Source organism: Motacilla alba, chromosome 3 (genome assembly GCF_015832195.1).
Source record: "Motacilla alba alba isolate MOTALB_02 chromosome 3, Motacilla_alba_V1.0_pri, whole genome shotgun sequence".
Taxonomy (NCBI): Eukaryota; Metazoa; Chordata; class Aves; order Passeriformes; family Motacillidae; genus Motacilla; species Motacilla alba.
This window is the reverse complement of record NC_052018.1, coordinates 50,508,148-50,652,326: the sequence shown is the minus strand read 5'-3', so window position 1 is coordinate 50,652,326 and position 144,179 is coordinate 50,508,148. Positions and strand designations below refer to the sequence as shown.

The 144,179-nt window shown below is 36.5% G+C and overlaps 2 protein-coding genes across 7 annotated transcripts; one reads left to right on the top strand and one right to left on the bottom strand.

Moving 5' to 3' along the window:
• Positions 1–9,562: 9,562 nt before the first annotated feature.
• GJA1 (gap junction protein alpha 1) lies at positions 9,563–18,864 on the bottom strand. 2 transcript variants are annotated; one of them, XM_038133224.1, is made up of 2 exons: positions 18,623–18,864; positions 9,563–12,640 (listed from the first exon to the last, which is right to left on the bottom strand). In XM_038133224.1, the coding sequence occupies exon 2, from the start codon at positions 12,626–12,628 to the stop codon at positions 11,483–11,485; it is 1,146 nt and encodes a 381-aa protein (XP_037989152.1). In that variant the 5' UTR covers positions 12,629–12,640; positions 18,623–18,864; the 3' UTR covers positions 9,563–11,482. The 2 variants fall into 2 exon arrangements, with proteins under 2 accessions (XP_037989152.1, XP_037989151.1); XM_038133223.1 differs by having other exon boundaries at positions 9,563–12,644; positions 18,623–18,863.
• Positions 18,865–61,033: 42,169 nt separating this feature from the next.
• TBC1D32 (TBC1 domain family member 32) lies at positions 61,034–135,381 on the top strand. Of its 5 annotated transcripts, none has more exons than XM_038132503.1 (34): positions 61,035–61,208; positions 63,275–63,429; positions 66,682–66,843; positions 68,005–68,182; positions 68,803–68,874; positions 70,039–70,164; positions 71,035–71,113; positions 71,269–71,369; positions 71,455–71,516; positions 72,009–72,153; positions 72,866–72,925; positions 74,714–74,813; positions 75,076–75,213; positions 76,591–76,683; positions 76,934–77,076; positions 77,810–77,934; positions 78,883–79,084; positions 82,774–82,856; positions 84,472–84,610; positions 85,119–85,206; positions 86,664–86,782; positions 87,377–87,493; positions 90,920–91,008; positions 101,181–101,303; positions 102,586–102,694; positions 103,543–103,636; positions 111,397–111,522; positions 118,332–118,415; positions 126,879–126,948; positions 127,751–127,866; positions 128,562–128,716; positions 130,122–130,262; positions 132,206–132,394; positions 134,694–135,381. In XM_038132503.1, exons 1-34 carry the CDS (start codon positions 61,140–61,142, stop codon positions 134,811–134,813), a joined length of 3,972 nt encoding a protein of 1,323 aa, XP_037988431.1. In that variant the 5' UTR covers positions 61,035–61,139; the 3' UTR covers positions 134,814–135,381. The 5 variants fall into 5 exon arrangements, with proteins under 5 accessions (XP_037988435.1, XP_037988431.1, XP_037988434.1 ...); XM_038132506.1 differs by lacking the exon at positions 61,035–61,208 and adding an exon at positions 61,216–61,525; XM_038132505.1 differs by lacking the exon at positions 61,035–61,208 and adding an exon at positions 61,216–61,531.
• The last annotated feature ends 8,798 nt before the right edge of the window (positions 135,382–144,179 follow it).

Sequence of the window (144,179 nt, the reverse complement as noted above, 5' to 3'; positions counted from 1 at the left end):
TGGAAAAGAATATTCCAGCTGGTGCAACTTATTTTGGATTTTCCAAGATGCACCATGAGAACAGACAAGAGACCTGGCCATGGTGTGTCATGAGGCCTTTAAAGCAGCCTGGAAGCCAACCAGGAGAGCTTATTCCAGACATCAACTTCTGCAAAGACCCAGTGATACTTTTCTTAGTGATCATGATGTTTTTTCACTACAACTTTCATGGCAGCATTACAGTGAATTCCACTTTCATTTTTGCTGCTGTAAAACTAAATGCCTATGGAAAACACAAAACTTTCTGACCAGCTGTACTCAAGCATAACAGAGCTTTTTGGTAGTTGAATTTCTGTCTCTGCTTTGGACAGACAAATGATGATGTTGCCACTAAGGATGGCAGGCAAGGTGCTCAGCTGCTTCTTCACCTGCACTGCACAGAGAACAGAACATCTCGTGCATCTGCTTCTAATCACTGCGTTACAGTGAGATTTTGTTTAAATTATTACTGGTTAGAACTGGCTTTATAATGCTGATATGCACATGAAATCTCTGCAGGAACTGACTAATCGGTGGACCACATCTTCCAGCCCTGAGGATCTGGTGGACAGACCAGGGCAATGACTGTGTCTGTTCTCCAATGGTGAGCCCTTCCTATGTCTCAGATGAGCCTCAGATGTTCTGTATAACACTAGTAATCTCCTTTTCCCCAATTTATCTATATAGAGCAGACAAAGGAAGGGAGTACAATTGACATTTTTCAGAAAGGAAATCTAACAGTAAAGGTCATTCAGTCACAGACTGGAGATTTCCTGAGTCTTCTTCCAGTGAATTGTGGTCACTGCTATTGGCTCAGATAAGACCCAATTCATATGTTAAATATCATATGTGACATCAGGTCACTACAACAAATTTTATAAATTTAATTAAAAACTTTAGAAAATGTGTATCAATTTAAAGTTTTTTTAGAAGTGAATAAAGGAAGTAAAAAAAAATGTATGAGAAACATGTACGTTCATGATGAATGTTGCCTGCAAAATGCTACATGATACTTCTAGTTCATTCACTTGTAAATTTATTAAAGAGCCCAGGAACACACAGGTGCCAAAACAATCATTTCTGACACTCTGGTTCTAAAAAGCTGCAAAATGAATCCTCCTACTTTGCCCAAAACATCTAACCATCAACAGATCAACTACTCAGTTTGCAGGCTTCTGCAAATGCTCTATTTACATTTGATAGGGAATGCCTGAACAGCACACAGTTTGAAAAGCTTGCCAGAATATGGCCCAGAGCAATGGAAAATAAGGCAAGATGTGGCGGAGGTCCGGTGGGATCAAGAAGTGCAATTAAAACTTAAGAGAAGAAACAGTGCTGACGAAAATGCTAGGCAGGTCTGCTGTGCACAGCAGCCTGGTGTTCTTCCCTGAGAGTCCCAGTCCTTGAGCCAGCACCAGCCTGGTTCAGTGCCTGCTGGTGACTCAGCACAGCAGGGCGTGACAGCTCCAGAAGCGTGGCAGCCGCACTGCTGTGGCGCTCAGACCTGCTTTGTAGCATCACCTTCTCTGCTGGACACACTGAATCAGCCACAGTGTCACTAGGATGTGGAAATACTGCCCTGAGCCCCAGGGCTGGCTGTGCCTCTGAACAGGTGTACCGTGCTCAGACACACAGAGTTTACCTGACCACTGAGCAGAGGTGAAAAAAAAGGAAGCAATGTCAGATAAATAAAAAAAAAGTAGGGCCAAATGAAGGTTCTACAGGGAATGTCAGTGTGAAAGCACAGCTGTACATATGGCTTTCAAAATGAGAAGTCTGGATTTGAAAAAAAAAAAAAAAAAAAAAAAAAAAAAAAAAAAAAAAAAAAAAAAGATGAGTTTCCTCCTCATACCATTGAAGTGGACATTTTCCCTCAGTGTGGCTGTATACTGCCTGGCAGAATTGTGAACCAAGCCACATTTCTCTGCTGAGTAATGTATTCATCATATGTTTCAAAAGTGCAGTCAGGCCTAGAGAAACTCATGAATTCCTGGAGACTCTTAAGCTCCGAGTTTCTCACTTCCAACACTTTTCACACTGTAATCTCGAATTCAAAATTCCATTATTGTTGTACATGGGAAGATCACAGAACATCTACTTTAGTGCAACTCTTTCTTTTGAAACATCCGTTTTCCGGCTGTCACCTTTTTTCCTACACCACGTCTCATGTAGCTGTGCCTTGTCACTCCCTTTCCTTCCTCCTGCTCAGAGACCTGCAGCTCCACTGCTGTAAAAATAGTTGGTGTGGGAGGCTAATTTCTCTTGCTGCAGAAATGAAACAGCTGTGATTGCTTGAAATCTGGAAGGACTACCCAAAATCATTCATCTCACTGCTCTTCCCCATCCCTTTTCCTTGTTTTGCTGCTTTTCCAAAACATTAATTCCTGTTTGAGGATAGGTGAGGTTATAGTTGTTATGTAGCGGCAGTGTGGATGAAGCTGTACTGATGCACCAAGGCAGAGAGAAAAGGCAGCTTTAGTAGGTACCTCTCATACTCTTGAGGTCATGTGCTGACTTTTCCTTAAGTCCAAGAGTAGCTAAAAATAAGCTGAATGTAACATACACAGAGAATACATGTCAATTAAAAATAATAGAATAAGCAATAAAAATAAAAGCAAAGAGTCTGAGTCCAAACCATCATTCACCAGTAAAACCCTCATTCTGACATATGGTTATGTTTATGGTTTTGTGTGATATTTAAATATAACAGGGAAGAACATCAATTTTAAAAAAAAAAAGAAACAGTGATCTTAAAATGGAGCAAAAATCAAGACATGGGAGTGCACGTATTCATTAACTGCATGGGAAGCAGAGCTGCTTCTGCTTGTCCAGTAATTCTGCCTGACCACAACTTTTGAAAACTAGTCTCAAGATTATTCTTCATTTGACCATTAATATATACAACAATGTAAAATTGTGTCTTTTTGTCCTATGGAATCTTCCATGAGAAAAAAATTATTTGTAAAGGGCAAATAAAGCACGGTAGGTTTTGTGCTGTGAAAATAAATGCTAGGCAGCGTACAAGTGTGAGGCAAATGAAAATTAGTAATGTTCTGAGATATTCCAAGTGTCCTTTATACAAAAATACTCTGTTCCTCTGCATTCTTTTTCTCACCAGTTTGAACAGACTGTTACTGCTTTTATTTTCTTCTCTTTTATTAATGGTGGAGTTTTGAAAAGGCTGCTTATAAATTTGTATTTGGATGATAATCTCCAGAAAATGCCAAGTTGAGCATTTAAAGAGCAAACCCCTGGACATTGGCAAGGACCTGTTGTAAGCTCACTGGAAATACTTGAAAAAATACTATGATATTAACATTATATTTGTCAATGGCAAACTCTAGATAAATTGTTCCCATGGAGTCTCATTGAAGTTTGTAAAAACCTATTTAACATTATATTTATTGTGTCTGCATCCCTTCTGGATTCATCAAATCAAAACTTTTTAATTAAAAAAATTGATATATTCTAGTTGCACGAATATGAAAATTCCATGCAATGAGATAATCTACCTGTGATCTTCTGCCAGCTTGACTGAGACATAGTTCAAGGTAAAATGTGTTTAGAATGTGTTTAGAGATCTGAAGTGGTAGATTACCAGCAAAGAAAACATTCCTGTTTCCTTATCATAGAGAGACTGGCTTCCTGCTGGTTGTGGATCCTCCTCCTGTGTGAAGTGTTAAAATATACTTATTCAGCATTTTCAATTTCTTTTAGTAGTGATATGGAGCTTATGTATGGTCTCTGTGACTGTTCAGATTCCCTCTTTGACTGTCACAGTGGGTAGTACTGGGGTTCATGCAGTATTGTCAGTGATGACTCCATAGCAAACTAATTATACAGGGTTCTCAAAGTGCTTTGAAGATGAAAGGCATGGTATCAGTGCAACTCCAGGTATGATTACTATTATTGTTTATATAGCATACATAACCATTAGTGGGAGCCTAGATTTGAGTCCCTTTAGGACTAAGGTGGGAGGAAGATTTGGACAAATTCCATGTCCTGACACTTTCACTGCACCTGGTTAAGGTAGATAACTAGAATTCTGAGTTCCCCTGCTATCTTCCTTAATTGTAAAATAGTATGAAAAAGAAAGTGATTGAAGCAAATGTGGGCTCCTATGAGGTCAGATACAAAATTACTTCCTAAGCTATAAGGCAAAACCTGTAGTAGTTAGCATTCATTCTAAATAAACAAAATAGGAGATACAACAGATTGTTAATTAATAGATATTTAATGGAGCAGGTTCTGCTAAGGTATTTGAGTGGTCCCCAGAACATGACACGAGGAAAAAAAAATAATCATATGGAAAGCTTTTTTAGTACAAAACACTAAATACCTGTGGCATAAGTGATGCAGAAAAGAAGTGGGTGGTGGGAGAAGACGGCTGCATGGGAGGAGTGAAGATGACAGAGATTAAGAGGATACTACAGCACACAGTAGAAGCCTCTGTCAGAATGCAGGAATCCTTTCACACCTTTGCAGCTTGACTTTTCAGGACAAGGAAGGATGATTGACCAGCTTGCCTTGATTCTATAGGAAATCCTATGGGAAACAATCCAGACCCACTTTCACCACTCGCATACCCTTTGCCATCACCAATTACACTAGCATTGAGGGATTGAGCACTACAGTCCATTCAAAGTCCACAGAGCTGGAACAACCAAAATGGAACCAGAAGAAATTCCTCAGAGATTATCCTAGACCTCAGCAAGTTACACAGGCTCATGGACTTACAGTTGGATCTTCTGTGTACTCCAAAAAAAAAACCAAAAAAACCCTACAGGGACTTGAATAAAAGAAGGAACTACGTAAAGCTCAAAGAAGGGTTTTCATCTCGCATCACTCAACAGAAACTCCTCGTCCTCAACAGAAGTATGCTAGGTCAGGCCAGGTAGGATTCTTGCCTGAGTAATGCTTCTTTGCCTCCACACACAAAACCCAGGTGGCAATCTTACAGTTGGCTATATATTCAGCTTTGAAACAACCATGATGAGTCTCCCAAATATATGGCAGAGTACTCCCAGTGAAACACTTTGAAGTAGTGATGCATAGATAATTTTGAATATTCCCCTTTGAATAGGGAAATTCAAAGTGTAAGCAGAGACTGTGTTTTGAAGAAGCCTTCCTGTGGAGGGTGTCCTATTATATGTAAATACTACCGAGAATAGCATGCAAATATGGTCGTTAGGGAAGGTCTGAATTTTTCCAGAGCAACTTCAATCTTCAGCCAAGGTACTTCAGCCTTCAAAGGCAACAAACTCTGTGACTCAGCAGAAGCTGACACTGAAAAGGCCTGTTTCAGCAAGGACCAGTGGTTTTCAGATGCTGAAGTATCCGGAGGATTTTCTAATGCCTTAAACTATTTCCCATGTTGCTCTCCTATTGAATTAGTTGCAGACATGCAAAAAAGAACTACTACCTATTCCCTGATTGCAATGTTTTGTTATCAACTGTGATTGTATTTATTTATATATTTGGGGCTGCTTCTGTTTTTCAGTATGGAATTTACACTGTGGATGGAAAAAGGAGAGGGAGGAGGATGAGAAGACCCCTACCCACGCTAAGCTCCCAGAGAAATTGCTCAGTTGCTTGGGATATGAATAACTTTCTAAGAAGGATGAGGAGAGACAAAGTCAAGATTTCACTCCCCAGCTGCCTAGCCCAGAAGAGTTAGATGCATGTTATACATTACCCCACACTCCCATATGTAAACCTGCAAAAATTTGACATGGACATCATGTAAATGTATTTCATTACATTAACAAAATTCATGTCTCCTTATTAAAAAATGCAAACCTTTGGACTACTTTTCATGAATTTGCCTCTAGACCAAGTTACAGTAAAAAGACAGTGTGAGGAAATAGTATGATTACATATATTTAAGTAGCCACATCCAAGATTTCACAGCTTATACTCATCAGCTTTCCCCCTGCAGTTATATAAATGAAAATTAAATGTCATTGTATCGCTTTCTTGGTCCAATCTGTTTATGTTTGATGTTGAAAAGAATTTTAGCATTGATTTAAATTACTGAAGTCCTGGAACTCATGTGAGCATTTTCTGTCAGATCTAATGGGAAGCATGTCACTGTGGTCTAGGCTTGTTTCGAGGAGCAATTTAAATGTCTGAACATTTTCCCTTTTATACTGGTCTATGCTCACATGTCTCATTTTGTTGCACAAATTTCCTCAACACAGCAGCAGAGACCTTTTTAAGTGATGGGAGAGGCCACAATCCCCAAAAAGCCATTACTTCTCACCAGTGACTCTCCTGGCTGACTCCCTTGACAGTGTATCACTAACCCAGTACAAGCTGTCCCAGATTCTCTGCCTCCAGCACTCAGCTTCTCCGGCACTCACAAGGAGTTAAGGCAGAACAATCCGTGTAAAAAAATGTCTGCCTTTGTCCAAGGTGCTTTTGCATGGTGAATGCCAGAAAGCTAGGAAGCTGGATGCAGCATTTTGGCTACCAGGCAGAAAGAGTGAGGACAGCCATTTTATAGGAGGCTGGTTTTACCACATTACTGACCAACTGGATCTATTTAAGCTATTTATATTCATGGTATCCATTGATAATGCTCAACATATCTACATCCATATCATCTGTATTGCTTCATAGGGTCTTTGGTAATGCTCTAGGTTAGGAAGCATTTAAGATAAGTTTAAGACAAGCCTTCTTTTTTTTTTTTTTTTTCTTTATGTCTATCAAAATACCTTTTAAATAGGAACAGGAACAAATAAGCTCTTCCTGTTTCAATCTAGTGATGTGTTAGCATCATGTAATTTACATCTGACACACTTTTCCAGGACTGGCAGAGTCTGGGTGTGAATATATCCTTGGGCACAGTCAAAAAGCACATGATTTAAGCTAGGGAAAGGCAGTCATCATCTTTGCAGAGCTGATTTTGCAGGCCCGTGTTTCTGGAGCAATTATGTTAGAATAAGTTAAAATAAAATGGAGGACACTCGAATAGTTTCATGCAAGTGAGGCAGATAATACATCTAGGTAGTGATTTCTCAGACATGATTTATGTTTCTGACCTTATTATCTATGTTCACAGTAGAAATAAAAGTAATGTAAGGAGTAGCTCTGTATCATCAAAGGACTGGATATTTGCCAGAGAAATCCTCTAAGGGCCATCCACCCCACCTCTGTCATCTGAGCTCTTGGGCAGATCTAATGCAAATGGCTGGAGAATGGCTGGAGAAGCATGACTTCTCACGAGAAGCATGAGAAGTCAAGACGTCTTCAAGGAGATTATGGTAAATCTGATTATTTGGATAGTAGAGCACATTAAAAAAATGTATGTCAGGCTCAGTAGAACGCTCAGTCCTGCTAGGTTTGAATTAGGAGTAAATAGAAAGGAAAAATTCTACAGGAGGAAGGTAAATCCTATTTTCTGTCCTACTTTGTTAAAATTCTTGAAAAGGGAGCAGTGGTAATCATGGAGGAATTACCAGAAGGATTAAAAGTAGTATTCTGTCTCAGCAGAATAGAAACAGACACCACCAAAACTGGAGGAGCTTTTGATCTGACATACTCAGAACTCTGGATTAACCAGCCAAGGTAACTTCAGAACTCCTACATCTGACTTGAAAAACTCTACTCCTTACGTCACTACTTTTTTTTCCCTCTGTTTTAATCAATAACCAGCTGTAGAGAAAGTCTGAGGGAAAGGCAGCATGGTGGTAGCACACAGCTGAGCCAATGTGTTACTGCTGAGTAGCACCAGAGTGCTGCAGACAGATGTGGGAGATGTGGTTCTGGACAAGTGACACAAGTGCATTCCTTAAAAATGATGGATTTCAGTGGGTGAGGAAGGTATGCTCACGTAATTTGTTCCGGTTCTCAAACTATTACTGTAGTTTCCACTTTAAATGTGGAAATAGAATTTCTAAATTAGGAAATAACCTTCAGTGTGCACTCACAGTATTTAAAATGTCTTGAAATTACATGATATGCATATAGATTTTAGGCTGTCTGTAACTTTTCCTTCTAACTTTACTCTTTAAAAACATTTCAAATTGCTGGGAGAGGGTGGAAGCCTTAAGATGATTTGCCTTTTTTGCAAAACACTGCTACACAAAACATAAAGACAATTTAAAAATAATTAACAGAATGTGATTTTGGGTTTTATGTTTCTAATTACCTTCAGAGATTGTATTTTTGCATCTTTTCCAGTTTGAAATCAATATCTGACATATTCTTCTACAAAGGCTGAGAAGTTTGTGCTAGCATTGTATCACAGCTTATTTTATGTCATTTGCAGACAAAGCAAATGCTGCTGCAGGGATGCTCTGGGAGAAAGAGCCTAAAGAACCAGAGGAATGGCAGACAAAATTATGGTGACTTTGAAGTGCATAATAAATGCTGTCCACAGAAATAAATCTAGGTGGGAAAAATAGCCTCTGGGATGTCTTTACCCTACTCATGTACACACATGCATTACCACCAAAAAAAAAAAAAAATCACTCAGAGAGCCTTGGCATTGAAGCACTAAATTATTTCAGTTGTCCAAGATGCCCCATGGGACATACCTGACATTCAGCCTGTCTAGGAGACACTACATTTTATCTCAAGGGGAGCCCTTCTCTGAATGCTTCGGTGTCCACCTTTCCAAGGGCATGATCCTTACAAAATGCTTGGAATGCCCTTCCATTTGTCTGTGCCCTTCCAGACAAACTAGGACAAGCCAGCTTAAATATGACTCATTGTTATTATTTAAGGAAAACTTCAAGGAGTCATTCCTTGTGCTGGTACTTTTGTAGTCTCTATCAGAGCTATAAATCCACTACCACTGCCTTGCACTTTTACCCATCTTCACTAATAAGAAGGGGAAGAATTTGGACTTAAAATAACAAGCAAATTTGAAAGTAAAACCTTTTATGATAATCACATGAACATTATATTTTCATTTTTCAAATAAAAGAAAGATTTGAACCACCTTACATCTAGAGTCCAATCCTGAAAAGCCAAGCTCTGTATGACTTTAATAGTAATGGGGACATAAAGGGTGAAGCAGGAGAAGCAACGTGCAAAATCCCAGCCCTATCAAAATCAGCACCTTTTTCCTAATGAGTTTGAAGAAAAGAGGTTTTAATTTCAGAAATTGAAACTGACTGTCACGTGAGCAATCTGATGACATGCAAACTGGACGCGATGACTTCATAATGTTAAATCTAAGCCATACATAAAAATTGCTTGAGAAATGATGTGACAATCTTTAAGGACTGTCATTTTTATAATAATTTGCAAATAAATATACATTTTCTGAGACTCCTAGCAAGATTTGTTCACGCTGAACACTACTTTGTTTCAGGAGTGGCAGAGACAATGCTTGTTTTTCCAGTTGTTGTGAGGGTGACTGAACACGGCCCCGTGGAATTTCAGTTCAAAGCAAATCCAGATGGATTAAATAAAGGAAGCTTCTGAAATGCAGAGCGAGTGGGGAAAAATGAGCATGGGAGGAATGAGTTTGGATTATCAGACTGAAACTAAAGATATCTGTGGACATATGAAACAGTAAAAGACAATTAGAAAATGTATTTATACTAAATTAAAACTTTATTGACTAATGTTCTCCAGACAACATGATCTGACAAACTATGGTTGCATACATGCAATGAAGTTGAAGACAACAGTAGTTTAACATGGAATGTCAAACAAATTAATATAATGTATTAAATGAAACAATTTATCTGTGTTGCTGCAAAATGAAGCCAAGTTATGTATTTCCTTGGTCAATCTGTGTTCAGCTAAGAGGCTATGCATTTGAAGAAACTGGTAGATTTCTTTAGCATACATTTCAAATAAATTAGCTAGAATTGTACTCTTTAAAAATCCTTTCAACTTCACTTGCATTTCAAACATAATCTAACTGTAAACACTAAAGTTGCTAGAGCCATCTAGAAAGACCTAACCGTCAAACTCCGTGGACATTGCAGTTCAGTAAATGTGAATATTTAGAACAAGAAAAATACCAGTTACTGCAAAAGCCATTTAGGCATATTTTATTATTAATCCAGCACAAAGCACTTCTTCTAAGTTTCTCACATAAAAGACTAAAGCTTGCTTACAGTACTACATCTTCTATCATTCAAGCATCATTATTACCTATCAGGGAGATTGGCTAGGTGACCTAATGGGTCTTTTCCACCCCTAATTTCTACAAAAGAAAATCATTCATGCCAGCAAGAACATGGTTCGCTACATCTTGGGCTTGATCCTGCAGATTTGTTGAGGCAAAACTCCCAACAACTTGAAAGAGAGATTTTCCAGAGCAAGACATCCAGGATTAGGCCCTTTAGATTTTTTTTTTATTTTTAAAAGAGCATCCATTTAGGATACATGGAAAATATTTTATAGAATTAAAAAAAATATAACAACGTGTGCTTCACTTACATTGAAGGAACCAGAGAATGTAAACACCATAGTGGCCCAGATCTTGACAACATCCATGAGAAAGTGTCAACTGCAAGTAACCTGTGTGCGTTTATTTCTCAGCCTATGCTTCTGAGGGTGTTTTGTGTATACCTTTACCTCCACATCCACACACATACCTACACCCTTAGTACACATAAAGGTGTGATAAAATTCACTAAAGGCAGTTGCTTGCTTGTCTTGATGCTTAAATCTGCAAGTGGCAGCAAACTGTGTTTTATATAATACTAAAGTAAGTAGCAGGACACAGGTATTGCTGTTGGCAAGACTGTGTCGCTGCTGGTTCCACGTGTGTGGAGCCATCCCGTTTACGCACATCACAAAATACACCTGCATGAAGGGCTGGAAGAGCAGGTGACCAAAGTATTTCTTGGTGGGCCATTCCTGAAATTTGAATTGAACGACTCAAAGACTGTAAATTGTCCTCACAGGAGCCTTCCAACAACCCAGGGGACCATGTAGGAAAGTTTACCTTCAAAGTGCACTTTCTAAGAATGGAATGTTCTTGACAGGGAAATGATCAGAGGCAATCCTGGACTTTTTTGCATGTTGAATAAGAAAAATGTTTTCATCTTCAGGTAGCACTTCACCCTGACAAATGTGAGTTCAGTTATTATTGGGTTTTAGTATTACGGAAGAATCTTTAGAAACAAACATGATAGTACACACATACACAGACACTCAGATATTTACAGCCTTTCTAGAAAAACAGCCCTTTACCTTAGTACTACCTATCTTTTTTCTTTTTTTTTCTTTTTTTTAGTATTTAAATTCTTTTAACCAGCTACATTAAATATCAATGTGTACTGTACCACCCCACACCAACCCCACACCCCCCAAAGAACCAGCAAGTATTTTAAAAGTTTGTTTGCTTGTTTGTTTTGCTTTTTTTTTCTTTTATGATTGTTAAAATCTCCTGCTTGAGACTGTTAAGTACCACCTCCACTGGAACAAGATCAGCACTGACGGCATCTTCCAATGCACGTCGTTTCGTAGTTGAGCAAGTACTGCATCAAGAAGCTTAGATCTCCAGGTCGTCAGGTCGAGGCCTGCTGCTGGCTCGGCTGCTGGCTCTGCTGGGAGGCCTCTGGTCCACAATGGTGAGGGGCTGCAGCTCATGTCCTGACGCCAGTTTTTTCGTGTTCTGGTGCTCATCGGAGAAGTCGAAGGGCTGGGCGTGCGAGTTGGAGATGGTGCTGCCAGCCTGCCCCATTCTGTTCTGCTCCGCGCTGTAGTTGGCCCAGTTTTGCTCGCTGGCTTGCTTATTGTAGTTACGACAGGAGGAGTTGTTCCTGTCTCCAGTAACAAGCTTGTACCCTGGGGGAGACATGGGAGACAAGGGGGCAGTTGGTGACGAGCAGCCATTGTAATAAGCGTATTTGGGGGAGCCACAGTCCTTGGAAGGGCTCATGGCACCGCTGTGGGAGTAGGGGTCGGTTTTCCCTTTCACACGATCCTTGACACCCTTGAAGAACACGTAAAAAAGCTCAATGATGTTCAAGGCAAGAGACACCAAGGACACCACCAGCATGAAGAGGATGAAGATGGTTTTCTCAGTTGGACGGGAGAGGAAACAGTCCACTCTGTGTGGGCAGGGGTCTCGCTCACAGGTGTAGATGGCATTCAGGCTAAACCCGTAAATGTACCACTGTATCAGCAAGAAAGCCACCTCGAAGACAGATTTAAACAGGATGCTGATGATATAAGTACGGAGCAGTCCCCCACGCATCTTCACTTTGCCATGCTCTTCGATCCCATACTTGAATTTCTTAATTTCTATTTGCTTGAGATGCATATCCACATTCACACCATCATTTGCCACTACTTTTAGCTCTTCTTCTCTTTTGTTCAGCTTCTCTTCTTTCCTCATTACGTAGAACACATGTGCCAGGTACAAAAGGGTAGGTACAGACACAAATATGATCTGCAGAACCCAAAAGCGTACATGGGAGATGGGAAAGGACTTGTCATAGCAGACGTTCTCGCAACCAGGCTGTTGAGTGTTACACCGGAATGCGGACTGTTCATCTCCCCAAGCAGATTCAACTGCTGTTCCCAAAAGCAAGATTCGGAAAATGAAGAGGACAGACAGCCACACTTTCCCTCCTGCAGTAGAATAGGCTTGAACTTTGTCAAGAAGTTTTCCCAAGGCACTCCAATCACCCATCTTCACAGGATGCTGGCTAAACAAGGACACAAAGGAAAAAAATAGCAAGGGTTAAGTCAGAGTTTTAGTACCTTTGACACACTCAATCAGCAATCAATGCTAATAGAGCAGTGGTGTCAACTTTGTTGTAATTAATGTATTTTACACAATCTGAAGAGAAACTGGAGTTTCAGTAAGTCTGCAGGTGAAGAGGGAAGTCAGGGAAACTGAAAAGAGAAAGTAACATATAATGTCTCAGAGCACAATCAAAAAAGTTCCTAATTTCACTCCAGTTTTCAGGAAGCCCATGATAGCCCTCAGTGACCACTGTGGTTGGCTCAGCTTCCTCGATGGCAGCCTCAGTTCAATGACCTCAGGTGAAAAACAGATGTGACACACAGCTGAAGCAGGGTGTGGAATAAGTAGTAGCACTGCCTAAATATGCTAGGAATATATGAAAGATTTCTCAGTTTCAGTGAGGATTCATCATTCAATGTAATTTTTATGTTCCCCATTTCAGACACTAAAAAAGCAAACCAGAGTATAACCTAAATACAATAGGTTACCTTGGGTTAATATTGGGGTCACATACCTAAAATTCTACCTTTGCAAAATACACGCCGTTTTTCCTACAGCAATATTAAACTGAACTTCTGCCTGTAACTTCATAGCATGTAATACATTTAAGGGTCTAGTTCCTAATGATGCCAAGTTTATACTCTACTAAACTTCAGAAAAAGCATTTGCTGTCTAAATTAAGCTTATACATTAGTATTTGCATCACGAAGATCAAAGAAAGCATTCTTTACCTACAGTTTTATGAAAGAACAAAAAATTGTAAATACATGAAACACAGCTAAGATCGTGTTACCATATTGGAGGAACTGGTTTCCTGTTTATCTGTGATTTGCTTAATTCATTGGAGTTTCAGGTTTGTATTTGCATCTTTTTGCATTTAAATTCCTTCTTTGTTTTGAAAGGAAAAGATTTAGCAGGGAAAAAAAAGGTAAATATGCTCTGTTTGTAAGGCGACTCCTGGCTTGTAATTTGCATTCCAAGTGTTGAACACTGCAAGTTAAAAGTGTCTTTCCTGACTTGAGTTTTAAAGTGCGCGTTTCTGGGACACAGGCAGCTTCTCAGGATATCTGGAAACACACAGGATGACATAAAATAAATGAAATAGTTTGCTTGATGTTCTAGATTCCTAGGAAAAACAAATTTCACTATAGATTTTTATCAACTGGAGAACGGAAATCTTATTAAAACTTATATTTTAACTTGCCTGACATGAAAAAGCATGAAATCATATGAAATCAGGAACTTAAAAGGAAAAACAATCATGAAGTTTCCCTTTTAATGTGAATGCTGCTGGGCACAGATATTTGTTCCATGGATGCTGAGTAATCCCTTCCTGGTATTAACAGTTTTGATAATGTCCAAATGATTTCCTCCCCACTGCATCATGGATATATTCCCTAGTGAAGGTCATTTATAGAATATGCACTTTTTTGGATAATTCATAAAATGGGAAATTTTAGCACCAAGGAGACTTGCTTTCAAGAAGAGGTGAGTCACTGGGAACACAAGAGTATAAATCTGGCAAACTCAAACATAACAATAGCTGCCAAATAAAAACACACCATTCCTGCCACCAAGTCTGAGAGAGTAATGGGAGATGAGTGTTTAAAGTACTCGCTCTGATAGCTCTGAGATGCCAATTATCTTTGAACCCCTGAAAAATATCCCAGGGCCATTTCCTCCATATGCCTTAACAGCTGGCTCTGAAGTCCAGCCACTGCAGCCTGTTGACCCTTCCTCATGTAATTAGCTCTTCTCATGAATGAAGCCCCATCAAAGGATCAGGCCTGCTTCAAACTTTTAAAACTGGGAGCCTCTGCTGGGCGGAGCAAACACAGCATGTTTGTCTCTGACACATCCCCCTCAGCCATCCTCAGCTTTCATCCTTCCCAGAAAAAGTGAGTTTGTCTTTTTTGGGCTGGAGCGGCAGGGAAGGAGTCAGGCAGAGAAGTGTGGAGGTCCCTGGGAAGTCTGGAATGAAATGTGACCACGTTCCTCCGCAGGCAGGGATTGTTAAAACAGAGAACAGCCTGTAACTATACAACACGTGAAGTTTGTTTTAAAGGCAAGCTATTTGCTCCATGTCCTAGTGCAAGGGGACAGAAGGAGCCTTTTTCAAGTAACAGCTTTTGATTTAATTGGTCAGCTTTCCAGTGACTAGAAACTATTGGGTTAACAGACTTTCCTCAGACTGAACGTATTTTTTTTACTGTCTAAATGTTATTTCAGATTGAAAGTCTGATTAAGAAAACAGAGGATATGTTATTTCTAGGCAGTTATGTGTTGTTTGTTTTCTAATTACACTCCTCTCTGGTTCATTAATGCAATATGATTTACTTCAGTTTTGACCTACTTAATCCCACACCTGCAGTATTTGGAGAATTTACTCCCTATTTTTTAATTTGCTTCAGCATGCAAAATTGCTAAGTTTCATTTGTGTCCGCTGGCAATATAAACTCCAGGAGGAAACATTCCATGCTTGAATTACTCATAGATAGTTCTGAAAAGCAACTTTTTAAAAAAGACATCAGTTACATGCTAGCCTTTGCCAGTGATAAAAAACCCCACATCAATCCAAAACATTGTACTGTTAATCAGATAACCTTGTGGTGGCACAAATATATTATTCCTTTTCTTAAGTGGATTCCATTGCTTTATGAAACACAGTACTTTGCTTTGTTGTAGAGAAAATTCATTCATCGGATCTAACTTGTTTACTTTCAGGGCACTGAAAGACCAGTTTTATTACCCGATTACAAATCTGTTTACAGGTACAAAAGGTACAAAAAGAGGTTTTGTATCAAACAGGTACTTAAGTATTCTAGCTTTGTAATTAGCTTGAAATGGTTGGCAGACAACCTTTAAAAATAGCTCTTTAGCTTTCTGGACTTCAGCTTGTTTTAACACTTCCATATAACTTAAAGGAGTCCACTGAATGACACAGGCTGGCCTATTCAATTCATACAAATTCATTACTTCAGTAGTTTAAGGATATGGCTGATGATGACTACGTGCATTTCATGAGTTCCTACTGATTAATACTTTACAGGATCATAACCTTCTCTGAGGCAGACTAATGCTGGCCTAGCATTAAAATCCAGCAGTCTTTAAAAGATGGATTTCTTCCAGGTCCTACTGTGTGTGGGTAAAAGCAGGGGAAAAAAAAATCCATAGAGCAGCAGGAGATCTGACAGCATTCATCTGCACAGGTTTAGGATGACCACATATATAAGACATTTGATTTGTAAGCCACAATTAAGAAATTCTAGAACTGTTTTTTTAAGGACGGCATTCATCATGTCATCTGTTCATATTTTCCAAGAAGAATAATGCAAACTCAGTGCTGTGGTAATGTCCTAGGTCTGACTACAGTGTTAGAAGGTCACATGCCAGTGGATGGAAGAGCAGTAAGGGTTAGAGTGGGTTCTAAGGTGGGATTGTGCAGCTGAAGTAATTGGGAACCAGGCCAAAGTTTCTTATTTCCAAATTTTTCTGTCTTTGTATTTGTGCTCACACACACCTAAACAACAAAAGAGAAGGTTCTGGACCCTGAACATAAATCAGCTTGAGGGTTTCCCAACAGTAACATGAATCGCAGACAAAGAAGCCGAGATATACAACTCATTGGGTTTGGACCTGCTGGAACAGGGAAGGCTAACTTTCCAAAATCTTATAAAAATAAGCAAATGCATTGCAGACATTCCCTTGCGAAGGTGTAGTTCATGTATAGGTCTGCAGATGAGCTTCAGTTCATTTCATCCACAGGACAAAGGTTACACACAAAATGCAGTAACTAGAATTTAAAGTGTCACAACTGTAGTTTTTCCTTTGTCCGCAAGTACTGCTGATGGTCAGTCACTACCAGATCTACCTCACATCCTCTGCCTTTTCCATCTTGTACCCTCCCCACCTAACTTAATTTTAAAGCACATTTGCAAAGGCAATTGTAAGCACTTAGATGTTCCCTGGTTGTACAAGTCAGGTCTATCCTCAGTGCTAATGCTCAGATTCATCCTTCTCCTGACTCACTTTGGAATTAAGGGAAGGAACGCTGAATTCCCTGAGGGGACCTCAGGCCCTCTGATGCTCCTGATTGAGAATCTTGAAATCTGGATGTCTAAGTACATAAATGGCACAAACAACAGCCCAGGTGCCTCTACATGAGACAAATTCAGTGAGTAACATGGGAAGGAGATACCAGAGATTGGGGGGAAAGAGAGCAATATATCTAATGAAACAGATGCATTGCTCAATGTCCTCTAACCTTCCCCATACCCACAGGAATCCTTGGCCCTGGTTCATTGCAGAGACAAATAAAATTAATCTCTTGGGCTTGCATAATATGAGAGCTGAGATAACTTTAGAGTGTTGAATCTGTCTGCGCTCCTGTGTGTATAAGCAAGCATTCAGCTTTATGTTGCAAATCAAATCCCTCGTGTCCATCCCTCTCTTCCCTCTCCTGATCCCAGCCTGCCCCTTGCCTTTCTGCCATTTGAGCGCTTGTGGGTCAGCGCCAGTGTTTGGCTTTGAAGTTTCTGAAGGAAACACTTCAGTAAACATCCCAAAGACTAGAGGCTTAAATTCTGCCGCGTCGTGTGCTGTCCAGATGTTAAAAATGGCAGGATGAAAGCTTCACGCAAGTCCTCTAACTCGCTCCCTCTGCGCGCACACACGCGTGCACACACACTGGGATGGACGTCAGGCAAAAGGTGTCCACATCCCATTTTTGTGCTCATTACCAGGGTTTTCGTCATAAGTATTACATACAAAAATGAAATCCTCAGAGGAAATATGCTGCTCCATGAGGCTTGTTGGTTATCTCAAGGCAAAATATGAGGATACAAAACAGTATCCTTGTTTGTGTGTTACTCGATAAGATAGACCCTCTGCTTCGTCTGTCTTTTAGCCGAAGACTATTTTTTCTCCTTCCTCGTGCTGCTTTTTAACTACTGGAGAGCAGCAGGCAACAACTCCTATGAGGAATCACTCCAAGTCTCGCAACATGAAAAGGTTTTTAGCTCTCCAAGAGATGCTGCTCAAGTATTTTTTCCTCTGCATTTTGACAATTAAGTCTTTGAGGTATTATACGGGGAATGTGTCATATGTGGGTTATGTACAGTCCTTCTTAGACAACTTTCATTTATATCTACCCAAGACTTTCACAGACATTGCCAACGTGGTAAGGCATATCATGATATCCCACATTCCTTCTCTAAAATCCCTCACTGAGGTTGCTAAAACAGAGTAACTATATACAAACCAGGTTAAAAATCCATAACCCGTGTCTGGATTTTATCACATCTATTTTAAAAGAAAAGGGGGGAAAAACTTATCAGGAAGACCACGTGAAAGTCACCACTTCAGTAGCTGCAGCATTTAACAAGGCATCTAATTAAGAAGCTTGCTCTGCTCAAACTATCAGGCATCAATCAGGATTTCCATATGAAAGCAAAACGTCTGGAATGGGACGCAGCCAAGGCAAGGTCTCCCTGTTACTAACTTCTGATGCAATTTCGGTACAGAAGAGTGAAGCACACTTCGGCTTTTTCTTTAAAAGAGCTGAGATAGCCCGAGAGGCGGTGGAGGGGAGAGATCGCTTGTGGCAGCAACAAATCTGCTCAGCCCGGCGCTCACAACTTCGCCGCAGCTCCTTCTTCGCCTGGACAAGCTTACAAGTTATAAAAGTGTAGCACTTCTAGAAATGTATAGAAATGTGACAAAAGAAAGCAAAGAATTCCTCCAAGCTGGAACTTGGCGCTTTAAGAGAACCTACGCTGTTTAGAGATGTGTGTTTTTAAACAAGTTCAACCCTCAACACAGTAACACAGAATCCTTAGGGTGCGAGGGAAAAAAAAAGAAAAAAAAGAAAAGAAGTGTTTTCAGAAAAAAAAAAAAAAAGATAAACAAAATGTTGAAAAAGGAAAACTTTCAACTTACCCTTGCTGATCAGCAGTGAAAATGGATCAGAGCACTTCTTTGGAGGGTTAAACTAAAATGGAAGAGCACGTTCAGGCACTCAGACCTGTCTATTTAAACTTTAAAGGCTACTGCTGTTTTGTATTTTTCATCCTTCCTTCCCCACTAATGAAAGAAAAGTGCTGATACCTCGTAAAAGTTTTTTCTAACTTGGAACACTGGGAGAGCTTTTAACAAGTTTTCAAGCCTCTGACTGTGCGAGAGGAGGGGAGAGGGAGGGGAGGCAGCCCAGGAGGAGGGGCGCTCTGCGGGCGGAGAGCTTGGAGCTGGGGGAGGAGGAGGCACAGGATTCAAGGCACAGCAGAAAAAGAGCCCGTGGAAAGCCGGGCAGCATGGTAGGCTGCTCTTGCTGATGTGACAAAATAAATACACGGGCAGTCTGCAGCCGCCCCACAGCCCCCGGTCACTGGGGCACCTGGGTGGCACAGTGACCGGATCTGGGCTCGCCTGCGACAGATGCAACAAGTTGGCTCTCTGGTGCGTGCCAGGAGTTTCACTGCAGGGAAAGGCAGAAATGGCATGAATGGCAGTGAAAGGCATCAATGAGTAACCAGCGTGGACATTCTGGATGCGGGGGCTGCATCTCCCAGCCACCACGCAGGAGAGGAAGCCCTCCCAAGCCCTCTCTCCTTTTTTGTTGTGAACACAGCCTTGTTTACCGAGGTCAGTTTCCTTTACGTGCACACATGAAAGTACACACCAAGAGCAGCGTGTTTGTTTCCACGGAAGATACACATCACATATTTTTTAATAATCATTTGTGTGTGCATGTGTACGTGTGTCTGTCCCACGGGAGAAATGAAGAAATTATCTCACATTCCAGGAAACTCTTTCCAGGAAACTTCAAAAAATAAAGCATAGTGCAGAGAATCAGGCTTCAGTAGTGAGAAACGGTCTTGATAATTTTTGAACATATTCTACAGAATAAAAGCATTCTTCAAAACTCATCTATGCAATTGGAACAAAACTCATTTGGCTTTGCTCCTGCCTAGACCCTGGTTTCTTGAAAAATGCCTTGTCTGTAGAACAGAGATTAATTTATTTCTTTATTTTAAGCTCCTCACACATGGAGTTCAAAAGCCATTAGGAATTGGTCTTGTCCTTGCGCATGTTATGGAGTATTAGCTGCTGTGTGGGATTTGAGAGCTTCTCGAGAAGTGTCCTGGTCAGATAGTTCTCCATGAAGTTTCACACTTTGTGTTGTACCAGGCTCACTTGGGTTTCAACTCATGCTATTTTCAAGAGCTATTTCTGGGCTCAGTAGTATGGATAAGCATTTTTTGCTCTTTGAAGGGGAGAAGCTCAGTAATGGGTATGGAGCTATTCCTAGATAAATGTCCCCTTTACAGTTTATTTTTGAAATAATGAGTTACATTGCGCAACACAACCTAGATATTACTGCTTATTTTTCACAGCTCTTCCCTACTGTTTTTCACCCAGATCTCTCCAGAGAAGAGAAGACAAGATCTTTGTAGAAATATACTCAGCAGGCAGCTTTGAAGTGAGGAGCTAAACACGCCCATCCTGATTCTTGCTCTGGAGCAGTTAATAGCAGCCCACAGTGCCTCCTGTTTGACAAAAAGAGCTAGTACACTACAGTGCACACCTTCCATTCCCCTTCTTCCAGCTGCAGACAAAGACAACCGGTTTGCTCAGTTTCCTCTCTTTCCTTTGATAGTGGCTGCTAGTTTGTTAGTTTTGACTTCTTTTCCCCTCCCCTCTTGTTTTTACAGTTGTCCAAGCCATAGGGCAGAAAAGAAACTTCATGTTTTCTGAAGGTAGCTTTCAGGTTGCCTTTTCTCATCACATTAAGGGAGAATTGGAGCTTTGTGTCTCACAGACTGTGGGCCCTTCTGGAGAATAGATAAATTGTAATATACAAACCAAAGCGTTTCACTGTGTTCATGACTCTGGTATAGACAGTGAGCAGAGTACACGTAGGGCTCCTGCCACTGTCTGTAAAACACTCGTTATTCTGGAGCAAAGTATAAAACTCTGTCAATGTGACTGTGTGTGTCAATGTTGAGACATGAGGACATTTTGGATGTCGTGTATGTTGGTCCTGAAAAAAATTGCCGCTTAGGAAAGCAGAATTATGCCAGGAATAAACCCTTGAATTATAACATGCAAGAATACAAAGCTATCATTCCCTGTTGAAGCTGGCAAGATCACAAGATCACAGGGTCCAGCTTGCATGATCTTGCATTTTTCCATTATCTTCCAGTATAGGCTTTGCAATTTTTCAAACATTATGGTTTTGAAGGAAGGAAGAAGAAGTATTCCTCCACTTAAATTAAAACTCCCAGCATTTGTGAGAAGCCTAGCAATCTTAAAACCCAGTTTGGAAAGCTAAAATGCGTACATTAGTAAAAGAGAAGAATGGTTTTGTAGCCATATTAAACATAGGACTTGGTTTTGCTATGGCATTATCTACATGCAAAAGGGAAAGTCTCCACTGCCATACTGAGTAGAATTAGGAAGGACTATTTTCTGTCCCGATAAGAATTACTTGGAAATATGTTTTCATGATCACATTTTAAAGCCTATTACCAGAACATATCCAGCTTCAGGTGATGCAATGATCTACTGTTTCACAAGGTTACAAGAAAATCTCACATTCATTTTTTTGCAAGAGGAAAAATTGTTTCTGATGGAACAAATGTCTTCACAAACAACCCTTCTTCACCTGAAACTGTGTTCAACAGGAAAGCACAGGGGTGTCAGATCTGAGATATTTTCAAATCTGTTTATAATTATGGATTAAGAAAGGGGTAAGAAGATCACATTTAGGTGTGAAGCCTTGCATTGTAGAAGACAGATTTTTTTCACATTAAAAAAAGAAACATTTTGGGGCATTGAACTGTCTGGGAACTCTCTTGCCATCCATTGATGTTTTGCCTTTTGGAGCAAACAGCGCTGTCTTGGCAGTGCAAAGACTCCAGAATCTGTTTGCCTTTGTTTTGGCAGGCTGCAGCACAATCTGTAAGGGCACAGTTGCACCTTAACCCAGGTGCAGTGCTGGAGCACAGGCTCTGCCAAGTGCACCTCTGAGGCGGAACCTCAGGATGACTTTCACAGTGCTTCTGTTCACTCTCTGCTGAATCCTCAGCTAAATCAGTGAAATAATTCAGAGCCCGCACTGCCCACGGCTGCTGCCTTTCTATGCAGACTTACCAAAGGGAACTGAAATTTGGATTATTTAGTATTTCCAGCTTTTGGTACATATTCATGGTTAATACAGAACTTTTCTTTGTAATTATTACCTTAACACAAGTGAGACATTTCATTAAAAAACCCTTTTTTTCTTCATATTTCTTCCAAATAATCCCTCAATAATTTTTGCCGAACCTGATTCACAAGAAAAGCCTGGGTGAATGTTTCATTTGGAAGTCTCTATCCAGTCCTTTGACCATCACCAAACCCCCCATGGATACCAGTGGGGTTCATGGTCTACTTCCAAGTAAGCATGTCTGTAGTTTGTGGAGCTCTTAAAATGAATCACGTGGCTGCACTTGTTTTCAATCTGCTTGCAAATTCAATTCCCAGTACTTCCATGCACGGCACTGTCCTTGTCCTGTGCATTTTGGGAGAAGAATCCACAGACCAAGTAACATGAGCAGAATATACAGTAAATGGAGATTAATATACACAGGCAGTGCAGATTTTCTTCATTTCAAGGTAGCTGTGCAGTCACCCACATCCCTGGATGGCGCATAAGCTTTGGCAGGTTTTCACTGATATCCCTCTCACACATTTGGCTTTGAAGACAAACTTGTGAATAATTCGTGGCCCTGTTTCATGCCCTATGGAGGTAGAGCTTTTCAGAACATCCAAGGAACAATAATGTGGTATTTCATGATTACCTAAGCACATAAATGTGCAGACTAATGCTTTTTTTTTTTTTTCTTCTTACCCAGTGGGTTATTTTTTTGCTTGTTTAAGGAATTTACGTCATGTAGAAATATAATTCAGCTTTGAAGTAGCTGGCCACAGTGCTTGCACATTCTTTCAGCTGGGGTGACTGGATTGGAGCCCACTGATGCACTCAGCACGCCCTTGAGTCTGCGAAGCACAGCCATATCCACCCCCTGCCCCAAGTTTCAAAGGGTCATTGCTTGTTCAAAACAGACAGTTAAAGGCAATTGTCATCCTTCAGGGGGGGTATCTGGTCCCACTTGGGTGGCACAGCACATAGCCAATAAGAATATTTTCTTATAATAATTTTAAGGATAGTAATAATAAAAGTAGGATAATCACAAGACTGTCTGTTAGTGAGTTCACCTTCCATTCCTTGTTGAAACTGGTCTCTCAGATTAATTTAATTCAAAGCTGTATATTCCCCAGGGGAAAAGGAGTCTTAGTCAGCATAAGATAGGTTCTGCTCTTACTGCCTGCAAAAGAAAATAATTGCTATTGGAAAAGAGACCCTGCTGGAAAAAAAACCCAGACTGAAGCACCTAAAATGAGAGTGGGAAGTTCTCTATGACAGATGCCATTACATCAGAGCCCACCCTAGAGAATGGTCACCATTCTCCGGAAATACATTGCACTGTTGTACAGTCATCTGTCTACAATCTCAGAGTGTTTTATAAATATTATCATAGAATATGTTACGTTATAGTAGCTTCTTTTATGGACTTGGAAAGTTTGTCATGGAGAATATCACCAGCTCTTCTGAGTCACAGACAGCTCATGGATCAACCAGAATGAGAAGTAAAATTTCTTAAGGTCAGGGTCCATCCTTTAAGACCTAAATTATTTTGATTTGTTCTCTAGTTGCATTTTGGAATATCAGCTAGCAGGACAAACAACTAAGTGCGAGTTTCTTTTTAAAATTTATGAGGATTACAGAGAAGGAAAATAAAGTGCTCAAAACTTGGGCTGATTGTTTCCTTTGTGTTCTTTGTGCTCGCAACTTCATACCACTAAGGTCTCACCACAACTTCATGGAGATACTCAGCCTGCTCACTTTCACATGCTACATTTAGAAATATGAATTCACTCCTGTGTCACTGATGAAGAAGGGGAGAAGGACAATACACAAAGGTTCAAATGCTCTTCAGCTGTGCCAAGAAACTTCTAAACCTCATTAAAGACAGCTTGAACACCAGAAAAGTGGGTCTGAAAAGGATTTATCCCAAGATTGTAACTGATTTCAATCAATACGTCCTCTGAACTAGCTGCCCCTCCAGAAAGATACTAGAAAAGTATTCAAAGAAAGATTGAACTATGAGTTCACAGATCCTTATGAATTTGGCTCCACCTTCTGTACACAGTGAAAATAAACATGAATTATATTGGATCTTGAATGCCAGGTAATATCTTTCTGTTTATTTTATTTTTCATTTCACATTAAAAAATCCAGCAGTGGGATGACCTTACAGTATTTTGCGAGCTTTTGTTTCTCTCTGTTGATGGTGGTGAGGATTCCAAGTCCTTGGGTCCCAAATAATGGGATATTTTAAAAACAAATATGGCAATTTCATGTTTTCAAACCATGGAGTAACAGTATGAAAGTAACATTGTCTTTCACAAAACTGTCTTTAAATTCTTCAGGAGGTCTGGAAATGATGGAATTTATTAACAATTAAATAAAAGAAAATTTCAGGGTATGTATTGACATTGTCTGCTACTTAGTCTTATGGGTAATCTCACAGAAGACAATAAGTTTGTGCACATAAATTATTATCCAGCAATATAAATAAAGGTTGTACAACCAAACTACAAAATAACAATCTTCACAAATGAAAGAAAACCAGAGTAAGTAAGCCCCCAAAATTACTACCCAGCTGAAAACACTTCTGTAACCTTATTGATGAAAAAATTCTTTGTTATAAAAAAAAAAAAAATTGATGTGCAATAATCATTGGGCTTTGGATGTTTAGAATAAGTGAGCTATTTTGACACAATTCTAATACTTTTTTATCCAGGATTTACAAACAGCAACTGCCTTTCTATGGAAGTCTTAGAAATCTTGTAGAGATTGATGAGTTTTCCACATGTGGCTGAACTGAGGGATAGAAAGTTTGGCTACTTTCAGAGGAGCAAAGAGGAAATGGGTAAGCACCCTTCCCCTCAAGAAACCATGCCTTTTCAATCCAGTTCTCAGAATATCCTCGAGTTTTATTTAATTTTGATTTTTGGTCCTATTTAAATAGTTCCAGATTCACTCACCATTTGAGTGAATTTATTAGCATAATGAGGCACTGTGTTTTTTTAAGAGAACAATATTTTTACATTTAGCTAGGCAATATCATTGGTTACAGCAAATTAAACTGAGCTGCTTCAATATTTAAATGAGCATTGAAATTTAACTAAATGGACTTTTTATCTAGAACATCAAGCACATTTTATTGCTAGTCTAAACATTGATATTTAGAAAAAAAACCCCTTTTTTATCAATTCCTACATAGAAAGAAACTAGAATCAAAATTTTATAGGCTCTCCTATGATGTCATGCATTACAAAAAGTGTGTTAATTATAATTGTAACTGTGCATTATAATTGTAACTGTTTGGGTTTTTTTTAGGGAATGCTTTTGGGAAGCCTTTTCTGTAGATACAATTATTTTTAGATTGACATGTGGCTTCATTCACATTTCACTGAGAAACTCTGCTCACTCACGTGCAGACAGACTACACTGGTAATTTATTTTTTAATTCTTCTTCCCGCATGACTGCCAAGGAAAAAAAGAGGTTTATATTTCCTCTCACTTTAAGAGGGTTTTTGCCTACAGAAAAGAGAAATTTAATGTCATCTAAGAGAATGGGCCTGAAGTACACTATTTCAAAAAATTTCTGAAAATCAGAGGCAGAGGGAATGAGATGTTCCTGGCTGAAAGGGAAAGGTACACACTCACTGGGCTTCTTGATAGCACCACAGGGGTGTTTAAGGACATGAACATTTCAAGGTTTCCCACTCATTTCCCCTACACCACTCTGTTGTCATTTGCTGTACAGCTGCTTATATGTTGGACTTATATGTTGAATCACTTGAGGAGCGTGATTGCTTCTTTCTTTTGGCAGCCTGCAGGATTAATGGTGTTGAGGACATGAAAGGGTCTGCAAAGAACTAAATGTCAAGAAATTCTACATTAAAGCAAAGTAAAAATTATTAATAGGGTTTACTGTTGGTAAAAACACAAAATGATTTAAAATATACTACTAAATAAGAGGTTCCCATAAGAACAGCTTTGGGAAAACAACTGGAAAATTAATCTACTGGAATTAGCAATTTCTGTTATAGATTTTCCCAGAAGGAGATGTTCCAGTATAATCCATGAGTCATTTTTTTAGGCAGTAAAGAACATTAGGTCCAGAAATCTGCTTTGAATTTAAATGTGTGTACATTCATTAATTTAATTTCTCAGAGATTTTTAGATTAACTGAACTGAAAAAAAAATGTAATCAAGTTACACAGTATATCAGTAATTTAATGACATATGCAAATGATGCATAAAGAACATAAAAAAATCCTGACTTCACAGTTTAGGCTGGGAACTGCTCATTAGTTATTGCCAACACTGTTCAGCAGACATGAACATAGGTGCAAAAGGGAAAACATCTCATAAAAGATAACCGTAGCTTTCAGATATTAAAGTTTAAGACAAAGTACATTGTATCAAAAGAATGCTAAAAGCATGTTCAATAATGTGAGAAAAATTAGTCCTAATGTACTGAGCATTAAACTAAGGGTTTCCTTTTATGTATCAAATTTGAATAGTAAAACACAGCAGTTTTACAACTTTCTGAGGTTGTATTTGAAATAAACAACTCTTAATTACCTGCCCTAAAAACTGACACCGGTGTATTATCCAAAAACATAGTTCTTGCACATTTGATCACAATAAAACTCGAAATGGGTACTAATAATCTCATAATTTTTCATATGTACAGAATATTTTTAGAAGATGGAAGGTATGAATTAAATCAGTATTGTCACAACCAAGGTTATAGCTGGCAAATTCTGTCTAAAATCTAAGTAAAAAATGGTAGAAAATGCCTGTAAGATGTTTTGGAAAAAAATTATTTATATAATAGCACATTAATGGTGACCTAGCGTTGTCAGCAGTGAGGATGAGAATGAATACAGAATTTATGTCCTAGTACAGACCGGGAGAGCTGAGCCACACAAGTCCTAATTTCTGCCTCTGCTGCCTTTCTTCAGGGATTATGAGGCTCTGGAAAAGCACAGATTCCTGCAAAGCTCAGGAAGCATCAGTGGTGCTCAACAGGCCCAGAACCACCCCACATTGTGCTGCCCAGAGCCCCCTCCTATCCTTGCTCTGGCCAGAAACCCCAAAAAACCTCAGGATGATGGAAGGAAAACCAATGCATCCTTTATTCCTGTTGAGAAAGCTGCACTATTTTGCAAAAATATGGCGCTAGGGCTGCAGCATAGCAGTGGGCTTGCCTGTGCCTGATTTATGGTTGAACTCCATAAAGACCTCTTCCAAACTTAATTCTATGAGGTTGGAACTAGATGATTTTTATGGTGCCCTCCAACCCAAACCACTCTATGATTTAGTGAAAAAGAATTGACAAGTTCAGTAAGATGAATTGAGAAAAAACCCTTTTTTTTCCTTAACGTCTTTTTCAAAAATAATCCTAAAAATGGGATAAGATCTCATACACAGTGTTAAAGAAAGTAAATTTATTTCTGTCAATTTCAGATGATAACAGCACAAGTGGATACAATCTACATGTGCCTGAGAGCCCCTTGGGCCACCCACTGCACACTATTCTGTGGAAATTGTGAGTGACTACTACATTTTGGATGAACTTCTTTATTTGGATAAACTTCTTTACTCACTGTTTATATTCCTCTGAGTAAATTCTTTCTCTTAAACCTGGAAAACAGTCATGCGTATGAAGCCAGTTAAGCTGATATCTATGGAAGATACTGCTGAAAATGTTTACTGATAAAGGTAGATCCTGCTGATCATCCAAGTGACCCAGAAAATAAGAGCTAATCTTGGGCACAGGACAGGGAAACACATTATAAACTGCAAGTTAAATGCTAAACCAGAAGTAAAATCTCTTTGGATTACTTCATGAATGACTATATAAAACACAGATCTTTTTATGAATTCTTGTAGAGTCAAGTGATACTGAGGCACTTGCACAATTTTTTTTTTTTTGCTTTTCCATGGCAGATAAATAGCTCTTTGTTACTTACTCAGCCTTTGTTCCCTGCCCTCAATACCATTCGATTTCAAGAAGGAATTCTACATCAAGAACAAACAGGGTCTCTCCCAGTCTTTGAAATGGAAATGTAGAAGTCTCAGTGTGAAATTGTAAAAGTCCTTGATATGCAATCTGCTTGACCCACAGACTGCATCTGAGAAGTGCCTGTGTTGGGAAGCCTGGTGCCATATATACTGCCATAAAACAGCTCCCTTCTACCACTGGTCTCTGATGTAACAACTCACCATGAGTTTTATAATAAGTGTTTTGCTCTGATGGTGTAGATGTATTGTAAGACAGCTTAATTAATGGGAATTAAGTATTTATTGCATGTAATTATTCTGAATATTCATGAAATCTAGGTAAACATATTAAGGCAATAATATGTACCTAAAAATGTGTGAAACATCTTTTGCCTCCTCTATGATAGGGAAAAGCATATTATTTCTTTTGTCCTATAAATTGTCCCAAAGAAGGCTTATCCCCATAAAACTATGGGTGCTTGCCAGTGTTTTCAACTTAGGGATGACAAAAAAAAAGCAACAAAAGTATGAACAAAAAATGATAATATCATTGCCTTTTTTTTTTCCCCTTGAAGATACTAAGGATATTCAGGAAAGAAGCACAGTGAGGATCTTTGCAGATCAAATCCATAAAAGGGATCCTTACACTGCAGGACTGGTCAGTATGGCCACATTGATGACCACCACAAACACAACCTATTCAAAGTCCTGTTGTAGCTTAGAAAGGTGCTTTCCTTACACAGACTGAGGCACCAAGCAGCTTCATGCTCTCAAGACCAGCATGCCCCTCAGCAGTAACAGCAGGAAGCAATTAATGACTTCTCAGAAAATGAAGGGCCTCCAGAGATGGCAGTTGCTGCCTTGGAGCTTCCAGGCTATTCCAGCAGGAGAGAAAGGCCTAAAACATAACTCAGCACCAGAGACAGTGTGCATCTTTAAACCAAAAATCTTTGACTTAATTCCAAACGTTACACTGAGACGTAATCTTTCTTTCTGTCCCTCTTAATTACCGGTTTTACCATAAGCTCACATTTCTAAGCAGCTCTGCAGACCAAGGTTGCAGAGAGATATTAGGCACAATTTTCACATTGTGCCAAGAAGATTAACTACTGCTGGGCAAAAAGCCTGAAGGACTCTTGACATCCCAATTCTAACCAGGGTTTGAAGTTTCGGTGGCTAGAAAGAAGTATAATCTGCCAATATTGAAAATTAGTCTCGAAGACATTGAAGGACATAAGACATGAATTTTTACATTGCTGTACATCTAAATATAAAAGAAGCTATTCATATTTGCCATACACCTAAATATAAAAGAAGGTCTATACTTAGGAAAAAAAATATAAAATCACAACAATAAAAATAAAGATTTTTTTTTCTTCTAAAAGGTTTTTGTCAAAGATTCTGTATTATGATCCGAAACAGTTATAGAAATTTTGGTGTTGAACGAGAAGGAGGCGGGAGCTTGGCCGGGGGGACCCGGGGCGCGGCAGGGCGTGCTGCGTTTCCAGCAGGTGCCGGCAGGGGGCGGTGCGAGCCAGGGCAGCCCTCGGGCCCGCGGCGGGAGCGCGCCTGGCTCGGGACGGGTGGAACGGGGCTGGCACAGGGATGCGTGCGAGCGAGCCGGGTGAGGGGCCAAAGGAAGGCTGTACACCGCTGGGTTGGGGTGGTTTTTTCTTTGGATTTTTTTGGGGGGTTTTTTTTGGTTTGTTTTTTTTTTTGTTTTGTTTGTTTGTTTGTTTGGGGTTTTTTGGTTTTTTTGGTGGTTTTTTTGTTTTGTTTTTTTCTTTTTTGGTTTTGTTTGTTTTGTTGTTTTTGTTGTTTTGTTCGTTTTTGTTGTTGTTGTTGTTGTTGTTTTGTTCAGTTCAGGACCGCCAGAATTGACTAAATATTAAAAAAAAGCTTCACCCAGACATCAGGAGCCTTGGTTCGTTGTAACCATTCTCTTCTTAGCTCAGGAACGAATGTCGGAGAATGAGAAACTAATGAGTTCTGATGGGTTCCCACCTGAATGTAATGATTGAAATACATTTTAAAGTCTTTTATATCATGGTCTATAATATAAACTTGTCATAATATTTTCAGACTTTGATAAACTGATCAACAATATTTTGTTCGGTTTTGTTTTTCCCATAAAAGGCAAGAGAAGTTGACAGAATTCTTGACTGGCTATCTATCAGCTTGGATTATCTGCAAAATCAATCCTCTTTCAACATCTCAGAAAGTTAGTCCTTGTTTTTAACTCATGTGTCAGGATTTCTGCATGTCTCAGAATCACAGAATAAGCTGGAAGGGACTCTCAAGGATAATCAAATCCAACCCCTGGCCCTGCACAGGACACCCCAAGAGTCACACCATGTGCTTGAGACCATTGCCCAAGCACTTGTTGAACTATGTCAGGCTTGGTGCTGTGACCACTTCCCTGGGGACCCTGTACCAGTGCTCAACCACCCTGGGTAAAGAACCATTTTCTAATATTCAACCTAAACCTTCCCTGACACAACTTGAATCCATTCTCTTCAGTCCTGTCACCATAGAGAAGAGATCAACGCCTGCCCTTCCTCTTTCCCTCATGAGGAAGTTTAACTGCAGTGAGATCTCCCCTCAGTCTCCTCTCCTCCAGGCTGAACAGACCAAGTGACCTCAGCTCCTCATACAGCTACCCCTCAAGGATGCTATCTAATGGTTTCATCTCTTTTTTATATTGTGGCACTCAAAACTGCCCCCAGCATTTGAGGTGAGACCACCCCAGTGCAGAGCAGAGCAGAGCAGAGCAGAGCAGAGCAGAGCAGGACAATCCCCTCCCTTGCCTGGCTGGTGATGCTGTGCCTGATGCACCCCAGGACATATTTACCATTTACATAGTGTAGTGATTTGGCTAGTACCCCAGGGTTTTCAAGGTCTATTAGTACAACTAATTAATTGTCATTAACTGTTTTCTTGGTTCTTTCCTGTCATTCATATTACTCTATTAAAATGTTCTGGTTCTTCTGGGAACAATATGTTGCATACTTTTGTCAATAAACCTACAACACAGACATTTTTCATTAGAAGTGTCAGTCAGTTGCATAGAAAGTGAGTGATTACTTGTAATTGATTTGGTCAACTCCTTCTGGGAAATATGACAGAGCAATTGTTTTAACAACAATTTCAATTTCAGAGACTGTATGTCAAGTCTTAGTGTTTTCCTCTGGAGATTGTGTTTACCTGCAGAAAAAAAGGAGTACTTAGATCACTTGAGATCTAATTATCTCTAGAAGCATTGAAATTCCTTTACAGTTAGTTAATAGAAAAAAAAGTCAACTGGTAATGATACTTGAGGACATGTTCCCATCTGATGTCACTTCTAGAAAGGCCACTGAATGCATTTGGGAGAAAAAAAACCGAAACAAGTTCTAAGGTAAATAGCCATAGGTAATATGTGGAGTCAGTGGTGGATGTAAGCAGCAGGAGTTTAAAGGCTTTCTTTTTGCTCTTTATAGCATAATCAAAGCACAGGAGGCACTCTACTTGTACTGTAGATACAAGTTAATAAATTAACAAAAAGTCAAGAATTCCATAAAAAAGTTAAGACTTCCATTAGCCTTAAGTTATTGTAGCAGCCATACAATAGTAAATTACAATCATGGGAAATAGAATATCTAAATAATTTAGACAATTCATTTAGATATTTACATGTTTCCAGGCACAGTTTGCTAATTACAAAAGCATCCATTGCTCAACACTATCCATTTAAATATTTACATTAATGTATTTTAGGAATGTCTTGGGAATGCTCCTGTAACACAAAATTCCAACTCTTGATTTCCAGCATGGGTTATTTGTAAACTACAGTTTGTGGCTGCTATATCAATTGACTTCTTAAACCCACAGAAGACCTTCCTGAAGGTGTACTCCCACTGTTCACCCCTACAAAAAAGGTATGTACACACACATATTATTTTGTTTCTAATATTTGATTTTCAGAAAATAATCACTGATAATAAGACTTATCCTGAATGACTGTCCTGAAGGAAATGTAGAATACAGCACAAGATAGTAGACAAAACAGTGCAATCTAAACTCGAAGCCAGTAATACAAACAGAAATGAAGTAAAGTGATAAAGTCTGGGCTTTTCTTGTTTACCTGATTATTTGGTTTTGTGCAGCAAAGGTGAGAAAATACAGTAATTGAAAATGAAAGGTAGAAATATCCTCTTGAATGAAGGAAAGTATTTTTCAACTGCCAGGCAATGGAAACTTCCTTTTGTTCTCAGTCTTTGTAGGGCCTGAGTTGTTTATAACTAACTTGGACACGAACACTCAAAAGACAACAATTTTGGAACAGCAAAACCATAGGTGAGAGGACATAATGAAAGCTATTTCCAGCTCTAAATCTTCTGATTTTGCATTTCAACAATTGGGGTCTTCTCCTTCATTGTGCTGGAGACACCTGACATATAGTCATAGGAAAATGAATGATGTCCTCTTCTTGTGTCCTCTTTGAAGGCTTTGAAGATCAGTCTCAATGAAGTGAACAGTATAAAGAGATATCACCAAAGGCATGCATGATTTTTAAACATCAAATCACAAGATGAAACTATCTGAAAAAGAAACATAGCTCACAGAGATGAAAACTCCTTATTGAAAGCCATGCACTGCATAATGGATATGCACAAACTTATCCAATATTGCTACAGATATTTCTAATAAACTGCTATCTCTTTAGAAAATACATGTTAGAATTTCCAGTAGCTGGAAGGAACCCTCAACATGGAGTTGCTCTTAACAGTGGTGCATCCTTCAGAAGTGTGAGGGTTTTTTATGCAAGAAAAACGCATGTTGGTCTGTACAAATTATTAATGGTACAAAAGAGATAATGATGTCATTATTGCTTCAATATGGGTTATACTTCTGTAAATGTAATCTGATTTGTTCTTGAAACAACCACATTGAGGCACTTGTTTTAATGTGATCATTCCACTGACATAGATTTTCAGTTTGCCTTTTCAGTTTGGGTTTTTGTTTGTTTGTTTTTTTACCTTTTTTACCTTGTTTTCTATTTGCTTTCATATTAAGGAGTGTGCCCTGCTCAGTATTAAAAAAATTTCTGGATCAACAACATTAATTAAGTCAAAAGCAGATTTAGTACTGAAATAACCTGGAATTTAAATCATGGCTCGAGGTAGAGCAAATAATTGATAAATGTAGGAAATGGGAATTATCTCAGTTGTAAGGGCTTCATTTGGAAGATAATCTCTAAAAGTATCTAATATATGTGAGATTTAATGTTTGGATAGGCTCAGTAAGAAATGTACCTCCATTATGAATTTTGTACAAAGTTAAGGCATGCACAAATGCTGCGCTGCACCATTAGTGGTTTTGCTAGATCTTACTCTAACTCATTTGTTTGCCTTTTTCACCAGTTTTTCAAAACTATTCTCTTTTTATCAAGCAATGTGTACATTTGACACATACCACCTCTGGAAATCTATTGAAGGAAGACATGGCTATGAAAGAGGCTGTAGTAAAAGACAGATTCAACTTTTCTCAATGTAAAACTTTGGTGGTACCCATTGTCTCTACTGTATCTGGGATATATACCCAGCCTTAAAACTCACAATTAGAAAAATCAAAATAATTGACATCTTGTAAGCAGGTATAAACATTTATTTGGAGATGAAAGGTGAATAAGATAACCATTTGGGGACTGTGAGTACTAAATAGGGAACGATATTCCAGTCTGCAAGTGCCTCAGTGCCTCCTCCCAAAACTGAAGGTCCACAAGTCCTCCAGTTACCCTGATCTAACTTCTTCTGTAGGTTAGCATTTCCTGTGCTCCAGATTGTGAACCAGTAATTGCTTCCAAGGTTGAGCTTTTGCACAGGTGAGTGCACTAGTGTGATGTGCCAAATGATCAACAGGTTCATATCTTATTCCCTTATCTTAGTACCAACAGCTCAAAATTTTTTTTTCCACATTCTGAGATCAAAACTCCTAATTTTGTGGAGACAGGGTTTTTCCTAGCAGTGATTCTCTATGTGGTTCTAGGATCTGGTTGCCTTACTGTAGTTATGATATTTTATGAAAATCCTTTTGCTAGGATTTTCTTCTCCTGAGAAGCTGAGGGGCTTTGTCAGGGCTCACCCCTAGATTGGGGTGACCCCGAAAGATGGAAAAGTCTCTCCTCCAACCCGTGCCTTCAAAGAAAGGCTCAGTAGTCTTCAGTTGTCCGGTCTCAAGGTAGTTTATTGTGTGTTATCTAAAAGATTTTCTTTCTGAGCTGCTGCAGTCCGTTCAGCAGGTCAGCCAGAGGCACACTGACCTCTCAGGGGGCCAGTGCCATCTTTTATATCACACATTACGTATCAAATGTTTATGGATTTTCCCCAATGCCTATTACCTATATTGAATGGTGACTTTCTACTCTAAACCAATCTGTGAGTGCCAACATCACCATGAACATGGAGGTTGGGAAGGAGAAAGAAAGAGGACAGGGCACGCCCAAATCCCTCCATCTTAGAACTCCTGACCCCCATGTACAAAACTTAGACCCCTCTGTACAAGGCCCAAAACTCCCCTGTACAGCACTCAAAAACTCTTCCCTTCACTTTGTGACTACTTCTACTATAATACCTAAACTTTTGTGGCTTGTAATTCTTCGTACAGAATTGGCAATTTGCTCCACGGACTAAGATCAAGACCCCACATGTGTCTTTGGCTGCATGCCAGGGTCTCAGAGCCCCCTGCCAGCAGCTCTGGCCATCCAGGACACCCAGAGGGGTGTCCTGGGTTCCGACAGGGCCTCAGGAAGAAATGTAAACAATTGATTATCTGCTGCTGTGGAATGCAACAGGTGCATTCTTGATTGGTCCATGTTAGGTTTTTCTACTTAATAACCAATCAAGAATGCAGCTGGCTCAGACTCTTTGAGAGTCACAAGACTTTGTTATTCATTCCATTCTATTCCTGTCTCACCTTCTGATGATTCTTTTCTCTCTGTTCTTATAGTATAGTTTTAATATAGCATTTTTATTATAATATATATCATAATATTATAAACCAACCTTCTGAAACATAGAGTCAAGATTTCTGCAACTCTCATCCTTGTCCTAACTGCCCTGAAAACCACACCTTACCCTCAACTTTTCCTCCAGGCATATGAATTCCTGTCAGGTGGTTTTCAAAATAGCTTGGCTATTGAAGGATTAGTATTCAATATATATTACACGGTGTTCTTCCATCCAAAGCATAATTTGGCAAAAGACTTGAATTTTCTTTCTGTCTTGAATTGGCTGGTTTATGCATGTTTTTCATTTCAGAGTTTAATTACTAAAATTCTCAAGATTTGAATTTGCTGAATTATTAAATAATACTGCAGGGAAAGGTAGTTTTTTCATGGTCTGTCCATTTAAAAACATGATGGCAGTTTAATCAACGTTTTAAGTAATTATTCATACTGAGACCCAAATAGCTAGCTATTAATGTGAACAATTCTTCATACTGAAGCAAGGATATTGATGGCTGTGTATTTTTTGGAATGCAGAACAAAACTTTATGGAACCATTTTTATACAAGGCACTTTCCCCTTCAGCAGGATTTTAGCTGGAGTTTTGTTCTATTATTTATTTCCATAATGTAATAATCTGTGGCAGTGCAATTAAAAAGACAGATTGGACTGAACCTGTATTTGGAAGAAGAGGCTATATCACTTTCTGCTGCTGTAAAAATTCTGTTTAATTAGCACTGAAATTGGCAGCACTTACCTTTCTACCTAAGTTTCTGTAGCCAACTAAAATGCAATGTTTCCATACCTGTAAAATGTTCAATATCATCAGGAAGGAGCAAGATATGCTTTAGGGTTTCAGACCCTCCTACAAATGTAGCTGAAATGCACTCACCAATAAAATCTTTACCAGTATCAAAGTAGCAGATTACAGAACTGGCAATAGTTTCAGATTTGTTAAAAGAACAACACAACTATTCAATAATTAAGAGTTAAATCCATTACTTTCGTGTTCTGAAAACAAATCTGTTATTTTAATGTTCGCTGTGCTCAGTAGAGGCAGGCTGTAGTCTGTGTGTGATTACATAAGAGAAAGCAAGAGGAAGACTCACTAAGCACAGAAACATTAAAGCCCACATGTTCTCAACAGCTGCACAAGCTGGAAAATTGTCAGAAGCTGGGCAATATCAGTCTAGCAGTGTCACCTGCCTAAGAGCCCAGGGTGCATGGTTTTAATGTCACAGTCAAATTGCTGCATATGCTGCTGTCTCAATGATTGCTGTGGAGATGCAGCCTGTTCCACAAGAACCCTTCATCTTTCAAATAATTTTAATGAAATGAATAAGAACTTTCTGCTCAGGAACTCCTACAGAGTTTCAGTGGGATGACTTCCAAGACAAGAGACTGCTTTGCTGAGAAAGGCTGGCAATCACTGTGATGGAGAATGAATTAGGAGCAAAAAGGTGGGAAAAGCTGAGGGATAATATTTTTTTACAAAAAATAGTTTCTTTACTTTTTTGATTATTTGCCATCATCAAGAGTATAAACTTCTATCTGGACACAAGGAATTTTAGTAAAAGGGAGCTGCACTGAAGGGGTTCGCCACCAAAGCACTATGATTTTGTATTGGAGATAACCATCTGCTTGTCTGATCCTTCCAGCCACCATTAACCCTTCCTGCTGATCCTGCCTCTCCCAGCAGCTGCAGGGCATGGATTTATTCCTATGGAATACCTCTTGTGGACCATCCTTGACACAGCTCAGGGACCTCAATGGAAGCAGCATGGTGCACAATTATCAAGCACGAGTAGCTTATTGGACCATAGTAACAATCAAATTTACCTCAGTAGAACATAGAATGAAATCTGTTTCTAACTTGTCACTACAATACTATAAAATTGTTTCTATTGACACATTCCAAAGCTCTGTCTCCATTTGTCTTTGAGAGGCTTGGAATTAAGTTCTGTGTTCCTGCTATGAAACTCACACCCTTTTGATGGGCTCTGAACTGGAGCTCTTCCTGGGGCTGGCTAGAGAATTCTTCAAGGTGACTTGAACAGTGCAGCTTTGAAAAATGTTTTTATAGTAGGAACCTGACAAGTATAACGTTTCTACCTTATGCATTTTTATTTTAAAATATTACTACAGTCATTTGCTAATATGCCAAATATCCATGCCTCTTTCCCTTGTCACCTATGAAGAAGTATTTTCCCGATATAGAAAACTAGATTTTTTTTTTCTTCATTCCTGGAAAACAAAACTATGGGTTCTAACTTGAGCTTACCTGGGAAAATTCAAAATTGATGGGAATAGCAGATTCTAACAGAGACATTACTTGGAGGAGAAAAACTTGTATGACAGCAGGGATCTTTTCCTGTGTTAAAAACCTTGTTAAAATAATACACTGCCAGGGCTAAACTGATCCTTCCATCAGAAATCATAAGCCATAATCTGTATTTTATTTATAAGATAAAGAGAAGGAATTAATTATATTAATTTTAATTTGCTTAATCTGTGTGTTCACCACTTTGATTCCACATGTATTAAGTACCTCAGAGTTAAGGGGGATGAGTGTACTAGTGAAAAGCAAATAGACTGAACTAACACGGTAGATTTCAGTAACAGGTATGCTTTCATACACAGGATGTAGGAGCCTAAACAGAAATTAGGTAGATGCTAAGGATAAAATCTAGTTGCATGAATTGCACATGGTGAGACTGCCTATATTTACAAGTGACTGCCTATATTTACAAGTGGTCTTTGGTGCACTTAGGATATTCATGGGACTGTGAGAAAGAACAGAAATATAGGAGATGCTCAGCTCTTTGACAAGATTTTCCTTTAAGTTCAACTCAAGTTTGTTCCTATGTTCATTGGCTTAAATCCAGCTTCAGTTTAAGCTCACCTGGAAGTGAGCTTAAACTGAAGGATTGATTCAGCAGTCTCAAACAGACACCTACTGCCATTTGGGATGCCTTAGGGCATTTAAGACATGTGCATGTGTCTGGCAGATGTGACACAGGACAAACAGGATGTCGACACTGTTCTGGAGCATCTGGATACCACACACTGGGCCCAAGAATATCTTGAACTAAAAGTCATTTATAGATAACTGAATTTGATGCTTATTGCCCCACAAAAGCTTTCAAAACAATTACCCACTGTATTGTAATGTAGCAAAAGAAGGCCACGTTAACCCAGTAATTTTCATGTGAATTGCTCTACAATAAAAACTGGATTTTGTTAACAGATGGATCATTTTCTCATTGTTATTTTTACATTGTTCCAAATCATGTTCCCTTCAATTGCAGGGTACTTTACAGTTCTCATTGCCAATGAAAACTCAAATATCAAGTAAGATGGTTTTGCACTGCCCAGTTCTGCACAGCAGGGTGCTTCACATAGCCAACAGATCAATACTTGCACACATGCCACTGCTATTCTGCCAGACAGGGACAGAAACAACTTTATGAGATTCCTTTGAGTTCACTAAACAGAATGTTTTAATCAACTGACATTTGTACTGTCATTCTCGGCACTGATGATGTGGAAATTAATGACCCATATGCAGACAGAGCTGAAGCAAAGGCTTGGGATTGCTGCAAGAGCCCCTGAACCCTGGAGCACTTCTGTCACTTGCAGTCTGTGAGGGAAAAGGGGTAAACAGCCACATTCCAAAGGAAGCCAGGCAGACAAGAACCTCAGCATAAAGTCTATGACTCCATGACTTAACATGGACTTCACTTTAGCTAATTTAGTTTGTGTTTCCTTTGGGCTCCTGATTACGTGATTGGCACTTACAGAAATTTTGAATGTAATTTTAGCCATATTTTCTCATCACTTAGAATATTATAAATGGAGCATGACTTCCAATGGACTAACTTGGTGGTGTAAAATAAGCAAAAACAGGGAGAGAAATCAAATAATTCTAGATTGCCTGCATGCCTCCTATCCATTTACTACTATGCCATTAAATCCCCTCTGATTTTGTTTAGTTTATTCTTCTAGTTAGCATCTTCTCAGTTAAATAATTCATTTTTGCCTTGTTTGTTATTCTTAGGTTCTTGGAATAATCTAAAAAAACTGACCTCAGTATTGTACAAACTAACTGGTTTATAATCCAGTTCCATTGAATAATTTTAATTAATGTAAATACTTTAAACAAATTAAGTGTTCTTCCCTTATAAGGTTTGAGATTTACAGTTCTAAATTACTTCAGATTTACCCAGCAGGATACTTAATAATAATAATACAAGAACAATGCAAATCAGTGAGTTTTCAGAGTTAAAATAGGTAAATTAAAGAACTTAGAAGGTTGAGAAAGTAATGGGAAATATGAAATTGAAAAAAATCAATACTCACAGTGTGACACTTTTGAAAAAGTGTATGCAAACATTTATAGGGCAAAATATCTACTATGGAGAAAGCTTTATACCAGTGCCAAGCTGAAAAGCACAGGACAAAGTTTGTGAGTGTATGGAGACAAAGAATTCCTTACCAAAGGAATCCAGTTATGGTGAAAGAAAAAAAAAAAAGGAAAATATTACAACCTCACTTTTTTTAGGAAACTCAGCAAAATCTTAAACAGAAAAGATTTCATGTTTCATCTAAGAATCACAATGCTTTGCACTAACAAATATTAGTCCATGCCACCCCCAAACTGTATTGCAGGAATCTGAAGAAAACAGTAAACCAAATCAAAAGAATCTCAGAAGTTAAAAATCACACAAACTCAAAAAGAAAGATGCCAAAGAAAAGAAAATGCCAGTGACTCTATATTCCTTCAGGAACTTCTTTGCTGTTATTTTTTATCTGAAAGATGACCATATGCTGTGATAATGGAGTATAAAACTATATTGAGAGTTGTTTTCAAAATAGTAGCAGTGAGACTGGCTAAACAAAATGCAAATTTGCTTATCTGAACTCTCACAAAGGTTGCCATTTCTGCCACATCAAAAAGAAAACAAAACAAGGCAAGCATGCAATAGAAAACTCTCCTGGAATATCTTGTAGGGGAAAATTCCTTGACAGACCTTAGGGCAGAGGATATGACCTTAAGAGCCAACTTTCAAAGGGCTTTCAGCTTTGGCTGTAAATTGAGTATGTTGCCTGCAGGCACAAACAGGATCTATGCTGGCAGATAAGATTTTGCAATGTTCTCAGATCACTGCTGGGTCAGTCACTTGCATGCAGCAGATCTGCAAGAAACCATTAAGGACTCTTTTAAAGTTTCTATGACAAGTCATTTCCTTCTCTAATTCAAGCACTTCTGCAACAGGCCAGGCTAATATATGAACAGCTTATAGCATTAACATGTTTAGGAATGTTCTGCCCCCTACATCCAGCAAGACACTGTTTCCATCAGCAAGAGCAGATGGCATTAAGCACTGAGTTTATTCCGTCAGCAGGCTCACAGCTTTGCACTACCGGGAACGTAATGTCATGATATATTTCTTATGCCAACTTTAATTTCATTGTGACTCTGTCTTCAACTTACCTCTTTCACTGTAGTTTCCCCAACCCTTTTTCTCTTTTTCTCCTGGTCTTTCATGCTGGTCGTTCTCTCTCTTTCTGCAAAACCCCTAGCTCCTACTCCAGCCAAAAGTATCTGCTCTGGCTCTGCAAGAGGCTGCAGGTTTTACTGTGCTTTCTGGCATCCTTATACTGAGGGTTTATTTTCAAAAGTAGTTGAACTGGAAGAATGCAAACTTCAGCTTTCTTAAATAGAAATTTCAAATTTAAATTTCCTGCTCTCACGGACAAGCACTACAAGATAAAGTGGCACACTCACCAGTAGCTGGAGAGGAAGGGTGCACAAACAGAAGTTGGAATGCTTTATTCACAGAGGATATTCTTTCCTGTGATGCTAAAGTGGTTCCTTTATTAATTTTGAGAGGCTTCTCCCATCACCTAGAACTGATGCAAGAATGTAGCCTGAGATTTTCAGCAGTAGCTGGCAGCAATGTATTGAGATACAAAGAAGCTGTGCAGAGCATGAATACACAGCACTTCCTAAAAAGCATGCCCTCCCAAAGTTTCCTGAAATATACTTAAACACCCCAAAAATCAACTATCTTTTTTCTGAAAACCCTCATCACCACCTTTTAACATCCTCATAATGTGTCACTCTGAATAAGCACTTGCAGGGAGCTCAGAATAAGCACTTGGAGGGAGCTCTGAATGGCCATGCCCTTTCTCCTCCTAGTGGAACCTTCTTCCATACCCAGTGAAGTTAGTCAAGTCACTTACACAGTGATCCAAATTAACACAAGAACCCCAGTGTGTTTTGTTTCATTAAAGGAGCTGCCACTATCACTTTCAATAACCAAATTTAGGTGTTGTTTTGTTTCAAGCCTCCAGCAACCACTGCAAAATCCATGTGGCAGAAATAACCTCTCAATTCAAGCACATATCTAGCCTCTCTGCCTTTCCTTTATGCTTGATGCAACCACTTCTTTCCTGCAAGTTAACACATAGACTCTGTTTTCTTTGTATTCAGTCTTGTATTAAAATGCATTGAGAAATCGCTGTGTAGCTATAATTAATTTTTTGTTCTCTTGCACTCAAAAGACATGCTCAGGGAGCAGTGAGGGCTGAGTGCTCCTCAAGTGTTATAGTTGTACTAAACAATACCAAAACCTCAGAATTAAGAGGAGATCTTAGCTAGAAGCACAATGCAAGTGTAGAAAAGATCATCAAGTGTAGAAAAGTGTAGAAAAGATCATCAAGTATCTGTGTTGGAGGAGACCAAATCAAAACTACAGTATCTACATTTTTTTTCAGAAGCAAAGAAAAAGAATTTTTTCACGCGTCATTTTATTAAACATAACATATCCCAGTATGTTAGTGTTTTTTAAAGCAAACACACAGCCCCATACATTTTTTTCTGATCTTTAAGAGGTTCATATGGCTCACTGGACCCTGTACAGCTGCCTGCTTGCTTTCTTCAGAGGGCTGTGGGTTTCTGTTCTTTGTACTAGTCAGGCTGAATGGTCAATGGCGGGGAAGGCTATATTGTATACATTAGTGATGTAAGTATGGAAATGGAAATGTATAATGGAAAATTAAAATATAATATAACCTTCCCTGCCATATGAACCTCTGACAGACCAAAGAGACTGAATATTTGAGCTGGCCATAAAGTTACCAGTTTTTCCACCTTGGAGGACAGTGTTTGGCCAGTGCTGCATACTTGTTGAACACTGGCTACACACCTTGCTATGTGTGCTGTGTCTGTGCGATTTAGCAAAAGCCTAAAGCAATGGAAACACCTATTTCTTAGTATTTCTGCCACCATCATGTCATTGAGATAGACCTGCTGTTGCTGCTGCTGGTAATGTCCTACTCAGTACATGCATAATCAGAGTGGGTCTAATGACTTCTATTTGTAACCATTGAAAAAAACAGCAAGGAAAGGAATTCACTGTGTTTATACCTGACTGGACTCAAAAGCAGCTCAGGCAGCAGCGGAGCACCATCTCTTTAGGTCCATTAGACTTGTTAAGTGCCATGAAAACTTGTTAAGTGTCTGAAAGTCTGCTTAGGAGCACTCAGAGCAGAAGTCTTTACAACTATCTGTTCCCACTGAAAATAACTGAAAAAGATTTTGCAGCCTAGGAAAAAAAAAAAAAAAAAGAAAAGTAGGGATATAAATGAAATTAACTCTGACTTGCCTAGTAATATTTTAGTAATTCTAAAGAATAAAAATTTCTCTCAAAATTATTTTCCATTGTCCCCCCCAACTCTGACTCAAATATTCATTAGCTAAATAACTGCTTTAGATTTAGTGTTTTGTTCTGAAGATCTGGGAAACTTTAGACTTTGTGGTTTTTTGGCCACTCCAACTTTGTACAGACTAATTCAGTCCAATAATTTTCAAAATAATTTAAGTAAACTCTTATTGACATAGTAAGCTATATTTTCATGTAAAATTAGTTTCATTTTCCTGACTATTAATAAAACCATTTAAAGCAACCTTCAGTAATGTAGTGAAAACAGGTCTATTGATTGACTTCCTGTTACACAAGTTATCAATTGTCACACATGTGGAGAGGGAAAAACAGTACAGTAAGGGAAAATGCTTGATCAGGAGGAATACATCTAAGATTCAATAAGCTGAGTATCACTTTTACAAAGCACATCCATCCACAATTCTTCAACTGACTGTAAAGAATTAATAAACTTTTATAAAATGCAGTTTCAGCCTCTTAAGAAGGAATTAGTGAGTGAGGCACCTTGCCACTATGCTGCAACCCTCTTGCTGCTTGGTGCCTGTAGACACATTTTTCTGTCTGATTTCATGCTTTTCTCTTCTCCCTCACTTCAGCAGACCACCAGACCTCAACCACAGGCACAATGGGGAAATGTTCCTATGATGTGGTTTCTGAAATTTGTCTCAGTTTTTTTTCTTGGAAAAGGCTTATTCATTTCCATGCTCTGTGCCAATCCTGTTCCCAGTAAATGATAGCTGTGAATACATGTGAGTGCTGAATTTGGCCTCTTGTGTTCAGCTGGTCTCACAATGACTTTTTCTGACTCGGTGCTCATTCTGGCAAATAAATTCAAATTCTAGTAAGTCCTGTTGCCACTTAGCAAATCTTTTTTATTAATAAATGGATTTACTCCTACTACTTTGATTTTGTTTTCTTTTTCTCTGACATTTAAAATCAGATCCTCCTTTTTAAGAACTCTTTAGACTCTACACTAGATTAAATTTTCAGGTGTAAGTAACATATTGTTCAACCTCAACAGAGTTCAGTTGTGCCTGATCCCTACTGTAAGCAATTTAAAGAGTTACTTACAAGATAAAAACAGTCTTTCAAAAAAAAAAAAAATTTCTAAACATATCCTTTACAGAATGCAGACACTGACAGTTGTGCAAAGGCTATGTGATAAAAATGCTTGGGAGGTCCTTGCTGTAGCCCTGCTAGAGAAGACTCAGTGCTGGGGTTGGACTGGGGTGCTCCTGTGACATCAAACAGAACAGGAGCAGGTCTCAGGGCAGATGCACGGGTGGCACTCCCCTGCTACCAGCCTCCAGGTAAGCCCAATCCTCTAACTACTCTCTGTCTTTTGAGCCCAACCATCCAACTGCTTTTTAACCAACTATCTGTCCACCCATTTGCAGAGTAATGACTCAACTTAGTTCCATGAAGTTTGAAGGAGACTCTGATGGAAGCCTTGCTAAAGTCAAGGTAAATGGCACCCACTGCTGTCAGCTTAGTAAGGTACGATTGATCACTCCCTGGAAAATCCATGCCATCTGCTGCCAATCACTTCCTTCTTCACCTGCCCCAAAATGTTCTTCAAGAGAACTTGCTCCATGGTCTGCCTTGGGAACAGCATTCTGGACACTACTCTAACTGGTAGAAATTGTTCCAACTCCCATGTAAGATAATTTGTATTGCATATCCTTCTCGACTATTAGGCAGATTTGAAACCTTCAAAGTGGATACAACATTTAATTAATCACTGAACTTCATTTTAAGTTTGTGTCTTCAAAAGCACCATTCATTAAATTCTACTTCTTTCAATAAGATCTTTTGTCCATTGCTTGACTGCAGAATTTAAGGCTTAGTTTATAAAATCCCATCAAAGCTGCTGAAATCTATGAACATAGGTGAAGGAAGCTTTTTTCCTCCAAGAGATAAGTGATGACCATAATTAATTCATTTGAATTCAGTATATAACAATGCCTTTATTTAAATTTATTATTAGAATGATACATTTATTTTCATACTTTTAACTGTCTGTTGTTAAAGAAACCTGAGTTATGGTTTAAAAAGTTAAACACAAAAACAGTTAGAAAAACATTGCTTCGTGTATTAAACCTGTGTTTGTGGTACATGCCTAATCCTAGGATATGAGTGCCCACTAAGATGTCCGAAAAACTGATTTTGCCAGAAAAGTTCACTTGACATCTCCAAATTCTGACTCAGAAAATACATATTTTTTTAGCATATTGCTTCTTTCTTTCTCCTAGTATTTTTATTCTGTGACTGTAAACTTACAGGCACTGTTCTTTCTGTGTTTAGAGAGCACCTGGGCACTGCAGCCCTGGTGAGTGACTGAGGCTCCTGGCAACAGTGAAAGGGAAGGATCTGTAACAAATATCTAGTTGCTAAGTTCTAAAACATTTCTAGGTTGTGTGCCACTGCCAAAACCAGCTTTACCATAACCTTATTTCCTTCCTTCCCTTCTCCATATACATGTAGTTTAATATGATGAAATGGGGATTACAATCACCTGGTTTGTCTGAGAGACAATTAACAAAAACTCAGCGTTTCTTCTCCCTGTTCCTGCTCTGCATATCATACTTCAGGGAAACATACAAAATTTGGGGGTACTGCAGCAGATTTGGAGATAGAGCTAATTCTAGTATTAACTGTGTATTTTGGCATTGCGTATGGATTCTATTAGAAAGAATATCTGGTTTTTGCCTTGGCTTCTGAGTCAGCCCAGCCACAGAGTTTCCCGGTCTGTGAATATTTCAGCTTGCTATCATAGTCTTTTCTTGTGGTCCATGAGCTAAAGAAGGCCAATAGCAGTATGAGGCATTTACATCTCAGCAGAAGCTTACCAGAATTTAACGGGACAAAAAAGAAATATTTCATCAACTATAAGTATTCCTCCTCTCAAAATCCACCAGCAAATTATTTATATATATACACAAAGAGTCTTGTAGAAAAAATTACAAGAATGCTATTATTGCAAAGCATACAAAAGCCAAGATTTTACTGAGTTTCAAGATAGTAAAAGGAATGTAATGCTTCATTACATCTCTGAAGGCTGTCTGCAGAGGTACTAGCCAAAAAAAAATGAGGATATGCTTTAAGAACTGTGTCCAGTTTTTAACTCCACAACACAAAAAAAGACATGCACAGAATAGAGAGGAACCAAATGAGAGCCACAAAGATGATTCAGTTGCTGGAGAACCTGACTTACAAGGAAAAATGAAGGAATTAGACCTTTTCTCTCATGAGAAGACTCATGTGACTTCATCAAAATTTTCTAGTAATTAAAGGGCAGTTAAAAAGTAGACAGAAGGTCACTTCACAAGGACGCATGGAGAGGATAAGGGACAATGGGCTCAAGCTCCATAAGGACAGGTTTCATTTTGATATAAGAAATAAGTTTTTCACAGTGAGAACAATCAGCCATTGGAACAATCTCCCAGTTTTTGTATAGTTTCCATCATTGTAGGTTTTTAAGATACCACTGCAAAAGGCTAGATGTCATCAGGGCTCCCTTTCCCATGAAAGTTTGAATCAGATGAACTTTCTATCTTTTCCAACTTAGGCTCTTCTATTATTCTACGACTACTTTTGTTTTAGCATTTGGACATGCATTATTAATCAGTTTACTTTTGCTGGGTTTTTTGGGTTTTTTTGGTTGGTTTTTTTTGTTTGTTTGTTTTAGTGCGGGGGGGAGTGTTTTGTTGAGATTTTTTGTTGTGGTTTTCTTTTTTTTTTTAATTCAGGAATTCCATTCAAGCCTGAAATTTAGAAGCAGATGGGACAATTTACCATTTGTTTGCCTGAACAAGAAACATCAGAGATCTCTCCAAAATGTTTTACCATCTCCTTTATCTCATCCTCCTTACAATTCTCCTGGGTTCTAAATCAGATTTGATACATTATTTGAGGATTTGGTTTTGACATGAACAATTGTCTTCTGCCATGGCTCCAATTCATAGTCACCATTGAACAAATGGCATATCTGCCTCACACTGCAATTTTTTGGTTGTCTAAAATAGCAAAATTATCAGTGTCGCAGTGACCTCTTTTTTTTTCCACGATGAAGGATCATGCTGATGTTTTTTAATAAACTAAATTACTTTGAACATCTAAGTTGGCAGGGATAAGAAATTGGAAAAAAAATTCTACAGTTGAGAAATCACAGTAAAATGAGAGGAAAGGATTATAAATATCAACAAACAAAATGTAATTTGTGGATCAGTCTGCATAGATTTCATACTATATTATTTTGACATAACTTTAAAGCACAAATCCAGCACATAAACCCCAAGGATTTAAAAACACAGGAAATTAATTTCTAGTTATCAAAGAAAAAATAAAAAAGACTCCAGAGGATATTCTGATTTATTCCTAAGAGCTGGAAAAATTGCATCCTGAGGTCAGAAGTAACTGTCAAAAAATAATTACAGAGAAAAGATCTTGTGTAACTTAAGCCAAGAACTCAGGAATACTTGGGTGTGCATAGTTAGGATATATATACATGCCAAGAAGAAAATTAGGAGTTCCAGGATATGTGAAGTAATTTCTTCAATAGCTCATTAAAAATATTAATACATCATGCCCACCTTGTTATACAAATTTACCAGTCAAATATTGAAATTTGAATAGGACAATTTGTCTAATAGGTCAAGAATTTTTAAACTACTTTCAAGAAGTATAACAACATTACTAAATTAAGAAGTTCAGTGAAGAGTAACAGAAATGGTCAGAATCTTGGGATTAATTGTAGGGAACATTTAAAAGTCTCGAATATCTCAAACTTAGCAAGGGGCTGACTGAAGGGTAACATAACCAGTCACAGACATTTCTTTAAAAATGTTAACCTCAGTATGATATGGATAAAGTAAAACTGGGGGAAAATTGGGTAATTTTCAGTAAAAAATAAGAATAAACATATTTTGGTTTTCTTTATGAAAAATTAAGGAAATTGCATACCATAGGAATATTTGGTATGTGAAGCATCATGTAAAAGTGCAGATATATTGTATGAATCAGTTGGCCACTTTCTTATTTAATAAAAGGGTTTTTTTGTGGGAAGGGTTCAAAAATTCATAATATTGTGATCACTGAAATGTATTTCAAATAGCTCAAGAAACAAGTCAAGAAAGAGTTTCTCACTGCTGCTGTAGTTACCACTTACTAAAACAGTGAACAATGTTTTGGAGAATGAGGGTGAGCCATGACAGTCGCCTGGATTCCTGGATAAGGTTGCTATGGAAAGAAATTCTGACCAACACAGCCACGGTCTCACAGCCAGTACCAAAACCTCCCTGAAATTATTGGAGTCTTTCCATGGACTGAAATAGACTCTGACATTCTGTGAATGAAGTGAAATGAACTTATGGATAGCACTCAAAGTTCAAGAAAGCCCAGAGGACAAGGTCCTGGCCTTTCTGTGCCTAACAAGGGAAAGGAAAAAAAAAAAAAAAAAAAAAGGAAAAAAAATAACAGTGAGGGAGGAGGGCAGGCAGGAGAATAGTGGAGGCATAAAGGAGAATAGCAACTCTGGGCTATGTACCTCTAGGAGAAACTGATAGGGAAGGGAAGGGAAATGATCAAAGGAAGGTGGGTAAAGGAAGAGGGAGGAAGATGAACCTGACACAGCAAGGGGAAATGAATAACACAATTGGAAGCCCCTTCATGGAGCTCTGATTAAAGCTGCAAGGGTTCAACGTCCTCCAAGTACCTCTCCCACTTGGTTATTCTTATTGCAAATTCCAACAAAACTGAAAGCAAAAAAAGCAAAGAAGACAAAGAGGAAAGCTTTTGCTTTGGTGGCAAGAAGAAGCAAGTATTCTAGTCATGAGAAAAAAAGAGGATGCAAATCACAGACCAATAAAATACAGTTTCTTGCATTCGTAAGTTAACACTGAAGAGAAGGTTTTAGCTCAGAAAAACACTTTACGGTTCAAGTGAGAGACACATAACCCAAAAAATCATTATCTACAGGCCTGATAAAAATGGTCCTCTATTACTCATGAGCATGCATGAAGCAGAATGGGTGGCCTTAGAAAAGGATTATGAGACGAGATGGGAAAAAAAAAGAACACCCACACCAGAAAACTGATGAAATCCATAATAACAATAAGCCTACATTAAAAATATTTTAACCTAAGACTGCACTAAGAGAGCTGTAAAATTTTTCATCCTGGGAGATGGTGAGCAGACCAGCTTTGACTATTGATGAAGACACATTACCCATTTCCTCACCCAGACACGGGTCATGGTCCAGATGACAGGTGCTTCTCAGAGCTTTCACCAGCAGTGACTTGAGTGAAAGGGTTTTGCTTCTTTTCCCCTGCCAGCTAGTCCAATCACTAATATTTATTCAAATGGGATAAACAGTAGAAACAATTTTTGGATGAAAGAGAAATTCAGTTTATTAGGACTATGGAAACTCAATGCCAGATATTTAAAAGTATAATCAAGCCACTTAAGTCCAGCCATAACATTTAGATTCTATTTAATCCTAATGTATTTTTATAACTAATTTTTGATGAATCAGCCTTTTAAAATTTTTTACGTAAACTGTTCTTTAGATTTATATGCAAATACTATCCTTTGTAAACTGAAATGTTGGCATATATTCCTACCATAATTTACAAGTAGCCTAACTATTTACCCTTCAGATTATTCCTAGATTTTTTGATGATAAATAGCATCCAAAGAAACGAAAGTGTTATCTTTTGGTATACCATTACAATAAACCCTTAGAGATCACAAAAAATCCCTATGTTCTTGCAAGAAGACTAATCTGAACCTGATGGGTTAGCTCAATTTTGTTCTGATTGTTTGCTTAACATATGCATTAAGAACAGTTTGGGAAATTACCGACATTATATATGAGCTACTTCAAAGACTGCTAGAGTTTGTCAAAATTCATGTCATCTTGCAATGTTCCTAGTTGACCAAATAGTATTCTTACCTCCATCTCAAGTGAGATGCCTGAATAGGACAAAATTCAAAACAGGCAACAAAGCAATCTCTTAAAGACTTGCTGATCCCCGTACCAGGTCTATTCTAGAAAAAGGGAAAGAACCTTTCATTTTCCCATGTGCCCTGCCTGCTACAGCAATGTGCGCTTCTCAAGACACTTGCTTCTACCTACTCCCATAGGAGCTTCCACACTTACATGTTTGCCCTTGTGCTACAGATATTTTCATCCCTGTCCAGTAAATTGGAGTGGTCAAAAAAGTCAGAGGCTACAGAAAACAAAAGTCACAGCCTGAGTTAACAGGATAAGCAGTGAGACTATGATTCGGCATAGCTAGCTTTAAATATAGGGAAGGGCCCAAAAATGGCCTGCTAGAGCAAAAGTCTGTAACCTCACCTTTTAAGAGGAGCAGAGATTCAAATTTTATCTTGCATTTCCTCAGATTTACAAGAGATCTTCCCACACTCTACATTGTCGGTGACAGTGAAAGCTGTAATTTCAGTGAAACGTCGATAATGTTCATTCTGAATTTTGGTTCAGTCTATAATTACAAGGTCCTATAGAGGCTTTCAGGTCTACTTAACTTCATTTATGTATTTCTCATAGTAAAGAATCACAAAATACTCCCGCTGAGTAAAACATCCTGCTTAACATAAAGAAATATATAAAACCCCTCCAACAACACATTGCTACATTAGGCACCACGCTGCAGGTCTAACATCAAGTCACACAACTTTTAGCTAGTACATTCTATATAAACACCCTCAAATATACATTTGAGATGCAAACATAGAGGATAAGGCATAATGAAATATATACTATGTATCTATCTAACATAATGTAACATAAAGACATAGCAATACTTTATTTTTCTCATCAGCCAATTAAATCTTGCTCAAACAGGCACTATACATAGTTGGAATTTAAGGAGTGAGACATTTTGAAGAGTTCAGACAAAGCTCTATACAATACTAAAATTTAGATAATAAATGTAACAAGGTTTACCTGGGGACACTTTTAGCTCATTCCCACATATGTTCTTTAAATGTACTTTGTCCCTTGGTGCTACAGAAGCAAATTAACAACATGGGAAATCTACTAAGGAAAACAGAAGGTGTACATTAATTTCACACCTAATTATTAACTAATTTGCTCAGGCTCTGCCAGAGTAATCAGCACTTGAACAGCTTCACTTGTTCCCAATGAGCCTCTGCAGTGCCTGTGTTTAAAATTTGGGGGGGGGGGTATGATGACACAGTTGCAGTAGGATGAATAGTAATGATTGCAGGGAGCCTGAGCCTGGCTTGGGCACTCTTTCCATGGGGCCAGCACCACATTCCTTTATAGTACCAAGAATGATTTGGACACTAATGCTAGGGCAGACAGATGTAATTTCTTTCTGATAGATGTGCTACACTAGCATAAAACTGAAGGGGAGGATGATGCAGGTGAAGTAGCTCCATTGGTTTTGTGTCGCTGTAAAATTGTAACAGTATTAAGAAAAAGTCTGTGTTATTCACACTAGAAAAATTATTCAGGACAAATGAATCTGCACATGCACTATGAACCAAAGCTTTGGTGCTCTGATACAAGCAATATGAAGTGTTGGGAGAGGGCAGGTTCAACTAACATTAAATGAAACACAAATCATCTTTGACAGACAGATGATGTGAAATGCTGACAGGAATTTTTCTACATGCTGCCTCTTCTGCAGATAAAACTTCTAAACATACAACACAGTTCCTTAGATGTTTGATCCAGATTGTCTTTCATTTCCCTCTGTACGCCATGCAGGTTTTAATTTGCTGTAACACCTGTCTGGTAAAGTCTTACATTTATACAAAATAAGTGAAAATTTGAAAAAAAAATGTTATGCTTATATAAAGATACAAACATCTTCTACATCCTATCCTTATTATGTTATCCTGGGTAACAAAAATTGATATATAACCTGTCATTGACCTAGAAAAAGAGGCACATGTGAAAAATTGAAGACATTTAGGACCAGAGTCAGAAGGTCTGAAACTGAAAATTAGGGTGCAGCTTCCTGCTTGGCTGTGAAGACCCCAAATGCCTACACATCTCTTTACACTTCAGTCTCACAGTGCCCACTGACAGTATCTAAATCAGCTCTAGAAACAGGGAACTCAAAACAAACCTGCTTCCAGGAGAATTTTTTTAGTGGCTGAGAAGCAGGCTAGGCTGAGCAGGGCTTTCCTCTTCTGCTGAAGATTTGTGAAGGAGGTAGCGATTTGCCAAAGAAGGAGGGAAATCCAACAAGTGGAAAATTGACTCTGGAGAGACACTTGGGAAGGAGTGAGTTGTGGGACTGTCTCTATTGTCAGGATTGATCATCCATTTTTTATGAAACAGTGACTGGACTTAATAAAAAGAAAAGTACATACACTCCCACATTAGTACTTAACCACAATGCTGCAATCAAGCTTCATCGCTCTGTAAGATTTCAAGGAATTTGTCATTCCTTTGGGAAAGGAACGCTTTCTTTCCCTTCCTTTCCCTTCTCAGTGGATCTCAAAATATGGAAAGCTGAGAGGTAGGTTTGCCAAAAAAATGCAAATTCAATAGTTCCTTTTGGCTCTTAGGTCCCATTCTGGAATTAAATCAACAAAATGAGAGCTGTGCAGTGTATTTTTGCAGAGGTCAGCTCATCTCACTAAGCTTAGGATCATATCATAGAGCAACAGAAAATTTATTTAGTGTCTAAATTTACTCTCTTAGGTAAGTATTAAGTTTTTAATGGATAGGAATTGGGGTGTTGTGGTCAACATGCAAAAAAAAAATCTGCATGGGGTAAATAACAGAAAGAATAAAAGGTTCTGGTCTGCAAACTGAGATTCTTGGCATTCATTGCCTTCAGAAACAACTGAGAATGTGCAATAACACTCAGGAGTGATCTTCAAGTAACCTTTGATGCAAAGCATTACAAGTATAAACTAATTTTAAAAGACAAGTGTAAAAACCATAAAATCCTAGCAGAGCTTATTTACTGTTTTATACCAAGATCTACGCTTCTATAAAACTTTGTGGAATTGCACCTAATTTACCACAGGTTATATCTTGAATAAAAACTAGGAAGAAAGGGAATAAGAATTTCTCTATAAATTTATGTTATTTTCATCACAGTAGATAACCTACCTATAATAAAAATCCACCAACTCTCTTTTGTAATACTATGTTTATTGTATTGAGTTATATGCAATATAATACACATCAATACCATATGGTGCATAAGCAGTAAAATAGAGTATGAAACACAATGGCATTACAATTATTTAGTGCGATAAAAACTATAAAGCATCAGAGTTGATAGCAAAATTATTCTAAAAACTAAGCAGGTATTTTTAAGGCGTTCTGAGAGCTTTGCCAAGAACTACTTGTCTGTGAGTATATCCTCCTTCCTCCTTAAAACAGGGGTTGAATCTTCCACTGGTGTATTTTGATAGATCCATCAGCATATATCAAGTTAATCAATCTACAACAGCCTAGAGTCTACATCCACATGAATTCTTCCCTCCAGCTACTGCATTATTTTCCAATGCAAGCTCAGGAACCTCAGTTATGCAAAAAAGAGTGCACCAAAAGGGAATCAGACTTTAAAATAGTAATTTTCACATTCTTAGCATACTTTTCATATTACAGGAGTGCTCCAAGGATCCCAAGCAGAATAATCAGTCTCCAATCAAATCACAACAAGTTCACAAAACCTATCTGACAGATGACAAAGGGATGAAGATTACACTCAGCCTTATCAAAACAGAACATGCTCTCATTTGCTATGACTGTAAAGCCAGTAATCAAGTTCCAACCCCATCAAGAGTTACTTTTATTCCAGAATCACAGCTCTTTCCCCCCCAGTAGCACTGACTTGCACACTGCAGGTCTGGTATAGTAAACAAGAGTATTCACAAGTCCGTGAAAAAGATACCTCCTTAATCAAGAGACCTGAGTCTCATCTTGTGAATTCAAATAAACTTCTAACCCAGGAGAACAGGGACTCAGTGTGTGTTTGTTCTGGGATTGCCCCAGACAGGTGCAGAATACAATTGCCTGGATTGAGAAGGGGGTTCCCTGAAAAAAAAAAGTATTGAAAAGATGAATTTTCTGAAGAGCAGAAGAGGGGTCTGGACAGGCTGGATTGATGGACCAAGGCCAGTTGTCTGAGGTTCAACAAGGTCAAGTTGTGCCCTTGGGTTACAACAACTCAGCATTACAGGCTGTATGATAAAATATGCATTACAAAATTTGTAACAGTCAGTGAGCAGGTGTATCAAGATAGAGAAGTGTTTGTCTTACTCCTCAGTGAAAGGAATTTGACTAACAAAATTTCACTCACACCATAAGGGCACTAAAAAATACCAGTGAAAATATTAAATATTCTTCTTGTTACTTGGAGATTATTTTTCATGTCAGAGAAATGTATTTGCAGATTTATTGAATCAAATTCATCCTTAACACTAAAATTCACTGGAATTACATTGAGATGATGGTGGCATATTGACTTCAATAATGCAAATTTATAACACTTTTTTAAAAAAGAAATTATCTTAAGGAATGTGTGGTACTAATAAGATTCCATTGCACCAAAGATTCTGTTACACATCAATTTTTAAACAAATTTTTATTAAAAGACCATATTTTGTGTATGAAGGTATTCAGGACTGGTGTTTTTCTTCATCCATTTTTCTTTATTTCAGACACTGTATTTGTTCACAGAATCTCCAAAGAATTTTCTCAGATGTAAATTTCTGTTAGGATCACAGACATTATCTAAGCAAAATAAAATAAAAAAAGTAAAACCAAGGGTTTTCTGGAATTTAAATAAACAGTGTTGTTACCAAGCAATGCTTTGACTATTACTTTAAAACATAACTTTGAGGAGGAGGTCACAGTTTGCTAGGACACAAAACATTTGAAAAACAAAGCACACAGTTCATGTTTCTGAAAGTACACAAAGGAATAAAGCATGACAAAGGATGGGCCAAATTCTGTCTTCCTGAGCCTGTCTTAGAAGAGTACAGCTTCAAACGAGCAGTAAAGAGCACGATTTGCTTACTTTTCAAGCATTTTACAACATTCCAAAAATGAACAGAACAAAGTTATCTGTGCGTCACATCTGGTCAGATTAATCTGTACTTGTAGGAGACTCTTACAAGAAGACTATAACTTATATTAACAAGAGAATATAAAACAACAGCTTACACAGCAAATGTCTCCAGTATTTGACTCCCTGCAAATATTAAGATTACAGACAGCACTTGTATTGTGTTTGACGCTGGGATTCAGAACTATAGCAGGATAAGCCATTGGGTAAGGAGAGCAGTCATTGTTCTGGACTGGTAATATTTCCAGAAGACAAATGGGAAACAGGAAAGAGAAGGTAGGGTCACTCAAAACTTAAATCATAAGTGACAAAATCACGTATGCAGGCTTTGTAGTAATAATGGTGTAATAAAGGAAGTGATACCAATGACACAAATTAGGGAAATTGAAGAGGAAGCAGAAACGCAAAGAGGAATACCAGTCAGTGTCTGCAAAAGAATACCACATCAGCAGCTCACAGGAGCTGATGACTGAATTCTGAAATGCCAAAGTGACCAGCACAGGAATTAATGCTGATCTCGACAGGAAATCTTATTAAGGAAGTTACTTTAGCAATACTTTATTAAGGATGAACATAAATTGAGCAATTATAAAAATATTCAACTTCAGGATATCAAAGTACTGTTTTGGGAGGTAGCATAAACAGTCATTGGTAAGGACAAGAAAAAAGATGGACAATTCTAAGGCACAGAAATATTTATATACTAAAAGGCCACCAGTTTTGCTGAGCAAACTCCTTAAGAAGCACAGTGTAATAAAGTCTGTCAGTATAATTTAAAATTGTAGCATTTGTGTTCCATGCATATTTAGGAGTGGAGATTACTTTAAAGAAAAAAAAAAATTCTCTCATGATGAAACATTCAGATCTGAAGGCATGCAAGGATTAGGGAGTCCATTTGGACCAGTAAAAACTCATAAGAAATCCCCTGCTTATGTTTTGCATTTTCTTTAGAAGCATGGCCATTGGCAGCTATGCAATTGACAGAATCACAGAATAGGTAAGGATAGAAGGGACCACTGGAAGTCATTTAGTTTAAACTCCCTGCTCAAGTCAGGTCATCCTAGAGCATATGGCACAGAATTGTGTCCAAATGGTTCTTGAACATCTCCAGTGGGGGAGACTCCACAACCTCTCTGGGCAACCTGTTCCAGTGCATGGCCACCTGCAGAGTCAAGAAGTTCTTCCTCATATTCAGGTGGAACTTCCTGTGCATCAGTTTCTTCCCATTGCCCCTTGTCCTATTGCTTGGCACCACTGAGCAGAGCCTGGCTCTATTGTCTTGACACTCCCCTTCAGATATTGACTGACATTGATGAGGTCCCCTCTCATCTGTCTCTTCTTGAGGCTGAACTGGCCCAGCTCCATCAGCCTTTCCTCTTAAAAGAGATGCTCCAGTCCCCTCATCATCTTCATAGCCTCTGCTGGACCTGCTGCACGAGCTCCATGACTCTCTTGTACTGAGGAGCCCTGCACCAAAGTGGCGTTTCCGGGACAGCGCTACGGGTACTTGGGCCTTTGTCCCAGATGCATTGTGAGAGGAGCCCTGGAGCTGACAGAAGACTTACAGGCAAAAGAATCACCTGACATAATGCAATTCTGTTAGCAAAAGACAAAGGGGAGAAAAGCCCTGCTGCAGAGATGTCTTTGTGGGCTTCCATGAGCCTCCATTTAAATTGCAGTGGGGTCTGCAACTCCCTGACCAGGCAACCTCTAGCAAAATGAAAGGAGACAAAAGTTCTCTAAGTTATTTTGTATTTCTAATGTTGATGCAACTGCTTTGCTTCAGTAGCAGAAGCATTTCACAAAAATTCATTGTACCACATCTGAAGTAAAAGGAGAAATGTTAAAGCCTCTTTTTTTAATTGAAATCCTGCAATGCTGTGAGATAGTTGGCCTGACTGGCTCTAGCAGTGATTTTAAATTATTAAGATCAAATGGAGGAATGGAACTGAAAGAAACCCTACAGACTATAATCTTCCTTTATTGATCACACATAACATTTGTAGTGTTTTGAACTGCTAATGTAGGGTCCACAAAAAAGCTTACAGTTCACTGCAGAAAAAGCATACAATACAGGCTTCAATGAAGACAATCAAATGGATAATTTTAACTGCAAGCAATGGTAAATTGCTAATTAAAATATTTAATACCTTAGGAATGCTCCTTTTGCTTACGATTTTTTATCATACAAAAGAATAAGCAACTCTAACACTACAGGTCAATATAGTTTCTTCATATTTTCTAGTGATATTGTACATCCTATGTCTACAACTACAATATCAACATCATCAAATTTTGATTTAAACATGTTATTAGTGTCCATAAATAGAAATACATGCACATTGAAAGAAATGCTGTATTACAGGTCAGTAGGTTCAAAAGTCAGACATTCACGCAAGTCCTGAATATTGCTGCCACCTTCAGGAAACATACGATAAAAAAGGACCAAAATATTAATTAGAATATAAATGGAAAATAAAGTCAAGATCTATGATGCCACTTGGTTATTATGTTATGAGATTAATTTTCATAGTGGTATATAATTTCATTCTCAATTTCCAATAAAGACCTAAGACTGATGCTAAGAGATCTGCCTAAGGCCAGTCAGAGCTAGTAATACATGTCCTTGGCTCCTTGAAGTTTCACAAAAAGAAAGTTGTGGATCAGAAAATTATTTTATTGGCATTTGGATATTTACATTGTCGTTGAAGCTTATTTTGTCTTTGATTCTTTGAGGTAGTTAGCATGGCGATATAAATTTTATCACCGCAATTCCAGTAGTTACTTTTACAACCGCAAGCAGAGCATCTGTTGAAAGCACATCATAAAATACAGATGGAAAAATCAGTACCTATATATTCTCGAAGTTACATTTTTAATCAATAACATTCCTGATTGGTATTGGACAGGCTAGTTCAGAGCTGATGCTTTACAATGTTATGCAAGAGTCCTATCGATTTCCTGCCAGTCTCTCACTTTTCAGAAGAAAAGAGATTGGGAACAGCAAAGTAAGATCTTCAGTCTTTTTGAAATGTCAGCATAACTGAAGTTTAATGACCAAATAAGCAATTTAATTTTTTGATTCCTGTAATAGTTTACATGCATCTCATACCAGCTTAGCTCTCAACAGGTACGTACAAAGTCATCTGATGTAACTTTAGACCTGTTAGGACACTTTACATTCTCCCTGTTATGGAAGTGATATAAATTCTGTTTGCATGAGTTTTAACATTTCTAAGAGATTTCTAAGCACAGCTGAATGCATAAGTGCTCCAGCCTGCAACCCTCGTGACCATTTACCCACCAGTTCCTTAGTGTTTGTTTTAATGGAAACATCTATCCAGGGGTTAGTATTTCCCCAGAGTGCACAGGAAGGAAAGGACAGATGGTCTCCAAAACAGAAAATTTCCTTTGGAGATTATTTTAAAAGATTTTCCCATCAGCTCTAGTATTTTAGGAAGTTTCCTTTTTGATATTTATGATAAGATTATGATCTAATGAAGTATTAAAACATGTTCATTGTTCCTCCAAATTTGGGAAACTGCCATAGTTGTTATGTGAGAGGGCAACAAATGCCACAGTATTCATACAAGGGTTATGAAGTGTCCTCATCTTTTATTTGGAGTCTCAAGCACTGCTTAAGGGATGTCAGTGTGCAGAAAGGTGGTGGAGACTTCTTGTGCTACCTCCAGAACCAGAATTCACACTTATTTCTCCTTTCCTAACTCATTTCTTCTGTTTCATATCTTAGTCCCAGTTTGGGAAACTCTAAAGTGAGGACATTTTGGCTCCTTCTGATCTTGATTTAGCTCTGAAAAGGGAGAATAGAAAGTTGCTTTTGTTTTGGTTTGGTTGGGTTTGTCTTAGTCAAGTGGAGTTTGCCTTCCCTTTTAGTTCTTTGGTATATAGTTCTTTGAAAACTGTATCAGGCAAGGAAAGGCTGATAAACTGGAATTTCAAGAGATACTGGCTATGCTAAATTTTTTTGATCAGATACTAAACCCCAGTTTCTTTAGTAGGTTCTACACACAGACTTGGTGAAAGTCTTAGTTAAAGAGTTTTGGAGAAACTAACAGCTGTGCATCAACTACATAAAATCAAAATTTCTCCAAACCTTTGTGTGTCATCCAGGAAAAGAGTGGTCTTGTTGCAAGTTACAGTGAAGGGAAAGAGAAAAGTCAGAAAGAGCAGAAAGAGGGGAGAGAAATTATGTCCCAGTTGTAATGACATGGGCACCAACATAAGCTGTTTCCACTACTACCACCAGCTGTAAAGAAGATTCTTCTAGTTTTCACAGTTTCCTTTTTTTTTCTGGTCTGCCACATTGAAGACACTGCAGAAACATTTTAAATTTAGAGAAATTTGGTATAAACTGATAATTCAAATTTTGAGACATGTTCAAGGTATGGGGAAAAACCATATCAATTAAATTAAACTTCTCTATAATACTTAAATTACTCACATTCCTATAATGTTTCACAGTTTCAAACTCTGCTTACCTTATATGCTACACACTCGAGGAATTTGTGTATTGTTTAAGTTTCTAAAATTATAGAAGTCAGCACTGTGACTTTCTAACAATGCTGAGATCTTATGAAGACCATGCCTTCCTGAACCGGGGTTAGGAGCCAGGCTTTCCTGTTTGTACAACCGAGGGAGAACATCTGGAATATTTTTACCAAGGAGAAAGAATTCCTAGAGGAAGAGAGAGTGGAATTTCACCAGTGTGAAATACACACAAACAATTTCACAGTGATTGCAACCTCTGTCACGTGACAGACATCCATCCCTGTAAACACACTGTACTTCAGAATGGTGTTGCTCACTCGGGAGTATCACCCTCGGAGGGTGTCTGTCTGGATGCATCCTAATAATCATGGCCAATGGCATCCGAGGTCTGACAGCTTTGCTCACAAGACAGGGCTCCAGGTTCCAATGGCTGCAAAACGTGGTTTAAGAAGCTGGATGCAATACAGAAGGTGGGAGAGGGTAGAAAGGAAGGGAAAGATTTCAGGAACATGGCAGGCATCCTGAGGACATCTTTCTGTGATGCCACGACAAGTGCAACTTTTCTTATAAGGTTTTTATAACATAGGGAAGGCTTGTTAAATTGGAGGCTCCTTCAGGAAGGACTATGAATGCTGAACACTATGTTCATTGATTTTTTTTTTTCTATTCCTTATCAACTATGAAACTGAGATGCTGTCAATTGAATCAGCACTTGTGAAGTGATAAAGGAATTGGAAGTGTGCACCAGTGCACCTCTCAGTGGGTATGAGGACAGAAAAGAAGCAAAATATTCTGTTGCCTGTGAAGGAAGAGCCTAGCATGGATGTGGAATAAGCTGCTGTAACGTGTAGCCCATGCCAAACAATGCACTTAGAAGATGGGGAGAGTGCATGGCCAAGCTACCAGGGCTCTGGTCAGCTTACTGGAGCTCCTTTGCAAGCAGTAGTAAGCAGACAATTTTTCCAATTTTATTTTGTGGGTACCTGAGCGCACTGGCCACATCCAAGCACCGAAGAGCTCACTGCTAAAGGTATCATAGAAACTTTGTTGCAACCGATCAAAATCCGGTTTCTGAGAACCAGCAGTAAGAGAGGTTTGTGTTGCTCCTGAATAGTCCCTTTCCAATAGAAATACAGGAATTTACAAGCTTAATTCTACTGTGCAAGTGGATCCCCACAACTGAGTAGAGCTCTGTTAACTGAAGGGGCTAGAGGCCCAGTTAAAGGAACAACTCCTCATGGAAGGTTAGTGTTACACGGAAGATGAACATTTAAAGGACACATCATCACGGAAGATTAGCACCACCCAACATCAGAATCATTAGAAAAATGTAGGGGGAAAGGATAATAATGCACTATGTAACACCTTAATAATGCACTATGTAACACCTTGCATGCAAGCACTAAAAAACATCACCACAAATGTTTATGGTAACCAAATTCCGGTTGATTATAGCTGACCTAATAGAAGTTATTTCATATCAATCTGCTTTTGCTGGTTTTATGTTATGAATTTATTTGTTGGAGAGAAAAAATGATTGCAATGAGAGAAAAAATGATTTGTAATATTTCCTTCATCACAGGAGGGAATGGAGAGTCATAGAGAGCTGAAAAATTCCTTGTCTTTCAAAATTTTATTTACTGAGACAACCTGCTCCCCTGCTGATGCAAATTGGGAATAACGGCATGACTGCATTCCTTTGATTCCAGCGGGAAACCTGAGGGCCACCACGCCGGGCTGAACAGAGAGGAGCTGAAGCCAGGAAGCGCTGAGCGTTCCTGAGCTGTGCTGGGGTTGCCCATACCGGCAGACACATCCCGGCTGGCAGCGGAGCGGCAGACACATCCCGGCTGGCAGCGGAGCGGCTCTCAGCGGAGCAGCTCCCCCAGCGCCCTCACGGCAGCCACCACCGCCACACCGCCACCCCGCGCGGGCGGGGCGCGGGCGGCCCGCGCGGCCTCTCGCGATGTTTCCAGGGCCCGGCGAGACTCGGCAGCGGCGGCGCCGCGGTTGCCAAGGGCCGCGGCCGCCCAAGGTGAATCCCGGCGGAGCGGGCTGCGGGCAGGGAATGGGAACGCGGGGATCCCGGGGCTGGGGGGGGAGCGTGGCGGAGCTGAGCGGGTGCCCGGGCAGAGCTCGCCCGCGCTGTCAGCGTTAGCTGAGGAAAGCACTTGGACCGACCGGTTGCTCTCCCCCTTTATGGGTTGTCCCGGGAATCCTGGTTGCCGCCCCGCCCTGGTGCGCAGCCGAAGGACGGGCGGGGAAGCGCCCGAAGGTGCAGGGGTTCTCGCACTGCTGGCGTTCTGGGAGCTGCTCCCCTCGACTTGATGCTAAAATTGCCTCCCTGCCCAGGTGAAGGTTGGTGTAAGGATAAATGCTGGCGACAGGCCGCTTCTGAATCGTTGCCCGAGTTGTGGGGCAGGATTGTCATTTGGAATAGTGCCGGGACCTTGAAAAGACTGCCCAAACTGGGCTCAGGGTAAAGTTGTAATTTACAGAGAAAATGGCCATTTAAATGTTGCCTGGAAACTGAATGGGGGCTGTGCCTGCTGGGAAATCACCCCCAAAGCAGCAACCACCAAAAAACCAAGCACAACACACCGCAAACCTTTACAAATGAAATGTAAGATATGTGTCTTTGTTAATTATTACATTCAGTAAGACTTTTCGAGGCAAGCTGGAGGTGAAACTGTAATATTCTCATGATTTCTCTCTATGAATAACCTGAGCAGGGCTTAGCACTGACTGCCAGCGAGTATCTGGATACCTTGCACTTCTAAAAATGCCTAGTTATACAAAAATACTTCGTAATTTTTTTTTTTCCCTCCAGGGGATTAGGATATTGTCTGATGTTTATACAGACCTAAAAGTGCATTGACTTTGATTAAGTATCTTGAGATTCTATGAGAAAAAGAAGGCAAATCAGTGAGTTAAGATTATTGCAAGGGATTTGGGGTGTTGTGTTTGTTTGCTCTGAGTTTAGTTTAATGAAATTTCTGGTGAGATGATTGAGTTAATATTGAACAATGATAGGTCTAAGTGAAATGTTCAGCAGCTGTGCTACTTACCACAGAAGAGTGTTACCTTGATGAACTATTACCTTTCATAAAACATAACTCTTCCAGCTAGTGCTATATGGTTTTTTTTTTTTTTTTTCCCTCTGGTTGATACTATTTGATACTTAAACAGTAATTTGCTATATTGTCTCTTTCAAGTATGTATGTATTGTTTATTCACAAGTGCTTAGAGAGTCTTTAATTTTCAATTCAGAAAAGTCAAATATCCAATTAATTTTTCCTTAAATAGGCTAGAAATATATAAGATAAAAGTGCCACTGAGGTTTGAAAGTCTTCTTTGGCATATAAATATTTTTAAGCCATTGATTAAAAAAGGTCAAAAATGAGCTTGTGTATTTTCTTTCTTTGCAGTTTTTGAAAATTTAACTGATTGTCTGTCTTCTGGATTTGGCAGATGTTTCTAATTTCTCGCTGCTTCTCCTCACAGTTTTCCCCAGTAGTTTCCATTTAATTTGACAGTACTCTGTCAGGTCACTGCTGTTGATTAGCACAGGGCAGTTAAACTGTTCTGATAATTCCACCTGGCCCTTGCAAAAACTGACAGCACTTTCAGTCGTGGGCACAGCAATAGCTCTGAGTAGAAGGATTCCAAAGTCAGAACTGGGTAGTGCTAGTGGATGAGAAGCAGGTGAGAGACTATTTATAAAGTTTTCTTATCAAGATACAGTCATTACATCTGTTAAACCTTCCCTTCTTTTTATTGTTTTAGCTTACCATGTGGTCTTGTGCCTGTATCATGGGCAAGTGCAAGTAGGATTATTCAAGCTTTTCTTCTTCATATATCCTTTAAGAATATTATGCTACAATATCAAGAGTTTTAGTGAAGCTGATTTGATTGTTTTGTTTTCAGTTTGTCTGAAGATAAGCTCTGTCAAATATTTCCTGCCTGTGATTGTGTCTTTTGATAGAAAATCCTGTTGATAATAGTAAAAAAGTGGCAATTTAAGGGATTTGGGCTTTTCTTAGCATCTTGAGTAAAAACAAAACTATGAGAGTTTCTTGTTCTTCTATTTGTTTTCTACAGATGTCTCACTTTACAAGCGAAGATGAAGCTTTATTACAGTCTATGCTTAAACAGTTGCTGCAGAGTGTGAAGGAAAAAATCACTGGAGCTCCATCAGCAGAATGTGCAGAAGAAATTCTCTTGCATTTGGAGGAAACAGATGAGAATTTTCACAAGTAAAAATATTTTTTGCTATTTTTAGTCTTTTGAAGAAGTTGGTATGTCTTAAACTGTACTGTTCCTGGGAAATGTCTACACTTTATATTACTTTGTAAATGTGTGTGTATTCATACATATGTAGATATTCCTGTCACTAATCAACTCTCAGACGATGCTAATTTAAAGAATAAAATTAATGTTGCCATTTTCTTGGTTTGCTTTCTTCCCTATCCACTTTTGCCAATATATTTTTGCTGCAGTAGTAATTCATGAGCTGTTTGTGAGAGAGGAATTTACAAAGCTCTGATGCATGTGCACACATAATGCACTAAATGCACACGTGAAAAGGAGCTAGAAGAAGTAGTCACTGGGGACTCTCAGTATATTTGATACCTGCTAGAGAGCATAGTTGTGTTTTTCAAAAGACAGTATGTTTTCAGAGGGCCATTTGGCTTCCATATTTGATTGATCTCTCTGGCCCATATTACTGAACATGTCTATCTTATCTATCTGTTCCAATCATTCTTTTAATTTATTTTTTAAGTAAAACAGAAATGTATCCCCATCACACTTCTGTTAAATCAGATTTGACAGTGTGACCTCACATGCAATGTAAATTTCTAGATCCCATGCTCCTCTTTCCTTTCCATGATGTTATAACTTGATTATTTTTTTACTACATGGGAGATTTTTAGTACACGATTTAGGACAAGCCAAGAGAATATCAGGCTGAAATAACCTGAGGGCATTTTAATAAGAAACAGCTCTGTCACCTGGCTTCTGAGAAAGCTGGTTCCCTATCAGTTTTTTCAGAAATGGCACTATTTACATGCTCTTAAATTTACCTAGGTGTTAGCATTCCTTTGACAGTAGGAGTTGGGTAAAAGTAAATAAATGAAGTCGAACTAGGGTTTATCTAGTGTTTCACTGTAATTTTAAAATCTTGATGCTTGCATGTATTCTGAAGATTCTTTAAAAGGTATTTCAGTTCAAGTTCAGTTTTAGTTTTTGTTACCAATGTATTGAATTACACTGTTGCTTGTACTCTTGTGAATTTTGAATAATAGGTTGCTGGGTGATGAGCATGAGAGTAAAATTGGTTGTAAACATGTCAAAGTTGAAAGACATGTAGTTCTGAAAGAAAAAAAAATATTTAGAGAAGATCTATACAATAAAGCTCAAAAAAAAAAAAAAAAATTGTCATTTTTTCTGAGAACATAATGGAAAATGCAGGGTGAGGGAGTAAGGTCTGTAAGTGGTTGAAGTAATGCCTGTATAGCTTTTCCTTTTACAGCAGTGAAACCTTGACATCCATTACTCTTTCTTGTATATTAGAAAATTGGTGATCCTGAAAATACTTCTTTTCATGAGAACACTTTTAATTTAGTTTTAATGGAAAATCAAATGATCTTTAAATTCAGAACATAAGGATTACTCTCTGGTGCTGCAGTATTTCTGGAGGTATTCTTGTCTTGTTTGTGAGCCACGGCAGCGTAGACTGGTTTTCGTGGAAAGTCAGAGAGGTCATATGGTCATTTATAAGTGAGGCCATTAGGAAACTTTCTCCTGAACCTATCCATCCAGATTGCAAACTCTGTTATTAGTAGTGTGTGCTTTTGGACTGTCCACTGCTGCTCTCAGCACTTGAGCAGTACTGTTTCTGCCTCATGCTTATTTTGACACAGTAATTTGAGGCCTTCCCCTTTGTTCCCACCTTGATGTAGAAAAAACAGAAATGCAAGATCCTCAGAAAGCTAACAAAAAGGAAAAATTGAATCAAGTACAAAATTTCTGTGCAGTAGTAGACAAAAGGATTTTGAACTACATAAGTAGCATGTTTTCTGTTACATTTAGAGATATTTTTAACCCCCAAGTGTGATTTCTTTGTAAGTCCTACCGGATCAGCCTGAATTGATTCTGCTTGTGAAGAAGTGGTATTGTCATTGCTGAAATGCATAATTGTTACAAAACATGTCTAAGGTGGAAGAATAATGCAGAAGATGAAGACTAGAACCTCAGACATACAAGTAGTGGTGTGAATAGTGATGTGGTTACTGCATATTTCAGAGTGAAGGAGTCACTGCAAAAACAGATACCCTGGGAGTGTTGCCCTTATAAAACAAAGGGGAGACAGTTTCATGAAAGCTTTGATGCAGTGGAGAGTTGTGTGCAATTTCCCAAATGAAAACAAAAATAAGCATATGTTGCATCTTTCTTGAGACATATTTCTATTACTTTCGCTGTGAACAAGAATGGAAAGGTAGGGGGGGAAAAAATACTGACATACCTGATGGAACGTGAGGTAGGCAATCCAGTGAGAAGTATCATCTATCTTAAAACAATTTTGTGTGCTTTGTTGTTTGTGGTTTGGGTTTTTTTAATCTAAGTTAACATGAAGTAGTTGCACATCTACTTTTGATACCATGAAAATAAAATTATGCATCTATTGCACCTATGTGATTACTTTTTTGTGTGTTTCTGTTTGCCTTGCCCTTTATACAAATCACAGAACTAGCCAAAAAAGAAAAGCTGATTTATTCTTTAGCAGTACTCTTTAGCAATTTCTATAGCTAATATAAAGCTGGAGGACCTAGGGAGAGTCTTTAGTTTGAGAGCTCCCTCTGATTATTTTGTCTGTGGGTATCTGATCATAAGACTACAAAGTGGTGAATCCTTGAAATTGATATGTTTCTGTAATCACAGACAGCTGTTTTGTCAGTTTGATTGATATCTGTGTATTGTTATGACACACAGAATTTCATAGGCCATCATATGCTCTGATTTAGAAACTATGTTTTTTGTGTATTTTCTAATTTTGTATGTATAATGCATAAATAATATTACCAGACAGTTTAGACTCTTAATACATGTTTAGAGTGCTACAAGGAATGTTTCTTTTGGAATTTGAAACTTCTTGATACCCGTTGTTTTTTGTCTACAAAATCTTTACCTTTTTTTCTGAGTGGATTTTTACTTTTAGAAGAAGCACAAAGTGAAAATGTGCATTTTGGTAAACTAAGTCTTGTTTTTTTTCTTCTATCTGGTGTTATTTCTTCCTTCAATATCCTGATACTGACCATATTGAAGAAAATCAAACTGTAATGTGTTATTTTACACTCCTGAAGTTTATTTCTATGCAAGTCATGAACTCTTACCTCAGACTAACAGATCTACTGGGAGGGAAGATAGTGGTTGTTGATATAATGTCAAAAATGTTTCATGGTGAATTCAAAGAGATATAGCATTTTAATTTTGCATATTTCTTGCAGCTATGAGTTTGTGAAATACCTTAGACAATACATAAAAAATACTGTGGGACCTGTGATTGAAGAAGAAACAGAAAAATGTACCACGGCACAAAGTCAGGGTGAAGTATCTGGCTATGACACACTTGTCCAACACCTTACTAAGAAGGCCCGTGAATCAAAAGAGTGAGTATATACCTGTAATTCACATCTCTATTTCTTCTTCTTTGTCTTAGTATTCCTTCTGCTTTTCCATAATGTGTTTTGAAAAAATAAGATCTGAAACAATAACAATTCTGAACCTCTAACCAAAATCAGTGCTAAGAAATTCACATGTTGCCATCATACATTGCAATTTTTCGTGCTTTGTTTCATCCTGGACTTTAGGTTGAGAACAATTGCATTAAAAAGATAGGTAGCAAATATGTGACATTTTTGAGGTATTTAGGATTTTAGCATCAATTTAGTCATTTTTATTTGTTGCAAAGTAAGAAAATAGGAAAATAGATGTTAGGATAACCATTTTTTAGATCATGCTGTTTCTATAATTTCATTTCAAGGATCAGGACCTTAGGATTTTGTGCATATTAAAATTGGTAAAAGAAACACCAATGAACTAAAAATGTATCTAATATTTTTAATTTGACATGTAGGAAGATATTAAAGCACACTATGATAATCTGTATCTTTGATGACTGTAAAATAAATAATTGTAGCATTAAGGTAAAAAATAAATTGAAATAAAACATCAACATTTTTCAATAGGATGCTTTTCTGAAGCTTTTTTAAATTTTGAATTGCTTCCCTGTGGATATTATTTTGCAATTGTGGAAATCAGAAAAACTCAGGTTTTGTTGGAAGAAAATTATTTTGTGTGCATGACCTGTACTCAAGATCTTGAACCAGGATGAATTGTTTACTTCTACTGGTTCTGCTCAAGGTTTACAGCAAAAGAAAAATTGGATGTTGAACTACAAGAAACGAACAGTAACAAGGATGAGAACTGGCCTGTTTTCTCAGGGACAGATATTCCTTTTTGGTGGACTTGTGTTGTTTTTAAAAACATCCCAAAATAGAATTGTAATAGTGGTATTTCATTGAGTGGTTCTGGAAGGGAAAGAAAGGAGTTTTGTTGTGATTTAAAAACATCATTAACTGAAACATGTAAGGTAAATATATGTGTCCTTGCTCAGTTTGGATTTGGTATTCTTTAATTTCTGTAAATTCAGGGAGTTCAAGTCCAATTAGCCTTATGTCATATTCAGTTATTCATGATGTAGCAATTTCTTTTTTTTTTTAATAGTGATTTTTATGTTCTTATATATTAAAACAATCTTTACTTTGAAGATACAGAGAAATGATACATGCCTTGAAGAATGTCATGATGGTTGTGGTAGAATCTTTGATTAACAAGTTTGAAGAAGATCGGATGCATGATAAGGAGCTGGCTGGTAAAGCAAAGAAAGAACGTCAGAGTGGCTATTACACAGACAACTGTTCTGACAGTGACTCCTCCTTCAACCAAGTACTATGGGTTTTCTCTCTATATTATAAAATAAACATGATACTGCAAAATTGTTAAGTTTCTGTCAATGGAATGGCCCTAGAGAAAGATTAATTTTTCCCATCCTTGTTATATCTTTAACCCAAATAATTTGTTTTTCTTTCAGTTTTAAGTACTAAGCTTATACTAGCTACTTTAGGCATCATGTGCTAGATGAGATCAATATGATGCCCATATGCTCCAAAGTACCTATCAAAGTATGGTATAGAAAGATAAAATCAGTACATCATCTAACTTTTGTGATTTTACTTTAGAAGCCAAATAACGTGCAGTTCATTTCCAGACTACTGTACTAGGCTACATTTCTTGCTGAATAAATTATTATAAGGAAATTTTTGAAGATAAGGAAAACTTTGAAGTAAAGCAAACAAAATATGTCATAGTGATTTCATTATTGTAAGTTTAACTTCGGGCAAACAGCAGAAAACATTTGGAATGTTGACTTTACAGTAAAATTAGTGTAAGTGCTGTAGTCCTAATTATTAAAAGTAAATTAGGTATCAGAAAGACTGATGATTTTAATCTTCTGCTGTTCAGTTTAATGAAATATACTAATGATCATTTTATAATGTGTATTACAGAGTTATGCATTCATGAGTCAAGAACAATTGCAGCTGCTCTCAGAAAAGCTTGACCCTAGTCAGCCCAAGGAAGTAAGTTTAAAAACAGAAATGAAATGTTGATACAAATGAGTGTTTATTGCATATTGTAGAGTAGCCTGTATGTACATACGAGTTCCTATGTACCTCAGTGGAAACTTGTCTTTGCTGGTGCATTTATTTTACCTTCAGTACAGAAACTACTTTGCAGTGCAATATTTGTTTGTAACCATCTGGTTCAAAAACTAGTGTTGCAGCAAGTATCTATATTTTTTTAGAGGTCTATGTACTATAGATTGGCATTTTTAGTTAAAAAAAAGTTGTTCCATGATAAATAAAGTTACTGAACATTGTTTGTCCTGTATACATGTCCCTTGCCCATGGTAACTTCTGTGTTGTCCTTTGAGTTACCCCTGTTCGAAGAGAGAGATGCCTGCTGATTTGCCAACAATCTGCTGCCAAATGGAATATATAAATCCAGGTTAGGTTTGGTGTTGTGTCAGTGGCAGTACTAATTTGTGTCTCTAACCAACAACCAGCACCAGCTGCTGGTATTTTTGAAGCTTGCAAAAATACCAGTTTGAGTGTGCTGCCTTGATAAGACTTATTGGGGCTTGTCTGGCAGCTGAAACAGGCATGGTAGGTAGGAGGTGGTACAAACAAATTTTTTTATTAAAAAAACAGCTAAAAAGTCTGATGGTATTAAATGTTATTAAAATGTCTTACAGTTTCTTTCAGTAAGATGAAATAAATTGCCAGAGATAATAGTTGTCTATGAATTGAAAAAAAAAAAAGTTACTTGAAATTACTTGGAATGCTGATGAAAATTTAGCAGTATAACACAATGTCTAATAACTGTGTCTACTACTCCTAGCTGAGAGTTTTAGAGAGCTATATTCCCCAGTTTCAAAATATTTGATTACAGGCAGAAAATAGAACATAAACCTTGCATCCAGTATTGAAAACCCATTTAAAATGGTTTTATTACTTCTTTGAATGCACACATTTTCCCCACTCAGTGATGTAGTGTTTGGTCTAAATAGCCATAAAAAATACAGCAGAGGATAAGTATTTGTTATTCCTTATCTGTTCTACAGTCAGGTTTTGTTCCTCCCTGTCCTCCCTCCCTCCCTCCCTCCCTCCCTCTTACTTGTAAATTACATATTTCAGAGGCTGCCGTGAATGGATTTTTGGTGTTTATCTTTTTGACTGCTCCAGGTTCGCCAAGAAGCTTTGCAGACGCTGTGCTTGGCCCCTGCCTCTGATATCCTAAGCTCTGAGAGTTGGCCAAGTCTGAGTAAGCATCTGACAATCTCTCTGGCCGATCCTGATGCAGCATTCAGTGTAAGGGAATATTTTGTATCTAATTATCAGATTTGTATCCAAAGAAAGGACTAAGAAGTTACACCTCTTACATATTATAAGTAGTCCAGCAGGGTTCAAGACATTTTATTGTTTGTGTGTGAATCACATAAACTATTTTTTTAAGTAACAGAAATGCAGGATTCCAGTATATTTTTGGTTTAAAGGACTGTGACAGGCTTTCAATAGGATTTTGAGACACCAAAGTAGTCATTTGCGTTTCTTTTAATGGCAGTAAAGACATTTTAATTTCTTTTAGCAGAAATGCATGTAAAAAGAATGGACAAAACTGCTCTGTAAAATAGGTCATGTTAATATTTCCTGTTCAAGTCAGGTTTATGCCCCATGATGATGAGAAAATGATACATAGTAATATAACACAGGCAGTGATGAGGAAAAGAAATGACAGCTGCTTAAATGGCTTTTAGATTATTTATTATGTCAATTAAACTTCTTTGCTTCTTCAAATTTTAAAGTGATTGCCAAATAGATAGGAAAGTTGCCCCAGCTGCGGTCATATATTTCTCTTTCACCTGAGCTCTACAATTTCTTTTAAAACAGTGATAATTATAAGTTACTTATTCTTGATGGAGAAGTAATGTTCCTTGGTCTACTTTATAACTCAGTGAGGCTTTGCATTGGTGCTGTAGTTCAAGTATTTGAATAAAATTTCCTTTGAACTGGAGATTTCTGTGATCAGAAACTATATTTTTATAAAACATGCTTAACATCTGCACAGATGTCTAGATGAATAATATATAATATTAAGAATAAATGATATATTGATTATTTTGCAATTATAATACACAGTTAATGACTATTTAATACATTGCTTGCTTTTTTCACCCTTAGGAGAAAATTCTTAGGTTCTATGCAAAAACTTTTTCTTCTTCTCCATTTAATATGACAAAAGAAGTCTATACAAGCTTAGGTATGTTCGTTTAATTACATTTTAGACTTCATGGGTTATGTATTTTTTGAAAAGTTAAATTTTATAATGAGGATTGTATAAGACAGTCTGTTTTGTCACTGTTGTCATGGAGCTGAAGTGATTTTTTGTTTTTTGGTTTATCTTTTTTTTTTTAGCACAACACTTGGAGTTGTACTTTCTTTCTGAAGAATATTCCTTTAATATTTCAGCTGGTCTGGATGTATCTAATTCAGATGTAAATCGTTTACTTAAAAAGGTATAAACAAAATTTCTGTACCTTTTCTGTCAGTACTGAAAATTATGCATTAATTATTTTTAAATTTTAATAACTATGTTTTCAGGTTCGCCTTTTAAATGAGTACCAAAAAGAAGCACCATCTTCCTGGATTCGACATCCAGAAAAGTATGTCACCTTCAAAACCCTGTAACTGTTTCTTAATTTAGTAGTTATTGACATAAAATAAGATGCATGTAATTTTAGCAAAGGCTTGATTATAGGATGCACAGTGGCTGGTCAGTGACAACAGGGGAAATAAAAGTAGAGGGTGGGAAAAGTAAAATGGGGAAGTTGCATAGGAGTAATCATATTAAACTGCTTACTTAGCTTTTGGAGTGTTCCAAGTACTTTTGAACAAAAAATAATTTGGATGTAAGTGTAACAAGTGTAATACACTTAGAAGATGTAATAACTGGAGAATATAGATGCAATTTAGGTTTATTCATGGTATTACAAAGAATTAATGCCCATACAAGAGCAAGTTAAAGATAATGCTGTTGGTATTTATGATTTATCTGAACAAGGTTTTATGAGAAGATTGTTATTGACTGTTACTGGTGGAAGGACTTCAGTGTTTTTTTTTGTTTCTTGTCGATTTTTTCCTATTTGTGTCATAAGGTATATGGAAGAAGTAGTGGAGAGTACCTTGTCACTTTTGTCATTAAAACGCAAGCCTAATCATTCTGCCTCTCCAGATTTCTTGAGTCCAATGCACTTCTTGGCTTTGCTAGATATCAAAGCAGCGTGGTTTAAGAAGTGGACGGTAAGCAAATACACAACGACACATAACTTGTTCATGTCAGACATTTATTTTGAAAAGTTATGGTTCTGACATCACGGACCTATTGTGTCCTATGATAACCTATACTGAGAACCGTAATTAAGGAAGTGCAGTTTTTTTTAGACTTTTATTTCCACTGCTTTTCAATATTAATCTCCACCTCAGTTTCTGTTCAGTTACTTGTTTTAATGAAATTTAGGAGTATTTTCTGTGTTTTGTGTCTTCACTCCCTTTGGAAGAATTGACTGACAGCTATCAAAAGATGCAAGTATTTTTTTGGAAGAAGTGATGAGCATGACAGAACACATATATATTACACACTACACACAACTTGCTAACTTCAGTGGACATTACAACTTTTTCCAGCCTACTATATATAAAATTACAATTTAGGATTTACTTGGCAATTTTAAAATGCATAGTTTAGCATTTCCGTGTACTTATTGGTTTTCTCTCTTAACTACATGTTCTGCCATGCTTTTTTCCAGTGATGTGGGTTTTTTTTGTCATAAATGTACTGCAAACAAAAGTCTCAGTTGAGTATAATATTGGCTTACTCAAGCTGGAGTTCAATACATTGAATATGTACTGTATATGGGATTTCTACTAGAAAAGAATCAGAGATAATTTCTACTTTTTTAGTTAAAAACCAGAATGTTTCTTTGTAGTTGACATTACATCTTTCTCATTCAAGCATGCATATTACAGCAGAAGAGTGGTATTTAGGCTTCTGGAAAGGAAATACAAATCCTTGGTAAGTACTTCCATTTATATACTTTATTGATTATATATGCAATAATAGTCTGTAAATAAAATTTATTGATAGAACACAGGGTAATGGCTTGAACCTGAAAGAGGGTAGATTTAGCTTAGATATTAGGAAGAACTTCCTTTTCTGTCAGGTGGTGAGAAATTGGAAAAGATTGCCCAGAGAAATTGTGGATGCCTCTCCCCTGGAAGTGTTCAAGGCCAGGTTGGATGGGGGTGCAAGGTGTCCCTGCCCATGACATTGTTAGAGTCTTTTTCAGTCCAGGCCATTCTACAATTCTGTGAATTACCAAGGCAAGTTTACTTGCAATTTAGTCTTTTTTTGCACATAGTGGTTTGGACAATTTTTTTCCTTTTTTTTTTTTTTTTTTTTGATAGCTATTCCATGTTCTTCAACTAGATAAGCCTTTTGGATTTTTCATTTTTTTTTTCAATTTTTCTTTGCTTAAATGGATCATTGATAAATGCAAAGAAGCATATATGGCCAGCTCTGTTTAAGGGGCATTTGGATATTTTATTGCAGGTGTTTACTTAGGATTATAATTTATCAGTTTGTTATGTTTCATTCACATTTAGAATTATTTGCAAAAAAGCATTAAAATGACAAATGGTGCATGATAAATACCAGAAATACACTGTGCTAAATTTGGATTTTTGTTGAAAAGAGGCTAAAAATACTGCCATTGTATTTTCTGAAGCATAAAGGGTTCAAAGTCGGCAAGATATATCAAACTGGGAAAATATATTTAGTAATATAGCTGTTAATCCTATAATATATTTTGTATGGGCAGATCTTTTTAGTGGAGTAGAATTTTCATTGTTTTTAATAAGACCACTGTAGATGTGAGATCCATTAGTATAAACAGGACTTGGCTATGTTTTATAAAATCTTGTCATACAAATGAAATCAAATGTAAAATATATGGGACCAATAAAACCTTAAGATGGAGAAAAGGACGCAGACAGCTAGAAGAGACCTTTATCTTTTCTATCTGTGTGCATAGAACAGGGCATAGAATAAAGCATGATCTATGCAACAAAGAGTTTATAATGGAAAGTCCATAAGCAGAGTAATCTGATCTAATTTATAAGCAAGGATAAGCATCCGATTTAGGTTGGGGTTTTTTTATTGTGTGTGTCTGCATATTTACACATGTAAATAAATCTTGGCAGCTCTAAGCTGTAATGAATCTAATTATTCTTCTCAGATCATAAGAAAATAGAAGAAATTAACTCTTTCCCACCTGATACCAGGACAATGTGCTTTGTGTTTCCTTGATACAACAATGCTTATAACTTTTAAACTTTTATATGCCTTGATTCGATTATAGTGCTATGACAATGATACACCACCAAGAACAGTAATAGCACTGACAACACCTGGCAACCAAACCTACAGTTTAGTAATTGTATTCAAGACAAAGGTTTTCACATGTGGAAATTTAAAATCTTCCAGCGTAATGACAATAGGTCATTCACGGATTGTGGTCGACTTCTCAAAACTCTTCCATGTTCTCTGTACTCTTTCTCATAGACTGTCTTTATGTGTATAGAACTGGCTGTGTGATAATGTAATAATAATGGTGATATATTTTAATAGCCCTGTAAAATGTTGCCTTCTCTTGGTTAATACTTCAAAAGCACTGAAAAATGAAGTCATTTAAGTGAAGTGGACATTTAAGTTCTTGTGTTAAGGGACAGTACTTGGATACAAGAGAGAATGAGTTTAATGCGAAATATCAGGTACTTTATTATTTTGTGGTTTATTCCACAGATTAATGCAGCGGTCCAGCAATGTCTTGATTATTTTGAATTTTGCAAGGCAGCAGTTAATAAAAATTCCAAAGTCGGTGACTTTTCGCAGCAGCACTGTAGTGAGTATCTTTGCATGTCTCACATTATATGCGCGTACATCCACATTCTTTAGGCTTTGGAGCATGCTACCTCAAGGGGAAGACATTCTATCTATTCCATTCCCCAGATGTTGTATGACTGTCTTCTAAGAGAAAACTAATAGCAGTGGTTAATTTCTTAAGCTGTCTTTGTATCCAAAATGATCTGCTTGTGTTGCAGAAAGCAGCTAGGTACTGTAAACTACAAGAGTTAAGTTCTAATTTTTTTGCTTTATTGTTATAGGTGATACACAGAATTTTTCTTACACTGGAGCAGAATTGCAATACATCTATTTTGTTCATTCACTGTGCCTCTTAGGAAGATTGTTGATCTATAAGGAAGGCCAGAATCTCTTTCCAGTACAGCTGAAAAATAAAAAAGGTAGGAGGAGAGTTGAGGAAAATGGAACCTGCTCAGAAAAACTGTATCCATTCTTGATATATATTTATATATTTTCACTACAGTATTGTGGATATTGAAGAACAATACTTTTTTCACCAATTCTGAGCCTGGAAACTTTCATAAAGGTGGTGTGTGTGTGTGTATATATCTATAAATGACAATCTACACACAGTTTTTATTCTTTGATGCATGTGGTTGAATAGATTGCTTGTGTCTTTTAGTACATTCATTTTGTGTTGAAGGACAGTCAGATCAGTGTGTAAGTGATTCACTTTTTCTAGGTGTGAGTAATAGCTTCTCTCAAACCATTTGATGTAATTGGTTGGAAGAGAGACATGTGCAGCGGCCAAAACTGGTTTTCAGGTGTGAAAGAAAAATCAGTATTTCAAGCTAATTGCAAATTGAAAACAAGTGCTCTGAGTTTAATCTGTTAATTAAGATAAAATAAAAGTAGAAGAAAAGTTTCATACCAGTGGAGCAGAGGGATTAATAGGGACACAAGAAATGTGATGGAAAAGCTCTTCAACAGACAGAGAAGTCTACGTGGTGCAGGGCTGGCAGAGAAGAGTGTGAGGGCAATTGTTGCATTCCATTGCTTTAGTGTCTCTATTAATTCAATGTAGAATTTCAAACATGACTGGATACTTGTTTAGTGACTTGTCTTTTGTCCCTCTGGTTAGAGGATCAAGACTTGCCAGTGTAGAAAAGTTGTGAGTAAGAAACATCTACTAATAAAGTGGTTTTGTCGTTTATGCATTACCAGTGTAACACCCGTCCAGCAGAGATCCAGGGATGGTGATTGCTTATTTCTTTCCCATAAAATGTGACAATCTGCCATTTCTTTTCTTAATAGTGTCCTTCTCTGCTTCATAGATGGCAACTCTTTCCTCACAAATTGGCTGATTTGTTAACATAAATTCATTAAACTTGGAGCAATTTTTTCCCATCTTGCATTTAGCTACATTTGTTGTTTTTGTTTCAGACCTGAGAAAGAGTTGTGTGACACCTTCTCTATTTTCCAGTTGTTTCACTTAATCTAATAGTAAGGTAATGTCTTTTTTCTACAGCCAGTGTTTTCAAATACTGGCTGCCATTTTTACAGTGAAAGACATTGCAAAAATTTCAATTGGCTAAATTGAGAGCAAGATCAAGTCTTATAAGATGATCATGAAATACCTTAGTAGAGTCCCAAGGACACATATGTCCTTTGCTTTATAACTTATATATAATTGATTTCCTCTATACAGCAAAGCATTCTTTACATATATTTACAAGATCCATTTTATTTGGAAAATTAAACTTAGTCTTTAATTTACAATGTACTTTCTTTCCTTTTTTTTTTTTTTAATTTAATAGCTACTGTATCCATAACTGATGTGTTGGTATTATTTACTCAACTTATTTATTACTCTCCAAGTTACCCAAAGGCAGCTTTGGCAGCACATACAGGTAAATGCTTTTTTTTCCCTTATATGCTAATATATTTACTTAAAATGAGGCATATGATAACTTCTTTTGCAATTTTTGTCTCTGTTATTAGTGCAGTTTTTCTCTTCCCTTCCACCCTTACCCTTTCTTTCTCCCTCTATGTTGAATCAGGACTTAACAAAATTATTAATAATTCAGAAGTAACTACATAAATCATATAGAGATATTTGTGTAAGTTAAAATATAAATAAATATTTCTTGTGTTCACCAGAAAATTATTCTCCAGAAACTCTTGTTATGGAGATTCTGCAGGTTTTTTGTGATCAAACAGGATGTGCTGCTGAATGTTTGTATACGGACAAAGTGATAGATGCCCTGCTTCATCCTGTTAAAAATTTGCTGAATGGCACAGAGGTTTGTAATAGTCTTCCAAATGATTCTTGCATGTGTAGAATATTATACTTCATCCATATTTTCTATGAAGGTTTCTTTACTCATGAAGGTAGAAGGTTTCTTTACTCATGTAATATGTTAACTTCTGTGGTATTTTATACATTGACTATCATAGTGTGCATTGAATAGTTTAGTCCGTTACTATGATTCGTCTGATTTGGAAGTCTTGTGAATAGTAGCAAAAATTGTGCTGTAGTGAGACTGTTTCCTTGGGAAAAAACACACTGTTTAATTTTTTTCATTGGTTTTGGCTTTTTTCTGTTGTCACGTGGATATTTCATGGATGACTATTTTCTCTACCTTCTGTTTGAAAGACAACCTACTTTTATTTTTTAATTCAGTTGGCAACTTGTAAGTTAGGTGTTCTCAATAACTAGCGTAAATAAAATATATAATTCTCCATGGAAAGCTACTATTTTCTGGATTGATAAAAGAAAAAGGGTTTTTTCTCCTTTTCTTGCCTTGTAAACATTTTTGTAAGGATTATGAAAATATTGGGAATTAATGCCCTTTGTGATGAAGACTTCTGTGTAATGACATTTGAACACAAGCTGTTAACTTACTGTATTTAAGACATTAAGAAAACATCAGAAAGGTGACCTTCAGGTTCTGCATACCTAGGACAGACTTGAAAAAACAGCTTTCACAAAACCACTGAATTTAAAGCTGATTTTTTTTTTTCTCTTCCAAATAGGTGTATATAAACTGCCTTGAAACCACTTTACTTGATGTAGCTGATATTTTGGCAAGAATTGCTGCTTCAGAAGATGGTCTTTCTCTTCTTCTTTATGGAGAAAATGAAAAAAATGCTAAAGACAGGTAAAAGTGTGTTAATGGATGGCATTAGTGGGCATTTCAATGAATTACATTGTTCTTATGAGACTCATTTTCTCATCTTTCACTTATCTATAACATGAAACATTTTGGTTTTGTTTGAGTAAAATATCTGATTATAAATTCAAGTAGTATGTGTTTTATAGAATGTATGAGGGAGATCTTTGTGTGTAGAACCAGGTGAAATGATAATGTAAAGAAATACTAGTAATAAGGGAGATTTTAATGTTATTCTTCTTTTTCTAATTCATGTGAGAGCTTTCCTTTCTCTGAATATAGTTCCATTATATTTGTAGTGTTACTTTTCAGACCAAAGGCCTCTCTTCTTCATTTTTCTTTGTTTGATTTTAAAATAAGTATTTAAAGTAACCAAATTTATTGAAAGAATAGATTTAATGTAGCATTCACATTTCAGTACATCTAGTAGAGATAGATCTTGTATAAAAAGCTGCCATGTGTAACACTGTACCTAACTTAGAATCAGTGTGCTCCTGTGGGTGGAATATAGTTAACTGATGCTAATACTTGTAACAGCAGTAAAACTGAGATGGGCCTTTGAAAACAGCTAAGCTGCAGGTCCTGAAAATGTTTGGAATGTATGTCTTCTAAGTGGAGGAGTCTCCGAATTGTCTTCCTAACTGGACTCCTATAAAACATAGAGTATGTGTAGTTCATGGTCCTGTGGGTTGTGTGGAAGGCAATGGATGTGTTTTTGCATTGCATAGAACTATTTGCCAAGGTGACATCACTTTCTGTAAGTTTCTTCTCTTCTGACTGGTGTTACAAGTTATAACATATTTTGTCCCTCCATAGTGGGTCATAGTCTCTTTCCATAGCTTCTTTTCCCCCAAAAAATTTAAATAAGTTTAGTCAAAGGATTAATTTCAAGGCTTACTACAAAACAAAATTTTAAATGTATTATTTTATTTCTAGTCCTACAGCTGCTCATATACTTGTTCAGTTCACAAAGAAACTTCTTCATGATGACATTTCTCCTTTATCTGGATCTGAGTTTATGCCAGTTGTTAAAGGAGCTTTCATTTTTGTGTGCCGTCAAATGTACAGAACTTGTGAAGGCCTACAGATGCTAATTCCTTATGGCTTGCATGAATCTATTGCAGAGGCCTGGAGAAAGGTAAATTTGCTTTTGGATTGAGAAAAATCTTACTGTGAGAGGTTCAGCCTTACTGTGAGAGGTTCAGCTAGTGTAATAGTTGGTCTTATAGGTTAATTATTTTTAAGGAGGTAAATAGTACTTGAAAATGTAAAAATTAAGTTCTACTTGCAAATTTTCCTTCTGAATGTGAACCTAGAAGAAATTTAATTTGAGACTTCTATGCCTAAGATTAAAGCAGGAACTATTGATGCATTGGTGGACCCATCACTTATTGTCCTTGATGGTAGAAGTCGCTCGATGTCACGGTAACCACTGACCACCACAGATCTTGCCTTCACTCTTGGGTGGGATATTTTGAAAGAAAATACTCCTGAGATGTGCTCTTATTAATTTTTAGTTAATCTGGTTTGTGTCAAGTGGGAGATAGATACAGAGAAAAAAAATAGCAGATTGCAATTATTTGTTAAATAGTGAGGTGACACTGAAATATTCTCAAGAGACCATAGTGAGAAGTGCCAGGCAGGAGTTTTTGTCTTACCTGAGTACATGGATTTATTAGGACATTTAGATTCTGTACTTTAACTTCAGTTTGATCGCTAGTCCAGTGTTTTTCCTACATGAAAGAAAGAGCTTGGATCCAACAGTTCTGTACATTTTGCTTTCTGTTCTCACAGAATCACAGAATGGGTAAGATGGGAAGGGACCAGAGTGGGACCACTGGTCCAACCTCCCTGCTCAAGCTGGGTAATCCTATAGCACATGGCGCAGGATTGTGTCCAAAAGGTTCTTGACTATCTCCAGTGGGGGAGACTCCACAGCCTCTCTGGGGAATCTGGTCTAGTGCTTGTTCACCTGCACAGTAAAGAAGGTCTTTCTCATGTTCAGGTGCAACTTTTTGTGCCTATTGCCTCTTGTCCTGTTGCTTGGCACCATTGAGAAGAGCCTGAGTCCCTCCTCTTGACATCCTCCTTTCAGATACTGACAGACATTGATGAGATCCTCTCTCAGTTGTCTCTTCTCAAGAGTGAACAGGCCCATCTCTCTCAGCCTTGCTTCATAAATGATGATGCTCCAGTCCCTCATCATCATCAGTTCTATTTTCATTGTTCTGAAAGTCACATGCAGTGTGAAAATCCTCGTGCATTGTAAAAAATTACTTAAGATGGAGAAATGATGGCAGATCCTGCAAATGCAGTTTTCAAAAAGTTCACAGGGAAGCAAATTCCAACATTTGAATCATTAAAATAACATTGGTACAATTTAGGTAAAAGTAGCAAACAAATCTTCAGCTTTGGCTTCCAGCTTAACTGAAAACATATTTAAACTGTAGGTATTAGGACTTGTAGTGGAAAACCAAAGTGTAGCTGTGTTATTCACTTTACCCTGAAAAATAGGATGATCTTTTTGTATCTTAGAGAGGGATCAGATCAAACTGGAACAAAGAATGAATGAAAAGACTAAATTTGTTTTTTTCTGGAGGCGAGGAAGTGGGAGGGAAAATGAATGCAAGGGAAAAAAATGGAAGAGCTTTGCTTCCTTCTTGTATGCTTCTACTGTATGCTTTTATTATGATATTTCAAAAATACAGTCACAAAGTAAACTAAGGCAGAAAATACCAGAAGGGAGAACATGAAAAGAAAGTACTTAAATCACCAGTTTGAGGGTATTTCTCACTGTTTCATATATTAATATTGCCATGAAGCCATACATTGTCTTGAAAATAAAATATATTAATACTAAAAATCATAATTATATCCCAGTGAATTCTATTTCTCATCAAAAAATGTTGGTTTTGAAACTTATGTTATTCCTTGCATTGAAGACTTGAGGATTTTTATTGAATTAAGGAGCTTAGTTCACTTGATCCATGATGTAATTTATGTAATACAGCAATCTTTTTTTTGATGCTTTCCTATTGTGTAACTTGTCAGTCTTACTTCAACTAACCTCTTACTCTATTTAATGTTTATCACAGGCAGAATGTTAAAAGCTCTTGATGCACATTTCCAGTTATTTCCTCTAAAAAACACAGCATTTACACTTTTTGTACAAAAGACTTCTTTCCACATTAAAATCCTCTATTAAGATATAGAACATAATTCAGACCAATTGTCTTGACATGTACAAGATTTGACTGAATGTGAGTGAAAACAAAGTTTACCCTACAAAATGCTATTTCTTCACTTCACTGTGGTAGTCAGATATAAAGTGAAGTAGAATCAACATATTCTTGACTTCAAGACTCAACAAGCTATTACAGGAAAGTCAACTCCATCATCTTACTGCTTTTAAAATTATTTTCTGTCATTTTTCAATCTTAAAACACCTGGAGTTTATAATATATCATGCCATTTATAGTGTAGCAAAAACAGTGGACTATGGTGGATTCTTTCCAAGCAGAAGTGTCATTTTTTTAATGGTGGGACTGGTAATTTGTATCCTTTTCTTTTACATGTCTCCTGGAGTTTTAAGACTGATGGCAAAAGAAATTATTTTTTTTCTCAGCAGATTCTGATGAAATTCTGAGACAGAATTTATAAAGATGATAATAAAAGGAGAACAACAGATCCATGTATGATTGACTAGTTTAATAGAATAATATTTTGATGATTTTTTGCATCACATTTATAAGATAGTAAATTAATAACTTCTCACTTTTATTTCAGTGGTGTAATTTACTTTTTATCCCATAAACATGAAACAATTGAAATAATTAATTTTAAATATGCATTCAAAATTACTTTCATGCCAGTTCAAAAACTTTCATGCCAGTTATTTTCAAATATAATTTAAATGATCAAATATAAAAATATGTATATATTTATGTCTGTAACTCCAATGACATCCATACCAATATAGATAAATTTATATAATTTATAAAAAAATAAAAAGTGGCAGAATTTATCAGTAAGTTTGGCATAGTGGCTTCAGAGGCTGTTATCCATTACCTGTGACAGAAACGGAGTAAAGAGCTGTGTTATAATTTTTCCTTTTTTCCCTTTTTTACTTTTAAGTACCAATTTTTGATTTGGAAGTCTCCAGTTTGAAAGTACAGAGGTTTATTTAAGAATTCTAATAAAAAAATTAAAATGTACTAGCTTTACAATTGTTTATACCCAAGGAAGAAGTAAAAATAAGCTTTTCTGGAATAAAAACAATATAAAGGAATAGTGTATTCTGTACAAATGACTGTACTATGACCGGATCACTGTGTTTTTTTTCTTTTGTATATAACAAGAGAATGAATTAGATCTGGAGTTTAAAAATGCTGTAAATAAGCATTAAGGTGTGGCTGCAGCTGTCTTCACAGAGAGCAGCAGGCACAACCTTCCCAGGATTTTTCCTGGGGAAGGCAGTGAAAAAGCTCAGAGAAGAAGAGAAAACAATTCTTATCTATTTGCTGCTCCTGTTGTTTGGCATATGTGGAATGTGTTATGGAGATTGTTTACCAAAAGTGATTTCTTAATTGGACACTGGTGATGGTTGTTTTGACTGATTGACCAATTAGGTCAAAGCTGTGTCATGACTGTCTGAAAAGGGTCACAGGTTTTTTCTTGACTATAGTTTAGTATAGTAGAATAGTGTAGGATAGCTTAATAAAGCAATTGTTCAGCCTTCTGAATCATGGAGTCACTGCACGTCATTCTCTGGCAGGGGGATGTCCTGCATCGATATTAAGGAGGTGTTTATTTATTTTTGTTTTACAGACAAGTTTGCTTTCAGAAAGAGTACCTACTCCTGTAACTGATGCAGACTCCACTTCATCAATAAGTCAAGAATCAAAAAACAGGTAACTTGGTACTTAATTTATGCATGTGTATTAGTGTGAATGCACACTGCTGTTTCAACTACAATTGAAACATCTTGTAACCCTGTATCTTTGTCGTAGTTTGATTCTAACTGGCAACTAAATACTGCACAGCCATTTGCATCCCAAAAGCATAGAGAAGAGAATCAGGAAAAAAAAAGATGGGTTGAGATACAAACAGTCTAATAATTTAAACAAAGTAAAGTATAATAATACTAATAGTAGTAATGCTACTAATGGTAATAATAACATTAATAGTAATGAGAAGGAGAGAGAGAAGTAACACACAAGAGAAACAAGTGACACACAACTGAATTGCTCATTACCCTCTGGCTGATGCCCAGCTCATCTCTTAACAGTGATTTTTGGCCAACTTTCTGGCCAACTCCCTGCAGTTTATGTGCTAAGCATGACTTCCCATGCTGTGGAAAATCCCCTTGGCCAGTTTGGCTCAGCTCTCCTGGTTGTACTCTCTCATGGTTTCTTTTGTACCTGCTCACTTGCAGAGCATGGGAAACTGGAAAGTTCTTGACTTTGAGAAGTGCTGCTCGGCAACAACTAAAATATCAGTGTGTTACCGACTTTATTCTTGTCCTAAATCCAAAAAACAGCACTTTACCAGCTTCTTTGAAGAAAACACACTTATACCAGCCAAACCCAGGACAGTCTTTTTTTGCCAAAAGGATAGTGGTAGGCAGAGAAACTATACTCGCATAGGTCTCAGTAGAGCTACAAAATTCTTCCTAACCCTTGAGAACTTCCTTGACTTAGGGAGTAGTGTCTGATCTACGTAAAATTGACTTATAGCTGATCCTCTCTGACTGAAGAATTTCGTTCGAGGAAAATGTGAATTAGAAAGCACAGAACAAAATAGCTGTCTAACTTATGCCTTTGATATGGTGCTAATTTAAAATGCTGTTCTGCTGAATCATGTTTACACCTTCAAACTATTATGTAGCAAGATTGGCAGCATTTTGGCTGATACCAAGTGAAAGGTGTCCTTCCTTATATACTGAAACTTAATGTCCCTTTATAGAAGTTTATATTCATTAAGATGAGAAATACACAAGTATTTGGGAGTCTGAAAATTCAGGACAATGTTGTTTTTCCATTTACTGCTCTTATTATGTGAAGCACCTTTCTTCATAATTCCATACCAATTTCTTGCAGGAACCTTTAGCTCCTCAAATGTGAGTCCCTCATAGTGTTTTTACATTGTTGAGAAATTCTGTGCCTGTTTTGCCAACATGTAACTGCCATGTTAATTTTTTAAGACTGTATAGAGTCAGATTGTAAGTCATACATATGTTTAAGGATATCTCAGGTCTTTTGGGTTCCCCTTTACATCATCTCTCTCTTTTGTGCTCCTACATAACCTTAGTTTTGCCTTGCTGAGTTTGAATGTTCACACAAAATGCAGTCTGGTATATTATCTTTTTCCCCAAATGCTTTTTTTAATCTAACATAAGCTTATAAATTAAGAATAGAGTACAGTGAGTAAAGTACTGTTGTTTTTCAAAGTTAGGAATTGTACTTTTTCTTTTTTCTTATGCTATTTTACATATAGTTTTTAATTACTATTTTGTTACTCTTGCAGCTTGTTATGGGAAGAGACTTTGTTAGATGCCTTGCTAAATTTTTCTACCACACCCAAAGGACTATTTCTGCTTCATAGTACAGATGCCATGAATGACTGTGTGAACTTTATGTGTAACAGTTTATCAAAAAAAATCCAGGTAAGCATTGCAGTCTTTGTAGTTTACTTTTTACTGTAAAGTTTGAAATGCTAGAAAACTTTTTTTTCTTTTCTTCCAAGTGCAAATTTTCTTAGATAATGTTGGTAGGTCTTGTTGAAATCTAAATATGCTAGACAAAGCTTGAAATATAAACAAAAAATCAGATTATGTGCATTTTTAGTCAGATAATGTGCAAAAAAATAATGCCAAAGGCATCCTGCTGAACGTATACAAAAACATTGTAATACTAATGGTTTTATTTGCTCATATGTCTCAACCACAGTATTCTGTGTTTAAATTCTCATGCGATACTTGATAAAGATGTTTGGTTAGGAATCTGACCCTGGTGAGTCTCTAGAGGATAATATCTATGAACTGTTCAAGTCTAAACATAAAGTGGATTAAATTCTGTAAACAAGTGTAAGAAAGATCAATATTTAAGAGATCATTTGAGAGTTTCATGTCCTCTGAATAACTAACACTCCACTTTTGTACTTCTTATCAACAGACAAATGAATATGAAGATTTTGGTAATAGAATCATTGTTACACAAATGGCAACAACACCAATGGCTGCAGTGGCTCTGCAGAATTCAGGTAAATTGAAGGATGATGTTATTATGAATAATTGCATGCTGTAGTCCTTCATTTTGGAAAAAAGACAGTGAGAAAGATGTTAAAATAGATCAACTGTGTAAAATAATTACACAGTATTAACAAAAACTCCTAAATGTTTCTTAATTTCTTCTTGGTGGAAATTAATTCTCTCCAGCTTTCAAGTCATTCATTAATCTTGATGCAGCATTTTAGGGTTTGTTTTATTTTTTCTTCTGATATTATACAAAATCTTTACTTCACTAGTTTGGATTTCTAGAAATTTCCTGTATGTGTGTGAAGACATCTGTACTGTTTAAAAATAAGTTTGCAGGTGCTTCTTATTGATCTGCAGATCAGAATTAATAACTGTTGATGTCTGTAATTTTTATGTACATTTCCATGGTTACTGGCTGCTCAAAGGGTGAGGAACTGCAAGGGCCCGAATGTCATCGATGAAGTTACACATTAGTGAGATGTAAAAGATTGTGGTGTGGAAAGAATAGTCAATTCAGACAAAGTCCCATCAGAGTAAATCTCAGATAACCCAACTGTTACCATATCATCAATGGTCCATGTAGCCATTATATTAAAACTAGAATCTCATCAATAAAATGAAGGTAATGTCTTAGGCTGCTAAGGAAGCCCATGAGGTACAAAAGTTGCAAATCGTTGCTCTGAGTATCTAGTAGGGGCTGGTGTTGACTGAAAGACTGTCAGAAAGGCAGGGAAATTCTGCCAGTCAAGGAAATGGATTCATTTCTTAGTTAGTTACTATTTATGCCTCTGGGATTTTTCACAAAGCAGGGAGCAGATCCACTGAGGAGTTACCCATCTGTCCTGTTGTAAGGATTTCAGCCAAATTGCTTCTTCTGGCCCTTTTATGCCCCTTGGCGTCAGAGACAAATGATATACCAAAAATAATCAGCATTGATTTTCAGCCCTTACATTTGAAGATTTCAGAGTTAGAGGGCCCTTTCCTCTTCTATTTAAATATTTAACATTTTAAATTTTAACAATTTAAATTCAGCTAGTAGTGCTTCTCTTAAAGTTGGGGTTTTTCTAGTCCTTTTCACTGTGGTCTGTTATAAATTTTTATGAATTATAGTGAATCTGTATTTTTAGAACCACAGAGACAATACTAGCTAAGCCTTGATCCATTGCAGTTAACTTTTTAAAGAAGGTCAGAAGCTCATTTACATAGAAGATATATGAATGTAATCCTACTCGAGTGTAATAGCCTTTGGAAACCATTGCTGCAGATTGTAGATTGAACATAAGCAGACTGCTCTAGAAAGGTAGTTTTGACTAAAGGATTGAGAATAGCAGGGATAGTAACCCTAAGGCAATCTGTGTTGTGAAATTTCAGCCTTCAGTAGAATTTTACAAATCTTGGTTAGAATTGTGGTGTAAAATATTTCCAATATAAAACTCATTATTAGAACAAACATTTGTTTTAGGCTTTATAAAGGCACTTGTAACTGAATTATGGGCTCTTTTGGAGTGTGGAAAAGATGATTTGAGAATAACCCAACCCAAATCTGCTCCAGTTGACCCTATTGACCAAAGTTGTCAGAAGGTGAGAAATGATTTAATCTTATGTTTTTTATGGAAAGAAACAGTGCTGTCTTTCAGATAGGATGATACATACCTTTCTGTATATTTTTATTATACCTGCTTTTTGGCACATATGTCAAAATCAGTATAATACACTAGTTAAATGATGACTCATACAGGATTCTTATGTTGCATGGCAGTTCACAATGCCAAGGATTAACTATGAAATAATGAATAAGAATCATGACAAAATGAAGTCTTAAGTGCTGGCCATCAGTTTCTGTCCAGATTACTGTAATAAAATCAGGAGGAGTTACATTTTAGATTATTCTTTGTCTCAAGATTTTAGAATTAAGTGGTAATGAAAGAGTGTAATTTTCAAAATTGTATGTACAATTTGATAGGTAATAGCTATTTTGACACTACTGTCCTTTTAGATTACACAGATGCCTACCAGGGTATGCAGTCTTATTTTGTACAGGTCTATTTATGTTGAGTTCAGCCTGTAAAGGATAAGAACAAAGTTAATGTAAATGACAAATAATTGCTAACACTTACTTGGTTGCACTTAACTGATTCATATTCCCTGTTGTCCCTCATTTTTTTCTTTCTCTAGTCGTTTTTGTTTCTGGTAAACTTGCTCACTTACCCAACAGTTTTGGAGCTCCTGAGTAAACGAGATATACCAAATAAACCCATGTACTCGTTCCGTGAAGTACCCACAGACATAATTGTAAGTATTTTGAAGGAAAAATAAATCTGTGAAGACATTTTTACCTGGGAAAATGTTATCGTTATAAAAGAGTAAGTTTTTTTCCTATTGAAAGATTTTGAATTTTTCTGCATTTTGTATTATATACAGCATGAGGGCAGTATATGCACATATCACTTCATATTAACCAAAATTTTCATTTTGAAATCTTAAAGGTAATATAAATTTTGATGTCTAATTTAAAGATCATCTTTCATGACTTGTGTTAGAATTCTGTTTTTTCACAGAAAAATAGTAGCATAAATAATCATGTTTGTATGTGCATACAGTTACATATGGGAAAATGTTGGAAAATATGTGTACTTGTACTTTATACAGCATTGCTCTATCACACTATCCGTGGATTTAAAAAGAATAAAAGAAAGAAAAACAAAACAAAATGAAAACACAAAAGCCTCATACCTCAGGCTATTTTTTAATAGGACACATAATTCACACAAAGGAAAAAATCAGTAATTGGAAAGCTACTGATTAAGACATACTTCAGAGAAATAGCTTCACCATTTCTGAATTTAGTATTATTTTGTATTCAGTCATTTTACTGCAGTCAATTATGGCTTTTTTCTCATCTACAAAGCACAGACAATTTGTGACCTTGTGTGGCAGTTAAAATCATATTTTTTTTCTAATGAGTTAGCACTTTAAATTGCTGTTGTGTTGAAGTGTTAATCTAGCACAGGCTCTGGATTGGTGATATTTTAAGTTGTTTGTCTTAGAGTTTATCATAACAGTGTACATTAGGTTTGGAAGGCATTTTTGAGTTCTTTTTTGCAGTACTGTTTTGATGATTTCAGGAGGAAAGTGCATGATAAATTTCATTTTTCCAATGTACTCAATGCTAGTGTGTTCACTGATGGATTGCTTTGTTCAGTTATCAAGTTTTTTAAGGAACTCAGAGTGAGGAAGATAGCTGTATGCTGAAGATCATAAGTATTTAAGGGCATTCAAATTGTGGGAGATATCAAGAATGTTTTTTGCAGCTTTTGAAAGCCAGTGTTATTTTAGCTCTAGAGGCTCTTGAGTATTTTTATGAAATTTTCTAGGTTTCTAGAAATGGCAATACTGATACAATTGTTCCAAGTTCCCCAAGGAGATAAAAATATTTTGGATGAGGCTTGTCTCAGTTAACTGCTGTGCAGCAGTGGGTTGTGTGGGCCTAGCCATCCAAGATATGCCCAGCTATATAAGATAGGCGTCCAAGATTATGTAGTTAACAGAAAGGAAAAAGACTCTCTAATGTTAATTTAATGTATAATGGCTCAGTCTAAGTACTTAGAAAACTTCTGAAGTTAAGAAGAGATACAGGTTTGTTATGACCAAGTTTTTGGGCAGTGATTTCAGAAAGCAAAAGGTAAAAAGATTTTGACTGGCTATAACTACAAGAAGCAAAATAAAAGCAACTTCTGTGCCACTAGAAAATTTAATTGGAAGACTTAACTGCTTTGTGTGCCTTAATTTTTTCTCTATTTCTGAATTGTGTCACATTGCCACAGAATGTGACTTGTTTATGCTAAACTATATTTGTTAATGCACATAACTTAATCCTTTTTTATATCCTTTATTTCTTGAATACCCGGGATTTAAACAGTTTTACCTCCTTTATATTTTTATCTCACTAGCTGTATCATTGGCTGAAGAGGTTATCAGTTGATAACAACTGATAGTTGTAGTAGTTGATAACAACTTTTACAACTTTTAACTGTAGACTAATCAGGTTTTCATTTGTACCTTTAGGAAAATTTTTCTTAAGACATGCAAGATTTCTCTTTACTGTGTTTGGCATGTAAAATTATTTTAGGGAATGGAACACATAAATAAGGGTTTTCTGCCTGCCTCCAGTCTTTGAGGGTTTCTGCAGTGTATATATTCAGGGGAATCTAGTTTGGAAGGTACCCTCTAGACCTGTAGCTTTGACAGACATTAGAAAAGGTGATTTTCTTCAGTGATTCTAGAGAATCTTAGTTTGTCTTAGATAGTCAAAGTAGATGACTTCTGACCTGTAATATTTAAGCTATGCTCTGTGGCTGAGCAATCCAAACCTGTCCACACATTTTTTGGATGTAATCCTGTGTTAGACCTTGTTATTATATTCCTTCCTAAAATCCCAAATCAGAGCTTAGTCTCCTTTCTCAGTAGTTCTCTCACTGTGCCTGCTCTTTGTACTCTTTTGCAGCTCCAAACTTTGATTTATAAATGAGAGAAGGAAGATAATGCCAGAGAAATATCCCTTAGCGTTTAAATCTTTGTATGCACAGAGATCTTAAAAAAAATTTTAATTCCCAAACAAGTCAATTGCTTGCATTATCAATTTTATGAACAGCCTTGAGGTCCAAGTTGATTTTTTTAATTGAGAATTTTATTGTAAATATACTATGTGGAAAAAGCTGTTTCCCTTACTGCCCCAAAAATCTAATAGGAAAAATATGCTTTCACTGTATTTTAAATAAGAGTACATTCTGTGAAGACAGTTTACTTTGAAAAGTTCTAGACTATTGTGAGTTTTGCTCATGATTTTTACTTTCCTCCATTGAAAACCAGAGCTTTTGCTGATTTCATTAAAGTATGGGTCTTAAATTTCCCTTCATATCTTATTGAAATGACTTATTGATCTAATTAGGTGAATAATAACTCCCTCTGCTGTCTATGAAATTGTACTTCTAAAATGTGGAGAAAGTAAAACTTTGTATTTAATCAAGATTAAATAAACCTCTTAAGGATTTTGTAATCTGTTTCTTGTGACCATAGCACAACAATCTCTCTCTGACATGATAACTTCACTGAATGTTTTTGTTCATTACTTAGTTTTTTTAATGAAATAATTTTTTCAGAAGCAGTTTGCATATACAGTGAGCCAGATGGGAAGATAATTGGGTTTGCTTTGTAGAAGAAGTGGGAAGCAGCCACAAGTCATTGTCTGTTACATGAGATGCTCCAAGATGAAAGGCGTAAGCCTCAACATCTGAGCCCAGCCTTGTTAAACCAAGACTAAATGTCAGTGTCTTGAAGCATCTAGTACCAGCCAATGTGAGAAAGGGTTATTATACTAAAGAGGTTGCTGTTCTCTTCATTAAAATAGACATGTTAAAATAGACACTTCAAACATACAAAAAACATTTTAATTTTTTTTTGTGTTTTAATTCTAATGAAAAAATAGGATAGTCGATATGCAAGGATTTCCTAACCTTCTACATGGTTAGGAAAGTTTTGCCATTTTTGCCTTCAATTTTGCTGTTGACTTTTGTGTGGAAAACATCTCCTGTTACAGAAATAATTTCAGTGTGTGTTTTAATAATAGCTTTCATTCAATAGTAAATATCCCTATGAAACTATGATGAGCATAAATTATTAAAGCCTACATAGTTTTTCACATTTCTCTTCCTTTGACAGGATATTGTTGACAGGCTTATAATTTTGAATTCAGATGCTAAAATTCATTCCTTATTCAATTATGAACAATCCCATATATTTGGTCTGAGGTAAGATGCATGTTTTTTATTCTCTGGTCACATTTGCTAAATAGGATACAATATGCTTGGATGCGTTACTTCTGACAAGATAACATTGTTTGGGTTTTATTATGTATGAAGGTGAAATTCCCCCCTTTTTTTGCCATAAGAAGATTAAATGAAAAATGGCCTACAAAATGAGAACAGTGACGTATCTAATCTTATTATCTGTAAACTGATATATTGTAATATGAGAAGCAGTGATAGAAATTGTATGTTATTTTGCCTACTTGACTGTAAAAAACAAGTTGTATATCCACTGTACACCAAAATATTAAAATTATTTTTACTATGTTTATGTCATTTTGGTTTACGTAGTTTTCCTGTACTTAAAAGTGTTTTTTAACTACTTGTTTAATTATCACCTATTTCACAAAATCTTAGATAAGGAGTAAACTTCATTTACTTCCAAATATTTCTAGGACCTAAAGGTACATTTAAAAGATGCTCACATGTATTGTAATATTCAGTGCTTTATAACTTTAACATAGAAATTAGTTTCTGCATTTTTATTCTGTTTTCCAAGGATGACTATATAAATCCTTGAATTCACATATTTGTTTGGAACTTATTTTTGACAGTTGAAATAAAAATCTATTGGATTGTACTTCATAATATGGAAAACTTTGATTACCTTGCTTGAGCAAGATATAGCCCAACTGATAAAGTTCTGAAACCTTAGCTTTTGGCAGCCATATTTGTACTTAATATCACAGTAAAATTATTTCATACTATATATGAATGACCATAGCATGCAGTACAATTTTTTGATAAGGATGTTTAGAGTAGATGAACAATGGAAGAGATTGGAGTTGGGATATATATATGATTTTGAAATATATAAGTTATATAATATATAAAAAGTTGTAAATGCTGCTTTGGAGGCAATCACTAGTATATATAGGAATGAGAAGTCTTAAGATATATGAAAAGAATTTGAAAAAAAAAAATGTTCTTCATTTAGGATTAGACTGATTCCATAGAAAACTTGACAGAACTTCCATTGATTTAATTAGGATCAAGTGAAAATGAGATGTTTTACAGTTTAAAATAAGGGGTGGTTGGGCACTGGAACAGGCTCCCCAGGGAAGTGATAAAAGCACCAAACCTGACAGAGTTCAAAAAAGCATTTGGACAGCACTCTCAGGAATGTGGCACGTCCTCGGGGTGCAGGGCCAGGATTTGGACTAGATCCTAATGGGTCCCTTCTAACTCGGGATTTACAGTATTAGGACTTATTTAGAGTATTAAGACTTACAAGTAACTGTGGCCTATATTACCTAAACATGAGAGTATGCAGTTCGTTTCAAAGTTCCATGCTCTCTCCTGTGAATGCTACTGACTGCAGACATCCATGTTCTATAAAACAAACCTTGCCTTGTGCTGTTGATTTGCTCCTTGACCAAATTTCATCAAGAGTTCTAAGTTCAGCAGGAGTTACACCAAATAATATTAGATGCCTAACAGATCTGAAAATGTGGAAAATACAGCAAAAGATATAATTTCTCGTTGCTGTTATGTAGAAATTAAATATTTAGGTGATAATTGCAGCATTGAAAAATAGTGTGATTTTGTAAAGCAATTGTGTGGGAACATTTCTGCTAGGCTTAAACCAATAGTGCAGCCAAACCCACATTCTTTTAATTGTTCACAGATCTACACTGTCATACACTCGATATGCGGCCCAATTCAGGTTATACTATGAGGTCCTGCTTTTCTTGTTCAAAACAGTTACACATTTACTTGATTGTTAAACAACTTCTGCAAGTTATTTTGGTTATTAGCTGTGTAATTGCATATAAAGCATAAAATGCATAGGTATTTCCACAGTCTGTTTAATCCAAAATGCACAGGTGTATATATTTGTGTTTGTAGTGTAATTATTGCATTTTTTAGTGAATAGTTTTCTTCATTTTGAATAAGTAGGATTCTGAATTATAATTTTGAAGGACAGTTCAGTAGAGGCTCTGCTGTCAACTTCACTTTTCAAGCTTAACCACTGTTAAGTGATATGCATGCAGTAGAAAGCAAAGGAAAAACATAGGGAAGCAAAATATGGTGTGCATAGCCAATATCTCTTAGACTTTAAAGAATACTGTCTATGGTTCATTCATATAGATTAGGATTTGTGTGGTCAAGGGTGAAATACTCAGTTCCACAGCAAGCTGCAGCTAATTTCCAATCTGTGGTTCCTTTGGTTTTCTTCTTGTTGTTATTGTTTGGTTTTGTTAGGGATTTTGTTGTTAGTTTGTTTGGGGTTTTTGTTTTGGTTTGGGTTTTGGGTTTGTTTTTTTTTTTCCTGTTCATTTGTTTTTAAGTTCTTGGAAGTATCTTGGCCTAGGATGGTTTGTCAGTAGTTTCAGACAGTGATCTGGTATTACATTAATTGAATCTATTGTGTGTTTCTGTGATGAGATTTGTTTACTTGAAGGTCCTTTTAAGCTAAGTGGAGGAAAAAATAAAAAAGGTACTATTATCATTTTTATCATTTATTTATTTATTTATTTATTAAAGGGAAACCTTAGGCAAGAAGTTGGAGATAGGAGTAGAACTGTCTAAGTATATAGACAGTTCCAAATTTGTGTATAGAAAGATTTTCAAACTGTCAGTTCAGCTTTCAGCTTCAAAGCAGATTTCCACTTATTTAGAATTGAAAGTCTCCCAGTTGGCCAGTATCAGTTGATATAAAAATACTGAAGGCTGTCTCAGGCACTCTGGCTGAAAATCTGGATGCACAGGAACTAATGCAGAAATTCTCAGTGGTCTTTCTGTTTTAGAAGGTTCTGAACTTGCCGTCAGAGCACAAATCGTACAGAGAAGACATTCAGAGCAATAATTAAAGCAATATTTTTTAACATATTAAACAGAGAGTATTTTCTTAGTTTAATGATCAGCTTTATTTCTCTGATACAAGTATACCCATCAATATGATTTTAAAATATATTGCATATGAGAAATAACTGTTTTCTTTAAATGTGACATTAGAAGTCTTCACCACCTCCCTGGTAAGACCAAACTCTTTCAAGAGCTCTCTTAACTGTCTCTAACTTACATTAAAAAAGGAATCTTTCAGATTAATGATATATATTATCAATGCATTTTGTCTAGCATTTCAGTACAGCAAATGCATTCATGGGTTTTGAGTTTTAACAGCATGCCAAGAAAATATAGGCATAATATAGATATTTTCAAAGCCTTTGCCTGATGCATTATTCAGCCATTTACATATTTCTGTTTTCTCTATTCAGAAAATAGGTTTTCTATGAAGGTTAGTGACACTGTGAGTAAGAATTTCTGGCTTTGATAATCGGGTTCCTGTCTCTAAACAGTATCAATACCCCAAAATAAATTAGAAGATGCTCAGTGTTGGTTTAAGTAAAGAACAGAAGGAGAAACAACATTACTGGAATATGCCTAGACTGTGGTCAGTGGGAGGGGATAAGAGTTGGTTTACAGGCAGCTTTGCAAAAATTCCCTTTACTTAATAGAGTACTTTTGTAACACACTGTTCTTGGAATCTCTTTTTTTGTGGATATATGATAAAATGGCAGTAAGGGACATTTGAATGCCTTAAAGAAGAAAACTAGACCTTTTTTTTTTTCCTTTGGGTATCTTATTTTTTCCCCAGTGGCTTATTTTGAGTATAAATCAATAAAACTCCTAAATATTGTGAAGTCAAAAGATCTTTTGTACCTACATTCTGAATCAGAAGGACCTTTGTTAGCTCCACACTTGTTCACTGAGGTGCCTCCTGCTAGTGAGCATCAAGCAACTAGGAGAGTACTCTGTTAAAGAGTTTGACCTTCTGCAGGAAAATACCTGGAAAATTCTGAGGGTAAACCCTTTTCCTTCAGATATGCAAATTGTGACTGTTTAATTTTAAAGACACATTGTGTTTGCCTATCATTAGAGATATCTGAAGATAATCTATTTTGTAGAAGTGTAATTTGAACTGAGATGGGAAACAGATTTATTTTAGGCTTCTGTAAGGCAAGGCTGAAAACCCAGTATTTATTACAATGCTCTGTGTGAATAAATGCATTTCTGTTTCTATGGAATTATAGGAAATTGTAAATATTACTCTAAGTTATATGCTCATCTGTATCAGCCGCAGGATTGTAAATCTATTGTCTGCTGCAAATAGAAAAATAATATTGGCTTGTTATTTTCAGGTTTGTGTAATAAAGATTTTGACATTGTTAGGTCACATATTGTCATATAAAGTATTAAGGTGAATATATTTTTGTTTATGTTTTCTTGCTTACTAAATGAGTGCAGAGAATGATAAAAATGCATTGTATCTATTTCTGTTGCCCTAAAAACCTAGCAGAGAAAGATTTAGGAAAGAAAATTTAAATGGCTTATAGTTTACTGACATCAAAATCAATCAGCATCTTGAAATTTGCCTTAAAGCAGTGCATATCTGTCAAAATTTCATCTAGAGCATTCCAGTGAAATCTAGGTGAATGAATTAAATGCATAAAAAAATGTAATAGGCAAAAGATAACTTTGTGAGTTTAGGAAATATAAATAAACACCCCTGCATTCTTGAATTTCCATTACTTTTGTCAGCTGCATTGTAAACACCTCCGAAACACCCCCGTTATATAATTGCATTTTAATAGTGAGGTAGCCTCAGCATATGAAATAGGTCAACCCTTAATTGTGCATTATGTGTATTGTTAATTAAGAGACTGTGTGATTTCAATGATTGGAACACAATGCTGTTTATATTTAGTCTCTCTTTTCCTTTCTCTTTATTAAAAAGCATTATGAGTAGCAGAATCCAAAGGTAAAAGGGGACAAGGTCTGGATTAGCAGTGACTGCTAGTGATGGGGATTTGCAACAGGATTATGTGAGAATGCTTCCACATTATCTGTGATCATGTAGTTACACAGTTAATTCAATTTTTTGCTAGCTTATACTTTAATAGAAGTTTATTAGGTTTATTAATTTAAAACAAATAATTACTAATAAAATAGAAACAGTAGCTTCTGTGATCAGATGCCACTTGTTTGTTGTCTTTTTTTCCTTTACTTGATTGAGGAAAATTAAAAGTCTTCACTTCTGATCCTCTAGGCTGGCAAGTGATGCTCATAAAAGCATTTTTGTTTAGCTGGGAAAACTTTTATCATTAGCAATCACATTACATGTTATTTGTAGGTACATTGAGTAGCTGAAACGGTGTAGGTGCTCTTTTGAAAATTTTTCATGTGGAAAAACGTTGTAAGGAATTCGTTAGTCCTTGAGTTTTCTTTCTGGGAGAAACATAGCTGTCCTGAGGTAGTAGCTTCCAGCACCCCAGGCACCAAAGGTGTAACTCCTGTATCCAGAAACTCATATTTTTTTTTCAAAACCATGCATTGTTCTCAGTGGAACAATTAGAAGCCTCAGTCCTTTAGCTAGACCAAGTGCAGAGGCATCTTCTATCTGTTCATTGCTAACGTCTTTTGTTCAGTTTGCAAAGGCAGTGTGCAAGGCTTTGCTTGGCTGAAGCTTCCAAATGCCTTTTGTGTTCCAACACTGACTTCGGACTTCTGTAGGGTTTTTTTGTTAGCCATTGCCTCTGTCTACTTGTCTGGTACTTGGTAACAATTGCCGTTCACTGTTTGGATCCACGTTCTCATTGAAGTTTAGGCTCTTACTCAAAGCATAATAAAGAATAAATCAAATTGTTCATGTGAGCTCTGATGTAAATGTTTTGAGGCTGTCCCCCATGATGATGGCTACTGGAATTGTTTAATGCGAGTTTGGCTTTGGATTTCATTTTTGTTGTGTATAGTCATTTAGTTTAAAGGAGGTCCTGCTACTGCAAGGAGATTCCAGTCCTTGTTTTATTGCTCTTCAGTTTTTAATATTTATTCCTGAGAGATGAAAAAAAAACCACCTTACCTTGTCCCACAGCTGATCTCTCTACAAACATCATGCGTGTGTTTTGCACTGGCCTGATTCAGTCATGCCTATATCTGTAGAAGGCAGTAACTACAAGCCAAAAGAAAACCTTTTACTAAAGACCCGTTTAGTCCTCTATTTCAGCATCATGTCACTGTCTATAGCAGAGACGTAAGCATTTTGTGTTTAGTTGGCCATTTTATGCTGCGTGCACACATCTATTACTGAGATTGTAGTGTAGTTTACTTTGGATGAGCTGCTTTCTTTTTTCTATGTGGTGGAAATTTCTTGCTGCTTATAGCATAAAATTTTTTCTTATTTCTCTGGCGTACATACAGACTGGAGTCAAGGTTTTTAATCACACCTCACATGGGTGCTGTGTTTTGAATTTGCGACTAGAAGAGTATTGATAATACAGTATGTTTCCACTGATGCTGTGCAAGCAACAGCTCAGCAACAGGGCTTTCTTTTTTATCAACATTACCCATACATAGGAATGTGCAAGAGGTTGGGAATGAAAACAGCTGGGACAGCTGATCTGAACTGACCAGAGGAATGTTTTACACCATATAGCATCCCACACTGAGGGGCTTGAAGATGGGTCTTGCAGGTCTCATTGGTCAGAGACTGGCCGGGCATGAGTGGTGAGGGAGTGAGAAGCAGGGTGGGTGCTTAGTTGCTGACTGGTGTCAACCCAACACAGACTGTTACAGCTGCTGTGTTCAAGAATAGTATCTTGCATCTTTCACTGCCATCTAAGCATTAGCAGATATGCCTGAAGTGAGGACAGAACATCAGAGTGGCTTTGGAAAGAACATATGAAAGTAAGGAAGAATAGTGTATGGTGGTGTAGTGGGAGCTGCAGAAAAATAGAGTTGAATTTACCATAATAAAGGTCCTGTTTGAGAGAAATGTGGTTTGACATTGGGAAAAGAACAAAGAACATACTGTTGTGTTCTTAGAAGGAGCTCCTTCTAAGAAAAAATATTGAGATGGTCATAAGCTGTCCTCATAATATGAGTTTTTAGCAACTCAGAGAAAATCATGGGCAGTTTATTATATTATTTTCTGGCAAAAATATTTAGAGAGACAGCATTAAAATTAACAAGGTTTATTTACTAGCTGATTTATACCCCACAAAGGACCTTTTATTGTGCCATAATTAAAGAAGTCATTATGATTCCACAAAACAAAACCAAGGAGATAGCCTGTGGAACAAAATACTGGTTAGAATGCTTTCTTTTAGTTTAGGAATTTCTGTAGTGAAGTATTAGTTGTGAAATTGTAGTTGAAGGGGTAGAATCCAGGGAGCACTTCTCAAGAAAAATGGATAGGGCAGGAAAAGCAGAATTCAGAACAAAATTACTTATTCCTAGCATATTTTTGCAACTATGATATGTATTTTGATATTTCTGAATTTCTTTGAAACTATTCTTCTATAAAGGACTGCCTTCAGATAAACTTTTACTTTATATGCATTGCAGTTTGCTCCTGGGTGTATGGTATATCTTACTAGTAGTGATCACAGCATTACATAATCAGAATTGAAAGGGAGATGGAAGATTGTGTAGTACAACTGCTCCGCTCAAAGTGGGTTCAACTACAGAGCATTACTCAAGGCTGTGTCCAGTCTGGTTTAGAATATTGTCAAGGCTGGTGATCCTGCAGCATCTTTGGGCAATTTGTTCCACTGTTTTACCACCGTCATAGTGTATTAAAATGGAATTTCCTGTCTTTCAATTCATGCCCTTTGCATCTAGTCCTTTCACTGGGTATAACTGAGAAGAGTCTGACTCAATTTTCAAACCTTCCTGTTCGATATTTATACACATTGACAGGATCTCCCCTGAGGATCCTCTTCTCCAGGCTGAGCAGTCATAGGTCTCTCAGTTTTTCTCTATGTCAGATGGCCCAAGCCTTAATTGTCCTCTTGGCCTTTTGCTGGACCTGCTGCAGTGTATCCATGTCATGCTGTTACTGGAGAGCTCAGAACTAGACCCAGCACTCCAGGTATGACTTCACCAGAGCCAGTAAAGGGGCAGGGTCACCTCCCTCAATCAACTTTTGGCAGCACTCTTCATTTCACAGCCCAGGATGGTGTTGGCGCTCAAGGGCATGTTTCTGGCTCATGTTCAGACTATTGACCATGAGGACCCCCAGGTCCTTGTCTGCAAAGCTGCTTTATTGCTGATTGCCCCCAGCCTGTACTGAGGCATTGGGCTCTTCCCAGGTACAAGAACTTCATCAAAGTGTATCTTCCAATTTTCAGAAGTATATTAGAGTGGGACTTCTGTCCTCTACTTTATAAAGAAAAATTAAAACCGTATTTCAAAAATATATGCTTTAATCATATTGTGTCTGTAAATTTTTTATACATTCTCATAAGCATGTACTTCTTATAGATGAGATATTGAGGTGGCGAGTCCGATCCAATTCTTATGTTCCAAAAACAAACAAAAAAGATGAAAAACTCCATAGCTATATTCAAGCATGACTACAAATACACTTACTATAAAATATGAGCTGTTTTATTATTTTAAACTGGAAACTTTACTTTAAATTTATGACTTTGGAAGGTAATTAATGGAATATTACAATTAACCAAATAACCTGTACTTCAGTAGTAACATTTTCTAAATGCCTTTTTCTATATAGGTGAAAATTTCATTTGAATGCCCAAGAAGAAGCTGCTTACACTAGATCTTGTATATTTTGTCATTTATTCCACCACTATTCCATTATTCACCTAATTTTATTTGCTCATGGTTAGTTGCTCTTAGTTTTGGTTTTTTTTTTTTTTTGTTTGTTTTGCTCTGTCTGTCTTGCCTACCAGAGGAGATGATGTTATAAAGCATTCTCAGCTACTAGTCTTCTCCCAAGTGGTTTTTAACTGCTGGTCTTTGCCATTTATTGTACTTCACAGAAAAGTTACCCATTTTCATAATGGTTTCAATGCTCTTTTCTGGGTTTTTTTCTTCTAAATAATAATAAAAATTATAGTTGAAGTGTCATTTCTTCTGTGATTTAGAAAAGTACTGAGAACAAATTGATGTCACAAAATAGTTAATGTAAAAGAAATAAAGCTGAAGAGTATTGAAACTGAACAGATCAAGTTATTTAAAAAACAATAGGAAAAAATCTGAGACATATTCTTATCTTGGCTGTTTAATCCTTGGCCACAACTGTATAAATTTGCAGGTGTTAAAATATTGAGATAATGGTGTATGAATTTTTGCTATTGTCAGTAGAAACGTATTAGGAATTACATGGAAGAAAATAAGCTTTGAGTAACAGACTATGAATTTAAAACAGTATATTTTCTAGTTCATATAAAATCTTATGTGAATGCAAAATATAATGCTGATCAGCCTTAATTTATGTTGCATTTTATGACTGTGTTAAAACAGGAAATAAAACCAGTAACAAGAATGTTTAGTTACATTGTTTTCCTTGAACTGGAAGCCCTCAATGAAATTATTTTGTTGTGGTCTTAGAGTGAATAGATTAGTTAAAACAAAAAGTAATATGATTTGGACTGTTTTATTTCAGATTTATATGAAAGTAGATTGGAGTACTTACCCTGTTAATTTGCCCCAAAGTTATGAAATAAAATTGTATATAATGTACTGTCTTGTGCACTTGTTATTATTAATTTCATTTACTATTTGTGTTTCTCTGAAAAAACCGAACCCAGCAGATTTGTTGGTTATGTTACATGTTAAATCTTTTATTGCTTTTGAGCTGCGTTAAATGTGATTATACAGAAGGGCTTAAAAGCCTCTTTTCTAAATGAAAGATATTTTTTTTACCTCCCTTCCTTCCTCCCCCTTCAGACAACCTAATTCTGAGTTGCTTTACCAGCCTGTTACTGTATAATTTCCTTATATTTCACATGGAATGTCTTACTAAGCCTGTATCACTTTTGTTACACTGTAAACTCAAAAGTGGACTGAGCTCACCAGTGAGTATTTTCTCTCTGGCTGTTCAGTGCACACAAGAAAACAAACTGTTGGGAGCCATTCCCTGTATGCTTAAGGTTGTGCCACTTGAGTGGTTAAAAAGGATATAAAAGAGTGTTCCTGACCGAGTTGTGTCTGAGTTTTTTTCAGACACTTCAAGTGGGTTTTTTTGTTGTTTTTCCTCCTCTCCCTTTCCCTTGCAAGATCTCATAAACATGTTTACCCTTGTCTTTCTGTGCATTACTGGAGTCCTGACTGATGTACTACCATTTCAATGTGTCCTTCTGCAGGCTGTTAAATGTGCTGTGCTGTGAGCTCAATACCCTTTTACTTTTGGAGACTCAGTATAAAGTGTCACAAGTTTTACTAACTGCTCAGGAGGAAAATGTTACAGAAACTTCAGAAGGACCAGGGTAAGAAGTGATTGATGTAAATGCTATTTTAACTATCAAACTCTTCTTCTGAGAACAAATACATGAATGCCTTAGTAGCTTTAAACATACAAATGCTTTTACTTAAACTGGCTTCTAATGTCCATAAGTTTCCTTACATGCAGGTCTGTCAGCAGTTTCAAATTATGAAAAGATAACAATAGCCTTCTCTTTCTCCCATGTTCACCCCAAAAGGATAAAAAATAAAAAAGCAATAATTTTTTCTACTTTTTAGTTGTATTACTCTTGTTTCTAAAACAAAAAAGTGTTTAAAACTTGTGAATGTAAGTATGCCTTTTAATTTTATATTTTTTAATGTTACGTATTTAATATAAAATCAGGGTGTTGTTTTAATGTTCATGAATTACAGGTGTCATCAATACTTTGGGGTTTTTATGGGGGAGTATTTTTGTTGTTGTTATTGTTTGGTTTGTAGCTTTTCCAACTCTCCAACAGCTTAGTCTCTCCAGCTTCTGTGACTTTCCACTGCTGTCTTCTAAATAAAATTGCACAGCATATCCTTTCAAAAGGAAAAAAATATTTTTGGAACAGAGGCGGACAGTCATTTAGTTACTGACATTTTTCCCTTTCTCATGACATGCTGAGTTTTAGGTATTTTCCTCTTACTGTTTGTTATATGGGACCATTACAGAATGTAAGTTAAACAGTATGGGTGCAGATGGTAATTATTTACTATTTGAAAGTGAAAGCTGCTATTTCCCAACTAATGCAAAACTTTTATTAAGAAACTTGGTGAATAAAAATTGGATGTTACTGCTTTCAAAAATTTTATACCTTGGGCTACACAGTGACTTCAGAGAGACTTCAGAGACAGCAAGTTGTCTCTGTTTCAAAGTAGTGAATAACTCTGCTTATTTGTGACAGCAGAAATGTACTGGTAGGCAAAATAAAGAGCAAATTTTTATGGTCCATTAACTGTCACTTCCCTAATTATTTAATTTTTATGTGACATAAGAAAATCTGTGAGATTTTTTTACTCTTTTGGGTCTGGTAATTGCTCAAATTTTTCTAATCAGTAGGTAGGGAAGCACAAAGTTAGAACAATGCTTGGAGACATCTTAAAATGCTTAATGTTTCTGTTTATTTATGCCTATATGTATTCCAGGCTGTGTTTTAACGCTGGTATGTTTCTCAAAATATTCTTGCTTCTTTAAGTTTTCTGAATTAACTAGTCAAAGCTAGTAAATCAAAGCTTCTAATTTTTAGAGGTTTGTTGTGTTTTGTTTGCTTTTTTTTTCCACAGGGTTTTTATAATTGATGGTCTGTCAGTGGAGAGAAACCATGTTCTTGTAAGGATAAATCTGATCGGAGGACCACAGGAAAGGATTTTGCCTTTGAGAGAATTAGATAAGGTTAGAATTTAAAGTTTACCAGTTTCTTTCTGTAACTTCTGCCTTCACTGAGTGAACATTTTTGCTGATAATTTGGCATGTGAAAAATTATTTAACACCAGATCAGCTTTATTTAGCTGTATGAAGTGTTAATATTTTAAAGAAGTGATACACTGAGCAAATACATTGCTCCCACTATCTGGGGATTGTCATGTACCTAGGACATACTATGTTCAGATGACATGTTTATTTTGCTCCATGTTTATTTTAATGTTACTTTTAAGTGAATAGAATTTGTTTGTTTTTTTTTTTCCTATTTCTGTGTTTTCTTTACTAGTTTTCTATTTATCTTCATATTATTTGATATTTTCTCCTTCTTGGGTTTTCATATGCAGTATCTAATACCTGGAACTTTCATCAATGTTCAAACAAAGGAGTGTTTGTTAAGCAACTTCTTTAAATGTTCTACTTCTCGCTGGCTGTCAGTCTCATAAAGATGAAATGCAGATTATGGTCAGCACAACAAAGACACCTAAATCAATGTATAAAGTTGGAAATACACTTTAGTAGGTTGTTGGGGTTTCTTTTTTATATTTTTTATAAAATGTGCAATTTCCTTTGTGGTTGAAGAAAGGAACTGTAAAATCAAAACTGTCAGTGGTATATATACTATAAAAATTATATTCTCAAATGCTTTTTGAATTTTCTATCCTTTTTTTTTTAGCTATAGCACATCTCATTGGAAATTGTAATATCAAACAATTTTGGTGCATAGCCTGTAATTCTAAATAACTGTACCTTTGCGTGTTAATCAAGAAATAGCTATTAATGTTTTTGCTAAATTAATTTATTTCTGGTCCTATTTCTAGGGCAGTGGTCTATATCCTTGGCCAATGTTTTCATCATTCCCTGTGCCAAAGTGCTATCTTGCAGAAATTCCTAGGAAAGCTGAGTTCAGACAAGGTACGTAGAAAGCATGCAAGCAGTGTAGATTTCATGCAAGTATCTCAGTCAATTTTAAAAATTTCTTTTTCCTTCCTCCCTGCACCCTGCTCCCCACCCTCACATCCCACTGATCATAATCTCATAAAGTACTTAAGGTTATTTCAGTGCTGGCTGCAATTGTAGCTAAATAAGTTGGTTTGGTTTTGCTTGTTTGGCTGTGTGCAACTGTCAATCTGAAAAGCTGTTTGGTAATCTAATTCTTATGCACACTTCAAGATTAACCTGGCTCGTCTCTGGGGGGGTGACTCATAAGGTACATTTATATCATCTCTCTAGTAACTGAAGCAAGACAGTTTGCTTAAACTGCAGAGTTCTTTGTACACTATTTTCGTGATTCACATCCCTGTGTTTACTGAGCTTGGTGGTGTGTGAAATAGACAGCGTTTAGGATAGTTGGTTTCCACATTGAACATCAATTTGGAATGTGAGCAGACTGAAGAATCCTTTGAAGAACTACCTAGGCACAGCAGTTTAATTCACACAGAGAAACTGTTTTAAAGTTTTAGTTTGCATAGAAAATGCAAAAGAATCAGGTGAATTGTTTGGTAAATAAATAATTCATTTTATTTGTTCATGTTTACTCTAGCCCTGAGATGAACATATTAGAAATTGTGAATTTCCTTAGCAGAGACAGATTTACAGAAGTGATAGAAATTTTACATTAACTGTGGACTATAAAATAGTCTGTTTGTATATATCTGGGGAAAAAAAAAAAAAATTAAAAGGTGATTTCCTGCTCTGACCAGAGGAAAGGCCATACAGTTATAAAAGAAGGGAGTTTTCTGTATCTTAGCTTTTGTAATACTGTTCCAGGCTTCCCAAGGCAAGTTTCATAAGACAACAATCAGATAATGGTAAAGTGGGTGTCTTCAAGGAGGCAGTAGTGGCAGTCTTGGGTTGGAAAAGCATATTGTATTGTTATTATTATTCTCAGAATGTGTTCAAGGGATCCCTTGATTCTCTTGTTCAGAATAATTCTGTTACTCATCATTACCCAGTGGGCTAATGAAATAGATATTACAGTTGTCACGTTTGTGGATGACAGCCAACTAAGAAAACTTGGGTAAAACTTTGGCTAAAAGTAAATTTGCTGAAATAAAGTTTCAAAGGTTTGCAAATAAGTTTGAAAAATTGAAATCAAAGAAATGTTTTAATTTGGAATGGCATTTTTGATGTTAAGGGTAACTGAAGTAAAAGATTATGTAACTGCAGAATGAACAGAACATGGAGTACTGGTAGTGGAGTCAAAATATTTTGGTTTTGTGATTTGAAAATAAAAGGAAAATAAACTATTGAAAGTGTTCTATTTCAGTACTAGGTTAAAAAAAAACAAAACAACAAACCACTCAAATGTGAACATATGATTTGCCAGACTGAAGCTTTCAGGATGTGTAAGTTATTTTGAAAGAAAGCATTAGAATAAATAGATCAAAAATTAAAATAATGAAGTTCCTAAATTGCTATTGTAGTGCTTGCAAAAAAAGAAATCAAGAGCAGGAACAGATTATGGAGAATATCTGAACTGTATTTTTAAGCGCTATGATATAGCAGTGATAGAAACTTTCTTCACAAGAGAGGTTAAAAATACGATTACAAGATGGATCCATGAGTTACATTTATACAAGATCTTACAAATTCTTTGTTGTGAATATTCAGAAATCATGTTGTGTGTTACTGACATTGCTTGGACTTTAGAAAAATACTTTTAAATTTTCATTCTGGTTTAGTGCAAGGAGATAGACAGGGTTCACACAGACTTTTAATTGGCAAGAGTTCTGCAACCATAGTGTGACTGGGAATGCATGACTGCTTCATTGTATCTGTTGACAAGGATTGAAGGCCAGCACAATGTCACTGCTTCCCTGAACCTGTCTGTGTTCAGATTTCGTGCTGTAGTGTTCCATTATGTAACCTGTGAGGTATCATTCTCGTCCTCTTACTTTTGCATGTTTCTATGACATGAATAATTAAGACTAGTAGATTTTAGTACTATTAAAGAATGTATAGTTTCTTTGGCTGAAAAAACTATAACTGTAGGTTTTATTCTGTCTGTCCTGACCTCTTATTTGTGTCCTCTTTTATTGTTCAACAGGAGCTTACCTTTTGTTTGTACTTTGAAAATATATCCTGTATACATCACATAATTGTGATGGCAGATGTAAAAACATAACCTGAGTTGATTTTTTAGTAAATTTATATAATAGATGGAAATTGCTTGTGAGCATAAAAAAAAAAAATATTTACAGATGTGCCTTGAATATGATACTGCTAATAGTATCCCTTTATAACCCTCCTTTCAGATGGAGTTGAATGACAGATGCTATAACAGAACATTTTGGAACTAGTGTGGCCAAACTGAGGTTAGGGAAAAGGATGTTTCATTTCCAGATCTCTGGACTTCATTTATCCTGTATCTGGTATAATGGGAACCATGGATAAAACTTAAAGTAGCTTATGAGGAGTGGTTACTTAAAAGGATTTGTTCACATTGAGTTTTCCAGCATGAAAACTCAAGTGGGTAGGGTTTTTATTCTATAAATTGTATTGAAGGACAGTGCCAAACATGCAACACTAACACCTTGTGGTTCAGCTGTAATAAAAAGCAGAGCAGTGGCAACTCTGGCGGTGTAGGGAACTTGTTTCCCATCACCAAGGCCTGAAGGCTGTATGTAACAGAACTCTTGTTTTAACCCTCTTGTTTTTATTCTGTGCTGTTAAATTGATCACAGACACTACCAAGAGCATATTTTGACTCACTGAATAAAAAAGATTTCTATTGTAATTTAGTAACTTCATTGATGTAGTGGAGTATCTCTTCCATTTCATGAGGACACTTTGAGTAAGCTGACTTGCCCAAAAATTATGTTTGTATTTGAGGTAAACTTGTAGTGCGTCAATGTTTACAAATGCCTATCCTGGTTTTGCAGATGTTAGGTATTTGTTTGTGTGGTATATGAGTCTGCAGGAAAGGATTTATGGAAAACTAAATTTGGTTGATTGTATGTTAATATGCTCTAATAATTTCAGCCAGTAGTTAGAGTTTGAAAACAATTGGATAACCATATATTAATGATTCATTTCTGTCAAAGATAATTTATAGTGAAATTTCAAATGATTTATGTGGATCATTATTTATATGTGAAAATTAATTATGCCATTTCTACCTGTTTACACTCCAGCAAGATACCCTGTTGCTTTTCTTGCTTTAATTGTTCAATTATTGTTTCATTAAGGTAATTTGAGGAAGAACTATTAAGTAATTTTCAAAGAGTGATGTAGTCCTTTTATATTCAGGATACAACTGCGAAAAGATTTTTTTTTTACTTGTAATATTAACTACAGTGTAGATTATTAAAAGTTAAGCTCTTTAGAAGGCTATTAAACTGTAATATTCACTCTTCTATTTGCACAGAATATGTTCTTCTTTTCTAGTCCTAGCTCTGCAGTTATGACAGTTGGTAATGACTGTGGCTGAAGAACATTTTCTGTAAATGTCCTGCAATGATGCATTCACTGCTTAACATTTCCCTCAACTTGGATACTCAACCATTCATTAATCTTATGTTCTTCTGAAATCATACATTTCAGAATTGGTGTCAAAAATCTGTGGTTATTTCTTATCAAAAATATTTTGATAACTTATCTCAGCCACTGTTCTCTGAGTTCTTTGCTTTAAACTTCTAACTTGAATGAGAACTTGCTGCCATGTTTCAGGTTTGGTTTCATTGAGGGTTTCTTGTTTGCTTGTTTGTTTTGTTTTTTAAATCTGATTATCTGATTTCATTCTTTTTTTTTTTTTTTTTTTTTTTTGTAATACCTGGTATTAGCAGTGTCTTTAAGGTTTTTTTTTAAATTTTCTCTGTCAAAGAATCAGCCGTATTATCTTTCCTGTTATCCCTTATAATGTCACATAAATGCCTTTATCACCTTCACTTCTTTGACTTTTACTCCTTTTTATATTTGTTGTGGTATAAGTCTGTTGCCTTTTGCTTTTAAGTCCACTCAATTAAAAAAAAGTAGTAAGGTCTATGAGAAATGCGTGTGAGGTTTCCTAAATTATACATCTCTATATGGATTTGTTTCTATGTACTAGTCAAATAAATTGTAGTCAGGTTATTCATCTCTCAGTTTAAATTTTGAATAAGATATGCATGGATTTACAGATCTTAGTTATTAATCACAGAAAAACACTTCTGCCACAAAGCACAGTCAGATGAGAAGGGGCTTCTTGCATTTCTTATGTTTTATAAAACATTGATGAATTTTTCTGGGTCTTACTTGCTTTAGAAGATCTAAACAAACTAGCTGAAGAATTATTGAAGAGTTATGAAGCAGCATCTTTTAGAAAAGGGAGACCAATTTAAACTTGCTATTATGATGTAGTGGTTCAGATTTCATACATGCATGAGGTGTAGCTTATTTACAGTGCAATTTCATAGCTTCATAAACTTCACATAAATGTGGGGGTTTTTTGGGTTTTTTTCCATGGGATTACACAGAACAAGTAATGCTAGCACAATGTACAAGTAATGGATGGGATGGCAAAATATAACCACATATGAAGAAGAGAGCAGAAGTGCGGCAGATTAATTAAATTGGCAATAGCTTCTTTTCAATCATGACCATCTAGCATCAGTAGAGGAGGGTTTTGGTCATTTTCTTCCTCATATTTTCTATTTCTTCTATTTTTTTTTTCTCCTTCCCCTGTTCCCTCACCTTCTATCCTTCACATCATTCATCACATCTAGTATTTTTCCAGGAAAAAAATAAAATTCAAGTAATTAATTTACGATAACTTGTGAACTCATATAGTGACAAAAGAGAAAAAATAAAAGCAGGACTTCTGTTTCTCGGTGTTGGTGTGTTTAGAATACCTCTAGCAGTAGTGGTAGTGTGACAGCCTGCCCTCAGTAACACGTAATATGTATAGCCCAGAACTGTGTTGTTGCTAAAGTTTCAGCTAAAGTGTAATATTGTTGGGCAAGTCATAGTTGCCTACTAAATTGTGAAAGCGAGCTGGCATTTTTTTGATATAATGATTTTTTGGAAGAAATAATCATTCCAAAAATCCTCCAAGGTTCTGTTTTGTTTTTGTTTGTTTGTTTGTTTTGGGGTTTTTTTTTTTTTTTTGGTACTGTAATGACCTGCTGACAGAAAGGATAGTCCACCTTTAATAACAAGTTAAGGGAAGCAAGTGGCTTACCTGGAAGAAAATAGGCTGCAGTGAGTTTCCACAGTATGATACCAGTTTCAGTTTGTACTGGATATATTAAATACATGACTGCACCACAGTATCTTGGTTGTATGGGTCTCTGGTACATTGACGGATTAAGTCTCAGCTTGTAGTCTCTGATCCTTGTCTGCCAAACTGAATTACTACAATCCTTGAGGAAGTAAAATAACTATTTAACTTGTATCAAGGAGTGTTTCTTTGCAGGTCTAGGATTTTCTACAATACGCAACTGTTTCAGAAATAACAAAAAAGGCGAGAGAAAGAACTAGAAATCATACTGATAATACTGTAAGAGTTAAATCCTTCTTCACATTAAATTTTCATAAGTAAGCTGTTTTAAGCATCACTGCATGTTATTTGAGAAGATACTGAGGACTTATTTATTTGAGGATAACAAAGAAATTTTAGGTTAATTAATTTGGAATCATTATTAATGATTATAATTAAATTACTATAATAAGATTGTTTTGAAATGTTATGTATTGCATAATAAATTCCATCGACAGGGATACAATCTACTAATTAGAAATCATTAAGGTCTTTAGATGAGCTTAAAATAAATTACATGCAAAATCGTAATTCTGTTGGAAATATTCTAATAATCTAAAAAGAATAAGATCCTTCGAAAAGAGTATTTTGAAATAGAAATGCCATAAAGAAGTAAAAGTACCAGCAAATATTCTACATATCCATAGACTGGCTCAAACACTGTTTGACGCTTGTCCTAGTTTAGGGCAAATTTAAGGAGGAAATCTCCGAAGACATCCCTCTAGAAAGCAGATTCAAGCGGCCCCTCCTCCCACCAGTTTGGGAGATAACAATCTCCTTTGAGAAAAATGGAGAAAACTTTATTCAACAAGCAAAGTACTCAAAAACATGAAAAATGAATAATATTAATGGTCCAACAGCAGAGGGATTGTACCCACCTGGAATGAATTGCTTGCGCATTTGCTTAGTGTCAGGTCTAAGCAAATCTTTATTTTTCCCCTCCAGATGGCCAGAAAGTATTTCATAGCAGCATCAAGTACTCTGGGAGCCAGAGTACTTAAGTACTCTGGCAGTTGCTAAGTGCCCTTGCAGCCAAGAGAACAAACTGTGTCCTGGGGGGCATCAGGCACAGCATTGTCAGCTGGGCAAGGAGGGGATTGTCCCACTCTGCTGCGCGCTGTGGTGGCCTCACCTCAAGTGCTGGATGGGGACACAAGATAAAAAAGACATTAAGCTATTAGAGAATATCCAGAAGAGGGCAGCGAGGATGGTGAATGTCTGAAGGGGGAGCCTTGTGTAGAGTGGTTGAGGTCACTTGGTCTGTTCAGCCTGGACAAGAGGAGACTGAGGGGAGACCTCACTTGGTCTTCAGCATCCTTACGAGTGGAAGCAGAGGTACAGGCACTGATCTTTTCACGCTTGTGATCAATGACAGGATTTGAGGAAATGGTATGATGCTGAGTCAGGGGTGGTTTAGATTAGACATCAGGAAAATGCTATTCATCCAGAGAGTGTTTGGGTACTGGTACAGGCTTCCCAGGGGAATGGTCACAGCAGCAAGCCTTTATGAGTTCAAGAAGTGTTTGAACAACACTCTCAGGCACATGGTTTGACTTTTGGGGTGCCCTGCATAGGGCCAGGAGTTGAACTCAATGATCCTGATGGGTCCCTTCCAATTTGGCTTATTCTGTGATTGTATAATAGAAAAGCAAAAGCCATGCACACAGACAAAGCAAAACAAGGAACTAATTCACTGCATCTGGGTGGCAGGCAGGTGTTCAGCCATCTGCAGGAAAGCAGGATGCCATCACCTGTAATGGTTACTTAGGGAGACAAATGCAATCACAGAATTAATTAGGTTTGAAAACACCTCAGATATCATTGAGTCCAGCCTTTGACTGAATACCACCATGTCAACTGTCATCATGTCAACATCACTCAGAATGTTCCTTCCCTTCCTCTTTCTTCACCTCACTTTATATACTGAGCATATGGTATGGTGTAAAATATCCCTTTGGTCAGTTTGGGTCACATGTCCCAGCTGTGTCTCCTCCCAATTTCCCAAGCATCCCCAGCCTCCTTGCCAGGATAGCAGTATGAAAGCAGAAAAGGCCAGATCTGCGTAAGCTCTGCTCTGCTTACACAGATCTCTAGAACATCTCTAGATTATCAGCTCTGTGTGCAGCGCAAGTCCAGCGTAGCCCCATACCAGCCACTGTGAAGAAAATTAATTCTACCCCAGCCAAAATAAGCACAAAAACCCATCAGTAAATAGAATGTTTTGTATAAAGCAGAATGTCATCAGCTTTAGGACTGCTTCTCCAGTTTAATTGTCTTAGGAAAAGCCATATTTATGTAGTCTTTTCTTATAAGGTCTCCCAAAAATGCATGTGGCAATGGAATTGAGGCTATGTGATCTTTGAGGTCCCTTTCAACTCATACTATTCTGTCAGTGTATGATCATTAAAGAATAACACTATTTTTTCATTTGTTCTAGATAAAGATCTTGACAAGCTCTTAAAACTCTTAAAAAGTCCAGACAAGCCAACCGGATGGGCAGAAATTTGTAGAAAACAGTTCTGCAAAGTCATGAAAACCAGACCAGATAGCATCAGTGGACCAAGTGAGTATGAAGAAAGCAGACAAAAGACCATTAATAAGAAACTCTTCTTATTATTTTCTTTGAGGAGTACCTTATCTATAGAAGTAGTCCATAATTTTGTGTTGATTATGAAAACATTTTCAATGGTATTTTCCCAAGAAAGCAAGGTTTATGCATTTTATGTCCTGTTTTTCTCATTACAACTGTTATCCTTCCTTGTTGTCAGTGAAATTTGACAGAGAAAGAGGGCTCAAATACAAGTCTTTGTTCCAGATCTCTAAAGGGTCCATTATCAAGATACTGAGAAAATGAAAAAGAAAGCCTGAAAGAAAACAAACATTTCTCAGAGATTAGTGAATGGGTTAACATGGGTTGGGAAATTATATTAATGGGCAATTTCTGTAAAAATATATCAGAATTAAGCCATACTAAACATCAAAGAATTCGTTAATTCAGGTTTTTCTTAATTTACATATGTATTTCTAATGAACGGTGTGATCATGCAGGAGCGTTGCTATAGCTCAGTTAAAAAACCAAAGCAGCCAAAGCAAAAACACAGATCATTCATATGACATAAATCATCAGAAGTAATTCAATTCCCTTGTGATATCATATAAGCTTGTGTAGCCATAAAGAAGCGAGGTGTTCTCAGAAATTGCTGGCTTCCATTCCCATAGGAATTCTGATTATGATCAGTATGTAGGTCTAACTTGTTTACAGGTGCCCAAGGTTTCCCTTTATGTTATTTAGACAATCAGTTAATAAAACTGGCTGTTGCAAATATCTTCAGATGTTCTGTATCTGCTTGGAGATATTTCAGAAGCAGCAAAATATCTGTAGCTCTGTGGTTTGAGACAACATCATGTTCACTGAATCCACTTTACAAGAGACAGCTGTGCTGCTGTGTATCTCTTGCAGCATGCAAAAGATACCCAAATTTCAGAGGAGTGAGAGACTTCAGTCCAGATGCCCAGAAATCAAAGCTTTCTTTATAGCTGCAGATGGAGCAATCTCCATGGTTTACAGAACAAAGATGTACACTTGTGCTTTTTTTACTGGGCCCATTCTATGGGGGACTGACATTAACAGGAGTTAAACCAGAATATAATGAGCATTAGACTCAAGGACTGTATAGAGTAATGTGTATTGATTTGTTCAAAATATTTTGTGATCTGGTGCCAGAATTACCAGATGCTGAATCTATAGAACCTGCTTGAACTCCATCATAAAATTCTTGAGCAAACTGTACAGTATGAATATCTCTAATTCACCCTTCCCATGTTGATTACTCTCCCATCAACTTGGTCAATACTTTTGTGCTAAATGCTCTGGTAATGCATTGCTTTTGGGATGTCCTTAGACTGGTGTTTTCTCTGCTAAAGCATCACCTCTGACTGTAGGTTTTAAGTAATTTCTGTGCTCAAACACCAAAATCCAGTTTTTGAAAGGCTTTATTGGACTGCTAAAAGGAGATAAAAACTTTCCCAGGCTTGCATGTCTTTCAGTGCATCAGTGCAGACTAAAAGTCTGGGATTTTTCTTGGTCTCCTAAAACAAAACATTGTAGACAACCAGCTCCTACACTCTGTTCTAAGCGCAATAAGCTATGACAAAGACATTCTTCCAGTCATTCCTTCCATAAAGGTGCCACAGATCTGTGGGTGTTAGGGTGTATAGCTCCTTGTTTTCTTTGTGTCACTTACCAGCAAGAGAACCATGGGGAGAGCCTTTGGTCAGGCTTGTCTTCTTATGTTGTGTCTTCTTTTGGACTGCTCATTACAGTACTTGTGGCCTCCCTCAAATGCCTTTAGTACATCTAGAAAAGAACTTTCTGTGTATTATCATCTAAGCTTTGGCAGAAAAAGAAGCAGGCAAATCAACTCCTCTGAACAATAGCTTAGATTTATGAAGAAAGTTATTACTCTGTATGAATCTTGGCTTAGCATAGTGCATGTTCAAATAGTTCACATGACTGAGAGGTGGCTTGTGGTTGTTTTGTTTTTTTCTCTTGAACCAGAATCTCATCTTGACTATTTTAGCCATGCCTTTTTCAATTATCTCCTCGTTTTTGTCCTTCAGGTATGACAGAATATTGTTTTCTATTCCAGCAACTTCTTTTTTCGTCCATTCCCAGTTAACATTGTATCAGCATCTGACTTCCGGGCAGATTCAGCATCCTTATTCCACTCCCCTTTTAGGAGACTTTAAACCCAAAGCAAAATAAATTAAGGGTGTTGCAGAGATCATGTCAATTATGGGCTAACATTCTTCCCTTCATAATGAGATACTCTGTCCCCAGATCCTCTTCTTCTCAAGCTTTATATTCATATGTGATGTGGATAGGGATAGTAAACTCAGCTAAAATTACTTGCTTCATAGAGTCTTTCAGATTTTCCATCACCTATCTCCCTGAGGATGTGGATTTAGATCTCCAATATTTTTAGGGCCTATTAATTTACCTACAAATCGTTTTTTCTTAATAAAAACCAACCAACCAAGAAAAGAAAATATAGCAGCTCTTGAACTTGCATGTGAGAACTTATTGTAAAACATAAGAATTTTCTCCAGCTTTTGTAAGTGAAATGTTTGATGGAAGCAGAGTGGTTACAGTAAACACAGTGTTCTGGAATCCTTTAATATTTTGTGAGCTCTGCATCATCTGAGATAGCTCTATCAAAACGTGTTCACAAAAAATACAGTGAGTCTTTGAGGCAGTGTCATTGTTTGTGATGTACGTGTGCTGCAGCCTTTAGCAATTGCAACAAAAAGTTGAAACTAACTGCAGGACTTTCCCCATAAGATAAAGAACCCATGACTGTTGTATGCTGTAGTCATATTTTTAGTTCAGGATAACAAAATGCTGATATTTTATTTTCACAAGAAGTTTTTAGAATAATACAAATCAGATGTTTGCTTTTTTATGTCCTTGATTTTCCAAGGAAGCTTGTATTAGAATTTGAGTGAAACAGTGGGTCTTTATGTTATGCAGAAAAAACAATTGCAGATCAGAAATTCTTTCTTCTGACCCCCAAATCAGTTTTGAGCCACTGTAAGCGGTGGCACGTGAGTGCACATATATGTCTGTGCAGGTGTGTAGAGATTTGGTTTGGTTTGAAGGGTTGTTTTTTCCATTTATAAGGAAAATACTTATATATTGATGTAACATATGCAGTGTTCATCTCTAATGGAAGCGCTGTCGGGATTTTTATTATCTTGTTTTCTTCTTTTCAGAGAAAATGTAGGTTGTTCATTTGTCATTTTAATGTACAATAATTGAAAGTCCTCCTTGTTCTTGCCATCAGTAATGGAATTGCTAACTGTGTTTTTCATATACTTATTAAACTGAAGTATGCTTGATGGAGTTGACAATTTCTGACACTACTCTTGCAAAAAAGTAATCTGTCCAAGATTTTCACTCTTGAATTTCTAGCCTCTAACAGAAGTCACAGAACCACAGAATCCCTTCCACTCAGCAGAGCTGGAAGAGACCATCAAGGATCATTGAGTCTAACCCCTGGCCCTGCACAGGACCATCCCCAAGAGTCACACCTTGTGCCTAAGAGCAGAACTGCTGTTAAAAAAATCCTTTGTATTTTCTTTTAAACTCCTCTGAAACATGTGGATCATAGAACATGATCCAGTAACAGTGGTTATATTAGGGGATTTTTAAAAGTCTGACGCTTTTTGATTTTTGACCTTTTTGACTTAAAACTTTCAGAGTAGGAATTAGGTTAGTGCACGTGGTTGTTACCTATTAAAACAGTTTTAACCACATGCTTTTTTTAAAGCAGTGTTTTTATGCAGTTTTGAAGCTGTTTCAGTTACCTTCCTTTTGTGCACTTCTTCTTCAAGGAAAAAGAAAACCCTGGAGGAAAGTAGGTGTTTTATAAGCATACTGCAGTAATTTAAGAAATTTAAAAACATTTCTGTTTATTCTGTATATGATTACACACACCTAAATTAAAATTCTGTTTATTTTGTGTGCAAGATTTAAATTTCCATGGGGTTATTTCTAGACTCTTAAAAACTTCAATACTAACACAGCCTAGCTACCATAATTTAAGAAAATCAACATTACCTGAAAATTTTGACTTTTACAGCAATACTGACTGTACTGTACAATGAACCTGCCTAAATGTCTGTCTCGTTTTCCAGTTAAATGAAGAATCACTGAACCAGTTTCTACAGTGGTGTCCAAATGGCAGCTAAATGATGTAGGATTAAAAGAAAAAAATTAAAATAGCTACTTGTTATTTCACATGGACAGTCCTTTGGAAAAGGCAGTGTCCTGTGAAAACCAATTATTTATGTATTAACCACATGTGTTTTGAGACACATTCTTGTGTGTCTTCGTCTCTCAAACTTGATGAAAATATTTTCAAAGGTCCTGATAGGCACTTAGATAAATACTTTCAAATGGTGAAATCAATTTAGTGCTTGAGTTTCAAAATATTGCTTAGCTGTTGAACTCTCACTTCTATTAACTCAAGCACTGAATTGAAGTATTCACCTGCTAGGCCAAGCATGTGGCTGCCTTATGACAAAAAGAGAAGAAATGTACCATGTCCCAACTTGGTTTTAAATTTTCTGAATTATGGGATATTTTAGTCTTAACATAGTTCCCGTTTATTATTATAGTATGACATATTTCAGTAATCTGCACTAATAGTCATACAGTAAATATATAGCTATTTACAAACTTAAAGTCTAATTTCTCCTTTTTTGCTCTCTGCAGTTTCAGGAATAGACAGGTTTGCTTGTTTTACACAAATATTTGTTATATTGTTTGTGGGCCAAATTCCACTAAGCATATTAGAGAGGATTAGTGAGTTTGTATATTCTTCAAAAAAGAATAAATCGTTACTCTTCTGTAAAGTAAATTGCTTTTTTTAGCCCCATGTGTTTTATTAACCATGATTAAAAGCAGCTATGTTATATTTAATTAGCAGTTTCATTTCACTGTAAGAGTGCATAAGACTATAAATTACACATGTAGGTTTTTAGTTTTAATTTAGTAGTCCCTTGCAATGCAAAATTAATTTTGTTACTGTTGAAGTTGGAACTCTAACTGTAAATTCATGTTTGGCTGTTGTAGTGAAACTTCTTTAGCATTACCAAAACACAACCTTTTAAAAACTTTTTTTGGACTCATTCAGTGTAATTTCTGTAAATGTTTTAGGCAATTAATCAAGACAAAAAAGATTGTGATTTAATGTCAGTATGTTAGCTTAAAATAATTGGAGGAAGAATTAATTATCTTTATTATATCTTTTTCTTCATTGTTTTTCTGGCATAACAAGGATTAGAGTGTGGGTGGAAATTCTGTCTTTCTCCTCCTCCTCATTCCCAGAAGAGAATGCACTGCTCTTTAACTGCTTGTGCCAATTTTCCTGTCATCATGGCTAGCTCAGGAGGTTTCTTGCTTTCTCCGTTGCCACCTCCAGCATGTGTCGTTGCTCTGCCTCACTTGTGCTGCTGCAGCTGCTCCCACCACTGTCTGCTTAAACAGTGTAGTAGTACTGGTACTAGTGGTGCTGGATGTTCTTTATGGTCCCTTCCAACCTCTGCCATTCTATGATTCTTTGAACTATTCAATTTAAAACCAGCAAACTCACCTGGGCAGTGGGTGCCTGGAGTTATGTGCAAGAATGGGGGAACAGGAGCTGAAGCTGCATTGCTATTAACTGGAAGTGCTGCCAGGGAAATGGTAACATGGTCTTTCAGCAGGAAATCCCACAGGTGGCAGCAGTTCTTACTCTCTAAATACGCTCCCTTGCTTTGCATTCTTGTGAGAAGTATCAGTATGCATATCTGTATGCTTTATATCCTATTTATGGAGCCAACAGCAGGTGGTTTAGGATTTGCTTATAAAATAAGTTCATTGTTGCTATCCTAAATTCCTAGTATGGCTTACCTCATGCAGGCCTCCTCTGTGCAGTTTGTGTAAAGGCTTCCTCGTAACCTTTGTTTAAAATTATATGGTGTCATGTGTTCAGTTGCCATAGCCTTGGACTTGGGGAATTGAAGAATCAGGGACAGTTTGGATAATGATTTGTCACTGAGAGATCTTGCTAACTTCCTGGCTAACATCCTATCAAGGTGGGAGATAAGATGTCCTCCATAGTGAGCAGATGTCAGTATTGGACTTAGCTGTACAGTGTCTGCAAACTCAAAGTTCCATAGCAAGAACTGAAGAGGAATATTATGGTCATCATTAAATACAGAATTTCCAAAATTAAATACTCCTATTGCATAAGTTTAAGTGAATAATTTTTATCTTGTGATGGCATAGGTAGTTTTATATTGAAGTTTGTTGGAAACAGCCCTTATACTTCATGTGCTTTTGTTAGCGTAATTTTGGGATGGTGTCAGCTTTTTGTTCTATGTAGGTTGTTGGGTTTATTTCGGCTATTTGGTTGGTTGATTGGCTTTGTGGTTTGTTCGTTTTATTGTTTTCCTTTCCCGTCTCCATACACAGACAAATGTGGTAAGATATTATAGTTTAATTATAGTTAATTTTCATTTCATATTGAAACCATGTAACAAATTCTAAAGTAATCCTTGGAGGATATGAAGATAATATGAGATTCTCTTTCTGTTTACACTGAATATATTCTCAGTAAAGCTATTAAAATTTAATTTAAGTTAGGAATGGTGTTAGGAATGTAAAAGTGCAATGCATGTTTTGAGTTGTTTCCCCATGAAAATATGAATAAATATGCAGGAATTTGAATAGCTTTACTTTCCCACATATTGTCATTTATTTAGGTGACATAGTTCCATATTTTGTTTGTTGCCTCTAATTTTTTAATGGGTTTTTACTTCTTGCAGTTTTGGCAGAATTAATTGAAAAGTTCGTGTCACATCTTTCTGAAAGCAAAACAGATTGTTATTTCAGCACAGGAAGCTATAAAGGTCAGTCTCCTAATAATTTATTGCCATGCAGCTTCTTCATATTTAAATTGTCTTTCTTCTAAATGTATCTGTATCATTTTGGGGGTTGTTTAAAATGTTCTTTAACAGCTCAGAAATTCATTACTTCACTGGTGGGAAATACCTCACTTTGGAGAAGAAAATTATGTGCTTGAGTGAACAGAACAGATAATTATTAGTGATGGGCTTTCACATTTCTGTGTTTATAATGGAAAGATGATGCAGAGCAGGTGAGGATGTGATTCAGAGTATTTGTTGACACCTATTATAGTTGATATGCAAAGCTGGTGGCATAAATATTTAAGATGGTGTAAGCAGTCTGGCTCACCTTTTGAAAGCCCCACAAAGATATACACTTTTATTGTATTAATGGATATGTATTAAAGAACTGCTATTGTTGCCAGAGTAATCTGAGTGTTAGTATTGTACAGATGTTGTGCTTACAGCCAAGAATAAAGGATGAATGATAAAGTTGATTTCTTCTGAGTGTAAAGTAATGTGTTTTAATACTTTGAAGCACTGGTAAAATTAGAAGATTTAGAACCAATGTTAATATCTGCTGGAAGATGCACTTTCATTCTTCAGTGTTTATCCACAACTCTTCTCTCAGGTTGTAGTTCAGCCCTTTAGAGTACTTATTCTGTTACTAACTGTGGAGAATCAAGCCTGCGTTGGGGAGAGTCTGTTGTTTATACTGATATTTTACTCTCCTATCTATAGTATGCAGATATAGTATCTTTGGAGACTTGGGGCCTGCCTTTGAACTTTCAAAGCATAAAACCCTTTTAGAAATTTTAGAAGCTGTCTTTCTGTATATTTAGTGGCCTTTACCTTCCAAAAGCTTGCTAACAGGATACCCTAATTTCATTTGAGAATCTGTCTCTTTGCTTTATGAAGAGAGTTGTTGAAGGGACAGTTATTTCTATCACAATTTTATTTTTTCTTAAAAGATACTGATATCTTTCTCAAGGACAAGATATTTGTCTTGTTCTGTATTACTTTTCAACTTCTCATGAGACATAATGAGCAATGAAATAATTCCATGGACTCAAAAGGCTTTCTAATTACATATTTCTGAGACTTCCTAATTCAAAAAATAATTTTGGTTGTTCCTTTAAAAGCTAAACATGGAAAAACTAACTAGAGGAAGAAGAAACATCTGACTTGCATCCTCTGAATGGATGCCTTGCCCAGCAAAGACAGCAGTCCTGCTTTTCCTTAATTATGATAGCTAAGTGCTTCCATCTAATGTGAAAGATCTCTAAAGAGAAGCAGTAGGCCTTACTCCATTCCCTTAGTCATCAAGTACCTTACCTTTAATCCACTCCTCTCAATCTTCTGGTCAAAGTTGGCATTTAAAATACATTCAGGAAGGTTGAACCTAGATCTTCTATATAGTTGATTTCACCATGAACCACTGATTAGACAGAGGTGGCATCACCACTGCATTATTTATCTAAAATTCAATGTCAACATCGAAAAAAAAGAAGTTTGAAAATCCTGTGACAATTGCATATATTCAATTAATTATCTAGAATGAAAAATCCAAAAGAATAGATACAGATACAAAGATAGCATAGTGAAAACCTCAGTTCTTGGTTTTCTTGAGTCTTAAAGATTTTCTTTTAATGGTAAACCAACTCTAATATTTATTTTTGTATTTTTTGTATGAGGGGGTTTTTGGGTCTTACACAGGCACTACTAGACATTAATTCTGGATAAGTTTGCCTGTTCGGTTGTCAAATAAAGGCTCACATTTAACAGGTTGTCTAATAAACAGTTTCCATGTGCAAATGCTTTTGATATTCCATGTGCTTTAATGAAGAAAAGCTTGGAAATGGGAGAATAAGAAGTCTTTGCAAGGGTAGTCAGTAATGTGGTGGTAAGAGGTAGGCAGAGGACTGGTGGTGCCCTATTGAGTTCTTTCCCTGTCAGCAGCAGCATTATCACAGACTTCTTTTGTGAAGAGTTCTCCAGCCCAGAAAAGTGTGTTGCTCAGGCAAACACCATGTATAATCAAAGGTTTCTTTTAACTTTTATAGGAAAACAGTTATTAAAACTTCATAGCACCTCTTCCAGACAGGTGTAGCAGTAAGAGTTAACCAGGGAAGTAAGTTTAGGCCAATAAATTTATGCTGATTGACATGAAACAAAAGTCTGGATCTAAAATTGAATCTGTGATCATATTCTAATTCTACTCTGAAACAGTAAAAGGGCACAATTTTAAGAATTAGTCACATAGCTAAAATTAGTTTATTTTGGGTTCTTTTTTACATCATAAAATAAACAGTATGGCCTTCCTATGAAGGGAGGGTGATGCACATTGAGAATCCAGGATGCATTATGCTTCCTATGTTTATACCAAAGGGACAACAAAACACACTCAAATCTTTATCAGACCTTATTTGTTTAAAATTAGATTTCTCACTGATTGAATAATGATTGGCCAGATTTCTGTACATCTCCCAAGGTTTTCTGGTAGTCTTTATGAAGCATTGCAATTGCTTCAAGGAGAATTATTGAATGCCATGTTATTTCACAGTATGTTTTTCATATACTCCTGTAAGAGGCATCTAACCTAAATCCTAAAACTAGTTACAGTAGAGACATTCTTCTGTATGCAGTAAAGCTAATGAGTTGTTAGAAGGTAACATCTTTCTAGGTCCACATCTAAGTAAGCCAACATGAACTTAGCAATGGTATGTATCCACCATTCTTGTAAATGAATTTGGGTCTTAGGAACTGAAAGCCCGTTTCTAATAGTTGTTTCATTTCAATGAAGAAAAGTCACATTTTTCATGAAAGTGGATTCAGTACAGCACATAGATATTCAGCGTTTATCATGTTTCCTGAAATTAGAATTTGATTATCTTAAATCCTGAAATTAGAATTTGATTATCTTAAAAAAATGACAGCCTTGTAAACCTGTAGCTAGTTGTAATTAGAATAACACAGTCATCCATCTGCCATGGAACCCCTCAGGATTTCAGTCTCTTATAAAATTTGCAAATAGGGAAAAATTAAATTAGATTGGGTTGTTATCATATTCAAGATAAGAGAGAAGGAAAAAATATCTGATAAAATACTATGCAGTTGCAATATTCAATTATAAACAGTAACACAAATCTTACATGAAGTTTACTTTCTGCTAGCAGCAACAATACTACTGTGATGTTTATTCAGATGACTGAATCTGTGCATATGTTAATGATCTCTCTGTCCCCTTTCCTAGAATTAATAATTTCTAGTTTGCTTTTATTTTTCTTTCTCCTTATAAACCCTAAAACATTGAAAACCAAATCATTGGTGTCTAGCTGTAATAGGTAATAAAATGGCAAGAAACTCAAATTTGCTGTAGTAGTAGTAAATACCATGCATTATATATTAGTTCCTAAAGTTTCTAAAATATCCTCTTGCTCTTTCTGTTAGCAAATTCCAGTTCAATGTAACAGAAGTGCTTTATGAAAATGTCATAGTTTTCTCAAGGTTTAAACAACCCATTTATCAGAGAAATGTGAAGTCATCTAATGTATTGGTATTTGTGCTTAATTGATCTTCATTAAGTGTTGCAGACCATGATGTGTTGCAGACACCTGGGACTGCTGCAATATTTTGTGATCAGCAGTTTTTTTTTGGGAACTCTGCTTTTGCAGATGATCTTGCAGTCGAATCCTCTGTTTCCGTTGGACTTTGTCTCTGAAACAGCTCTGTCATTTACTGCCAAAGGGACAGAACCTCCGGGATTTCAGGTCTTGGCCATTAAACTCAAATGTCACGGTGTGTTCTTTCTCCTAGATGAGCCTAAGTTTTCTGACAGAACAAAATCTCTAAGAGCTTTCTGCCATTTAATGAGCTCTTAATCTTTGAAGGGTCAGTTGGGTCAGGTAACAAACTGAGAAATTTTAAAAACACCCGGGGGAATGTATCAATATAGAGCTGTTCAGAAGGAGCAGCAAATGAGAAACAGAGGATTACAACCTGAAATTGTGCTGAAAGGGAGGGAGAAGGAAGGCAATTTTTCCATTCTTTCTGCATCATTTGATAAATTCACTTCTTCAAACTGTCCACCATTTTGAAGATGCTGTTATCAGAAAGCATTTTACCCATTGCCATTTTAGGTAACTGGATGGAAAATGTGGTTCATTCTTAAAGAACCTGTTGCCAGAAGCAGCTTGAGCGTTTGAGATGATCATTACATAAGTTGAAGTTCTAGATATTAATATTTTGGTCTTGTATTGTTATGACAAGAGTACTGATGACATAACAGATACTTAGATAGTCAAAGTAGAATTGTGCATAAGGTTACCTCTGAGAAGCCATGAACGTTCTCCAGCAGTCACTCTTGGATCTTGTTTACATTGTCTCCATTCCCAGTTCAAATCCAACAAAAGTAATACTTTTCTTTGAAAAAAAGATTATTTTATAGACATTTCTAACAATGAGTATGAGGTCAGACTGTCAGAAGTGTTCTAGATGGGTAGCCTGGTGGAAGGAGGTGACATCATGGAGAAACAGTAGCAAAATGGTGGAACTGATTATGGAGAAAAACTCATAAATTTTGCTCTGCCAGAAGTCCAAATGATGTTTAAAATAGAAAACTTTCATAAGAACATCAGAAAGGATAGTTACTGGCATAGCAGAAAGATTAATATTGACTGCCTGGGTATCTGCCAATGGACAGGGTCAGTGTTTAGGTACCTGTTGAAGAGTAAGTGAAAACCTGCTGGTTTGTTAACAAAAATAATAAATCATAGGAAAAAATTACAAATGCCATAATTTCAGTTTATATGGACAAAGCCATGGACTAGAAGTGTGATAGCAAATATGCTTATATACTTCTAAGTATTTTAAAGCATTTGTGAGAATCATGCAGGTGGCTCTGGCTATCATGGTATTTTCAGTTGTTAGCAGAACCTTTACTTAAATATTTTCTTTGAATCAAAAGTCTTTTTCATCCATAGCAAGAAACCTAATCTTTCTTACTGTCACTGAAGTTAAAATTTAGCATCCATTAGTATATTCCAAAGATTATTTATACACACATAAAACCATTTGGCCTGGGCACCAGGAATTGAAAGAGCTAAACCAATAACGTGAGTGACAGCTTCAGTAATATTTTCTACTTAAGACAAAAGGGAAGCCAGTGGTATCTTTGGTGTAACAGCACTTTAAACAGGGAAATAAATTAAATATTACCAAATACCATACAAGTTACATGACATATGCTGTAAAGCTGTTTCAGCTTGGCATCCTGTCATTTCAGTATGAATGCAATGTAGCACATTTTCTGAATTAAGCACAGAAAAGCTTTGTCATGGTAAGAGGAAAAATGAATAAGAAAGCAATCTTTAATATAAATTGTAAACTTACTTGAAGTGTAGGCGGATCATAAAGAATTCCACAGGACTATGTATGGCAGTTAACTTATGCTGGAGTGCTTATAGCTATAGACGGAGTTTAATAATTTCAAAAATCATGCCTCATGGGAGTCTCATTTTGTGCTCCTGAATGCTACAAAACATTTTGAAAAGTGCTGCCCATTGAGGTGCTTTCTAAGAATTTTCTTATATTGTAAATCAGCTCCTACAGAGTTTTGATATCCTTCAAGTCACCAGTTTAATTTTGCCTTCTGTTTTACAGTGTTTTTCATTTTTGAAGAAAAAATATGTGAAATATCTGCTCAACATAGATTTTTTTTGCTTTAAAATAAATAAAGAGGAAGCTGCCAAAATATGTTGTTCATTCAATTTAATAATAGCCAGACTGCTGTATCATATTATTAATTCACAGTTCAGAGAGGTGGTCTGGCCTTTGACAATGAATGGCATTCTTATTTAGAGAAGTGATTTTTCTCCATGCCTTTTTGTTATGAAACCTTTTATGTTTCAAGACAGTTGTATCAGGTGTATTGAAAAATATTTGTCAAAAAAATTTTTGTATAAAAATAACTCAGTGCATTAAATCAGATATATGGGCATCATCACAATAGTACAGTCACAACAAGCAAGCTTTTTCTCCATGGGTTGCTATATACAGTATTTAAATATTCCATTTGTTTTTCATAGCATTTTTCTAAGTTTAATGGAGCATTTAAGGTTTCTAGGTCCAGTTTTTAATCAGTGGAAAGTAGTCCTTCGTGTGTTCTAAACGACTTTACAGTGTTCTTAGGTCTAGTCTTCCCAGTTTGTTAAGTAATAAACAAAAGGGAAAATAAAAACTTTTGACCCAGGACAAAGAAGCACAATTTTTGGATTAGCAGGATACAGAGCTGTCATTATGTAGAATACAGTGGTGTCTGAAAGCAAGAGGTTGTGCCTTGATAAGGTACTGTGTGCTAGAGAATTATTATTCAGCCCAGACTTCAAGTTAATTTTATTTTCCTTCACAATACAGAGAAAAATATCAGAAGGAAGTGTTGTGGGGAAAAAAAAAAAAAAGCCCTTTCCAGCCACTAAGAAATTATTGCAACAAAGAAAAGTCAATGAAAATCAGTGAAGTCAGTTGGGTTTCTTTTGATGTTAATGGACAATGAGCATTCAGTACTTGGTATAAACTGTTACAAAGTGGACACTGGGCTCACACAGTGGGTTGTGATACAGCTTTTCCTCGTTACACCCTTGCTGGACTGGGATACCTGCATTGCTACCCACAAGAGGACCCACCTCAAAATGGAAGCAGGACTGCCTTGGAGCTTAGAGTTCATTGCTCTCCTTGCCCTATGGTGCCATTAAACATGGTGGTGTTAGGACTGAATTAGTCATTAGCCACAGCCAATTCATTTAAATTTCCCCTATTTCCTAGGAGGTATGTATGCCTCTTGCCTTCCCACTTGCACGCACAATCTTGAAAATATATTGACTGGTATGGCAATTGCAGCCTGCGTAAACAGGTAGCTTGGAAGAGGAGCTGTAAAAAGTTACAAATGTTTCAGTTATCTCTGTGGGGTTTTTACTGAAATACCCTGTGAACTTACATGTATTCTTCCAAAGATTGTGCTGCTGGTATGCCATGCAAAAGATATTTGAACTTCTGTTCTTTGGATTGCAGAAAACCTCTCTGATGTGTGTTTATTGTTTCAGTCCCATCAGATTATTGAATAAGATAATTTTATTCAAAGAGCAGTTGATATTTGTTATGTATAAATATATTGTCAAAAGTACAAGGTTAACTTCTCACAACCCTAACACTTAAATTATTGTTCTCAGGGAAAGTTACAAAACAGAGTGGGGTTTTATTCTTGCCATAAATCCTCTGCTGAATTTTATTGCTTTATTCTTGAGTGTATTTTGCTGTATTATTTCTTCATAAAAATTTTGCCCTACCTCATCTGCTATGAGCAGATGGAATCCTATTTTTTTTGGTTTTTGGTGGATTTTTGTGGTTTTGTTTCCTCCCTGAAATTGTAAGTATTTCATCTTTAATACCTTAGTCCCTGTTTATGTGGCAGGAACATAGAGTCTTTACCTACATGAATAGCCAGAGAATCCTTCACTTTGATTTCTCTCTCTGTCTGAGGATATAGAAAAAAAATACATAAGAATCACATACACACATACTGTGTGATTTGCTTAATTAGATTTTTACACTTATCATTTACATGAAAATACTTTAACTTCTGCTGCCATATCTATTATTTACATTTTAAACAAATGTTGTAAGTTAATAAGGGTTTTAATGAGTTTCATTTCTTGCTGGTTTTAAGCAGCACTTTCAAAGAAGCATATTCAAGGTTTATTCCCTCAGCTTTGTAACTCACAATATTATTAGACTGCAATTTTTATCTGTTGTATAGTTATCTTAGATAATAACATGTACCTGATAGGGAAAATGCCCATTTAAAATTTAATTTAGAATTAAAAATTTTAAGGAAATGCTACAGCAGTGGTTGATTTAAATCCTTATATATTAATTTTTTCTAGCTTGGATTTTTAATTTAAACAACTGCAAAAAATGGGGTATATTTTACTGTATGAAAAAATGCATGTAAATATAGGATTTAGTTTATTTAATCTATCTAAGTTTTAAAGTTTTCTGTGATTCATATCTGAATAGAATTTTTGTTAATAAAGTTGGAATTACAGCTAGGAAATTTTTAGGCCTCTGGAATGGAAGAAAGTGGATCACAATAGGCTGCCTTGTCTGATTTCTAGGCCAGAAAGGATAAAGTTCTACTAAGATACAGGGTTGAAAAAGATGTTGCTTGCTGTGAATGTAATGATAACCATACCAGCCATGAAGATTTCCTTATAACAAGGGACATTTTCATTTTAAAAAAAGTCTTGTGAAGAATGGAGATTTTTTATGAATCCTTTGCAAACACTACCAAAACAATTTTGAATAGGAGGCAGTTATCCAGAATTGTATTCATACACAGAAAGAGCTTTATATTAGTATTCAGTTCAAATCATATTTCTTATAATAGTTTATTAATTTATTTTGTTTTAGCCATGGATGCAGATGTGAAGAAAGAAAACCTTTCATCTGTGCAGCAGCTTGGTGTTGAAATGACAGTCAGGTACATGGTATTAAAATATTTCCCTGGAGTATTTCTAGGATTTGTTTGATTTTCATGGAATGACTTTAATAATACTTAATCCATCAACTCATTGCTTTATAGCATTTAAATCTAAGATAAACTTTAAGAAAATGAATTCTAACTGGAATTGAAAAAGGTATTAGTACATAATTTAATTATCTTTACAGTTTATGTGTGTTATTATCTTCTATTTTTGTGAAGACTAATGGTAACGTGCTAGTAAGATTTACCATAAAATTGCATTATCCTGAATTATGTGTCTTTTCTTCCCCTCGCATTACTTCTCTAAATGGTTCTGTTTAGCTAAGCTTAGTTATATGCCATTTAAACATTCTATTTGGCTGGTAATTTGCAGAGCTGTGATGAAGGAAAAGCTTAGATGCCTGTACTTCCACAGATTGCTATCTTTAGCATTAATGTTTGAATTCTGATTATAATAATTACCCGTACAATAATTATATCTAATTCTAAATATTGTACATGAAGAAACTGAGCGGTGTATGTTAGAGTACTTGCTCCTCCCCACCACCATCTCTAAAACTGAACTAAAGGGAGTTTGGGTGAGGATTTGTAATAATGAGCAGCAGATGTTTGCTGTGAATCCTTTCTAGGTAGAGCACAGAAGGTCTTATTTAATCTATGTTTATATCTGCAGCATAGTTTTAGTGAAGGACAACTTTAGGACAGCTTAACTTCTACAGGTTTATTAAATATGAGTTCTTCCTTTTTAGGAATTTAAAAAATATTTAAAGAAGGGGTTTTTTTAAACTTTTTGAAACAGATATGGAAAATACTTAAACTTGCTTAAAGAAGATGCTGAAAATGGGCTGTGCTTCGTGTTGATGAGTTGTGAGGAGTTTCTGAAACAACAGCAAAGAACTGTGGTATCTTCACTTTGTATCCTTTCCTGATGGTATAAGTTATATTGTGTAAAAACTTAAGTGGAATTTGAACTCCTGGTTTGTACTTTTAATAGAGGTGTAGGTGTGTTTCATTTATGGAAAGAAAAAAAAATTAAAAGAGCACTTTTACTTTGAAATTTTATTAAGTTAAATTAAAAGTTTTATTAAGTGCATTCCCAATGCACTTAAGAAAATGTTCACCCATCTTTTGAACCAGTTTTGCTGTATTATTCTCTGTTAAATTTGCATACCACTATTAAATTATACTTCAGGTGTATTAGTCAGAATGTGCCGAATCTCATTTTTAAGGTGTTTCTTTTGCTTTTTTTTCCCCCAATAATTTCAAGTCCTGTTTTATTCCTCCACTATTCTCCTTTCTTGCACTTTATAAGCACACTCATTTTGGTGCAGATTTTTTTGCATTTACTTACTTTTTGTTTACTTTTACTGATTTAGCTTGACTACGCATGGACTAAAAAAAATTAGTATATGGGGAAAACAGCTTAAATTGTTTATCTTAATTCAGTTTGAGAGACAACTGTGCCTTAATGCTGCCTTCTGTGCAGCTCCGTTCCCCTTGGCCATGCCTAACAACTCAGCTCCTGGCCCTTTGTGTGTGGACCTCAGAAGGAGGAGAGCTGTGGTTGCTGCAGGAGATCTCTGCCCAAGTTCCTTAACCTTCCTGTTCAGGCTGCTTGCAGGAGCACTATGCTGGTTATGACTGGTTTGCATCTTCCATTTTCCTCATAATGTCAGGGGACAAGGAGAGGACGCTGACATTTCTACAGCAATTTTCACGTCTTCTTGTTTCAGCATTTCTCTGGCTACCAAGACTGCATTTATCCGTAAGAATTTATAACCTGTTTCATTCTGAAAGGCTCCTTTGAAAGTTTACAAATGAGAGTTTATTAATCTCCTTAGTTTTGTTTTTTCTTGGCAATTTTTTGTTAGTTTGTTTACTTTTCTATGGCTTTATATTATCCTTAAGCCCCCCATGCTAAATACATGACCCTGAAAAATTAATGGGAAAATGTAGATCTGATATTTGCTCATAGTTTTGTTAAAAGGAGAGAAGTAGCAGGTGGACTGAAGACAATGTTAATGAATGTTAAAGCTGGCAGTATAACAAACTTTTTTAGTGCCATTAAATTCTGTGTGAAGGCTATGATACTGCTGAATGACCTTTTTTTTAATTATCAGATTCCAGTAAGAGAGCAAGTCTGTCAATCTGATTTTTTTGGTTTTTTAGTAACAGTTTTGAAATTTACTTAATAAATTTGAGTATATTTAGTAAATTTTAAAAAGTATTACTGCACAAATACTACATGATTGACAATTTTAAAATGACAGTATCTGGATTGAGGATGTAATAGAGGAAGCATCATTTCTATCTTTCATTATGGGAGTTCACAACTATTTAAAATAAAACCCTTTGTACATTGTCATGTTGTGTTTTGAACATAAACTCTAAACTGTAGTCTCTACCAGAGAACTCTGAGGTACAAGAAGCACAGATTATATTCTGTGGAGGCTTCTGTAGCAATACCAAGTGATCTGTCTTGTCAGTAGAAGGGGTGATGGTATCGGTTCATTCAGCACTGAGTCTGGCCTGAGGTTGTTCCAGCATAATGCAATTTGTGCTAAAATCTGCTCCACTTTGCGAGTGCTGAAAAACCACTGGTGCCAAGGATTCATTAACTGGAACTGGGCATTGATATCCAGAGCCTTCTATAGTGATAAAACCTCTGCTCCTTTTGTTGTACATAATAGAATTTCACTCACAGCCTCCACACATACTGCAAAGATATGTGCACACAAAAAGCAACTTGAAATATCATGAAGTTCTACTCCACCACAAAATGGAGGAAAAATATTCAGCAGAAATCAATCTTTTTTTTTTTCTTCTGTTCTCCTGTTTAAAATATAACAACAGTTTCTCCATCCCTGTTTTGACAATCAAAGCCTGTATACAATAAGGAACTAGACTACTAATGCACAGTAACAATCAGGGTATATTTATTAAGAATTTTCTTTAGTTACCTACATGTTTTTCTTGATGGAAGTACAACCTATTTTGTTTATCCTGTTTCCTGTCTCTAAAATAATCAGAATTACTTATCTTACTTATAAAAGGGTATATTTTTAGATATTGTTCTCAGCAATGCATTAAAAGCCAACACATTTCTGCAGTCTGTGATCTTGTTTCTCAATTTCATTGTTGATGATGATGTTGTTGTTGCTGTTAACCAGATGCACCTGCCTGTTACAACAGTGGAATATGGCATCCATCCAGTCTATTTTTGCAGTGCTCACCACGTTGAAATGTTGCTGAAAGCTGAATTGCCCCTTGTCTGTTCAGCCTTCCACATGTCTGGTTTCACTCCATCCCAGGTAACTGATCAAAGTGTATTAAATTATCATCAACCTATTGACTTAAATCTACAAAATCTAGAACACTGAGGAATTACTGGTCGTTTTTTTCTAAATGGCCCTTGTGTGGTGGTTCTAAAACGGAGGGTAAGATATAAGAACACATAGTGACTTAGAGCATCTGAAAATAGAAAGTGACTGACTCATAGAATAATACCAGTGTATGGGAGCTGATGACCTTTTAATACATGTTCATGCAGAAAAATTGATAAAAATAATATATACTAAATCCTCAGATTTAGCATTTAAACAAAACACCTTGTTCCCTGGAATAATTATCTAAATTTTCCATAGGAGAGAAATGGTAATTTGCAGTAGTTATATACTAGGAAGCAGTTCCTGTAATATTAGAGAAAAAATACTTTTTTATATGAGCTACTGTAACTATTACAATCAGGTAACATACTATTCTTTCATATCAAAGAGGTGTTACAACAGAAGAATAAATATCTATAACACCAGCTTTTATTTTGCCTACTTACAACAATTGTTTGGTAGTATGGAAAGCTATGGATGAAGTATTGTTTGTAAAGATTGCAGTCATGATGAAGGGTAAAGAGCTCCATGCAGTGAGTTAGATTTTCCATGCAAAGGACATCTTGCCAGAGTGAGAAAGTCTATTGCTGTGCCAAGGCAAGAAAAATATTTTTCATCTTATGCCTTCAAAATTCCTTTTTGCTGCACGATTTGCAGCTGAACAGACTCTTTAATGGGGGCAAATGCCAGTGTGGTAGAAACATTGTTTAAAGTAGTCAGCTTGGGGTTTGATTTTTGAGGAGAGAAGAGTAGCAGATGAAGGATTTATCTCAGCATAGGAATAAGGTGCTTGTAATAAGGTCCCTGCTTTAGGATGAAGAAAATACATGGGGACAGTCATGCAATCTGCTGTTCTCGTGCAAGTTACACTATTTTCTTTTCTTAATTGTGTGCACTCAGTAATAGACTAGATACTGTTCTAAACTGCTAATAATGATTTTTTTCATTTATTTAATGAGTTACTGAAATGCCACTCATGGGTGCCACTGTATCTTCTCTGTGATTTTGCAGTTCTACTGCAGCATTAAAAACAAACTCTGAACTGTGGAGACAGTTCTGTTGTATTTAAGCGATTGTGTGCCTCAATAAATACCTCAAAACAGGTTTACTGCCAGACTATGGTTGTCATCTAATTGGAATCGTGGTAATTATGCTGCATATTTTTAAACACTTTAAGGAATGATAAGCAGAAGATTTGTGGTCTAGAACCAAGTGAAATGTGTATTATACCTCTTAACACATTGTAATTTAGATCAGGGCAAAGGAATCACTGTGTTCATACTCACTTCGTTAAATGGAAATGTGTTTTAGGGAAGGGCCTACATAAAAAAAGACTGGATATGGCAGTTGGTGCTACAGTCTAGTTGAGGTGTTAGGGCATAGGTTGAACTCGATGATTTTAGAGGTCTCTTCCAACCTCATTATTTTGTGATGCTGGGATTCATTTATAACGCAGGGAACTACTTTAACTGAAAGGAAAACCCACGTTGAACATGTCTTCATCACTGCCATTACCATTTAGGCCACATTTAAAACAAAATCTTGAAAAACATCACTTTATCTTTCATTGGACTTTGAGTCTCAACCTCAGGAGGTGCCGGAATATACTCATACAAGTGAGATGCATGGATACAGGCTGTAATGTTTAGTCAAACTCACTAGGAGTCTATTCAGAGGCTGTGCATTAAAAATGGTGAATCTTGGCTTCTTTTGTACTTTATCCCTTTTATTTTCATAGCTGTGGTAATGTTATAGGGAAAAAGTTCTATAGTATAGAAAAGATAAAAGCTTTCATTAATCATAAAGCTGATTAATTATGACTGAATGTATAGAATGATTTAATTATATATAATTTCATTCTCATCTAGATCTGTCTGCAGTGGATAACTCAGTGTTTCTGGAATTACATGGACTGGAGTGAGATCTGCCACTACATTGCCATATGTATTTTCCTTGGTCCTGATTATCAAATATATATATGTATTTCTGTGTTCAGACACCTACAGCAAGACATCCTGAAGCACACAGAAGCCAGAGATCTTCAGGTTTTTCTGAAAGTAAGGGTTTCTTAATTTTTCAACTGAGGAGAAGCAAAGCTCTGAAAACTGAGGAAATATACATTACTTAATTTGAAACTCTTACTGAATTTCACTTAGTAATTTTAAACAAGTGAAATAATACTTTATTTTTTCCCTGGCAGGAAATTGTCTGTAGTATTTTCCAGAAAATAGTTTTCCTGCATTTTTTACTGAGCAGTTTCCTTCATGAGCAAAGAAAATAGGCACATTAAGTTAAAAGGGCATTTGGTTAAGTTCTCTGTGTGTTAGCTCAATCTCATTAAAGTGCTCTCCAGAAAGGTGGGTTTGCACAGTTGTCTCTTGCTGAACCTTGTAGAGCTGTGGCACGAAGCTGATGGAGCTGGTAGTTTGAAGAAATGCCAATTACCATATAACCAGCTTCGCAATTTCATATTCTTTCCCAATTATAAATTATGTTTGGGTTTGGGGAATTTTTGCAGGGTAGTGCATAGCTGTAGCTGCAGTCATAAATTGATACAGTATCTTACTCTTGTTCACAGGGACATTTTTGTCTTTTTTGCTAGCTTTTTACACCTGTCAAAATTTTTTTGAGAACTAGATATCTGCATCTTAGTCTGTCCCAAGAATAATAGTTTTCTGACTGGTTTGCATCCAACTTACATTTGCTTAAATATGGAAAAGTATCTCAGCCCAATCAGCTTCCTTGAAAATGTTTGGTACACAGTCTAATGAATGTACTGTTTTGTTTTCCCGGGTTTTGGACAAAGTGTCTTAAAAGCTGTATCTTGATGGCATTGTTGGATAGAATATGTAAAATATAGAGGAAAGAATTCATACGTTGCCACATGCAGTATAAACAGCATGTTTATACATGTTTATACATGGCATGGTTCTGTTAAATTAATGAGAAAATAATGTAAATTAATGCAATACTGGAATATCTACAATTTATTGAGTGACCACTGCAGAAAAAAAAAAGGACCATACTTTATTTGTACTCCTCCTATTCATAAGTCTTAATTAATTGAAACTAAAAAAGAAATTGAACTGTAGAATGGTTTGGGTTGGAAGGAGCCTTAAACATCATCTAGTTCCAATTCATCTTCTACTACACCATTGAGCCTGGACTTGAACACTTCCAGAGTGTTCCACAACTTCTTTTCGGTGCCTCACCATCCTCGCAGTAAAGCTCTTCCTCATACCTAATCTAAACCTACCCTCTTTGAGTTTGGAGCCATTCCCCCTTGTCCTGTCACTACATGCCATTTAGTTCCAGATATGTGTGTGTGTATACATATATATAATTTTATATTCCACCGTAGTGAGCTTTCTCACAGTGCATAAGGAGCAACTTGGAAGGTAAAATCTTACTTTCACTTTGCTTCTGTGTAGAGGAGAAGAAATATAAAGACTATTTTGAATTCCTGTTCAGGTGCCAAAGTGCAGTTTTCCAAGCCTGAATAGATGTTCTCAGGAGAATTCTATGTAGCAGAGATTCACAGTTAATACACCAGAGGTACAGCTTATGTCCACAGAAACTGGCTCTAGAGAGTTTTTGGAGAGTATTACCACTGCCAAGAGTGGTAATACTGATTAGTAGATTATGAATACATAACAGCAACAAATTAACCCTTTTACACTTAAACATTCTTCAGGATCCTGTGTTCTGTGGGGCACCCTCCTTATCCCTCTAATATAGTAGCCATGAGAAGGAACATTATCTATTTATTTTCCGAGGGCACTTTCTTTTAGTCTGTGTTTTGGAATTAGTAAGAATTATTCACTTTCAGTGGTGCAGAAGAGTTTATTCTGGTTTTATTTAAGCACTTCATGAAGATCTCTTATCATTGATTTAAAAAATACACTTCTCTTGTTTTTCATTAGAATCTAGCTGGACATAAAAGCCACACAGATAAACTTATGCCATGTGCTGGTGTAGAAATCTTCTTTCAAAAGAATATTTTAGTACCTGGCTTTCCCTTCCTAAAGCTTACTTTGTTTTCCTTAAAAATCTTCGATGAAATATTCTCCAAAAATAAGGTAAACAACATCCCAGTGAAGTGGGATGTTTTTTTTTATATTATGCACTTGGTGCATAATAAAAAAAAAAAAACAAAACAAAAACACACAAAACTGTCCGGAAGCAGATATTGCCAAATCTGTATTTCTAAATAAAACATAATAAAATCTATTTTAAACAGCTAGGCTCTGACAATCAGAACAAAATGACCTATCTTTAGAAGGTTGGAATTCATTAAATTGTAGTTTTACATTTTTTTTCCTAGCTAATAAATGCTTTCTATATGTATCTGTGCAGGAGGAAGCACTGCATGGATTTCGAGTGAGTGATTATTTAGACTACATGGAAAGCTTGGAGGAGATCTACCGACCAATGCTGCTGAAAGACATGAGGACCATAAGAACAAAGAACACATAGATGAAGCAAACAAGCACTTTATTTTACAGTTTTGATTACATCCTTTAAAAGGATGCTGATTGATTGATACCTTAGTCTCACCTAAAATCAGCCAGGCTGTTGAAATGTACATACTGTAAAATAAATAAGAAGCGTTTTCAGAATATAGTTTTTCAATAAGACATAGCCTACTTTTGAAAACCAGATTTTCCCAGACAGGTTATGTGCACAGCCTCATTTTCAGTAAGCAGAAGGCAGCTTCAGAGGTCACCTGTAAGATGCTGAATTTCTACCTTATAAAGCCTTGAACCTGTTCTTGACTCATTGTCTGTCATCTCCCTGTAGCACTGTCCTAAAGCCTTTGTATTTTGCTTGGGTCTGACAAAGGGATTTTTTTCTTTCATATTTAGAAACAACTGCTATTGTGTATTCATTGTGCATGAAAAGTCAACAAATGGAAACCAAATTCTCTGTTCCGGCTTTGTGGGTAATGTTGAGAAAATGGGATGTTTGAATACATGCAATGAAAAAATTATTCCTGCCTTTAAAAAAAAAAAAAGTTTTATGTAATAAAGAATTATTAACCTTTGTTGTGAATGAAATTCGAATCTTTAAAATTATTATTTGGCTAAAGAAGAAGGGAAAATACTATGTTTTGTCAATACATGCAATAACATTTGCTTTACAGAATGTCCGGAAACTGAAAATATTTTGATTATAAATTAATGATACAGTGTTTTGGAAGGCCAACGGAAACCACAAATGTTGAATTTAGATTTATCCAATATCATTACCACATTCCTGGGAGAAAAACTAAACATTACTGCAAATTTCCTGAAAAACAACTTTGCTAGATAAAATGGTTATATATACACTAATTGAGCCCGTACTCAAATTCAAATTATAGAAGACATTAGAACCTGCTGTGAAATTTCTGGAATTATATACAGCCTAAGAGTGAACATTGACAATGGTTTTGCCACTAATTTCTACTTTCTTGACTGTGCATTTCATAAGTTCACAAGTTTACCTTTTTTTCCTATCTAGCAAAGACATGTTTTAAATATTTTTGCACTTTTGTGAACTGTGTTAGCTCACCTACATTAATAAAAGAAGCTGGCAAATATGAGGAAGGAATTATGACAATAATTGATAGAATCAAGTGTTTGCCTGACCCTGAGGCCAGTGAATGCTATGATGCGCATGGTATCTATTCTTTTAACCTTAATAGCAGTTTCTCTTTTCTTATATGACTTTATTTAGGCATATATCTCAAACCAAGAAACAACAAATAACAAACATCCAGGTGGTGAATAACACTCAAACACTAATATATACATATTTCTAGACAGACCATGGGTGATTAAATATCCATTATGAAGTAAGTCTTCAGTTCATTTAGCAGCAGCAGAAAATTTTCAGGAAAATAGGCTTTTGTGATAGGCATATGAGTAACCCAGGGACTCTTGCCATATAAATAGCTGTCATTTTGTATTCCTTGTCCCCCAACAAAGAAGAGAGAGGTACTGCAGAGCTGACCCTTAGTATTAACAACTTTCATCACTATTGCATCAAATTAATCCAAAGAGATCCAGTATACAATAACCAGAAAGGTCAGATACAAATACTAGAAAGCAAACCACCTGCCTACCAAGCAGTGCTACTGATAAAAGCAATTTTTGCATTTCCAGCAATTCAATCGACTGCAGTTTATCCATCTGCAAAACAGCTACATTTTCACAGTCTGTATAAGCTGAGATGATTAATTAGAGCACATCCATAAAATAGTTAGTGCATGAAAATCTTAATGTAAATGCTAAATCTTAATACTTGGTAATAATTAAAATTCCATTGTGCCCCATGACAGAAACAGGACATTGACACCTATTACAAGTAGACTGAAATAAAGCTTGACGTGATGGGGAAACCAATGGCATCTTCTTTAGATCAATGACAGTCTGAAACAAATGACCATTTTAGCAACAGATACCCGAATACATGCTCACATGCTATATTACCTCCAGTCTGAAGACTCCCTTATCCAGCTTTGCTGATTTATAGATAAATTTCTCCATTCAGCTCCCTATTTTCTTTCAGGGAGCTATTCTACTGAGATGTAGACAGTTTCTATCTCAAAATCTATTTGTATTTTTCTGGTTTCCTCCTCCAGCTGCTTCTTCCTTGCTTTCCATCATGATTGTATTTACCTCTGTCAGGCTTTTTCTTTCTGTTATTTTCAGCTGTCTCATTGTTCCCAATCTCCAGTGACAGCCCAAGCACTAAAGGACAAGAAGTATTTCCTTCCTTGAACCTAAAATGTGTAACTAAACTTGATTTAAAATAAACATAATGGTGGCACAACCCCCAAAACAAGACACTAAATAAATCCCAACTTGGAAATACTGAGAAGCCAGTAGTAGGAAGACATGACCCTCCCAAATATGCTGTCAGCCATCCTGACCCAGGCTGCAACTGCTGGAAACTGAGCTCTGCTGCATCTGCCTATCATATCCCCCTGACCATCAGCTGGGATGCCATGCTGGATAGAAACATCTGTGTTGTTTCTAAAACATATGTCGTTTCCAAACTACCTCCTTTAGTCTCTGCTGCATGAGCCAGCCTTTCGGGATAAAAAACTTATAATATATTGGGATAAAAAACATATAATATCCAAAAATACTTTTCACCTCCTCATGTCTGCCCAGTTGCCTTTTACCAATTTTTTTTTTTAATGACAGTTCTGCAGGTAGAAAATTTCTCCATTACTATATATAATGTTCATGCAAAAAGAGAAATATTGACAGTGAAAGCAACTAGAAACTTTAAAATAATATATTTTAAATGTGGTAGAAAAAAAAATAGATCAGTGGGAAATAGTTGCACTCAAAATTCTGGGTTTGACTCTTTTAATATGTCCAGCTCAACCACTAGGACAACAGATAAAAAATCTCAGCTTTTCTAAACCATTTTCTGTTGTCTTAAAGAGCTTTTTAGCTAATCCATAATAATTGTCCATTCAAGAGTAGGTGGTAATTTCAGCATACATTTTCCCTTTCAAATTATGCTATCTACCTATGTATCACATTGGACTTGAAGATAAAATTTTACCTAATTTGAGCAGATAAAAATAAAAACTTGTTTGAAATGTAACAGTGTATTTGTGCCAGGAGAAGTAACTATCATTCATTTCCCATGAGGAAGTCATTTGGAGAGTTGCAATGTTTGTACTGTTTCTGCAAATCTATGGGCTATATTTATGACACTTCTGGCATTTTTTTTTTATTAACTGCCTGTACATAAGTAGACAGAGATATCCAAGATTATTCAAGGTAGTTTCCAGTAATTTAAAATGACATTTCCATTTACACAGATCCTGTCCTTTTAGAGTTCATTTTTATTCAACATCTAAGCTAAAGGAGAACAATTCTTTACATTTCAGATAATGAATAAGTTACCAGTTTTACTGCTTCACCTAGCAAGAACTGATTCAAAAAGTTTTGTATACTCATCAGTGTATAGAGAAAAAACATCTTCCCTGTTCCTTTGATACCAAAACACCAGTAAATTAAAAAACCCCCACAGCTCCAGTGCATAATGTTTTTTGATTCTGTTTCATCGCAAAAAACAAAAGGCCTTAAAGCACAACATACAGAGCAGTGGTGCATAGGGAGGTTTCAACATGGTTTGAAAAATTAGTTTAGATGGTGTTAAATCAGGAACTGATACCTGACTAATATTTCATATGGTCAGTTTCCTGTTTAGAAATAGAACAAGGAGAATACATGAAATTTACTTAAAATGATGAATGAGGAAAGCAGGCTTTTTTGGAGTAGGTTTTTAAGGAAACAAACACCACAGGAATAAAAACTCCAAGGGAAATTAACCATTTAAAAGAACTTAGTGTTTACTCTCTCAAAAGATTTCATCTGCTCTTGGTATTTTCTCTGCTCTAACTAAAAGCCTGTAATGGAATGAAATTCATCCATGTAGTAGGAATTAAGTCCTTTAAAGTTTGACTCAGCTTTTAAAATGCTACTTTAGTTTTAATACAGGCATTCAAAAGCACAACAATCCAATTAAACTACCCTCTCCTCAAAATTTTGATGTCTTAGATATGATAATTTTTTGAGCTATCCAGGCTATCGCCACACAATTTTCACTCAGAAGGCATATTTACAAGTGTTATTTTCAAATCAACCTTTTCTTGATTTGTAAAACCCACTGTTGTGAGCAATGCCATAATGTGTATACTATCACAATTTCTGTAATGGATTTTTTAGGCAAAGATATCTTCTCCAAAAAAGTTTATTTCCCGTGCTGATCCGGGATGGTGTTTGGTTATACTGCCTTTTTTTCTCTAGCTCTAAATCAACAGAGAAAAGCCTCCTGCTAGAAAATAGGAAACCAAAGTTTGGAACAAATACAATTTTGGCAAGGAATTCCTTCTGAGGGAAACTACAGACCCATGAAGCCAGTTAGACCATCTGTCTAAATCACTTTGGAGTCATTCAGATATTTGTAGGAAATTAATTTTGTACAGAATCTGGAAGTGAGAGGAAACCATGGTCTCTAGATATCCCAACCCTGTCAGACTCCCATGAAAATTAAATCTGATGAATTTTCAGCCAAGTCACTTGGAGCCATGCAACTTTGTCCCTTAGAGAAACTAATTCTATATCCTGAATAATTACCTTGACCTTCAACATGCAGTAGACTTGAAGCTTCCAAAACATCCTGAACTGAAGTGGGAGAATTATCAGAGTCATGTTTAACAACCATTGTTCTGTTTTTAGCCTGCAACACTGCTGCAGCTAGCACGCTGGCTATTCTTGGTGCCAGCTGTTTCACACAGCTATGGACAATATCATGCAACTAACTGACTAACACACTGTGCCAAGGAAAACAGGGATATCTTCCACCCTGAGTCAGCTAGCTCATCCTCTCTGGTGAATAATAATGGGACAGTTTGCCTCAACAGAATTTTGACAACAGATTTCATCAAATATTTTCCAAAAGCGCAATGATTATTTTCAGAGTAGCAAATCCTTTTAAATGTCTCTCATAAAAAAATAGCTCACCTCACCATCAGCACTACCCCCCAAAATTACACGGAACTATTTAAAACATAATACTCGTTACAGAAAAATGGTAGTGCAGAACCTCTGGAACATGCTGTTTCAGGCAGCTAAAAAGCCTTAATAAGCTGCTACCTTCTGTAATCCCTGCCTGAGCGATTAATAGTCTCACTGCTTGCACCACTCTGATTCCTATCAGATCCTTCCACTAGCTTTATATAATTAAAACAGCAGAAGGACATCATCTTATTTTGTGAGGGTTGTTTTCTAGATGCTCAGATGAGGTGTGGAAGCCCCATCAGGGTTGCAAGGTGAACCTGTAACATGACTAATAGTGTGCACACGGAAAATGTCTCCTCCACTTGTGTCACAAGTACTTACACTGTCATTTGTTACAGTAGAGAAGATGAAAGTGTCAAAATCCCAAAGTAAGAATACTTTGTTTCCCCCAACAAGAACTTATTTCTACTGTAAATTTCAGCCACTGAAGAAGTTTGAAAGATTTAAAGAAATACATTAACATTCTTTATGGTACATCATAGTCTGGATTGTGAGCAGCCAGTTTGACTTGACTTTGAAGAGCAGAGGAGGTAAACGTCAGAACTGGTCTTCCAAATGACCCTTTCAGAAGATAAAAATGGGCCAGAAAATTGAAAAAAAACCCAAATATTATTTCTGATTATAAGTGTCCTGGTTTAGGGCAAATTTAGGGAGGAAATCTCTGAAGGGGTCCCTCTAGAAAGCAAATTCAAGTGGCCCCTCCCCCCACCCGGTTTTGGACACAAAAATGTCCTTAGAGAAAACTAGAAAAAAAACCCTTGTTTATTTAACAAGCAAAGTACTCACAAAACATGGAGAAATTAATAATATTAAACAATGGAACCTCTCTGGGTGTCCTCTGGTGTTCTTCTGGGTTTTTGATCCAGAGCAGGTTTGAACTGTTCTAAGAAGAAGAAAAACCACAGTCCAGGGAATTTCTCTTCCTCAGCTAGCTAAAAACAATAACTAAAAAGCAAAGGAGAGCTTTCTCCCACTGTCTGTCCAGGCTGCAGACAGCACAGTCTGTGAGGAGGAAAGCTGAAGCTCTCTGTGTTTTTGAATACAACTGCCTCAGACATTCCACTGCTTCTCCTTCTCCCCCTCCTCACACTCAGATCTAGTTTTAAAGGTGCAAAAACTAATTTCTGGGCTGAACAGATGAATAGGGATACAATTTAGCATCATAAAGTCAACCCAGGACACTAAGAAAACAAGCTCAGCACCTATAATAAAACAAAAGCTTTCCTTCAGGAAAAATCCTGGTAAGACCTACAGCAGATTTTTTTTTTTTTTGCACATAGCTTTTCTTTCAGCTTACTGATTGAAGTGTCCTTTTCTTCCACTATGTACCACAACTGCCAATGTCTATCCCTAAGGTCCTTGTATATCCATATCACCTACAGCTTTTTAAAAAACAACAGTGAAGTTACACAACAATTGCGACAGTAGAACATAACAAACTCATCTTAGGAGTACTTTGGGGTACGAACTGCAAAGGGGTACTTGAACAATTATTTGCAAATTCCAGATTGATGACAATACAGTCAACAGATTGATTTTGGACTCTCACAATGAGGTTTTGGATCAGCCAAGTTTTTTTTCAGCCTCTTTCAGTCTTTTCTCCAGCCCCTTTCAGTCTTTTCTCCAGCCTCTCTGATATTAACCACAGCCTCTTCACACAAGGGTTTATTCAGCTTGCTACTCTTTATAAGTTGTCACAGGTCCTAACAAAAATCTGTCTGGAAGCTTGTCATAAATTGAATACTCTGAGTGTTACTTAAAAGTATGAGCAGTATGGAGAACTCCACATGCATGTCTTCAAATGTCTCTTGCCAGGAAAGAGTTGTGCTTAGCTCCTCATTAGACATCCCTCCTCATGGGCAATGGCATGCAAATCAAGTTCTCCATGCTGCAGATCCAGAGCTGTAGAACATGGAGAAGAATGTTTGGTCCTTCTCCACCTTAGCTCATGTAAGAGCCTTTAGGAAAGAGCTTTCTCCTTTGTATTTGTACCAGCAGTTTCTATTGCAATTTTAAAAAAAATTTCAGGTTATGGGACTGAATGTATGAAGAATTCCTTGAAATACAGTAGCAATTTCATGGTTTGAGTTTATGAAAAACACATTCACAAAAAGAATGTGCTGCTCACAAAGACCAAGGGACGTAACTGCACATTATCACTGTACCAAAACATTCAACTTTACTTCATTGGCCATGTAGTAAAGGCCAATGTTGACATATTTTTCTTGTATTTAATCCTGATGACAAGTTCACTAAGATTATATTATTTGCAAATTCTATCTCAAAAGTTAAATCTGTGAATAGAGAAAGCAATGCTAACACTTAGAAAATCTTTTTCACAAAAAAAAAAGGTTAATTAAGGAATTTAGGCTAGATATGATGGGTAAGTTAATATGTAGCTTCAGACATATTTAATCTGTCTGAAGAAATTAAAGCTTTGTGTGTTCTGCTTGCAAATATAATTTTAGCATCATAAGCTCGGTGGACAAGGCAAAGCCCTCAGTTTAAAACTATAGCTTGGAAAAGTACATGCTTTTCTCTGTTGGCCTCAAAGTAACATTATATTAAGATACATCATTACCTATACAAAGAACAGTATTGGGGATTTTTTTAGAAATATCTCACTTTTATTAACTCCAGAGCAACTGACCTAGTAAGATCCCAGTTTTTGTTCTGATAGAGCTGAATGTTAGGTGAAGTTTCCAGCTGGGTATCAATATGTAGAGTGAGAGTTCATCAATTTCAGCAGAACTTTGAGCAAACATAGTTTGATCATTTGTGAGGTGACTGTGCAGTTTCATAGATTGCAATTATTATCAGTTAAAAGTTCAATTCTTTCCACAAAGTAATCAGCCAACAAAGATTAGCTCATTATGCAAATACAGGCAGTGAACACTGTGTGCACAGTGGTGTAGCAAAGATGCACTGGCAGCAAGCTACTTAAGGTACAGAGAGAATCCAGAGCTTAAAACAGTAAATGTAATAATAAAAAACAATTAGAAGGAGCATAAAGATTAGGTCTGAGACTAAGAAATTAGAAAAGAAATAACTATCAAATTAGTATGCCAGCATGAAGCTGGAAAGCAAGGCCCTTCATAAAATAATCAGAGCACAACAGAGACCATCTGAATTTTAAATTGCACTTTGAATGGATATGAAAGTATCATCTGCCTGGAACAACAATCAGCCCCTAGGGGTACATAAGCTCTTACCCTACTGTAGAATGGTTTTTTTCTGTGCAATGCCTTGCTATGTTTGCACAACCATAAATTTCTTGACAGAACCCTTTATTTTAGAAGTACCAGTGTATTGACCTGAGGGAGCTCTTTTGAAATATCTTACAGTGAAAGTTCTCTATAAACACATGACAAATATTTAGAAAACCCTCCTTGCCTTACCCAAGATCAAGCTCTTCCTACCTTCCCAGTCTGGCTGTTCTGGAAGCGGTGGCAACTATACCAAGAGCAAATTTTCAGGCAAGACTGATCAACTTTGAGCTAGCATGTCTTTTCCCATATCCATGTCAGCCTAGCCAGTTCACATCTCACCAAAAACCTGCAAATTCTGAACACCTTCTTATGAAATGGAAGTGCTCAAATAATTCCAGGTTTTTCAATCAGAAAAAAATAAATCTACTGGAAGTTCCAACTCTATACATTTGCTTAGATATAGTCATTCCAATGACTCTACAAGAGAGTAATTCTTGGAAACTAGCTCAAAGAAACATACTTGTTTCAAAGTTTGGGGCACCACTCAACACCTGGCATCCAATTCCTTGTGTAGGCATTCAAATTGATATATGCACTCAGATCCTTCTGAAAGTATTGTTCATATCTTCAGAAGAATCAAAGCCTTTAAAAATGGCGTTTGGATATTTCACGGCCAACCGTGGGTGTGTGCCATAAGAATTTATTCAGTTTTGCTTTACAGTATTTTGGTCATTCAGTCAGTTCAAATATACTGATCACTGATACATTACCATTCAATATCTATCTGTAAATTTTTCACTGCTTTAAATGTGATCTTCTTCAGGCTTTATCCACAAGCCACCAATAATCCATATCTCAACTGCTTTTTGGAAATCAGGAAGCAATAATGGATTTTAATTAGATACATGCAGTAGGAAAAGCATTCATTCAGAGGGCTGCTTTGTTCCTCACTCTCTTCAAATTGTGACTAACCCCACATCATTCTGCAAAGAGCTGTTCATTTCTTTGTGAAGAGAGAATGCTCTTAAAGTAAATCTGTTCAG

What these genes read in the sequence shown, in the direction of transcription:
- GJA1 (XM_038133224.1), bottom strand. Translation starts at nt 12,628, where the DNA reads ATGGGTGATTGGAGTGCCTTGGGAAAACTTCTTGACAAAGTTCAAGCC.
- TBC1D32 (XM_038132503.1), top strand. Translation starts at nt 61,140, where the DNA reads ATGTTTCCAGGGCCCGGCGAGACTCGGCAGCGGCGGCGCCGCGGTTGC. An exon ending in AAGGCCCGTGAATCAAAAGA is followed by an intron (nt 66,844 to 68,004) that starts GTGAGTATATAC and finishes TTTACTTTGAAG; the next exon opens with ATACAGAGAAATGATACATG. An exon ending in AAGTACCCACAGACATAATT is followed by an intron (nt 87,494 to 90,919) that starts GTAAGTATTTTG and finishes TTCCTTTGACAG; the next exon opens with GATATTGTTGACAGGCTTAT.